The 127,834-nt window shown below is 41.9% G+C and overlaps 2 protein-coding genes and 1 long non-coding RNA gene across 7 annotated transcripts; 2 read left to right on the top strand and 1 right to left on the bottom strand.

Moving 5' to 3' along the window:
* Window positions 1–718: 718 nt before the first annotated feature.
* On the top strand, window positions 719–34,340 carry LOC102956931 (interleukin 18 receptor accessory protein). 5 transcript variants are annotated; one of them, XM_007097774.3, is made up of 13 exons: window positions 719–822; window positions 914–1,118; window positions 2,623–2,726; window positions 9,005–9,174; window positions 11,206–11,524; window positions 11,621–11,810; window positions 19,200–19,350; window positions 23,632–23,697; window positions 25,175–25,298; window positions 27,793–27,944; window positions 29,075–29,212; window positions 31,808–31,981; window positions 33,552–34,340. In XM_007097774.3, exons 4-13 carry the CDS (start codon window positions 9,102–9,104, stop codon window positions 34,049–34,051), a joined length of 1,887 nt encoding a protein of 628 aa, XP_007097836.2. In that variant the 5' UTR covers window positions 719–822; window positions 914–1,118; window positions 2,623–2,726; window positions 9,005–9,101; the 3' UTR covers window positions 34,052–34,340. The 5 variants fall into 5 exon arrangements, with proteins under 5 accessions (XP_007097836.2, XP_042837015.1, XP_042837016.1 ...); XM_042981081.1 differs by adding an exon at window positions 4,520–4,648 and having other exon boundaries at window positions 914–2,726; XM_042981082.1 differs by lacking the exon at window positions 2,623–2,726.
* Window positions 1,292–3,711, bottom strand: LOC122237286. Its single transcript, XR_006215646.1, has 2 exons — window positions 3,311–3,711; window positions 1,292–3,084 (listed from the first exon to the last, which is right to left on the bottom strand). It is a non-coding gene; the product is annotated as an uncharacterized LOC122237286 (long non-coding RNA).
* Window positions 34,341–58,612: 24,272 nt separating the features above from the next.
* SLC9A4 (solute carrier family 9 member A4) lies at window positions 58,613–124,728 on the top strand. Its single transcript, XM_007097773.3, has 12 exons — window positions 58,613–58,868; window positions 63,811–64,274; window positions 91,531–91,790; window positions 92,965–93,182; window positions 96,119–96,321; window positions 96,931–97,017; window positions 100,260–100,330; window positions 104,584–104,745; window positions 110,161–110,257; window positions 115,565–115,696; window positions 117,382–117,469; window positions 124,090–124,728. Exons 1-12 carry the CDS (start codon window positions 58,613–58,615, stop codon window positions 124,443–124,445), a joined length of 2,394 nt encoding a protein of 797 aa, XP_007097835.2. The 3' UTR covers window positions 124,446–124,728.
* The last annotated feature ends 3,106 nt before the right edge of the window (window positions 124,729–127,834 follow it).

Genomic DNA, 127,834 nt, shown 5'->3' with positions numbered 1-127,834 from the left:
CTGCTGGGCTCAGATGAATCAGCCTTATCTTTCTTAGAATATGAGACTCTTAGGGCACCTGGGTGGCTCAGTCAGTCGGGCGTCCAACTCTTGATTTCAGCTCAGGTCATGATCTCACGATTCTTGAGATCAAGCCCCACATCAGGCTCAGCACTGCCAGCACAGAGCCTGCTTGGGATTCTCTCTCTCCTCTCTCTCTGCCCCTCCCTGGCTCATTCTCTCTCTCTCTCTCACTCAAAATACATAAACTTAAGAAAAAAAAAAGAATATGAGACTCTTAAGGGAAGCCAATATCAAGGCTTAACCAACATGCTTTCTAGGCAGAGCTCTTTCGGACTGTGTGGTCTCAGGATCCTTACAAAGTGATTTTAGTTGTTCTATCAAAGGAATAGTGGTGCTCTTAATTATATGTTATATTTTGAAGCTTTCTATATTAATGAACAGGTACCGAAAACCTTGGTGATTTTAAACTTTAAATTTATTTCCTCTCTGTCAATAAATTATTGCTTTATGTAAATAGCATCAGAGAGATACTATTTTTTTCCTTTTCCAGAGTTAATAAGTTAGTCATAAGAAAGGCCTAAGTTTATGTCTTAAGGGTTACACTTTCAGAGGTTAGTGTTACAAGATGAAAAAAAAAAAAAAAAAACAACACAGTTGAGAAATTGAGTGCTATATTCTTTACAGGAAATCCCTGTAAAGGAAACAGGCTTACTCATTCTTTGAACTAAACCTGACCACAAACCTTATCTAGTCGAGGAGGTGGGTCAGAGAAGAGTTTCAGATGCTTCATCTTCAGCACATTTCCTTCTACTGATACAGGTAGTTAATTTGATTTTTCTCTGTGTGATCACGGATTTGGCAAAGACGATGGTCATTTGCAAACTAATAAAAGTTTTCTTTTGTCCTCCAGGTATAACTCATTATTTCCAAGCATGTGTGAGCCAAACGGCTGTTGCATGTCCTCCAGATATTTCTCTGGCTAGGAAGAAATAATAGTAGAGTCCTTTGAAAATGGATATTATTTACACGTTCTTCGGATGCAAAAGCCGGCAGTTACTGAAATAAGGACTTGAAGTTCCTTCCTCTTTTTTTCTGTCTTCAGCACAGAAAATAAGGTAAGAATTAGTACATTTTTCCCACTAGATTTCCTAACCAGAAAACATAAGTTGAGAAAAGAACTTAAATAATTTTCAAAGTGAATTTCTCACACAATTCCTTTTCATGAGGTTTTTAAATAACAGATCGCCATCTAAGAAAATTGAGATCTTCCTATCTATGGAGTCTTCACTTTATAAAAACATGATGGTTATGAAATATACCTATGTACCATGATTTGAGCATTTTGTGGGACAGGCTCAGAGTAAAAGGACTCAAGATGTTTGTCAAATTCTAATCCTTATCTTGGCTTGATCATAAGATCATAAGGTCAAGTGAGTGAGAGCAGGCACTACACGCTGGATTTTCTGTAATTCCCAGCCAATCAGGTATAAAGCTCACATGGACCATGTGAAAATCATAATAACATTAATTGAATTAAACAGTTACTATTGTCCTAGACCATATCTCTCTGTGTACTTGTGTTCTCAGTGTAGAGTCACTGCTGATCCCGTGAGCAATTATAAAGTACTTTGTTTATCTTTGGCAGTAAGATTTTCCTTCCTAAAGCTCTGTTGACACTTACCTTCTCTAGCATTTTCCTCTCTTTCGCCTTATCTCATAAAAAACTTAGGCCAGCAAAAATTTTAGTTCATTGTCAACCAAAGATAATTGAAGGTGTAGCTTTGACCAATGGAGGCGGAGGAATCTTCAACTTCTAACAAAAGAATTGTGCCTCTCAAAAAGCAGGTATGAGATGTTTTGGAGAAGAGACACATCAGATACTTGAAGATGCCCTGTTGGCCTCCTGTCTTCTTCTGTGACAGGATAGCATGTAGTGATGGGATAATCAGAGGCTTTGAGACCTCTGAATCTGGAAATATTAATCTGGAATAATATTCTTCTAATACTTACCAGATGTGTGATTATCATTAATATTGGGGACTTCTATTTCAAACAATGTGAGCTTTGATGGTCCATCAGTAAAACGTGAAGGACAATCATCTTCCCATCTGTGACCAGAAAATAAATGAGAGCGGTGCACTATATTCAGTGACACCTGTCCATGGTTTTAACTCCCATCAACAGAGACTCTACAGACTGTTTTAGATTAAGTTGTCCTTGCCCAATAAAGCATATACTATGCCTCTTGTGTGATTCCATATGATTCGTGAAAGTGTTTTGGTGATGGTGGAATGAGAGTCATCACATAGATGTTAAATAGTCTTCAAAAGCAGACATTGACAAACAAGTCACACAGTGTGTTAACCCACATAAATGGGGTTTCCAGAATAGGCTTGTCTTTGTGTTGTTCAGTTGCCACCAGTGCTGACAACAGCTGTTATAACTCAGCCCGGACCCACCTCCCCAAGCTCTATTATTTCTTGAGCAGGGCTTCCCGAGGATGCTCCCTGGACCATAGTGATGGTCCTGACACTCGTTTATAAGGTAGATTCCAATGTTCTCCTGGCGAATCTGATTTAATATGATTTGGAGAGTCCAGAAATCTGCATTTGTAATCAGTATTCCAGGTGACTCTTGAAATCAAGAAAATTTCAAAAACGATGTCCCAGAGAGAGCTGTAGCATGGAAAGAGCTCCAGGCAACCTGAAGTCCTAGACCAGCAGGTGAGTGCATCATGGAGAGAGATTCTGTTGGCTCTGGTTGGGATGGAAATTTCTGAGGTCTGGAGACTGCTAGGTGTGGTAGTTAATTTGCTATAGGCTCTGGATATTCAAACATGGAATCACAGAAATGTTAAAGCTGAAATGATATTAGCAATCCTGTTCTCATGGTTCCCTAGCCAAGGAGCTTAAAAACAATACACATTTCCTATCTTAGACCCCAGAAGTTCTGATTCTCTAGCTCTAAGGTGAAGGAACTACTGACACAGTCCAAATAATTCATTTTGCAGATAAGAAAACTGAAGTACACAGAGAGGTTAAGTATCTTAACTGGAGTCACACAGCAAGTTAATGGTCAAACCTAGATTTTTTTTTTTTAAATGTTTATTTATTTTTGAGAGAGACAGAGACAGAATGTGAGTGGGTTAGGGGCAGAGAGAGAGGGAGACACAGAAGCAGAAGCAGAAGGAGGCTCTAGGCTGTCAGCACAGAGCCCGACACGGGGCTCGAACTCACGAGTTGTGAGATCATGACCTGAGCCGAAGTCGGACGCTCAACCGACTGAGCCACCCAGGCGCCCCTCAAACCTAGATTGATGTGCATTTGTTCTGACTCCTCTCGAAGTATTCCGTATTTATCTGGATGACAGAACTGATTGTGATTTATACACAAAGCTTTGTCCAAGGATTTGAAGATAAGATTTCTGAAACAGGATCCTTGTTCTTAAGGAGCTCCCAGTCTAGTGGGAGAACACAGTATATGAAATAACAATTACAGTGTGGTGTGGATAACTTACCAACAAGGAGTTACTAAGGTCCTGTTGTTGGCCAGCCACTATTCCTGGAGAGAGCATGAAGGCTGGAAAAGACAGACTCAGTTCCCACTGGCATGGAGTTTTGATTCTAGTTGAGGGAGAACTTTTTTTTTTAAGTTTATTTATTTTGAAAGAGAGAAAGGGAGAGAGCATGCATGAGTGGGGAAGAGGCAGAGAGAGAGAGAGAGAGAGAGAGAGAGAGAGATCCCAAGAAAGCTCTGTGCTGTCAGCCCAGAGCCCAACATGGGGCTCAAATACTGAACCGTGAGATCATGACCTAAGCCAAAATCAAGAGTTGGACACTTAACCGACTGAGCCACCCAGGTGCCCCGGGGAAGAAATTTTTTTTTTAATTTTTTTTAATGTTTATTTATTTTTGAGACAGAGAGAGACAGAGCATGAACGGGGGAGGGGCAGAGAGAGAGGGAGACACAGAATCAGAAGCAGGCTCCGGGCTCTGAGCTGTCAGCCCAGAGCCTGACGCGGGGCTCGAACTTACGGACCGCGAGATCGTGACCTGAGCTGAAGTCGGACGCTCAACCGACTGAGCCACTCAGGCGCCCCAGAAGAAATTTTTAAAACAACATATTTTGAGACGGTAACGTGAACTAAGACAAATATAAAATGAGTAATAAAAGATGGTTGCTGGCCAGTACAGTGGTGAGGAGGGAGGGATGAGCTTATTATGCCAATGGCCAGAGAGGGTCTCTCTGGAGAAGAAATGCAAGATAAGACATGAGAGAGCCAAATCAAGTCCCACAGGGTTTTATAAATGGTGGCCGGGATGAATTCGGTGTCTCACATACAGTGGAGCTGGTGAAGTCTATAGCATGAAAATGGCACGCTCAGGTTTGCTTTTTAGGAAGATGTCTCTAGAAGTTGGAGATGGAGAGGTTATTCTATGAGGCAAAGGGAAGAAAGGCGAAGGGGAGGCCACATCTTAAAAGGCAGTTGCTGATCTTGCCTTTTTCCTTGACCACAGTCTTTATAAAAAGAGCCACCAATGGGGATAAACAAAGCAGTGACTCTAGTCCCTGTGCCTGGCTCCCTTCAAGGTGCTCCGCCGTCTCATGAAGCCTCTTGCCCCCTGAGCACACTCTCTTCTCAGCAGGTCAGTGGCCAGGTGGAAACATCCTGTGCTCTGGTCCCCCCTGGGCAAACTGGTCTGAATGGACCTTACTGCTATGCATGGCCACGTGCCTCCTACCCAGTCCTGGTTTCTCCATGGTTTTGGGGATTCTATCGCTTCCTAATTCCTCACTCTGACCTGCTAGCCTGCAAACTCATTCTCCCAAATGGTGTATACGCTCTGCCCTTGTCCACAAGCGCTCAAACACCACCTCTGGCTTCTCTGCTCCGTGTGTGCAGCCTGTGGACTTCACGGCTTGTCCCCACCCCTCACATTCCTCCCACTACTTCTTTTTCTTGCCCTGCTCTCTGTCAACTCAGCCCCGGCCCCTGCCCAAGCTGATCTGATCTATTGGAGCCAAGGCCAGAAGCCATTTCTCAGTCCATTTTGTGCCTACTCGGTAGCTTCTGACACTAACATCCCATCTTCCTTGCAGACTCTCTCTGTGCTTAGGATGAAGATAGTCTCTGTGTTCTGTTTCTTCTCTTCCTTTTTTGGCTTATTTCGTTTCATCCTTAGCCCTGACCCACCCTTGCCAGGCCGGTGTTCTTTAGGGAAATCTGTCTGCCCTTTCCTGGCACCTTACAGATGCTCCTGGCTTGAACGCTTCCCCATGCTGCTGACCCCCAGAAGCATTTTTTAAGTTTAATTGTTTATTTTGAGGGGGGAAGGGGAAGAAAGAGAGAATCCCAAGCAGTTTCCACACAGTCAGGGAAAAGCCTGATGCGGGGCTTGAACTCATGAACCCTGAGATCTTGACCTGAGCCAAGGTGGGACGCTTAACCAACTTAGCCACCCAGGCATCCCACAGAAAAATTTCTGAGTCCTACCCAGCTGTCTTCGCAATGCTCCAACTGGATCCCCAAAGACAGCTCAAGCTCACTATTTCTGTTAGGGAAACAGTAATTATTGACAAAAAATTATAGATATTAAAATCACTTTCTTCTCCGGCATCTGAAGATGTGGGAGATAATAGCGTGTGTTCGTGTGTGTGTGTGTGTGTGTGTGTGTTGGAAACTAGTTGAAATGAAGAATTTTATAAGATGAGGAAAGTCAAGCATTTATTTATGAGAAAACATGGGAATACCTGGAAAGAAAGGTCCTGGGCAAGTTGGGGGGTGGAGGCAGTGGTTGCAGGAAGGGCAGCAAGGCAGGGAGGGGTGAGGAGAGGAACTTGGTTGGCTGGTTAGATGTTGAAAGAGAAAGAGATTGATTTTGTCAGCTTCCTAAAGAATATGGATATTGGGGGGAGACTTTTAAAGGGGCCAAGTGACATTTCATGTAACCTTTCTTTCCTTTCTCTTCCTTCCTTCCTCTCTCTCCCTCTTTTCTTTCTTTCTTTCTTTCTTTCTTTCTTTCTTTTCTTGTCTTTTCTGTCTGTCTTTTCTTCCTTCCTTTTTACTTTTTTTCTGTCATCACTGTGTTTATTTCTGTAATGCATTCTTCTGTATTGCTTATTTGCATGTTTATGTTGACAAAGACACTCTTCTCTTTCTTTTTTAACTGTATATTTATTTTACAGAGAGAGAGAGAGAAAGAGAGAGAGAGAGAGAGAGAACATGAGCAGGGGGAGGGGCAGAGAGAGACAGAGGGAGACAGAATCTGAAGCAGGCTCTTCATTGTCAGCACAGATCCTGACTTGGGACTCAAACTCACTCATGAACCGTGAGATCATGACCTGACCTGAAGTTGGATGCTTAACTTACTAAGTCACATGGGCATCCTGACAAAGGGTCTCTTCTTGACCAAACTTTAATCCAGCTCCTCTGAGACCTCTTCTCCACTAGGCCTCCACCCTGGCCCCAGTCATATGTTTTGTCTGCCCAGACCAGCCTTAGCAAAGCGTCCTGCTAAATCATCCTTCTACACTTGATATCTGATCAAAGTCCTCTTCTCCCATCCTTGATATCTAAGCCCTTGATTCACCTTGAGCAAGAACTCCATTAGATCCATTTAGTAAGAATCTCTCTACCCTTGATGTCTCTTTAGTAACTTTCCATCCCCTGACCCCCTCACCTTGCTCTTTGACTATAAATTCTCGCTCGTCCTTGCTGTATTCTGAGTTGAGCTTGATTTCTCTACCCTATTGCAATAGTTTTGAATAAAAGTATTTCTTACTGTTACTTACAGTAAGTGTCAGTAAATTTTTTTTATTTAACATTGTTCTCACAAAAACATGTTTTTGACGTGAAATAAAAGTGTCAATGAAATTTAAAAAATAAAACAAAGAATTCGAAATGAAAAAACAACAACATTGTTTTTCACATTGTGACAGATCCTTGAGGACAGGGACTTTACTGTTTATTTTGTCCACCCCCTCTCCCAACTTTAAAGAGCCTAAGACAGTATAGGAGTGTCTTAGGGGGAATTCTTAGACAAAACTCAGGGATAAGTTTTCTTATACCTACCACCCCAAGAGTAACCCACAGAGTAATACAGAGTAATTTTTACATTAGTGACAATAGTTCAGGACTCTAAAAGGACAGATGAAAACAGTCATATAAAAAAATTACTTTTATTTTCTGCTTGAAACAACATTAAACAACAATCAAATATTACACACACTATTCTGGTCTGAATGTGTTCTTCCCCAAATTCATATGTTGACATTTTAACCTCTAAAGATGATATCACTAATAATGAGTATTAGGAGGTAGGGCCTTTGGAAGGTGCTTAGGTCATAAGGGTGGAGCCTTCATAAATAGGATTAGTGTTTTATAAAAGAGACTCCAGAGAGATCACTAGCACCTTTTATCACCCGAGGACACCGTGAGAAGGCACTACGAACTAAGTAGAGGGCCTTCAGGATAATATGACCATGCTGGTGACCTGATCTTGGACTTCCCAGCCCCCAAAATTGTGAGCAATAGATGTCCATTGTTTATAAGCCACCCACTATGTGGTATTCTATTATAGCAGCCCATTGGACTAAGACCCACACCCAATATCCTTATCTCGCATCTCTTATAATTCATTTGAAAGTTGCAATGGCCACCCTATCAACAAGGGAGTTAAAAGTGCCATGAACGCAGGGCAGGGCTCTCATTCTCTCTTGACGTGATCTGCTCCTTTACTTTTTCTATTTCAGAGGATTATTTTGTTCCCCACCCCACCTTTACTTTAATTTTTTTTTTTATGTTTAGTACTGTTTTTTTTACTTTTAAATTAATTGTTTAAATAGAATTTATTGTCAAGTTAGCTAACATACAGTGTATACAAGTGTGCTCTTGGCTTCAGGAGTAGACTCCCATGATTCATCACTTACATACAACACCCAGTGCTCATCCCAACAAGTGCTGTCCTCAATGTCCATCACCCATTCCCCCCACCCCTTCAACCCCCCACCTTTACTTGTTAAAATTTATTTTTAACATTTATTTATGTTTGAGAAGAGAGAGACAGAGCAAGAGTGGGGGAGGGGCAGAGAGAGAGAGAGAGAGAGACACAGAATCTGAAACAGGCTCAAGGCTCCAAGCTGTCATCACAGAGCCTGATGCAGAGCTCGAACTCACAAGCTGTGAGATCATGACCTGAGCCGAAGTCGGACTCTTGCCTGAGCCACCCAGATGCCCCAACCCCCACTTTCACTTTAAAGAGCCTAAGACAGTATGGGAATGTTTTAGGACAAATTTTTAGGCAAAGCTCAGGAGAAAGTTTCCTTATTCTAACAACCCCAAGGAGTAATACACAGAGTAAGACAATAATATTGATATCCAGTGACCATTTTCCTTTCTTATCTGGGGAGAAGAGAGTCTATTCTCTAACAGCTATTACAACTACTAATAAAAGCAAATAAAACAGACATGTGGACATTCTCAAATTTTATACATATGAGCTATAGTACAGGCTTCCTAACTGTGGAGAACCTGACATTTTCAATCAATTTGGGTCCCCTTTTCTGGAAAAGTTTCACTTAACTTTTTCCAAAATACTCATGGAAATATGCATGCTAGGTGATAACATGAAGAAGAAGAAGAAGAAGAAGAAGAAGAAGAAGAAAGAGGACGAGAAGAGGAGGAGGAGGAAGAAGAGGAAGAAGAGGGAGGGGAAAGGGAAAGGGAAGGGGGTGGGGGAGGGACAGAAGGAGAATTCCATGAAGAAATGGCACCAAAAGAACACATGGTATGGTGCAGAGGTCCAAGTGGTTGCCATGAGTTTGAGACGCTGCTCTTCCTCCTTTAGATGTACAAGAAATGACATGTTCAACGAGACTGCCACACACTATTGTAGGCATGGGAAGGCTCGCTTGGGTGTGACCTGCCCTTTCAAAGCTTCCTGTGTGACTTGCATTTTGATAACTGGTTCTGATTTCTCCTTTTCTCACCTCTTGACTTACAGAAATGAAGAGGGTTCTCAGGGAAGAGCTCTGAAACACAACGTACCACAGCCTGGCAAGGGAACAAATTCATTCAAGTGATGACAAGACCCAGGGAGAATGACGCTTTATTTGGGCTGGATATTTCTCTGGCTTGTCACAGGAGAGAGAACTAAAGGACTGAATATTTCAGGTAGGGATTTCACTTTTCATGTTAACACTGTGTGTCTTGTGGTCAAAGTATAAAGTGACAGATATTCTGATATATCAGCAACTTGACCTGTTAATACAGAGCATTTCCTTCTTATTGTTAAGACGGGTGCAGAGGGAGAGAAATGACTGGGGTGAACAGCTTTCAGCTTATACCACACATCAGTGAGGAACCCATTTACAATAGCTGGGTGTTCAGAGGGAGCAGCTGAAGATGAACGAGGGGTGGTTCAGCCTTCTCTAACAGGAAACTGCTATGGCTAGTGGCCCCTCAAGTCCATGAAGAGGGAGTTAGAACATGAACTTCTAAATGGAAACAGTGAAGAGGACAGACACACAAAAGAGCTTAATCCCTTGTTAAATCCAGCACTGTTTGTAAATGTAAGTTAGAGTTTGATCTTTTCTTCCTTCAGTTTTGTTGAGATATAAGCGATATATAGCACTGTGTAAATTTAAGATATATAGCAAAATAACTTGACTTACATATATTGTGAAATGATTACCACAAGTTTAGTTAATACCCATGATCTCATATAGCTACCAAAAAAAGAAAATAAATTTCCTTGTTTTTCAGTTGTAATGAGGACTCCCAAAATCCATTTTCTCCCTCTTCTTCTTCTTCTTCTTCTTCTTCTTCTTTGAGAGCATGTGAGTGAGGGAGAGGGGGAAGAGACAGAGAGAGAGAGAAGAGAGAGAGAGAGAGAGAGACATACACACAGAGAGAGAATACCAAGCAGGCTCCACACGCAGCACAGAACCCAACATGGGGCTTGATCCCACGATCCTGGGATCATGACCTGAACTGAATTCAAGAGTCAGACACTTAACCGACTGAGCCACCCAGGCGCCCCTCAGAATCCATTTTCTTAACAACTTTCAGATGTATCATACAGAAGTGTTAACTGTGGTCACTGTATTCCCACCAGTCATGTATCTTATAACTGGAAGTTTGTACCTTCTGACCACCTCATCTAATTCCCCCACTCCTCACCCCAGCCTCAGGTAACCACAAATCTGATCTCTTTTTTTATGAGCTTGGTTTTTGTTTTGTTTCTGTTGTTAGTCTCCACGTATAAGTGACATCATATGGTATTTGTCTCTCTGTCTGACTTCTTTCACTTAGCATAATGCCCTCAAGGTCCATCCATGTTGCTACAAATGGCAGGGTTTCCTTCTTTTTTATGGCTGAATAATATTCTATTGTGTACGTGTGTGTGCACAACTTCTGTATCCATTCATTTGATGAACATTTAGGTTGTTTCCATATCTTGATGATCATGAATTATGCTGCTATGAACATAGGGGTGCAGAACATCTCAACAGAGCATTTCTATTTCCTTCAGATACATTTCCAATAAATGAAATTTCTGGGTCATATCATTGTTCTATTTTTTACTTTTTGAGGAACCTCCGTACTGTTTTCCACAGTGGGTGTACCAATTTATAATCCCAACAGTGCACAAGGGTCCCATTTTCTCCGTCTCCTCACCAGCATTTATCTCTTGTCTTTTCGTTGATAAGCCATCTTCCCAGGTGTGAGATGATATTTCACTGTGATAGTGATTGTTATATCAGGACCATTCCCCTGACAATTAGCGATGTTGAACAGCCTTTCATGTACCTGTTGGCTAATTGTATATGTTCTTTGGAAAACGTTTATTCAGATTCATTGCCCATTTTTAAGTGGCTTATTTGGGTGTTTATTGTTTGTTTGTTTGTTTTTGTTGGTTTTGCTTTTGAGTTGTATGCATTCTTTATGCATTTTAGATGTTAATCAGATATATCTTATTAAACATAGTGTTTGCAAATATTTTTTCCACTTCATAGGTTGTCTTTTCATTTTTTTGATCATTTCTTTTGCTGTGCAGAAGCTTTTTAGTTTGATGTAGTTCTACTTGTTTATTTTTTATTCTGTTACTTGTGCTTTAGATGGCATATCCAAAAAGATCATTGCCAAGGGAGAGTTTCATCTTCTAATGTATCTCTTTGTTGTTTTGTTCCTTGTGGTTTTCAGATTGCATCACCAAAAAACTTCTTTGGGAATATTCTTCAGGGAGTGAGAAGTTTGTCTTATTTTGTGACTTCACAGAGTCACAGAAATCCCATATTTACCACAGAAGTCAACTCTCACCAACCCAAGCCCCTGAAAACTTGCCCTGCAGTGGTAGTAAGGATCTGTCTGATGTCCAGTGGTACTTTCAACCTCAGAATGGAAATCCATTAGGGGAAATAGCTAACAACTATCATCACATCATCCAGGACAAGAGCATCCTACACTTTTCGACCACAGGAATGCATAATGCTGGGTCGTATATCTGTAGACCCAGGATTCGGTATGTCCCGCATGCATTCTTATGAGAAAACGTTCCCAAATCTTATATTACCTGGATATAACCTCTACGTTCACAAGACCTTGTTAACTCTCCTAGGAGCCCTCAGGGTGAGGCCTGTTGTGTCAAGACCATCTTAGAAGTTAAGCCTAAGACCAATGTATCGTGTGTACCAAATAACTTCGTATCACACGAGCAACAACTTCTTATTGGCAGCACTGCCTATATTAATTGCCCCAGCTTCAACTGCCAACGTGATGCCCAAAGTTCAGAGGTGACCTGGTACAAGGTAAGAGCGACTCCTCCAAAACCGATGTGAGAATATGGTTTTCACGGTAACATCTCCATAGGTACTTTATGGAAACGTGGGTTTGAGAACCTGAGGTCTAGAGCTTTGTGAATACTGACCTTGCGCCTACAGAGAAGGCCTGGGTCCCTAAAGTGGTCTTTCTCCTAGGTAGCCAGAGTCTGATATTATCATCGTAAGAACCGTCTTTTTGATCAGTGCCAGAAAAATTTCTAGAATACCAGTGTATTACACATGAAGTGAGACATAACCTTAGGGCCATCTTCCAATACAGAAGGCCAAGTGGGTTCATTTGTACCGTCTTTGGAAAGCAGTGGGCATTCCTCGGGGGAAGGGAGACCCCAACAAATGAATCCTGGAGGGTTTCTGAATGAAATCGCAGACTGGAACACTTTCCAAAGAGAGCATATCCGAGAGGGCAGTTACAGCAAACACAGGAGGCCAGGGTAACAAGTGTCTTGCACAGGTGAGATGGGGGTGGGGGTGGGGAGTGCAATGTGAGGATGAAGAGGGAGGAGGGGGAAGGAAGAGGCAAGTTTCCTAATCATTTCGGGTTATGAACCACATGTGAGTAAGCTTCATAACAAAAACACTTCACATTATCATTACATCTTACAGTTTTTCCAAGTGCTAGCCGATATATAAATGCTGCATAGGTGTCTCCTTCAACATAGCCTTATTGACAGTTGACCCCTTGGTGGTGGAAACCAAGAATAGAATTTAAATTGCCTCCTACGCTTGCAATAATTGTTGGAAGTCCAATACTTTGCCTTCAAACATCCTGCAAAGCTTTAAATTAGACTTCAAAATACATCTGTTAGTATAAAAATGTCGTTTTAAATCACCAGTGATCAGTCAAGAAAGTGGCTCATGTTTACCTGGTGGCTCTATGCGTTCCAAGGCTCAGCAATCAGGGTCATGGCGGCACAGGTACCATGGTGTGGAAGACATTTCATCACTTGATTCTCCAGCGACTTGGTGACGATGGGTAGACAGGTGTTATCGTGTCCACTGGGGAAATAAGTACACAAGGAGGAAAAGTGGTGTGCTCTGGGTCTCACATTTGTATTTTGAAGGGACAATGAAAATATGCCGGCCTCAGTAAAATCATAATTTTAAGAAACACCTTAATTTCATCATCTCTAAAATGAGGTTAGCCAGAAGAGACCACGGTTCTGCTTATTCTTTTCAGTTCTCTTCAGAATAAAACTTCCCGTGGTTCAAAAGTATTTGTGATCCAGGAAGACAAATCTGACTATGGCAAGGTGGGTTTGTTCCTAGGCCAGTAAAGAAGGCTTACCCCTAGTTGTTTCAGATGAAATCGCATTTGAATTTTCAATGATTAGTATCCTGAAATGAAAGCTATTTTCACTTTCAGGTAAGCATAAGCCACACGGTAGTTGCTAGCTTTCTGCATATATTGTACTTGTAAACTAAACCCGAAAGGCATATGGCATTCCCAGAAAGAAGCTTCATTTCCCTTCTCCCGGATCTTGACAGCAAATTTCAGGGTGTGTTCGGTGGTGAATAGGCATCCGCCAAAAAGTGGGCCAGCAATGGCGCTCCTTAAAATTGTACTTTCTGATGCAAATTTGGGGAGGTTATCAATCAAGTCGTGTTTCCTAATTGCACGCGTGCGCGCACGTTACATATGCACATATGCACACACGTACCTACGCTGGCTCGCACACACACACGCAGTAACCTGAAAAGTCACAGACCTCACAGAAGGAGTGTATCGCCAGAACTGGTGACATTAGGCAGCAAATAATACGCAATGCTCCTTTTCTTCATGCTAAGCCCCAGGTGCTCATGTGGTGGGCAGGTCACACTTAAGCCATCTCAGAGTAGATGACAGGTGCTAAACACTGGCTGAGCAGAGGAGAACATGGCGTTTATTGAATTCAGACGAAACTCCTGATCAGGGATGCACCTGCCAGATGCATATCCAACAGGGTGGAGGCTCTAGGGGCTTTCAAAATATTTTTAATAGACACATCAAAAAATTTAGGCTTGGAGATTCTTCACTGAAATATTAAGTGACCAAGAAGTCAGGATTAAAGTGAATTATCTGGTATTTATTCAAAGAACATTTCCTCTGCATTTTGCTAATTTCTAAAAATACGATAAAAAAATGGCCTCAACAGACTTTATCTGAAATAAATGACAATGACATTGAACGAGAGGGCATTTTTTGCTCTCCAGCTAAGGAAATCTGTGACGTGGGAGAAATTATATAACAGGGCGTTGGGAGAGGTCCTTCTGCACTGGCACCGAGATACAGGTGTCAGTGACACCACTGGGGGCCTCTTGTCAGTTAGAGCTGTGCCCTGAGTACCCTTGCCATTGGTGGTTTAAGACAATCTCCCTCATATGCCACATTCACTCGCCACAATGATGACGTGGCTGCTGCGTCGTCTCTGGCCGGGCATTTAATGGAATGTGCGCACGCAGACCGGCCACTTCTCCTTCCCATTTCCTTTTGGCCTAGTTTTCTTGTAGTCACTAGTGCTGCCTGGCATTCTGAGAACTGGTGAGTATTTGAGACTGGCTGAACCCAAGATCGATGGGATTCCCAATAGGAAAGAAGTAAAGATCATTTCAATTAGATTTTTGGAAAGTATTTTCAAGGTCCCTACAGTGGCCCCTTTTGTTGTTCTCGCTATGGTGTTTCAGAATGCTCAAAATCCTGCACAACTTCCTGACATCTGTTCAGTGCTATAACCCCCATGTGGCCTAACCCATAGTGAAAACAGAGGCTACTTTCTTCCTTATTTTGAATAGTGTATCAATGTGGTCTGGATGACATTAGCCTTGGGACAGCTCCATTATGTGGTTGATTCATTCGTAGTTTTTTGGCAGGTAAGCAGTTTTTTGTGTTTTTTGTTGTTATTGCTGTCGTTGTTTTCTCACAAGCACTGCGATCAGGCCAATGCAATTTTGTGCTGGGTAGAATTTGTAACTCGTCTTCATGATTTCACATTTATTCCTGTTAAATTCAAATTTGTTGGTTTGGGCAGCATATCAAGAGGATGGAATTCTGAGTTTGAAATCCACCATACTAGCCATCACTCCCAGATTTGCGTGACTTGTAGATGAGAGGCAGGAATGACAGGTCTTAGCAAAAATACTGAAAAGACTGGCACTGAACAGCCCGTCGACTCAGCTATTGATTCTAGCACGATCCTTTTAGTTATACGTGGTCCCTTGATCCACAACTTGGGAGGTATTACTACTCAACTAACTGAAAAAAGGCACCTAAATGTTGACTCATTCAGCCCATGTGTATACATTTTATTTAACAAAGACACCGTCAAAGTATTTTCCAAATGAGTCAGTCACTACAGCGGAGACAGAACATCTACTGTAGTCCTGTATTCCTCTGAGGCTCTGGTCTATTCATTCTATCGTGGAAGGAAATGATCAGACAACATGCCACGGTCTGAATGTTGACAGTGAGTGCGAGCTGGCTGATGTTAACCAACGTTTCCTTTTTAAGAGTTCATAGGCATCTGTTCAAATAACCCATTCAAGATTTTGGCTAGAGATTAGCATCTAGCTCATCAGTCTATACTGTTCATAATGTACCCTTTTCCAATTAAGAGGTAAGCACTAGTACAAAATTTATGTCTGAGTAGAATGTTACCAGTTGATGACTGGGGCAAGAGACCGGGAAGCTGCAAGAACAGGCACATGGGCAATGGAAAACAGAAACACGAGGGGCACATTCTGTGAATGGTGAGTGGCTCAGCATGGTGGGAGCGGAGAGTTCCCGAGAGGTGTAGTTAGGGTTAGAGCTGGAAACAGAGGCTGTAGGTTGGTTATGTGGTATGGTTATTGGGGGGTTCCTGTTGGTGTGATTGAACTTTGTAAGGGTGAATCCTGATCTAGGGAACTAGCAGTGGGAACAGAAAGAAGGTGGTGGGTGCCAGTGATATCTTCAGAATTAAATACAAGATTAAATATTTAGGGAAACGTGAAAGAGATGACTCATATGTTGGGTCTTTCTGGCTCAAATATACTCACAGCATTTAGGAAGTTGACAAAATAGAAGTAAATTCAACGAGGGGTGAGAAGAGGTCACAGACACAGATCTGGACATAACGAATCCTTAAAACAGACGTGAAAACGTCAAGTCCATCAGGGAGGATAGGGCTGAAGATGTACATGCCGAGAGTCCTCCCAGACTAGGTAGTGAAAGCCCCAGTAGGAGTTCGACTGTGTCACCCAACTCCAGGCAGCACCATATGCATAGTACTCCCTGGAGTGGCTGCACTGCCCGGTAGTATTAGAGCTTGGTGATATTAGAGGGTAATATTACAAGAACAGTCCTACTAGAATACATTTCCTTTGTTTTTCTGGCTTCACACATACCTTTAAAAGTTCTATTTTCTACCTTTAAAAGTTTCTGTTTTCATGTGTTCCTCTTTTCTGCATGCCTCAGTTCTGTCTCGGACTTACCCAATTCATACAGGTTCACACTGGAGATGCCCCTCCTTCCATATTTTGTTCCAAGACTGTTTCACGGCTGAGCAAAACAGCCCTATTAGCACCCCTCTTTTCTGTTGGAATCATTTGTGATCGTCTTACCAGAATGGGTCTCCCATCATTCTCGACACAAATTGCCTCTCCCTTATCCGTTTTCTTTGATGTTTCCTTTTAGTTCCATCTTATTAAGTTCTTTTTTAAGTTTATTTATTTATTTTGAGATAGAGAAGAGTACATGTGAGGGAGGGACAGAGAGAGAGAGATAGAGAGAGATAGAGAGAGAGAGAGAGAGAGAGAGAGAGAGAGAATCCCAAGCAGCCTCCGCACGGACATCACGGAGCCCAGTGCGGGGCTCGAACTCACAAACCATGAGATCATGACCTGAGCCGAAATCAAGAGTCGGAAGCTTAACTGACTGAGCCACCCAGGCGCCCCATTTGTTAAGCCTTAATAATACGTATGAAGCCATACTTTTCTTTTCATGGAAAAAAAAAATCAGGTTGACTTTGTTTTGACCCATCCTCCCTGCAGCTTAGCTGAGGTCTTGGTCACGACTGCATCTTCTCCCCATTACTTTCTCATGGGACTCATGAAACACCTCCACTCCAATTTCTGCTCTTTGTATGTATGTTGTCTAGGGTTTTAGCTCTGAATTTTACCCCATGCTCTGAAAAGGGGTTCTTGACCCCTGAGATCAGCTGATTGATATTTAACCTTATCTGCCCCATTTCTTCGCTTCCTTTTACTTCCTGCAGCCTGCAGCTGCCCCTCTCTGATCAGTTCTGACCCCCCACCTTGGTCTCCCTGCCAATCTACTGAGGTTCCTTCTTGGGCCACAGGAACCACACCAGAGACTTGGAGTGGGGAAACCCTGCTCCTACCAGTCAGCAGGGAAACAGAAGGGAAACTCCTCAATGAGAACATGAAACTCAGAGTCAGAAAAATTCAGATTGACCCTCAGCCCTCTCACTCGCTAGCTCTGTGATACAGAACAACACACAAACGCCAGAGCCTCAGTTTCCTCCCAAAGCCTGTGCAACCCAAGTCAGAGAGTCCTTGGAATGAGTCATATGAGGTAATACACAAGAAATAATTTTATAATCTGTATAGATACTAGGTGATTTCGCTGTGTATGTCTTTGCTTTGGACTGTGTGGTAAGACACACACTCCAGGTGCTATTTGCTGGAGATTGGAAGGCCATGGGCTACATGGAGGTTAGGGGCTACAGAATTATTGGCAAAGGGATACTCAACCGTTCAACAAAGATTTTTTGAGCCCCTACTAGGTCCTAGCCCCTACTGATAACTTACATGATTCTCACGCTTCAAAATGTTTCAATTATATATACTTTATTCACGCATCATTTACAAAGAGCTTACGATTCCTGGCCTGCTTGCCATATAGTAGAGACACAAAGACCAAATCCGTCTACATGCATCAGCCTCTTCACCTTGGCCCTATTTCCTGTATATATTCTCCATTTCAAATATTTCTGAGAAGGCACTTAGCTTAATGGAGTGATTCCTACATACTCCTTAAGGTCTGATTGGCCTGGAGGGAGTAGCCCTGCTTCTTGTGAGTTGAGGCAAGGTCGCCCAAGTGCATCGCACTCTGGCTTATTGCTTGGGACCTGCCTTCTTAGACTGAGTGCTCTCTGCAAGGAGGGATCTGTGTTTATTCCTGCCAGTGTGTGTAGGAGCAGTTATGTGTCTTGGCACAAAGGCTGGTCTTCACAACTTCGGAGAAGGAGGTAACTATACACATCGTTATGATCAGAGGGCTATGAGCGATCATGGAGGTCTGGGAGCACGAAGGGACTGGTTCTGCTCAGGGAGTGTGTGATCACCCTCTTCTCTCTGTGAGAATCATCCTTTTGAGTTGGAGTTAAAGACTGAGCTGCAGCCTACCCAGGGGGAGAGAGAGCTGGGAGAGACTTACAAACGGGTAGCTGATGAAGGAATATGGTTATTTCGGGAATGGCAAGTGAGTGGAGGGGCAGTAGCAGGAAAGGAGACCAGGAAGGAATGGCAACTGCAGCCGGGGGAGAACTCCAGACCTTAGAAGAGCATCCCTGAAGGATATGCTGAGTAAGGGAGAGAAATGTTCATAATTGCATTTTAGTTCTCACATGACTTTGGGTCCGCCATGAGTTCATTGTGTCTCACTCACTAGTCATTCCTTGTCATATGTCTGTACACTTGTTTAGTTATTTACTTAATATTTTAAATTTATACTTCACCTTTAAAAAAATAAATTTCACCTTTTTTTAGAGTGAAATTTACTTATTATTTTTTTGAGAGAGAGAGGGCACAAGTGAGAGAGGGGCAGAGAAAGAGAGAGGTGGGGCTCACCCAAAGCAGGGCTCGTGCTCACCAGATGTGGGGCTCGAACCCATGAACCGTGAGATCATGACCTGAGTCAAAGTCAGATTCTTAACCAACTGAGCCACCCAGGTGCCCCAAGAGTGAAATTTATTTAAACAGGAAGTTTTATATTAGCCCGTCCCCACCACAAAACTATGTCAATTTCTATAACCATAAATATACATGTTTTCAAAAAATTCATTGAGATGTCAGTTATGTAGAGTACTATGAGTTTTCTAGAATATTCTCAGGGTTCTGCGTCATGTTTTGGGAAATACTAGGCCACATAACTCTTGGAAGATTAGTCAGATTTGGTGCCTTGATCTTAAAAGATAATGTAATTGCATGTGAAAGTGCCTCTCATTAACAAATAAGACTCTTACCAATACAGTTTTTGAACAGAAGCTCTTCATACTTGGGTGATGCCCTTATTTATGAAGTTTTTCTATAAGTTTGACTAATATTACTAACAATTCTCTGGTTAGAGAAAGTTATTCACTTTTTTGTCCCTTGGATTAGAATGGAAAACTACTCTCTGAAGAAAGGAGCAACTCAATCCTAGTGGATGAAGTTTATGACCACGACCAGGGCATATATGTATGTGATTACACGGATTCAGATAACACAAGTTCATGGACAGTCAGAGCTGTTGTCCAAGTGACAACCATCGGTAAGTGAGATTTTTCATTTCAAGATTTGGGATTTGAACCCCTATTACCCCATTAAAGCTATCTTCCTTCGGTTTAGTAATGGTTTCCTTTTTGGGAAAGAAAAAAGATAATCATATACTGGTAGTCACGTGAAGCCTTAAATGTGGGAAAACATTAATTTCCCCATAAATCTAGATTCTGTCCCCCAAGGAAGGCCTCATTCTGGATCATATTCATGTTGTCACAAGTTGGGTTTTCCATGCACTGATGAATCCTGCTAAGTTTTTGTAATAATTTAAAAAATGATTTTAAATATTTCACACACAGCAGTGGCACCATGAACCTATCAGCTTTAATACATATTACTGTTTCTCTGCACACTTAGAATCTTGCTTTTTCTTTAAAGAAATGAGACATTGCAGAGACAGATTGAGGCCTATGCTCTTACCCCTTCCTGCTCCTTCTCATCCCAGCTGTAGTCCAATCATGTACCCTATATGCTTTCCATTTATGTCTTTATGCTTTTCGACAAAAGTATATATCCATTAATAAAATAGAATACTGGGGGCGCCCGGGTGGCTCAGTGGGTTAAGCATCCAACTCTTGCTTTTGGCTCAGGTCTTGATCTCCTGGTTTCATGGGTTCAAGCCCTGCATCGGGCTCTGTGCTGACAGCATGGAGCCTGTTTGGGATTCTCTCTCTCTCTCTCTCTCTCTCTCTCTCTCTCTCTCCCCCTCTCTCTTTGTCCCTCCCCTACTCATGCTGTCTGTGTCTCTCTCAAATAAATAAATAAACTTAAAAAATTAAAATAGAATATCGTTTTATATTACAAAATGTGTTTTGTGTTAAAAACACATGGTACTATTCTATCATTTTGCCAGTTTATAACCCCCTTAGTGAAGAACAGATTCTCGTTATTACCAAATAATGTTTGATGTTTACAGACTTTTTGACTGGTGTCAAGTGAGACCTCTTTCTCTCTCCCCCTTTTTAAATCCCAATTTACATCTCTCTGAGTACTAATGAAGTTTAATACCTTGTTATATGTTTGGTGGTCTGTTGGGTTTGTTCTTTTGTGCTCTATTTTGGCCCAGTCTTTTCACTGAGCCGTTCTTCCCAGATTTATAAGTATCCACATGAATAAATTATATGACGTCATTAATTTAAACATGGTTCTTGTCAAAACACAACAGGGTCAGTCATCCATGCTTTGTATTAAAGAGCTACAGAATGGTTGACCTAGCTCTTAGTAAACATATCGATTATTTTTACCTCTTCTTCTTTTAGTGTAGGATACAAATTACGTTAAACACCTTGAGGCCAAGGTAACCACTTCTGCCTACTTTCCTGGACTTCAGCAATGAACATTTACATTAGACTCTTCCTTGGAGGAGAAGTTAGAGCACAAGCACCCCACTTGTGCCACTAGCCCCCTCCAAGGGATGTGTGATTCCTCTTCCCTCGGACATGCCACTCAGCCCATCAAGTTTTCAGGGGCTGAGTCTGCTTTTCTCGCTTGCCCGAGGGATTCCCCGCAACATCGATTGCGTCTCTTTCGACCAAGCCTTCTCTATCATCATTCCTGTCTTCCTCAGTCATTCACTTTTTCACATATTCATTTTCACACAAGTATTTGTGGGACATCTAATATGTATCAGGCGTTGGGCTTGGTGCTCAGGCTGTAAGAACGAATACCTGGACACATTGTCTGTGATCACCCGGAACTTGCCACTTTGTGGGCACACAGGCTGTCACTAGACAGTATGATGAGTGGGGAGAAAGGGAAGCAGTGGGGCATACGAGAGGCCCACTAAGCCCAAACCTGGACATACCACGCTCGAGCAAGAACAGACGGGTGAGGACCAACTAGCCCAAGGAAGGTGGGAAAATGCCGTTCCGGGCAGAGAGCTGCAGTGGGGATGGACAGATGTGGACAGACTCAGAGACTACGGAGAGGGTACAGCTGAAAGGACTTGGAAATTGGGAGTGAGGAAGAGGAAAAAGGAGGGATCCAGGATGAGAGAGAGTTGGGTTTTAGGTTGGGCAACTAGGTGGATTTTCTGTTGGACGCTGATGGAGGATGGCCTTGCACGGCATACATAAGAACTTACACAGCAGGTGTGATGCACATTCTTGGAAGATATCTCTGATTGCTCACTGCACAGCCTTAGCAAAGGAGGTGAGGAGCGGCTTTGTTTGTGCATCCACAGAACTTGATGATGGATTTAATGTGTGAAGAGGGAAACCAAGGATGTTTTTGTTTTCTGGCCTGGATAAGATGGTAAATGGTGACACCATTTCATGAAACAAGAAAGGCTGCAAGAGAAGAGGGTCTAAGGAAGAAATTAAACATTACGTCCGAAAGGACTTTCGGTGATCCAAATCACAATGACAAGGAGGAATTTGGACAAACCAGTCCGGAGATGATAGGGCCAGAGGTGTGAATGTGAGGGTGGTCAACATGATATCTAAAGCAAAAAGACTGGGGGTGCCTGGGTGGCTCGGTCGGTTGAGCGGCCGACTTCGGCTCAGGTCATGATCTCGTGGTCCGTGAGTTCGAGCCCCCGTGTCGGGCTCTGTGCTGACAGCTCAGAGCCTGGAGCCTACTTCAGATTCTGTGTCTCCCTCTCTCTCTGCCCCTCCCCTGCTCATGCTCTGTCTCTCTCTGTCTCAAAAATAAATAAAAACATTAAAAAAAATAAATAACTAAAGCAAAAAAAACTGAATGAGCTCATCTGGGGAGTGAGTATAGAGAGAAGAAGGCCTGGAACCGAGGACTGTAGCATTGCAACACTTGGAGAGGTTAGGAGAAGGGAAGGGATCCCCAAAGGGGGTGGAGCAGGGGTGTGAGAACAGAGGGAAACTGTCCCAGGGCATGGTGGTTAAAGTATCTCCGGGCAGAGGGAGTAACGCTCTGCCTCAGGGGTGAGGTCTGAGAACTCATCGCTGGGTTTGGGAAGGGCAACGGAGGTCATTATTTACATAAGTTAGTGAGTACCAGTGGGAGAGTGGGGATAGGAGCTGTAAAGGAAGTGAAACTGATGATGGAGGAGAGAGATCATTTAAAGGTTCAAGATCTTTAGTAGGGAACAGTTCTAGAGAATGAACGGTACCACCCAGCGAGAGTAGATAGAACAAAAGACCACTAGCAGAGAACAAGGGAGAGAACTGATGTTCACTAGAAGCCCAGAAGAAGAGCCCCCAAACACACAGGGAAGTGAGCAGAGAGGCAGAAGGTAAACAGGAAAGTAGGGAAGCAGGGAACGAAAAACGAGAGGATTCTAAGAGGCCATGCCCAACAGTGTCCAAAGCTGCTGAGAAATAAAGCAGAAGAAAAACTCAGTTGTGTCCAGTGGATTTAGGGGCAAGGACGTCACTGGGAACTTTAGCTGAAGCAGTTTCCGTGGAGTGATGGGGGCAGGAATTGAACTCCATGGGAAGCGAGAGAATGGAGGAGATGAGCACATATCGCTCCTTCAAGAATTTGGCTTGGAAGGAAGGAGCATGAATGTGACAAGGACATAAGGTGTAGGGAATGTTCTCTCTTTTAAAATGAAGAGACTGAGCATGGATAAATGCCAATGGGCAGAAACCCAGAGAAAGTGTGTGTGTGTGTGTGTGTGTGTGTGTGTGTGCGTGTGTATGTGAGAGTGAGAGAGAAATATACAGGGAAGATAATGGAGTCATTGAAGGAAGGAGGTCCCCGAGAAGTAAGAGGACAATGTCCAGAGCAGAGGTGATGAATTTTCCTTGATCAGGAGATGGGCCATATTCAGGAGGAAGTCTGACCACAGAGCCCTATTTGACAGTTTGTGGCCGGAAACTCAGGCATAAATGAGTAATGGAGGGTCGGACTCACTTTTATCTTGAAATAAACCATGAACTTAAGGATGGAGGATTGGCCTCCGGTCTGGCTGATGTGGGCATTTTCTCAAGTGCATTCTTCTTCCGGACTACTCAGCCAGATGGTACCAAAAAGCAATGTTGTAGAAGACAGGAATGGGGGCTCAGGTCTGTAGCAGTTGAGCAGGGTTGGTGTGGAAGAAAACACACCCGGGTGGACAAGGATTTATCAGGGACTAATGTTTCACTAGCACCTGCAACCTGATGTCACGCTCATCTTTGGAGGCTTGCTTTTCATGTGGAAACCTGAGTTCCTACTAACTTTGTAGACAATGCACCAAAATCGAAGAGGGAGCGCCAAAGCGTTTAGATCAAAGTGCTACTTTGCACGCACATCTTCAGCAAGGAGGCCTTCTGATTTCCCAATGCAAATAATAATCACTATTTTCATCTTTTAGTGAAAGACACTATTTTCAAGCCAGATATTCTGGACCCCATCAAGGACACACTGGAAGTAGAACTTGGTAAGGTGGGTTGTATTATCACCATTGAATGACATTGTGCTTCTGGGAGCAGGTCTAAGTGTCATATTAAGGAAAAAAGTATTGGGATTTTAAGTCAAACAGAATTCCGTGTGAATCTTGACTCAGCCACTGGCTAGTTTGTTGACCTTAGAGAGTTATTTAATCTTTCTAAGCCTCAGGTTTTAAATCTATAAATAGACAAAGGAAAACTGACCTCATCTGGTTTCAGTGAGAAATGTAGGATAATGTATGTTAGGTGGCTAGTGAACTGGTCATGTTCAATAGATTTTAGATTTCTCCTTACTCATCCCAGAAACAGGTGGTTACGTATATTAGGTCCATTGATTAAATCTGTAAATGTAACCGATTTACCACCTTGAAGAGCATTAACCTTTAAAAACGTGGTGTTCGGTGTGGGCTTTAAGATACCTATGGAAGAACACTACATCTCCTGCCCAAGTAATTTGTACTCCCAAGTGGTGTCTTTTTTGTGTAGAGGGGCAAAGTGACTTTTCTCTGGTCCCCTTTTATTTTATCCACTTCAGTAACATCTACATTTTCCCCACACAGCCAAATAAGAACTTCTCTATTTAAAACCAAGTGCTGGTTGTTCCAAGAAAATAAGTGATTCTTTTAAATGCTAACACATCTATACTTATAGAAATAAATGTCAAAATAGATACTATGGTAAAAGACCACTAGGTGGCGGTATCAGGGTATAGCATTAGCAATACCCACAGCATCACAAGAATGTAAGGAAGGAGGAAAGAAAAAACATTAATAATTCAAAAATAGCCAAGTTACCTACAGCTTCAATGAATTTGAAAACCCTAAAGGGCGGGGGCGGGACATTATTAAGGTGCGAAGATGATTTTTAATGGAGTCCTTAACCATTTCATGGTGAAAATATTGAATTTGAGGCAGAGTGTATCTGGAGACCCCTTGTAGAAAAAGAGGGTAGGAAGAGGGTAGTGTCATCACATGCATGCCCACCCATAGTGCATTGTTCAAGAAACTGCTGAATATCTAAATAATTCCTTCTTTAAGCTACATTACAGTAACCTCACGATTTTAAGTTAATATGCAAATGTTGGTTAGTAGTAAAATGTTCTTTGTTGACACATTATGTACTCAATAGCAGCATTAGAAGACCAGGCTGGTCACTGAGAGGACTCCTCATTTTCCCTCCTCATTGAGGGCATTTGTGTCTGCCCTCAAACCACATCAGAATTCTTAGCGCTGTGACCAAAGAGTCACAAGTCTGAGATGTAAGTGTTGCTCAATGGAGAGAAACATACCTGGTCTTATTTGCTTGTGAATGAAAGACCGGTAGATGTTTGGTTATTTCTGGCACACCTATTTATCCTGCAAACGTGATTGCAGCAGTGAACAGTGTTCGGATGGCGTCTTCCTCCTGCACAGGACAAAGTGTCCTCACGGACTTCCTTCCTATTTTGTGTGTCTCTCTCATTTTCAGGAAAGCCTTTAACTCTTAACTGCACGGCACGATTTGGCTACCAACGAGATTTTAAACCTGTAATAAAATGGTACATTAAAGATTCCGACCAGGAGTGGGAAGTTCCAACACCTGAGCAGAAAAGGTAAGAAGGAAATTAGCAGATCATATTCTTTGCAACCTACACTGAACACTTTTTAAAACACCTTTGGAAACCTCTAAAATGGACTCACCGAGGTGAACAAGCGCGCAGTTGATGGTGTGGCCACTGGCGCCAACTAGTGGTGAATAGAAAAGGACAGAAACGCAAAGTGCAGGATCCTTTTCAACCCTGAGATCAGAAGCAGTTTCTTAATATGGCCATAAAATGAAATATTTAAGCTGTTTGAAAGCTCAGGGTTTTTTTTTTTTTTTGTAATGTTTATTTATTTATCTTGAGGGGGGAGGGAGGTAGGGACAGAGAGAGAGGGAGAGAGAATTCTAAGTGTGCTCCACACTGTCAGCACGGGACCCAAGCCATGTTGGACCCCACGAATCATCCCACCAACAGAGAGTTATGACCTGAGTGGAAATCAAAAGTTGGACGCTCAACCAAACGGAGCCACCAAGGTGCCCCTAAAGTTGAGTTTATAGCAACAGTTTGACGTTTAAACATCAAGCTGACAAGAAGACAGACATACCGAGCCAGGATGGCAGAAGAGAAGTAGCACGTCCAACCAACGGGAAAGAATGCTGCCCTCTGCCTACACCCCATTTTTCCCAGTGTCATTCATTTAGAGTAGTGGTGAGTTCAGGGATCCAAATATGCAGAGTCATTAACAGTCTGGAATGTATGGAGAGGAAAATGCACAATAATAAGGATTCTGACCAAAAATATGTGAAGCAAGGAATAGTTGAAGAAATCCAACCTGGAAAAGGAAATGCAGAGGTGAGATATCTTGAAGTACTTGGAAACCACAGTGTTTTATGGAAACGAGGCTTAGTTTGTTGTCCAGATTAGTGGACAGAATTTACGGGGAAGACAGTTGGGCTCAATAGAAAGGAAAACTCTGTTATTCAGAGCTATCCAGTGCCTCACAAAACTGGACTCCGGCCGCTGGCGGGATTATGGGTTTCAATCCGATTGGTCAGGCCTGTCACTAAAAAACAGAGTCCCTCATCTTTCCAAGATCCGTTCCACAGTAATAGACTGTGTATTAAGCACGTCCTTCTGAATTTTAAAAAGATTTCAATGAACAAATGTAATATCATTTTGAAAAGTTTATGTCATTACGAAAAAATAAAGGATGAATTTTGAGAACAGCAATAAAAGTTATCAGGAGCTTCTAAGACAAGGGAAGTCACACAACTTATTTGGGTTTGGATTTCTGTTTTCCACCCCCTGGCAATGTGACACTTGACCCCTGTAAGCTTCCACTGTACCATCTGTAATCTGTGGACACTTACGTCCACTTTACTAGGTCCCTGTACGGAGTAGATACAGTAGAGGTGAGAAGGTCATCACGGTTCCTGATTGGTAGGAAATATTCAGTGAATAAGTGTTGGTATTGTAGGGTTCCAAGCAACACAGCCTAAAATATCATCCACCCAGGCAAGATGCCTTAGCTAGTAAAGAGAGACTGTAGATTGGCAACCTTAGAGAACACAAATTATGCATAAATACTGAGACTTACAACTTGCTGGATGGGGCAGAATGGCCCAGACCCAGAGCATGGGCTGCCACTTCCAAGCAGAGTGACCATGCATGGTCACCTACCTTCTATGCCTGGTCTGCGTTGCTGGCCAAGTTAGGACGACCATACTCTTACCTTGTGGGGGTTCCTGTGAGGAATGAAGGAGACTTGATAGTCTACATTTAGTGTTAAAAAGGGTGAGCACAAGGGCACCTGGGTGGCTCAGTTGGTTAAGCGTCTGACTCTTGATTTCAGCTCAGGTCATGATCTCACAGTTCGTGGGATCAAGCCCCACATCTGGCTCCATGCTGAGCGTGGAGCCTAGTGGGATTCTCTCTCTCTCCCCTCCCCTACTCTCTCCCTCTCTTTCAAAATAAATAAACGTTAAAAAAAGAGTGAGACGGGGAGCCTGGGTGGCTCAGTTGGTTAAGTTTCCCACTTCAGTTCAGGTCACGATCTCACAGCTCATGGGTTCAAGCCCTCCATCAGGCTCTGTGCTGATAGCTTGGAGCCTGGAGCCTGCTTTAGATTCTGTGTTTTCCTCTCTTTCTACCCCTCCCCCACTTGTTCTCTCTCTCTCTCTCTCTCAAATAAATAAATAAATATTAAAAAAAATGAGTGAGCAGAGAAACTTGGTCAGCCCTTGGTGGAAGTGCATCATGTTCAACATTATTCTTAAATTATTATTATAGTCTGTTTTCAAGGAGAATGCTTCGCATAATGGAGGTCAGATGAGGCTCACAGTAAATTAAATTCTGGTGATGCATAAAACGATGCCCAGAAGATTCAATAATCAAAAATGAACCCCCTCTGACCATCTTATGGTCTTCTGGCATCTCCTTCTATGCTTTGATCCGATAGCTCTCCCGAAATCCAAACTGTTGGCCACTAATAAGAATTTCAAATACTGCAAAAGTGGTCAATTTATGCTGCTGAATGAATGGGGTATTTCCCCTTCTTTCCTAGAGTTAAACACACCAAAAAGGATGACGTTATAGAGCGTGTTGTCCACTTGAAAGAAGTCACTCAGAGGGATCTTCACCGGAAGTTTGTTTGCTTTGCCCAGAACTCCATCGGGAACACGACCCAGTCCATCCAGCTGAGAGAAAAGAAAGGAGGTAAGCCTGGAAGGTGGCCGCAGAAGGCACACAACTGCTTTTATCTGAAAGGAGAGGAATTTTCCTAAAGAAATATCCTGCTGATGATGTTGATGATGATAGCAATTAACATTTGTGAGAAGCCAGACATTATGCATTTTGCTCATATTAAACCATTTAATACTTTGACCAAGGACACATTACTAGTAATCACAATCACATCACAGTGATCCAGAACTGGTCCTCTTGACTAATACTCTTTGTACGGGGCCTGTGTTGGAAAAGCCTGCCATCCATTCATTCATTCATTCACTCATCCATTATTCTACAAACACCTAAAGGGCATGTCTTGTGTAACAGGTATTGTGCTAGGACCTAGCTCCCTTTCAGGGTTTTCTTTTCCTGGCTTCTGAATCCAGAGACCATGATGGTAGGGTACTGGAGAGTGGAGGAGAGAAGAGTCATCTTGCTCACTGCTCAGAGTGATATGTGTGTATCACAGACCACAGTCTTTGACAGGAGGAGTGGAAATTCCTGATAAAGAATAGCTTTGAAATTTCCTTAAGAAGATACTCCGTGATGGAGTTGATATCATTCATTCATTCAATTAAGAACCGATTACAGAGCAAGCAAGTTTTGACAGCTAGTGAGGCTTAAATAAGACAAAACTTGTGCTCGGTGTTGTGGATGCTCTGTAGTGGGGCTCCCGTCAGGAGAGGTGTGTGAAAGTTCTCGCGCGTTAGGTACCATGAAGAGTGTGAAACCGAGCCACGCGTGCCTCCTGGCCTCAGGAAGTTTAGACTGTTGTAGAGAAGATAGGGCATGAAGATAATTTATAATATGCAATGAGAAGGATGCGAATGGGTTTTGTGGAGGTTTATGGGGGAAAAATAACTAAAAGTGACCATGATTAGTTTCCCCATCCATTTCCTGTTCAGGAACGTGCCATTCCCGTGGGTTCTTTCCAGTTCATTGTAAGACAGTTCCCTCAAGATACGATTTTAAGTGTTTCCAGAGTCAAGAGGAATGCTCCCAAGAGCAGTGATTTTGAGAAAATAATAGAGCCTGAGAAGGCGCTGGGTGGGCCCACAGCGTCAGCCCAAATGTGGTCTCGCAGAGACATTTGTTCATGGCTACCGTGTTTCCCCCAGTGGTGTTCATCTACATCCTACTTGGTACCGTCATGAGCCTGGCAGGCGTGCTGACCACAGGTGCTCTGCTCTACATGTACTGGATTGAAATAGTGCTGCTGTACCGAACCTACCAGAACAAGGATGAGACACTTGGGGGTAAGGTGACCCCGACCTGCCTCTGACATTTCTTCTCAGACTTAGAGGGAGAAGCTCAAGAAATGGATGTTCCCTGATGGATAAAGTCATGCCCCTCAGCCTTTTAAACCTCCTTCCAGGTGTGGTGGCTCAACCTGGGAGAACTGGGAACAGGTGGAGAAAAAATTTCTTTTCATTCCAGTTTCCAGGAATCTTGCTGATCAACGATGCTATTGCAGAGCATGTTGGGCTCGAAAACAATCTCTCTGCTCACCAACCTGACGCAATATGACAGATGAGCTAACATCTCCATGACTTAGTTTCCTCTTCTGGAAAAAGGGATTATGATCACAATCACGATGAAATCTATGAGGACCCATTGGGTTAAGAAATATTTATCATTTAGAACAGCATCTAGCACGTGGTAAACAGTCCATGCCAGTCAGGTGTATTAGGTACTTTGTCACTTGAATCCTGCAATCAGACAGAGAGACGTAAAATCGCGTGCCCAAAACCGAACTGCAAGATGGTGTTAGAACTCAGGATTTGGACCCAGGTGATTTGGCTCAGAGCCCCCATTAGCTATTACCTCAGTCTCATCTGTAAAATGAGGGGCTTGAAGATGGTGGCAATGTCCCCAAACATGTGACACTCTGTAAAAGGCAACCACTATTACAATTAATGGAGCTGTCTGCCCATTTCCCCAGGAGACAGGATGATAGTGCTTCTTTAGAATAGAAGAGCTGCTGGTGTGTTTTTCTAGCCCTGGAAGTCTCTAAGATTAGGTGTACTGTTTTACTGGATGGTTCTCTTGCTTGCAAAGGGCAGCATCCACTCTGCTGGAATCCGGGGATAATTACTTACCTGCCTGGGATAATTAATTCCCACGCCGCTGCTCCTCCCACGCGGGGAATGCAGCGAAAAGCTGTCAGATTTACAGGAAAAGGAGAAGTCGAGATGCATCAATCATACCTTCCTTTCAACTAATTATTGAAAATTCACGCTAGAAACCCTTCAGCCAAGAGTGTTTTTTGAGATTTATTTTTTTAATTAGCTTCTTAGCATTTTTGAATTGAACAAATTATTTAGCCAATGCCTCAATCATCCCCCTAAAAGATTTATATTTCCTTTACTAAAATGTTATTTATCTTAAGATTCTAGAGCTTGTACAAAAGAGCCAATCAACTGTGACACTTTTAAATCTGCCCTTTCTCTTTTTACTTTGCACAAGACACTACCCTGATGAGGACGCAGACGACGGTTTTCAAGCACGGTGATTCAGTGCCCTCTGTAGCTAATCTAATGTTTTACAGCAAAACGGCTGTGTCCTTTGAAGTTAATGCCGAATATCCAAAATTTTAGAGAGATGCAGAATGTCAGAGTTGCAGAGGACCTAAGAGAGCTCTAATACTCCCATTTGTTAATTTTCTTACTAAAGAAATGTAAATGTCTCCAGATGATAGAAAAATCCAAGCCTGTTGGAGTTTCACAGGGACGTGGAAGGAATCCGAGGTGACTGTGGTGTCTCACACATTTAAAATGCACAACACTTCCTGCCGGATGCCCCATGAGCCTCCTCCTTCCCACCTGGGCAATGAGGCGCTTCCCAGATGAGCCTCCCGGGTCCCTTTCTTGTCTCCTGGACCTCCTCCACTCCTTCTTCTTCTTCTTTTGCTGGCATTTCCATCCAGGAAGGCCTCTTCTTCCGTCCACATTAAGCAAGCGTTCTGCCCATCACATCAGCCACCGGCGCTATTGTTTGCTATTTTGTAACACTGCTATTTGCCAGCCATTGTGCAAAGCACTGGAATATGACACCAAATGGGTATGTCCAGACTCTGAAGCCCATGAGCGAACTTTTGAGATTTTCTGCCTCTCTTGGTTAGTTCGGTAGCACATCCCAGTAATCAACGTGAATTTGTACTAATCGACTCAACAGAGGCACATGAGACTTTACAAATATCCTAAAACAAGTTTCATAAATAGAGTTTCCCATCTGGAAGGCAGGGGGGAGTGGATATTTATCTTGTGCCCTGCTGTGAGCCAGACACCACGCGCTTTATATACGTTATATCATGCAACCCTGAAGACAGTCTGCCAGGGAGTTACTATGATCTCATTTTACACGGCGGGGATTCTAATAGAGGTACATGTGCCGTCAGCTCTCTCGTTCACGTGCAAGGTGCTGGGTCTTGGCCGTGCTCCGCTTGCTGGATATTATCATGCTTTGATGGAACAGACTCTTCTTTGATGTGTAACTCATGAGACAGCAGCACTGCAGTGCAAAAAAAAAAAAAAAAAAACAACAAACCCAGAGGAACCCCTGACTAATATGATTTAATCACAGAAGCCGCAACTGTTTGATCTGACCTCAGTGAAAATGCAGGACCGCGTCATAAATCAGAATTCGAATTTGGTTGGGCAATCGATACGGCTCAGCAGTGTGATTCTGAATTGGACGCAGCTGCTGCTTTTTATTGTTAAATCAATTCAGTAAGGAGCCCGGCACTTAATTCTTGCCCATTTGCCATATGACTCAAGCACGTGTAGATATGCCACGATAGTGAGAAAAACGTAAATGGCTGACTTTTTTTTCCTAACATTTCTCTTCCTCAGATAAAAAGGTATTTGATGCTTTCGTATCCTATGCGAAATGGAGCTCTTTTGAGAGTGAGGCCACTTCATCTCTGCATGAGGAATACTTGGCCCTGAATCTATTCCCTGAAGTTTTGGAAAACAAATATGGATACAACTTGTGTTTGCTTGAAAGAGATGTGGCCCCAGGAGGAGGTAGGTCCTATAAGCCAAGAGAAGATATAGAACAAAAAGAACAGTTGAATGCAAGTGCTCTATGGGCTTCCCTGCTATTCCTTCTGTTGGGATATACACCCTCTGGAATATTTCATGAGCTTAGAACATGCTGGGCAACAACACAGAAAAACATACATTGCAGAGATGTGCTGCATCATCCAAGAATAAGCCATCTTCAGAAAAAAAAAATTATTGGGCCCTAGGGATGCCTTCCAGAACAAGATATTGCTCCTGGGTCCCCTGTAGGAAGTCACCTCTGTCAATCTGAACAGGTGGTCTCCCTGCTTTGTAGGACTCTGCTGGCCACAAAAATGAACAAATCAGGAGACTATAGATGCTGGAGAGGATGTGGAGAAACGGGCACCCTCTTGCACTGTTGGTGGGAATGCAAATTGGTGCAGCCGCTCTGGAAAGCAATGTGGAGGTTCCTCAGAAAATTAAAAATAGACCTACCCTATGACCCAGCAATAGCACTGCTAGGAATTTACCCAAGGGATACAGGAGTACTGATGCATAGGGGCACTTGTACCCCAATGTTTATAGCAGCACTCTCCACAATAGCCAAATTATGGAAAGAGCTTAAATGTCCATCAACTGATGAATGGATAAAGAAATTGTGGTTTATATACACAATGGAGTACTACGTGGCAATGAGAAAGAATGAAATATGGCCCTTTGTAGCAACGTGAATGGAACTGGAGAGGGTTATGCTAAGTGAAATAAGCCATACAGAGAAAGACAGATACCATATGGTTTCACTCTTATGTGGATCCTGAGAAACTTAACAGAAACCCATGGGGGAGGGGAAGGAAAAAAAAAAAAAAGAGGTTAGAGTGGGAGAGAGCCAAAGCATTAGAGACTGTTAAAAACTGAGAACAAACTGAGGGTTGATGGGGGGTGGGAGGGAGGGGAGGGTGGGTGATGGGTATCGAGGAGGGCACCTTTTGGGATGAGCACTGGGTGTTGTATGGAAACCAATTTGACAATAAACTTCACATATAAAAAAAAATTAAAAAAATAAAAAATAGTATATATAATTTGAAAATAAATAAATAAATAAATAGATAAATAAATAAATAAATAAATAAATCTATCTATTAAAAAAAAAAAAAAAGGATGCTGCTGGCCACAAGTGTCAGCATTGGGTGAGGCGGGGCGCAGTTCTTGCCACTCACCAGATGTACAGACATCATTCCTTCCCCCCATTTCCTCTGCCTCGGACACCCCACCAGGGAGCCTGGGACATCCCATGCCCCTCTGTTATCCCAGCCTGACTGGTGCCAACAAGGTCTTCTCCTAGAGGGAGTGACAGTTTGAAGAGACAGAACACAAAGAGAGGAATGTAGAGTAGAGAGTCCCCAGATACTTGAGTGTATCTTCAACTGTCCATAGGGTTGATACAGGAAAGCGACATAGCAAACCAAGCTTCCTTTCCTCCTTCCCTAAAAACCTTTGCAGGGAACTCTCTGGGTAGGTCTGGGAGATTTGGGGTTATGGAGACTCCGGGTTCAGCAATACAATAGCAAATGATTCAATTCCTTATTTCCAGCATATGCAGAAGACATCGTAAACATTATTAAGAAAAGTAGAAGAGGAATATTTATCTTGAGCCCCAACTATGTCAACGGACCCAGTGTCTTTGAACTACAAGCAGCAGTGAATCTTGCCTTGGATGACCAAACACTGAAACTAATTTTAATTAAGTTCTGTTCCTTCCAAGAGCCAGAGTCTCTACCTCATCTGGTGAAAAAAGCTCTCCGGGTTTTGCCTACCGTCACTTGGAGAGGCTTAAAATCGGTCCCTCCCAATTCCAGGTTCTGGACTCAGATGCGCTACCACATGCCGGTGAAAAACTCCAAAGGATTCAGGTGGAACCATCTCAGAATTATGCCTGAATATTTTTCCACTGGAAATGATTCCGTAAAACAGAAGCCACTGGGAGGAGCTCCCAGCCTACAGAATGGTAAAGCAGACCCTGAACCACCTGCCCTCAGTCCCTGGGCGAGTAGAGACGTTGATGGACAGAGCACAGAGCATGAATCGGGCTGACATAAGATGGAGAGTGTTTTGCCGACCCCGAGCAAGCCTGACAGGCAAAGCAATGACCCCGAAACTGTGGTTAGAGCTTCTGATTTCCTCTGGACAGAGGAAGAGTAAATTCTGCAGACGCATGCACACGTTCAGCACACAACGCTCTTAAGATTTGCCAAGGGGTCTGAACAGAAGTGGCAGATACAGCCGCTTCTGCATTGGGCTACCTATTGGCTGTCACGTCTACTATGGATTGTACATATAAATTATATATATTTGCAACCAAATAAATATTATTTTATTAGGAGCGATTGATTTGAACTTTACCTAAAGCTTCCCTGTAAAAACAAAGCAACACAAAACAATTTTTATTCAATGTCCACCCATTAACTCTGGAGCACAGAAAGCAAGTAGGAAAGGCAGACACCGGGGCGGGAGCAGGGGGGGGGGGGCAAGGGGCAGACAGGGCCCCAGTCAATCTCTGTCCCTGCCAGAAGCACCCCCTGTAAGCAGGTGAAATAGAGGAAGGAGACCCTTCTGGTGGGCAGTGCAGCCCTGTGCTAGACACAAGGCTTGGAGAGCAGAGTAGGGCTAACCTCAGCATCTCCTCATCCCCTTGGCCTTGGTGCAGGGCAGGAGGTCCCCAACCTTACCCTGGGCCGCTGAAAGTAGGAACGAACTAGGCCAAAATGCTCAGGCCAATGAGGAGGCAAGGAATGGGCCAGCACATACGTACAAAGTAGAAAGACAGTGACAAGAGCTAGCGGCCAAGGTAAGAGTTTGGTAAGTAAATGTAGAAACTGGTTAAAAGACAGCAAGAATGGAGCTTGAACAGAGCTTTAGTCTGAGCTCTTTGCCCATCAAGGCTGGCACTCCTTGTATGTGCTTCCTGACCGAATGATCTCAGTGGAGTCCTAAGTAACAAGGCAGGATGCTGGAGCACCAGGAGAGAAAAGGTGGATTTCACTCTCATAGTCTGTTTTCCTTATGGGGATTCCAGTTCCAGCTAGAGTTAAAACAGTGTTCTAGTCACGTAGGGATATAAAACCTTCATGCTCTGTCCTCGCCTGAGTGGAATGATTCATTTGAGCCTAAAGACTAGCAACTTCTGGACTCATTCAGATGTAATGTGTCACAGTCACTGGTACGGACGCGATCCAAGTTCAGAGTGGCTAAAAGTCACTGTCATCTGGCTACCACTTGGAGCCTGTATGAAATGGTCTTGAGCTCTTTTTCCGCAAAGGCTCCCACATCATAAAAACCACTGCGGCCTTGGCACCGAGAAACATCCTTGTTGGGAATTTCAGTGATAAAGTTAAAGATGAGTTAAAAGGTATAAATTATTCCTGGAGGAAGTTTCTTGTGGGAAGGCTCATTGTAGGGTCTCAGTGGGGAAGAATCCACACTGTCATTGTGCCGTTGTGCTATGGTGATGGTCAGAATCCCTGGTTTTCCTGCCAGCCGCTCTCTGAGATCTAAGACTCAGAAACCTCTTTGGGCCAGTTTACCCGGGTTTACTTTATTCTAAAATAAATTTTTCTATCACCGATCTATCCAGTAGTCCAGACTTTTGTTCTAAGCTTAACAGAAACTCAAACTGAGCCTCAGGTTTGTATATATACTCAAAATAAAAGAAAAAAAAAAAAAGAAAAGCACTTCCCTAGGCCTAACATTTACAGAACGCACTCTTTCCAGGTTAGTAGATCCACTGAAGACGACAAATTAGCATTTAGGACAAAGGTTTATTACATTTCTTACATGCAAATCAATCAAAACAAAGTGGGCAGCAGAAGCACATTTTCTCTACATAGGAGACTAATGGTAATCAAACAACTGAACTCAGTGAAATACAATGAGAAAAGAGTATAACTCTCTCTCTCCATTTTCTTTCTTTTTTTTTTTTTTAATTTTTTTTTTAACGTTTATTTATTTTTGAGACAGAGAGAGACAGGGGGAGGGTCAGAGAGAGGGAGACACAGAATCTGAAACAGGCTCCAGGCTCCGAGCTGTCAGCACAGAGCCCGACGCGGGGCTCGAACTCACGGACCGCGAGATCATGACCTGAGCCGAAGTCAGCCGCTTCACCGACTGAGCCACCCAGGCGCCCCTACATTTTCTAGATAAGGTGACTTGTTTCCGGCTTACACCTGGTGCCTAACTATAATGAAAACGTGTCCTCATTTGAATGATGGTCACCCTACCTCTAACACACACTGGAGAGTACTCCTTAGTAACCCTGGATGATTCCTCAGGCAGATCTCACAGCTGTCCTGGTCTCTTCTGGATTTCAATATCTACATTTTCTATGTATATTATTTCCAGATCACAGTTCCAGGTAAGATGGAGTAGGAAGGACACCACCCCCTCTCTCCCACTCATTGCAGCTATAAAACCTGAATAAAATGCTTGCAAAATCAGTTTGAGGATTTCCGAAGCTAAATCAAAGCAGAATGATAACACAAGAGTTCAAAGTTCCATGACTTTATTTTCCTCCAATATCCCTTGGCTTGGACTCAGTGCACTGTGAATCCCACAAATGGACATTAGTAATGACAGAAGGTTCCAGAAGGAGCCCTCTTGTCCCACCTTGAAGACTGAGAAAGGAGTTTCTTAACACTCTCGTACTTTTTCCTTTTTATATTCTTAGTGGCACCAACAAAAAGGGGGCCCTTGAGAGCCTACATCTCTGTGGAAGGAGAACTGTCCACTTTGATACCAAGAGAGTGTGGTAAATCTTTTTTGATTTTGATTTTTTGGTCTCTCTGTCCTCTTACCATTTAGGTGTGGAGACAGAAGCAGTCAGGGAAGTGCACTGCAGAGTAGGGTATACACACGCCAACACTCTGACCAGAGAACTGCATAAAAAGGCTAAGAGGCCTCTAGAACCAGAAAGTGCCATAGAGATTGCAGACAGAAAGGTGGTCAGGAAAGCAAACCCATGAAGTTCCTTGCAAATTCCCGGGCTCATCCCTAAGCTGCATATGCAAGAATCTGACCAAAAATAGAATACCATAAACTCTGAGAATTAAACTATAGGATAGACTACTTCCTGAGCTCCAGACTGACCACTGAAAGGTGTATATATGGAATAAGTCTAAATAGAACTGAAAGACAGTGAAATAGAACAGACATTGAAACCACAAGGCTGGTTAGAATTTGGGGCTTGAATCCAACTGGGTCAATTGCTTGCTAAACAAAAATAGCATTCTACATAGGATTTCAACAAGATCCAAAGTCGCATAACAGAATATTTAAAATGTTCAGGATATAACCATTGAAAGCAAAAAATTACATCTTCTGATTGGGTTTTCGATGTAAGTTACGGTAATATGTAAGTTAACTACAACATAAAGGAGAGAGGGTAGGGGAGCTTATATGGTGGTAAGGTTATCTATGTATCTCTTGAAGTGATAAAATATTGACTCTAAATTGAAAATGAAAACATAAGTATGTTATATTTTAATGCCTTGGGAAACAACTAAAGCAAACAAAGAAAAAAATTTTAATTAGAATAATGAAATTTTGGGGGCACCTGAGTGGCTTGGTCAGTTAAGTGTCTGACTTTGGCTCAGGTCATGATCTCACAGTTCACGAGTTCGAGCCCACATCAGGCTCTGTGCTGGCAGCTCAGAGCCTGGAGCCTGCTTCTGATTCTAAGTCTCCCCCTCTCTTTGCTCCTCCCCTGCTCGTGCTCTCTCTCTCTCTCTCTCTCTCTCAAAAATAAATAAACATTTGAAAAAATTTTAAAGTGGTAAGTACTTACATTAGAAAAGGAAAGTATGTCAAATTAATAAGCTAAATTTCCACTTTAGCAAGAGAGAAGGGAAATAATAAAGATAAGGATATAAATTGATTATATTCATTATATTGAATACCACAAAACAATAAGAAAATTAACAACACTAAAAGCTGGATCTTTGAAAAGATCAATAAAATTGATAAATCCCTAGCAACGCTGATCAAGAAAAAAAGAGAGAAGACACAGATTACCAATATCAGCAATGAAATGAATGGTAACACGACAGACCCTGCACACCCTAAGGGGATAAGAAGGGGACACTATGGGTAACCATATGGGCAATGGACATGTGTTTGGCAACCTAAATGAAATGAACAAATTCTCAAAAAAAAAACCCTAAAAGCTATCAAAACACAGCTAGATAAACTGAATTTCACATAACTATTAAATAAATTAAACTCTCAGTTTAAAATTTCCAAAAGCAAAATCTCCAGAACCAAGTGTTTTCACTGCCTAATTCTGCCAAACACTTAAAAAGGAGGGGGAAAAACCCCACCAATTTTATACACTTTCTTCCAGAAAATAGAGAATGTGGGAGCACTTCCAAAATCATGTTATGTGGCCTGAATTTTCTTAATACCAAATCAAACAAAGTATTAAAAAACTACCAACCAAAGTCCTTTATGAACACTGACACAAAAGTATTCAAGAAAATATTAGCAAAGTGAATCCAGCAATATATAACTATAATAATATACCATAGCCAAATAGAGTTTATCCTAGGTGTACAAAATTGGTCTAATATTGAAAAATCTTTCAATATAACCCTCCATATTAACAGCCTGAAGAAGAAACTTCACACAATCATATCAACCGATTCCAAAAAAGCATCTGACAAAATTTACCACCCTTTCATCATGAAAACTCTCAACAAACTTTCTCACTATGGTAAAGGACTCTACAAACACACACACACAAATCTATAGCTAAGATCATTATTGATGGTGACACACTGTTTGCTTTCTTCATAACATTGGGGAAAAAAACAAGGATGTTTGCTCTCACAACCTATTCAAACTTGTACTGAAAGTCCTCACCAGTGCAATAATGCAAGAAAAAGAAATAAGATGCATGCAGTTTGGAAAGGAAGAGATAAAACTGTCCTCATTCTTGACACAGGAATTTTTATGTAGGAAGAAAGCTACAAAAAAAAAAAAATCTAGGACTAATGGGTGAGTTTAGCAAGATCTCAGGATACAAGATGAAAATGAAGAAACCAAATATATTTATTTATTATTATTTTTTATTTTTTAATGTTTATTTTTGAGAAAGAGAGAGAGAGAGAGGGAGGGGCAGAGAAAAGAGAGAAACACAGAATCTGAAGCAGGCTCCAGGCTCTGAGCTGTTAGCACAAAGCTGGACTCAGGGCTCGAACCCATGAACCGTGAGATCATGACCTAAGCCAGAGTCGTACATTCAACCAACTGAGTCACTCAGGTGCCCCAAATCAAATATATTTCTATCTTTAGAAATAAACCATTCAAAACCTAAAATTATAAAGCATTATCATTTACTACAGTTACCTCCAAAAAGAATTACTTAAGAGATAAATCCACAGAATGTGTGGATGTTCTGTACACTGAAAAATACAAAATTCTTATGAAAGAAATCAAAGAACAATTGAATAAATGGAGAGGCATAGCATGTGCATTTACATAAAAACTCAACATATTCTCAAATCAGCAATTCTCCCCAAACTGATTTAGAAATTTAATACAATTTCAATCAATATCCAAGCAAGATTTTTTTTATAGATACAGGCAAACTGATTTGAAAATTATATGAAAAGGTAAATCATCTGGAATAACCAAAGCAATTTGAAAAAGAAAGTTGGAGGAGTTACATTACTCAATTTTATAAATCAATTTACAATTACAGCAATTAAGACAGTGTGATACTGGCAAAGTGAAAAAATGGAACAGAATCAAAATTGTAAAAATATGCCCACACAAATATGGCTTGTTGAATTTTGATAAAGTTTCTGAGGTAATTCAGTGATGAAAGACAGAGTTTTAAACAAATGGTGTTGGATAATTGGGCATAGATATGTGATAAGATGAACTTCATACCTTATGCAGACATTAACTCAAAAATAGGCCATGCATCCAAATGTAAAACCTAAACCTATAAAACATTTAGAAGAAAACATGACCTGAGATTAGGCAAAGAGTTCTTAGATATGTCACCAAAAGATGAACTATAAGAAAAAGACTGATAAATTGGACTTTGACAAAATTAAAAACCTTTGTTTTGAGAAAAATGCTATTAAACAAATGAGAGCACAAGCTTTAAACTGGTAGAAAATATTTGAAAAATCACACATCCAACAAAAGACTTGGATCCAGAATATATAAAGATCTCTCTAAATTCAATAATAAAAAGCAAACCACTTAATTAAGGAGAAGCAAAAAACTTAGACAATTCATTGATATACAAATGGCAAAAAACACATGAAAAAAACCCATCATCTATTAGAAAAACACAAATTAAAATGACAAACTAAAATGGCCAAAAAATAAAAATTAAAAAAAGGGGGAAAAAAAGGAGGAAAGGAAAGGAAGGAAAAGAAAAGAAGAGAAAAGAAAGAAAAGAAAAGAAAAAAGAAAAGAAAAGAAAAAGAAAAGAAATCTGACAATCCCAAATTCAGGCGATGATTTGGAACAACTGGAATTCTCATGCACTCCTGGTGAGAACGAAAAATGGTGAAGGCACCCTGAGAAAAGCTTAACAATTCCTTATAAAGTGAAAATCCACTTAATTATATATCCCAGAAATCCCATTCCTAGATAATCTACCCCAGAGAAATAAAAACTTATGTTCACACGCACACAAAACCTGTATATGGATATTTATAGCAGTTCTATTCATCATCATTAATATCTGGAAAAAACTCAGTGACCTTCAACTAGTGTATCCGTTTGGGTCCAATCAGAAGACAGAAACCACACAGTAGTCTTAAAAGGGAAGTTTTAATATAAAGAATTATTTGGCTATAAGAGAGTAAAACACGTGAATAGAACTCCAGACTATATCAGGGCCAAAAGAGACTAGGAAGACAGACTTGGGGGGGCCCTTCTCCCATCTGGGATTCAGATGTTGTTAGAGAAAGTGTGGTACTGCCCACTGAATGGCAAAGTTCTCTTGGTTGCCTGTGTCAGAGCTGGTCCACGGTTGCTGGAAGACAGCAAGACCTCTGGGACATGGCAAACCGTGGCTGGCGGACAGACCTGAGACATGGACATGGCTGGGGGAATGAGGTCTGGAACACACAGTGTCGGGAGCTTCAGAGAACAAGGGAGAGCTGCAGCTGGTGTGGGGGTGCACAGGGGCATGTGGAGTGCCACCTTGGGCATGAAGAATTGGAGGGTGGTGTCCATGTCAGGAGGCCGTGGGCAGGTGGCCACCTGACTTAGGCCAAGAGAGACTGCTTCCTCTGGGTGCACGGCTTGGGTAGGGCCCCACAGATGTCTCACACACCCACGCTGCTGACTGATGGTCCATACAGCTCAAGCAAGAAAAATGCAGCATTCGGCACCTGGACTCAGGAAGACCCTCATGCAATGCCCCTCCAGCCCCCTCTACTGACGGAGCTCAACATTGCACTCACTGTAAAGGATAAATTCTCCAAAACTCTCTAGTCCATCACGCAGAGCAGATACTGAATGGTGAATCCGGGGCTGACAGCTAACAAAGTGATAACTGGCACAGGCCAAGTCAATAATAGCTGTACATGAGAAAGATTAAATACTTCTCGGCAGTAAAAAAGAGTTCACTACCGAGGTGCAATAACTTGGATGAATCTTAAAGCGTCGCAAAAAAGCTAATCCCAAATGATTACATTTTTTTTTTCATTGATCTGACATGTTCAAAAAGGCAAAACTGTGGCAGAGGAGAGATCTGTGGTTTCCAGGGGTTGGAGGTGAAGAAGGGTGTGACAAAGGGACACATGAAAGGCGAGAACCTGCTTGTCTTGGGGATTATGTCAACCTACACGTGTGTTAACACTCAGATGGCTGTACTTTATTATAGCTTATTTTTCTTCCATTGTACTCTATTATTTTAATTGTATTCTATTTCATTTTAAAACAAAAAGTTTAAAAGTCTAGTCCAACCTAATATCAAAACTTTAGTTTTGAATCCAGCTCAAACTTCTCCCTTTCCCCTGGTTGAGACCCAACCTGTGAGTCTGTAGACCGGCAATGGGACAGAGGAATGAAATCTACTTTTCCCTGTCCTCCTGCCTGTTCTGTCTTTTTCCTCATTGGGTTATGATGGGGGAGGAAGTAGAGGAGGAGGAAAAAAGCTGAACTCAGATGGTGTTCTTTGAAATGCTCTCTGAACAGTAGAATGCTGCTCCTTCTACCCGATGCCAAACTGCAGGCTCCTTCTGGGTGAGGCATTCTGGTGAATTGTTTGGACAACCTCCCCTCCCCCGCAGCCCCACCAGGACCCCCACTGCTTGTGGTGCACCTGCAGCAGGTGATGCCTTCTCGGGATCCCCTTCATCTCCTGCCCCATACACTGGCCCCTGATGGCCCCTGATGGCCCCTGATGGCCAATTCTTTCAGCGTGATTCACCTGGCTCGGGAGGAATCAGATGCCCACTTTCCCCACCACCGTGGTTCTTCCAGCTGATGTCTTACTGCCAGTGATATTCTGCTGAGGGGTCAGGCACCCGTCTGATCTTTGAATCCCAAAGGAAAAGTGCCACATTCTCCCAAAATTGTTTTGAACTCTTCTACATCCAAACCCCAAGGATGCTGTGAGAATGATAATTCTTCAGCTCTGCATACCTTCAGCTAGGAGTGGTAGGGGTGAATTGCCAGATGTCAGTCTTCCAGCTGGCGGATAAGCCCCACCTCTGATTTTCTCTTAGAGGCTCTCTCCCTGGTGATAGTGATGAGGGAAACAAAGGCAAGAGAAATGTAGCTTAAATGAAATCTCCTTACAGTTTGCAACCTGATGATAGACACCTGAAACATGCAGAGTGTGACCTTGCTCAAGGAACTCATGGCCGCCTTACTTCCTTAACGTTTTTGTTTTATTACAGATGAAAAGCAACCTTATCTTAACAGTAGCTAGTCCCTCAAGGTCCTGAAAGCCTTGCTTCCAAATTCCTTAGAGACTTACACTCTCCCTAACTCCCACCAATTTAGAAGTATATAATCAGTCACTCCTCACAACCAGTGCAGCTCTTTCTGCCCACGGGTCCTGTCCCCATCCTCTAGTAAAATCACCTTCTGCACCAAAGAATTCTCAAGATTTTTTTCTTAGCTGCTTGCTCAAGAACCCCATCAGTAGGGCTGAGGCTTCCCTTCTGTTGGTGGCAGAGGGTTATGATCTGGCAATTCAGCTGCCCTCAGAAAGTCCTGCAGGGAACTTGCTAACACCTTTGTCTAACACCTCTGTGTGGACCAGGAAGGCACCTGTCACTCACAGTCCTTAAATTTGTGATGTCTGCCAAAATTCAAAGTCCAGGGCAAAAGCCCCATCTAACATTTCCTTGTACCCACCCCTGGGCGAGTTTCTGCAACCTCTTTAAAACCAACTACAGGGACACCTGGGTGGTTCAGTCGGTTGAGCATCCAACCCCTGATACCGGCTGAGGTCGTGATCTTGTGGTCGTGGAAATGAGTTCTGTGTTGGGCTCTGTGCTGACAGAGTGGAGCCTGCTTGGGATTCTCTCTCTCTGCCCCTCCCTCACTGACCCTCTCTCAAAATAAACATATATATATATTTAAAAACATAAAACTATACAAAAGCAAGTTTCTGACCACAGCACATTTAAATACCACATACTGGCTATTCTTACCTTTCGAATCTGGCTCATTTCATGTCTGGAAGTTTTTCACAACCTCTCCGGCTATAAGTGGATTGTTGAACAGGTTGAATTTACGAAGATATCTGCAGGAAATGTCTTTATTCTTCTCTGACCGGTGCCTGATCGTATTCCCTAGAGTCCCTTTCACCTCCCCTGCTCAGATTCCAAAGGAAAATATTTACAAACCACCATTCGGTTGTGGGTGGATGATCACTTACATAATTGTACCTTGAGTCTAATTAGAGCTACTGCAGGGGTGTAGTGAACGTTGCTATGTGTTCACCGAGATCATTTCGTTTTTTTGAACACATGGGATGGTCACTTTGTCCAGCCTCCTTTGCAGTTGGATGAGGACGCATGACAATTTTTTTCTAGAAGGTGAATGGATATGATATGCGGTCTCTAGACTGAGGCAGGTAAGTGCAGGTATCATGTTTCCATACTCTCTCCCCCTGCCATTGTGACCTTGGAGTCCACAGCCTGAGATGGCATTTCCTTGTGATAAAGAAGGGCTTCCTGGGGCGCCTGGGGGGTTCAGTCACTTAAGCGTCAGACTCTTGATTTCAACTCAGGCCATGATCTCACGGTTGTGAGATTGAACCCTGAATCAGATTCTGCATTGTCAATGTAGAGACTGCTTGGGATTCTCTCTCTCTCTCTCTCTCTCTCTCTCTCTCTCTCTCTCTCTCTTTCTCTCTCTCTCTCTCTCTCTGCCTCTCCCCCCACTCTCTCTCTCAAAATAAATAAACTTAAAAAAAAAGAAGGGCTTCCCAACCCACTTTGAACTGCAGTGTAAGTGGGACATAGACTTGCTATGTTGAGCCCCTGAAATTCCAGGATTATTTACTACCACAGCAAAGCCTAAACTGTCCTGACTAATATAAGGCAAAGACTTTTCTGTTTCCCTTCTTAATATCTCAGAGAACTCGCCCTAGGCTTTGCCGTTTGAAACTGTCGTGATCTTCAGAGTTAAAGAAAATAATATGGAAACAGTTCTATTTTGGTGGGGAGGATCATCATGTCCCTCCATGTTCTTTCACTTCATTTCTCCTCTATGACCTCTTCCTTTTGCCTTCTTGTTCTGGACAACGTGCTTGTGATGGAGTAGGTCAGTCAGTAATTATTGAATCAAACTGAGTCCTGGGGTTCTACTTTATGCACTGCTAATGAAGAAATCCATCGCTGTTAGCCCCAGAGATATTTACAACTTATTCTGACAGGAGCTCTTTTTAATTTTCCCATGCCTGTCTTTTTTCCTCCTCTTAAAATTAACTAAATGGCTCTTCTCTTTTGTTGGGGAAGCAGAACGTAGAGATTCCTGAGAGGGATCCAAGTACACCAGAATCACATCAATTAGCATATTTCTCAGTAAAATGGGATCCACTATGATTGTGTGGATATGGGTACTCCATTGCAAGTGGGTTTAATTGGTGGGAAAAGGTCACATCTCCAGGCTTTTTCTTTTGCAACACACACACACACACACGCACACGGTGTGTACTTGCACATGAACACTGAACTCGGTGGAAAGAAGTTGGCTGCCCCAGAAGGAGCAGATGCAGCCTATAATGCGGCTGATTTCCCCAGAATTTTAGCTTTCTAGTGATCACGAGAAGCCAGTCACTTTCTCCATCCAATGACATTCCTGGCAGAGTAGAAAGTAGTACTTGACAAAATAGCACCATTCTTGGGACCCCGCTAGTCTTGGTCCTCAGACCTTACATGAAGTTGTCCTAACAATCCGTGACTTCGGTTTAAGGGATTTAGAAACCTTATGCGTCTTTAGCTCTCACACCAAATTTAACATTGGTTAGGCCACATCCGTGAGTGGGGAGAAGGTAGAGATAATGCCTGGGCCCTTGAATTTACCACTGCCCTGTTTTTTTGTGTCCCAGATGCCTTTTCTCTCACAGAGAACATCCTGACTCTGATGAAAATCTCTCCTACCTGGGTGGTTCTGTAATGACTTTGTACTAAGAATCCTGTGTACAAATTCATTTGCCCACAATAAGACATGATCCCAAAGACTTGATCATAAAAATTGACACCATAAAACTTCTAGAAGAAAACATAGATGATAAGCTCCTTGACACCAGTCTCGGTGATGATATTTTGGATTTAACACCATAAGAAAAGGCAACAGAAGCAAAAATAAATAGGTGGGACTATACTAAAATAAAAATCTTCTGTACAGCAAAGGAAACCATCAACAAAATGAAAAAAACAACCCGCTGAATGTGAGACAATATTTTCAAGGCATCTATCTGCTAAGGGTTAATATCCAAAATAGAGAGAGAACTCATACAACTCAATAGCAAAAAACAGAAAAAAAACAAAAACAAAAGCAAAAAGTAAACAAACCAAAAAAAACCCCAAAAGCAATTCAATGAAAAAATGGGCAGAAGATCCAAACAGACATTTTTCCAAAGAAGACATACATATGACCAACAGGAACGTGAAGATACATTGTATATCACTAATCACCAGGAAAATGCAAATCAAAACTACAGTGAGATATTACCTCACACCTATTAAAATGGGTATTGTCCGAAAGACAAGAACCGACAAGTGTTGGCAAGAATGTGGAGAACAGGGAACTTCTGTACAATGGTTATGGGACTATAAATTGGTTACAGCTACTACAGAAAACAGTATGGAGATTCCTTTAAAAACTCAAAAAGAAAACTACCATATGCTCCAGCAATCCCACTCTGGGTATTTATCTGAAAGAAATGAAAATGCTAACTCAAAAAGGTATATGCCCCCTAATTTATTGCAACATTATTGTTTAAAATTTTTTTAATGTTTATTTTTGACAGAGAGAGAGACAGAGTGTGTGGGAGGGACAGAGAGAGAGGGAGACACAGAATCTGAAGCAGGCTCCAGGCTCTGAGCTGTTGCTTAGGAAGCAACCTAAGTGTCCATCAATACATGGATGGATAGATGTAGTGTGTTCACACACACGCACACACACACACACATACACACATACATGCACACACACACACACACACACACACATGCAGGAATGATTATTCAGTCATAAGAAAGAAGTAAATCTCGCCATTTGTAACAATATAGATGCATGTTGAGGACATTGTGCCAAGTGAAATAACTTAGAGAAAGAAATACGATATAATCTCACTTATATATAAAATCAAAAATAAAACCATGGACTCATAGATACAGAGAATAGATTGTGGTTGTCAGAGTTAAAGGGCAGGGACTGGACAAATGAGTGAAGATGGTCAAAAGGTACAAACTTCCAGTTATAAAATAAGTCCTAGGGATGTGATGTACATCCCAGTGACTGTAGTTAATAATACTGTATTATATATGTGAAAGTTGCTAAAAAAGGAAATCTTAAAAATTATCATCGCAAGAAAAAAATTGTAATTATATGTATGGATGGATACTAACTAGACATCGTGGTGATCATTTGCAATATACACAAATCTCGATCATTACATTGTATACCTGAAATAATATAATGTTTAATTAATTATACATTAATTATATCTCAATAAAACAAAATAAGTTTTTAAAAAAGACATAACCCCATTCAAATTGCTTCAATTATCAAAAAGCTGTAAGAGCCTTTCTCTTATACCTGAGCTAGGAGTTTCATAAATATCCCAGAAACACGGTCCTGTCTTACAGCTTTCAAGAGGGAATTGTGTTTGGGAATCTCCCAGAGTTGATTAAACCTTTAAGCAGCCCCCTCTTTCTCTGAGCAGTAGTAGGTCGACTTTAGTGAGCAGGGACAGAGCTCAGCTCTCTTGTCCTGAAAGCAGGGTCAAAGCTCTTGACTTCACTCCAGTGTGGGATGCAGGCTTTCAATTTAGGGGTATGATACACCAGAACTCCAGCCAAGGCCATCCAGCTTAATTGCTAGCTAGGGGCTTAGAAAGAAAATCATGTTTCTGGACAGCACTGACCAGTTGTCTATCACTGCTTCCTTCTTCTTCTCTTAAAAAAAAAAATACAAAGTTTAGCCATAAGAAGGTAATAAGAGATCAGGGGCAAGCAACATATCCTTCAGTCCCAAAAGTGCTGCACAAATACTTTCTGGTAAAGTCAATTACTGCCAGACACTGGGAAGGAAGAAAAGATGTGCTGATCATTTTGTTTAAAACTTCTGTTGGAGAGAAGGGATTTTCTAACTCATCGTGTGCAGGCACAGAATATGGTGTCAGTTTTACCCTTGTTTCTTTTGGATCTTCTCCTAAAACAAAGGTTGCCTTGGGGAAAGTGAGGGTGAAAAGGGAAGAAGACCAAACTCCCAAAACTCTGCTTCCAGCTGTGTGCAGCTGGAGCCCTGGGTGAAGGGCAATCCCTCTGCTGGGTGCACCACCCTTAATTAGTCCCATGAGGGTGGACCGGATATGGTCACTTAAATTATAAGGGATCCACTGGGGAGAGGACATCAGGTCATTCCTTCCCTACCACTGGGCCATATGAGTAGATGGGTTTCCAAGAGCAGATGACAAGGATCACAGGGATTCTTGGGACCTGGCACCAAAGGTCAGAGCAGGCCCGGTTTCTACCGCCAATCCAATTATCTGGATAATCAGACCAAAGGCATCGGCTAATTCAGTAGCTTGCTGCTGACCTAAAATTCCAGAATTATTCCTTCAATTCTCTGTCTGGCAGGTTAAAGCTGGTTCTTTTCTCTTTCCCTTTAAAATTTCTCTTTCCATATACAACTGTGGATGGATAGGTGCCCAGCACCCTACAGTGCCCCGAGACTTCTCAATTGACCTTTCTCAAGGAATTAAATTAACTGGTAATTTTCACGTAGATCTCATTACAATGTAGACTCCTAAAGAAGAATTTGTTTCAGCTAAACAATGCAGATCTAACTGAAGTCTCCTTCTTATCAATTGCCTGGGCCCTTCCTAAATGACCGCATCCTCTTGGTTCTAGTTGGAGAAACCTGCACGATGCAAAATGTGTTTCTTGACACATCACATATTCTTTCCCCTAAACAGCGTCTTTTCCTTCCCCTTATCCTCAGGACATATGACAACAAATTCATCATGTTTGTTGAATGAAGAAACGCCCTCCTCCTCCTCTCCTCTTCTTGCCCTTTTCTTAAGCAAAGCTTACTTACTGTTTCTTATGTGCCAAGCACTGTGCTAAGCACTTTATAAATATCAACCCACATAATACTCAAATGCTTTTTTAAGTTTATTTATTTATTTTGAGAGAGAAAGAGAGAGAGAGAGAGAGAGAGAGATAGCACACAAGCAGCTGAAGGGCAGAAAGAAAGAGAGAATTCCAAGCAGGCTTTGTGCTCACGGCATGAATTGTGAGATCATGACCTGAGCCAAGACCAAGAGTCTGACGCTTAACCGACTGAGCCCCCCAGGCACTCCAATACTCAAACACTTTTATGTTTAGGGGCACCTGGGTGACCCAGTTGGTTAAGCATCAGATTCTTGGTTTTGGCTCAGGTCATGATCTCACAGTTCATGAGTTCTGACAGTACAGAGCCTGCTTCAGATTCTCTCTCTCTCCCTTTCTCTGCCCTTCCCCTGTTCTCTCTCTCTCTCCCAAAATAAATAAATAAACTTAAAAAAAAAAACAACACTGTTATGTTTAGTATTCTCCTTACATTACAGATGACGAAATCAAGGCACAAAAATGGTGAAGCAACTTTCCCAGGTCACTTTTCCAAGCCAGTAAAGAGGAGAGCTGGGATTTGAAACCAAATCATCTACTCTAGAACCCGTGTTCTTAACCACCCCACGGTACTGCTTCGCTAAGAAGTTTTCTCAGTGTGCAGCTTTTCCAGCAAGGCCTCTTAGTGTTGTCTTCCTTAGTTGTGACTTTTAGAAGGAAATGAGTTTGCTCTGAAACTTTGAAGGAAGAGTTTAGTTTTTCCTTATCGAGAAAATCAGAGTGTGGAATAACTGAGATTAGTGGGGAAAACTTTTCATTGCAACATGGATTTTTAACATCTGTCAACCAAGTGCAGCCCCTTTGTGCCAGACAAGGCGCTGGGCACCGCAAACTCTCGAAGATAAACATGGAGGTACTTGCTCTGATGAGCTCATCATCTGGTGGGAAGAGACAGGTTCATGAAGTCCCAAGAGAAACCCTCTTCCAGAGTAGAAGAAAGTGAGATGCTCCTGGCTTGAATCCTGAAGGACCAGAATGCATCGTTCAGATTAAGGGCAGTGATGGGATGTAGAACTGAGGTATCCCAGTCAAAGGGCATTTTCAATTATGCAGGTGTGAAGGGTGAGTGTAGGGCTTTGTCTCCAAGGAACTGCAAGAAATTCGGATAAGTGGAGCTGGAGATGTTCTCATGGGTTAGAACCTGCAAGCCACTTACATTATGCTAAGGAATAGATGGACCACAGAGGCTTTTTTTTTCTTTTTTTTTTTTTTAATTTTTTTCTTTTAACGTTAATTTATTTTTGAGACAGAGAGAGACAAAGCATGAACAGGGGAGGGTCAGAGAGAGGGAGACACAGAATCCGAAACAGGCTCCAGGCTCCGAGCTGTCAGCACAGAGCCCGACGCGGGGCTGGAACTCACGGACCGCGAGATCATGACCTGAGCCGAAGTCGGCCGCTCAACCCACTGAGCCACCCAGGCGCCCCTTTTTTGTTTCTTTTTACCAGAGCCAGTTTATGTCCCACGACCTCTACCCCCTTCCTCCCCCACCCCCCCCCCACCCCCCAGGATTTCCTGGGCTCCATCTGTATGAGTCTCGACCACTTGCTCTGGCTGCAGTAACCTCCTTTGCTCCCCTGGTCCCACATCAGATTGGTCTTGTTGGGCGGATGCCCTTGAGCCCGTGCATGAGCAGTTGTTGTCGGAACGGTAGCTTCTCACCCAGCAGATGGATCATAGTCTCAGGAAGCTAGGATGCCCGAAACTTTTCTATGTGCTTTGAGGTCAGCTTTCACAACCAGGGATGAGCAGCTAAGATGACCTGTAGCTCACCCTCCAGACCTTGCCCCTTCCTATCCCAAGCCAATATGATGCCCTGCAGTACAAAGTGTATTGCCTGGCTTTCTCACGGGTGCTCTGTAAATACATCCTAACGTATAAGGAATTAATACCCAATGGGGCAAGTGTGGACCGATAAGAGATAGGGGATAAAAAGAACACTCCAGGGGCTCCTGGGTGGCGCAGTCGGCTAAGCGTCCGACTTCAGCCAGGTCACGATCTCGCGGTCCGTGAGTTCGAGCCCCGCGTCAGGCTCTGGGCTGATGGCTCGGAGCCTGGAGCCTGTTTCCGATTCTGTGTCTCCCTCTCTCTCTGCCCCTCCCCCGTTCATGCTCTGTCTCTCTCTGTCCCAAAAATAAATAAAAAACGTTGAAAAAAAAAAAAAAAGAACACTCCCGATAAATCCTTTCTTATTTCCCCCCGTCCCATAGACTTTTCCAAAGCATGGTGATTCCACAAGCGTCCTGGCAGATATCTCATGTGACTAAGCAACCGATCATGTTTTCTTATGATGCTATAGCTGCTGAATAATAACAAATGAGCTCCCTTCCTTGTCTCATTTCCTAGATTTTTAAACAGGTTTTTTGAGATGTAATTCATATTTTGTACAATTTGCCCATTTAAGGTGTACAATTTCAGGTGCCTGGGTGGCTCAGTCAGTTAAGTGTCCAACTCTTGATTTTAACTGTGGTCATGATTCCACAGTTTGTGGGCTTGAGCCCCACATGCAGCTAAGTGCTGGCTGTTCATCCAAAAGACTTGTCTATCTTGGACACATCGTATAAACAGAGCCTTGTGATACGTGGTCTTTTGTGACTGGCTTCTCTCACTTAGCATAGTTTTTCTGATGTCATTCATTTTGTAGCACATGTCAGAACTTCATGCCCTTGTATAGATATTCTACATTTCGTTTATCCATTCAAACAATTGATAGACATTTGGGGTGTTTCCACTTATTGGCTTTTGTGAGTGATGCTGCTAAAAATATTCATGGACAAGGTTTTGAGTGGATATATGTTTTCATTTGCTGAGTTGTGTGGTAACCCTGTGTTTAACATTTTGAGAAACAGCCAAACAGCCCCATTTTTTATTTCCATTAGCATTTTACCTTCCCACCACATCCTTGCTAGCTTTGGCAGCATTGGTTATCATGTGTTAAATTATTATTATTATTCATTATTATTATTATTATTTAGACATTCTAGCATTCTAGTGAGTATGAAATGATATCTCATTGTGGTTTTGATTTGTATCTTCCTTTTGACTAATGGTATTGGAACTCTTTTCATGTGCTTATTGCCCATTTACATATCTTTTTTGGAGAAATGTCTTTTCAGATCCCTTTGCCCATTTTGTAATTGGGTTATTTATATTTTTATTATTGAGTTGTAAGAGCTCTTTTTATATTCAAGATACAAGTCCCTTATCAGATATGTGATTTACAAGTATTTTTTTCCATTCTGTGAATGGTCTTTTACACTTCCTTGATAGAATAGTTTGGAGCACAACGTTTTTATTTTGATGAGGTTTCATCTGTTGGGTTTTTTTTTTCTTTTGTTGGTGTGGTTTTGGGGTGTGTATGTAAGAACATTTTTGCCTAACTCAAGGTCACCCAAACTTACTCCTGTTTTTTTGGTAACTTTTGGTGTTTAGCTCTTACATTAATGCATACTCTATTTTGAATTAACTTTTTTTTTAAATGCTTATTTATTTTTGAAGGAGAGAGAGAGTGTGAGCAGGGGAGGGGCAGAGAGAGAGGGAGACATAGAATCTGAAGTGGGCTCCAGGCTCTGAGCATAGAGCCCAACGCGGGGCTAGAACTCATAAGCTGTGAGATCATGACCTGAGCTGACGTTGGACACTCAACCAACTGAGCCACCCAGGTGCCTCCATTTTGAATTAACTTTTATGTATGGTATAAAGATGGAGTACATTTTCATTCTTCTGCATGTGGATATTCAGATTTCCTAGCACCATGTGTTGAAATGGTTATTGTTCACCTATTGAATTAATCGAGTTGGAACACTTGTCAGAAATCAATTAAATGAATAAATAAATGAATGAATAAATGAATAAATAAATAAATGAATAAATAAATGAAAAGGTTTATTTCTGATTTCTCAATTCTGTTCTATTTACCTATATGCCCATTCAGATGCCAGGATTACATTAGTTTGATTACTATAGCTTTTTAGAAAGTTTTGAAATTGGGAAGTGTAAGTTTTCCAGCTTTGTTTCTCTTGTTTCAAGATTTTTTTTTGAGTGGGGTGCCTGGGTGGCTCAATCAGTTAAGTGTCTGACTCTTGATTTCTGCTCAGATCATCTCAGAGTCTTGAAATCAAGGCCACATAAGATTCTCTCTGTCTCTCTTTGCCCCTCCCCAACTTGCTCACACACCCACACAGTATCTCTCTAAAACAAATTAATTAATTAATTAGTTAATTAATTAATGTGTTTGGTTTGTTCATTTTTGGACAGGGGCATTTCTGGGCACATTCCATATAAATCTCAGGACCAGTTTGTCAATTTCTAAAAAGAAAAAAGGCACAGGATTTTGATAGAGATTGTGTTGAATCTGTAGATAATTTTGGGGAAGTATTTCCATCTTAACAATATTAAGTCTTTTGATCCACGAACAGAGATATCTTTCCATTTATTTAAGTCTTCTTTAACTACTTTCAACATTGCATTTTTCAGAATGCAAGTTTTATACTGCTTGGTTCAATTTATTCCTGAGAAATTTAGCTTTTGATGCTATTAATTTCATTTTGGTTAATTCGTTGTTACAGTAAAATACAATTTGTCATTATATATTGGTGTCGTATCCTGCAAATTTGCTGAAGTTATTAGATCTAAAATATTTTATTCACTTATTTAGAATTTTCTGCATAAAAGAACATGTCATGCGTAAATACAGACGGTTCTACTTTCCCCTTCCAATCTATGTATCTTTTATTCTATTTTTCTTGTCCATTGCCCTTACTAGAACCTCCAGTAAAATGTTGAATGGAAATGGCAAAAGTGAACATCCTCGTCTTGTTCCCGATCTTATGGGAATGCATTTAACCTTCACCATTGGGCATGATGGTGGCGGTAGGTCTTTTATAGATGGGCTACAGCATGTTGAGGAAGTTCCTGTCCATTCCTACTCTGTTGCGTGTTCTTAAAATGAAGGGGTATTACATTGTGTTAAATGTTTCTTCTCAGTCTACTGAAAAGGTCATGTGGTTTTGTCCTTTATTCTTTTGATATGATGTTATATTAAATGGCATTTGGATAGTTAACTGGCCTTCAATTCCTGGAACAAATCCCACTTGGTTTAGATATGTTTATAATTGTTATGTCTTCTTGGTAAACTGGCCCTTTTATTTTTATAAAATATCCCTCTTCCTCTCTAGTAAAATTTTGTGTCTTAACATCTGTTTTGTTTTGTTATTTGTATAGCCACTCCAGCTTTCTTACCGTACTGCCATATGGTATATTTTTTCCATCCCTTTACTTTCGATCTGCTTGTATCTTCGAATCTAAGGGTGGATCTTCTGGGGACAGCATAGAGTCTTACATTTTTGTTGTTAAAAACTGGGCATTTTAACATCTTACAGTGATACTTGATACTGATTCTGCCCCCTCCCCTAACTCCAGGTGTTACTGTGGTTTGGTTTTCTGTTTATTTGTTTAGCGACTTGGCTGGACTATTTCAATAAAGTCTATTTCCCTATGCAGACTTTAACATCGCCCTTGAGTCTATACGGTCTTGGGCGTACTCATAATCCCCCTGACCTCTTCCTCTCTCACCCAGGATGACAGTGGCTTGAAGAGGGTCCTCTTTGACTCTTTTGCTGATCTCCCTGTTCAGCTTTCACCTGGTCTGCTGTCTCTATTAACATGGCACCTAGCTGCTAGCCTCCTGTAATCGCAAGTGAGTTCAACATTGTGTTCAACATAGCTTAACTAGCTCCACAGTGGGATCCAATTAAAGTCAGGTCCCTTTGCAGGATCATCTTTGAAGCCAGTCTTCGACACTTCTTTGACCTCATGATGACCTTTGACCCCATGATGAGCCTTCTGATCTGTTTCCCTCCAGAGTTCTTCTCTTATCTTTTAAGTGGTCTACTTTTCACATGTTGATATCATGGAGCTCCCAGCTCTTCTTACTCGTGCAATCTACATCTCCATTGTTGTTGACCGTGCCCTTAGGCTTGAACTTCCCTACGTTCTGTTCCAAGTAGTCAGTTCCCTTAGCGATTCTTAGGGAGTTCTTTGTTACTATGGCCTGCCTCCCCCCTTAATAGAAACTCAGCTCCAATACTCTGGGAAGGGACACGGGGACAGCACTCTGCTTCTCTTCGAGTGACACTCCTGCTTTATGAAGGAGGTGCTGGACAGGGACAGTAGCTCTTAGTCTTCTTGGCTTGTCTTCCCTGGTGTGGAAACTCAGCCCTCTGAGTAAGCAAGGGCGAGAGTGACTGGCGGCCAGTACTCGTGGCCTGCCTCACTTGTGGTAGAATTTCAAGCCTGTAAGTGAGTGGACCTGTACAGAAAAAGGGATCTCTCAGGCACGCTTGCCTGCAACACAGCTTGTGCAGCACAAGACGTGGGGCGTTGGGGTGGAGGTTGGAGACTGATGACAAATACCGCCAGCCTGACTTTCTGAGTAGAAATTGTAGCCCTAGACTGGGAGCTGGGGTTAGAGGGAGTCCCATCCTCTTGGCTGTGCCCACGCAGAGTAGAGTTTTCTTGACACTCGGCTGGGAAACGGGGGCCGGAACCAAGTCATGCCACAGACTCTCCCAGGTTTTACCAATATTTAGAAGGTTGTCTTTAATTTCTGTATGCCCACAGGCCATTTCCACAGACTGAATGGTTGTTCTTTTTTTTTCTCATGTCTATTTCTTTATTTTGAGAGAGAGAGAGAGAGTGCGTGCACACACACGAGCAGGAGAGGGGCAGAGAGAGAGAGGGAGAGAGAGAATCCCAAGCAGGCTCCACGCTATCACCTCCCAGACGCTAAGTCGCGCTTGCTGTCGGAACACAGTCTGTCCGGCCCCTCCGCTTTTGCCAGCCCGACTCGGGGGCTCCGCTTGGCCGGCGAGCCGCCCCTCCGCCCCAGCTTCCTCCCGCCAGTCCGTGGAGCGCGCACCGCCTCGCCGCCCTTCCTACCCTCTTCCGTGGGCCTCTGGTCTGCCCTTGACTCCGGAGACTCCCTTCTGCTAATCCTCTGGCGGTTTTCTGGGTTCTTTAGGCAGGTGTAGGTGGAATCTAAGTGATCGGCAGGACGCGCTGTGAGCCCCGCGTCCTCCTACGCCGCCATCTTCCGGAACCCCCAGGCTCCACGCTATCAGTACAGAGTTGGATGTGGGGCTTGATCTCCCAACCTGTGAGATCTGACCTGAGCTGAAATCAAGAGTTGGATGCACAGCCTATTGCTGCATAGCCTATTGCCGCCCAGCCACCCCCGAATGGCTGTTATTTTTATTTTCATTGGTTGTTCCCAGTTATGGTTGTCTCCCTGCCACTAGGGAGAGGGTCTGGAGAGTCCCCCACACTGCCATTCTGGAAACGTTTCTCTCTTGTTTCCCTCTTCCTCGCACTTTTGCTGCCTTTGGTTTGCACCACTCACGCAAGCTTTGTCTCACACTGTTTTCTAGAGAACCGGGATGAAGAGGGCGTTTTAGAAAGAATATCCAGGGCGCTGTGTGAAAGCGCTGTTGAACAGGTGGAAGTGGTACCAAGGATTGACAAGGCAGACAGCAAACCTTGACCTGGAAGGCAAAGTGGTCAGCTGCTCTAGAACTCAAGATTTCCCCTCACTGTTCCCTACATTGGCCTTACTTCTCTGACATTACTTGCACTCTCCACTACTATGTAAGGCTAAACAGGTGCTAATACATTCACAAAGACTTGAAAGGAAAAGCAGGAAAAAACACCTCATACGGACAGCATCTTCATGTATTATTTTTATTTTTTAAATTATTTATTTATTTATTGTGAGACAGAGAGACAGCAAGTAGGGGAGGGACAGGCAGAGAGAGAGAGAGAGAGAGAGAGAGAGTCGAACTCAAAAACTGTAAGATCATGATCTGAGCCCAAACCAAGAGTTGGACACTTAACCGGCTGAGCCACCCGGGTGCCCTGTGCATCTTCATCTTATAGATGAAAAAAAACCTGAGGCTCAAATAGGTACAGTGACTTTCCTAGAGTGAAGCAGGTAATTAATGCCCAGGAACAGAGGTGTTCCGAGTCTTAGTTTCGGTCTTGGCAGGGAGCACCATGGGAAACCCTCTCCCATTTCTTTTTTAGAAAACAAAAGTAAAAGTGTGAATAAGGAGATAAGGTGTCTATTCCAAGGAAGTTTTTCATTACAAGGCTATGCATATCATCTTTTCTGAAAAAAAAATATTGACCCAATATGGTGACCTGCTTGTGGTCAACATGATGGTCTCAGTTTAGTGACTAAATCTGATCTCTTTTAGAGCCAAACTGCAAAGGAAAGAGAAAAAAAAATACACATGTGCGTTCTTGAGATGTTGTATCTAGATGCCAGCCTTCCTCAACATGTCCTATCTCCGTTTTCCAGTGATCTTTGCTGAGTATGGGGAGGGGGATGGGAGTCATCGACACTCACTAACATGAACCAAATATATATATAAGTCATCCTGCAGTTTGATACAGAAGAGGCGTTGAGACTGTTTATGAACAATAATTCTCATTTTCTATTGAATGTTATTCCTCATTGCAACAGAGTTCTTATTTCCATATAGAATAAGAAATGTGATTAAAAATAATAAAAACCAACATTTATTAAGTGCCAGTAATATGCCAGATACTTTGCTTGTTCTCTCTTATTTAATGCTTCTAGGCAATCAATGAGTTAGATATTTTTGTCCTCCTCATTTTCAGATAAGGATGCTTTGAGAGGTAACAAATTAGGTTAATGTCAAACAGTCTGTTGTATCGCTTTTTTTTGAACCAGGGGGCCATTAAAAAAAAAAAATCCTTTAAAATGAAAAATTTGGATGTGCCATGGAGTTTTTTAAAACTAGGTTTTAGATGTATTTCATGAAACTTGTTCTTCTGTTCATTTTTTTTTTTTCTGCATACAATTCATGGAAAGCTGGAACTTCTGTCTTTCTTTGGATTACTACTCATGCGTTCAGTAATGTGTATGCTGCGTTCTCCTCTTCCTCGTTCCTAATTTATAGAGACCATACGACTCCAGGACAATCCAGGCTGAAGTCTATGGTCTGGCATAATTATTAATAGCTCTTCCTTATTCTCAGAAATGCCCTGGTGTGGATGACAATTTCACCACCACCTTTAAACATTTCATCATTAAACACGCCGAGGTGTCACATTGAGGCTGCCCACTAGGTGTCAGTAGTGTAACCCCCGGAAAACACTCAAGGAAAGCATTTCATTACAAAAGTCATATCAGAGCAAATAATTAAGTGTAGTGCAGGAGCTACCTGCAGCCTGTCCATTCAAAACAAGTGAGAGAGCTCGGGGAGGAGAGCGGGATCAGGTGCAGGACAGACAGGTAGCTCCTTACTAGGATCTGGTGGAGAGGGAAGGACTCCTTTCTTAGCCAAAGGACTCCAGTGATATCTGGAATGGACACCCTGGTGTCTTTTTTTAATTTTCACTCACAAGATGAAGCCAGTGTGCAGTGACGTGAAGAAACAGCTTTGAATGAAGACATGTTTTTCCCCTTCCTAAGCTGCTCTTCAGATCATGATCGGACGAAGGTCACATAGGCAACCCGGGCTTTAAGGAGTCTACCGAATGACTGACGCACTTGAGCCAGAAGCTGAGTTATCTGAACACGAATCCTTTAAAGGACTCAGAACTCAATGACATGCTCGGACTCTTCTTGGAATGACTCACGGACTGTACGTATATTACCCTTGACCCAGGTGGATGCCCCTGCTCTCTAGAAACCCTCCTCACTGCAGATGTGTGGCACACCATGACATACAGGGTCGGGGAAGCCCACAGCATGGGTTTTCAAGTGTTTGTGCCTTTCAGTCCCTGGAGCTGGTTGCTATTGCTGGTGGCCCTCAAGTGTCCTGAAGCATCTTCTGATTTGAACGAATCCACAAATTCCACTGCCCAGCGTGAACCTAACGTTCGGTTTGCTGCTGCAGGCTCAGAGCCAGATGAGAAGATATCTGTTTTTGCACTGGATTATGACTATGTGCAAATTCCTTATGAGGTCACCCTCTGGATACTTCTAGCATCCCTTGCAAAAATAGGTAAGTCCCCGCACACCTGGCTGTGAGAGTTGTTCTCCCCATGAGATAATGTATGTGAAAATGCCTTGCCCCTGGTGAACTACGTGGATTTTAACTGTTACTGCTATTGCATCAAAAAAATCTGTTCCTTCGAGTCAAGGGGAAGCCATAACTGCTTTGTGTAAAGCCATTTAATCCTTCGGGACTGTGCTTTGAAATTTGAGCATACTTCTGGGTTCCGGGTTGTTTTGATTTCTTCTTGTTTCAGGATGACAACCATGTGACTATTTGGCACATGAAAATCTCAAGTTCTGTGCATTAAAAAATAGAGCAAGGCCTGTAGGTCTCGGAATGATGCTCCTTAGAAATTTTAGGAGCACATAATGATTCTTCTGTGAAATACTCTTCCTTCATTCTTGGCAGTGTAACTGTGGGCTTCATAAATGACTCCCATTGTTTATTCTTTAAAAGCGTGACATGCGCTCCTTGCAGATTGACGGAAAGCAAGGAGCAAGACAACCACACTCAGTGGTGGGATATGGGGGCATAGAAGATGACATGTCAGTAAGATATAAGTTTATGCCTGAGCCAAATGGAGCCGGTGGGGCACCTCTGGTTTCCTTTGTGAAATAAAGGAATTCGAATTCATGGATTAATTTCTAATCAGGGTTATCTGTGTCAAAAACCAAAGTGGTCTTTTACACTCTGTGACCATTTAATCCTTAACTCCACCCCCTTGTCTCCTTAATACCAGCTTATTCCAAAGTGGAAAACTGATGCAGTTATCTCACTTATTAAGCATAACATCTCCTTTGCCTCAGTTACGAACTTTGTTATTTGGGTAGATACATTGTCCTACTGGGATAGAATCCACGAAACATTTTGATGCTTATTTACCCTTTTCTTCTAGCATGGGTATGAAATATGGGTTGAACCACCGGATCTGGCAGTTAACTCCTTGGGATCAGGACTGTGGGTTCCATCTATTCATCTAACTTCCTCCCTGGGGATGACAGGGGTACTGGTGTATTCACTCGATGCTCCTTCACAACTGCTTATCATTATGAGCTAGTAAAGTCTGAAGAGTGAATGGAAATTGCTAGTGTGAAGAACTCTTGTGTGATTTGTCAAATCATTAACTTACACAAAGGGTCTCATGTTATTTCTAAAAAGTGCTCAAGTAAAACCGGCTTTCTAAAGGGTAACATTCTCAGTTCAGAGCTAGGGTTCTACTACCTTTCATGCAACCACATGGGCGCTGAGATCATTCAAAGTGACCTTATGTGGATCTTGAGTTTTCCTTTGTGAACAATGCTGTAGATTCTGCCCCACCCCCTCCCCCCAACTCCTTTCTTCTTCACAGTAATGGGTGAAGTAGGTCTGGGAATCAAGGAATGACAGCTGACACTGACGAGCTAGTCACCTTGACTTTCTAGGTCTCTGTGTGCCCAGCTGTGAGATTATTTCTCAGACCTCTTTGGGTGCAAATAAGGATTTTCTAGTGGCAAAGAGGTTTACATTCTCTAAACAGGGCAATGCAGATAGGATATATTTGACCTTGGTTTTATGTTGTCATAAAACGTAGATTGTTTTTTAGAGTATCTCATGTGTCCACACTCACTATACCTAGAAGTTCAGAGGATGGTAAGACAGTATTTTTCACAGGACTACTGGCTTAAATGATCTTGATTTTCATGTTGATGGAATGCAACATACTTTAGAAAAAAAAATAACTTCGGTAGGTTATCAGTTGGATCATGCTTATTCAAGTTCAATGTCAAACTTGTTAGTCTTTAAGGATTCAGACTACTTCTATACTGTACAAGAAAAAAAGGTCACATTTATTGATTTTTATTTCTTACATGTCAAGTACTGGACTCGTAGTTTTATATATGGTGGCTCATGTGTCTGGGGCAAAAAAATATGACATAGAACTATAACATGCAAGAAATCTATATAGATTTTCTTAGATTCTATATTATAAAACTAGAATCAAAATATAATTGATAATCATTATATTTATCATTTATTCTTTCATTCAGTCATTCTATCAAGATACATTTATTAAATGCCCATACCATATGTGGAAATGACCATGGTCCCTGGCCTCAAGGGTCTAGTTGAATGGGGAAAACAGATGAATTTAGCACTGCCTGATAGGCACTCTGACAGAAGAATATCACAACTCTCCCCCAGTCTTTTTTAAAACATCCAACTATGTGTGTTATAGAAGAACAAAATTATAGAACAAAGATAATACAGAATCACCTCAGACTTTTTGTTTGTCTTTTATTTTAGATCCACCTCTTGGAACACTATAGAAGGGTGTTCCTTGAGTCATTGGGCAGAATGGAATTGTAGCACCATCTCTGACTTTCAAGCAGGACTTTGTTATTTGTGGCCATTTAAATTTAGGGCCCTGGAACTGTAAACTCTCTCAAAGTGACTGACTCTATTGTCCATCATGAAAGGGAGGAGAGTTGTACAGTGTGAAATGCACATGATGGTTCTCTTTACAATGCCTTACTTTACAGTGCATGGCACCTCTTCCTGCTACCACTGCGTAGGTGTAGCTTAAGGCAGTTGCATGTGGGATCCATTTCAGGAAACTCAATTCCTGGAAGCAAGACCAAACTGGGAAGACACGGGGACTGAGAAAATCACACTATAGACTCTTCCACCTCTTTTACATATTAAAAAGTTCAGTGTAGTTAAAATAAGCACTAACTGAAGAAGATGAAGAAGAAGAGGAAGGAGAAGAAGGGAGAGGAAGAGGGGTAAGAGGAGAAGGAGGAGAAGGAGGACAAGAAGAAGGAGGAAGGAGGGGGAAGGGAGAGGAAGAAGAGAAGAAGGAGGAAGAGGAGAAAGAGAAGGAGAAGAAGAATAGAGGGAGGAGGAGGGTGGGAAGGAGGAAGAGAAAGTTATCATTAGGAAATGGAGAGAGCAGGACTCTCAAACTCTTGAAGGAGGCCTTAAAGCCTACTTCAAGCCACTGGCTTGAAGCCAGTGGATAGGCTTGTGGTTTTGGATTGTCCCTTGATACTAATTACATTCTATCATAATAACCTGCCTGCTGATAATAAATGAAATTCAAAGCTGTGATCAAGGAAACCCACATACTCTTTGGATGGCTGGACTTAAAATTCCTAAGGAGACATTCAATGGCTCTCTGTGGCCTATGGGAGAAATATTCACTCTTTAGCCTTGAACTCAAGACCCCCTATTATATGGCTCAAAATCATCTTCCAACTCTTCTTCCAATATTCATCCAATTCATAATTTCCTCCAGCCAGGTGACCTCCTCGATAAATGTTAGACCTATCTGACTGGGCCATTCCCACCTCTTTTCCTTTTCCACTGGAATTCTCCCCACCTAAAATCTCTCCCATTCTTTTGTCCAACTATGTAACTCCTTGTCATACCCCAACAGCCTGTTCAACTTCTGCTTCCCATATAAAAGCTTCTTTGGTGAACATTTAACCTGATCAATCATTCATTTACACACTTATGGATTCTTTCAGCAAATAGACCAGCTGCTGTGGGCAAGACACCTTGCTAAGCATGTTGGGGAGATATAGAAATGTATGTCATTCTGTCTGAGTTGGAAGAGTCTGGAGGTGAGCAGGGGAGATAAGTCATGCACAAAAAATGATAGAGAACATTGTTGTTAGATACTGATAAAATAATACAGTAATTCAGAGGAAGACATATGATTTCCTTGGGAAGTGGTTGGGAAAGGTTTGAAGACTGAGATGGACCTAAACAGGTTGAAGAAAAGACAACCCAGGCAGCATTAATGGTAAATGAAAACTAGAAAGGTGTACCGCAGGGAAAAGATGTGTAGTTGGCTGTGATGTAGGATGGATATATAAGGATAGTGTTGGGTGGGAGGGATATTGACTTGGAGAGAACCCCAGAGAGCCCTGATCTCTTCTTATATTTGTGGAAATAGTCAATGTACACTTCGCTGTATACTTACGCATTGCCTTGCTTTTGTCTTCTTATTTGTTAATGTCTTATTTCTGAAATTCCACCAACAGCTGGAATTGTAATAAACATGTTTGGTTCTCCACTTTATACACAGTGCTTCCCAGTGGGTTGGTCTTGGCCCAAGGATGCTTCCCAAATGCCCTCAGTTTAAAAATCTGTGAGTTGCTTTATGTGCCTTCAGAGACTTAGGTGCGGACTGAGATGATCAGATACATGTGGTTTGGAAAAGTCATCTGGCAGCAGGAAATAGAGTGGACTGGGGAATTGAGGGTGAGATAGGAGAAGAAGCTAATGCAGTAGTCAGGATGGGAAATGAGGAGCCTTCAAAAAAAGGCGGTGGTTGTACAAATGGGGAGGAAGAGCTGGTCTTTAGGGGCATGGCTGAGAGACATAGCTGATGAAATAAGGAGCTGGTTGTAGGAGGGGCAAAGTTGACAGGGCTTCAGGGATTGTGACTTGATTTCCTACTTAAGTGGCTGACCGGCTGGCAGGGTCATAGGTTAAATAAGGAAAACAAAATAAAGGACTGAATTTTTGTTTATTGGTTTGGGGAAGGGAGGCTCGGAAGAAGCTGATGTTTAGGTGACTGTGATTGACTGCCTGAGCCCTGAAGGTGGGTTTTGCAGGAATGCAAAGGAACTCCACTCTCTTCTCTCCTCTTCCCCCACTGCCCTCCCGGATCCTGTAAGGTGGGGAAGCAGGGAGGGGCAGGAGAGGGGACGACTGGCTGAGGACCACTCTGGGACCTGCTCTGGGCCTGGCATGTTAAGTCCTGGATCTTGTTTAAAGCCCCCACAATACTTCCAGTCCCTGCTATGCATGGGGACCTGAGGCTCAGGGATGCACACCAGCCTACCCAAGGTCCCCTCTGCTTGGTTTTAGATGGCCTCTTGTATACCAGTCTCCTGGTAGCTTAGTGGCCAGAGCCATCTCATTTGCAAACATCTAAATGTGGTTCTCTGCTTTTCCTTAGGCTTCCATCTTTACCACAGACTGCCAGGCCTTATGCCAGAAAGCTGCCTCCTCATCATCGTTGGGGCTCTGGTGGGCGCCATCATCTTTGGCACTGACCATAAATCTCCTCCTGTCATGGATTCAAGCATCTACTTCCTGTATCTCCTTCCACCCATTGTCCTGGAGGGTGGTTACTTCATGCCCACCCGGCCCTTCTTTGAGAACATTGGCTCCATTTTGTGGTGGGCAGGCCTGGGGGCCCTGATCAATGCTTTTGGCATTGGCCTCTCCCTCTACCTCATCTGCCAGATCAAAGCCTTTGGCCTCAGTGATGTCAACCTGCTTCAGAACCTGCTGTTTGGTAGCCTGATCTCGGCTGTGGACCCTGTGGCCGTGCTGGCTGTGTTCGAGGAGGCGCGTGTGAATGAGCCGCTCTACATGATGATCTTCGGGGAGGCCCTTCTCAATGACGGCATTAGTGTGGTGAGATGTCAAAGCATGTCCCCGGGGAGATGAGGAGTCAGGTGAAGCTGGAGACAGCAGTCCATCCTCTGGGCAAATGGAGAAGGCTGAGCATGACTGCGTCAGGGCAGGACAGGAATAGGCTTTGGTCAATAGAGTGTAGCCAAGTTCTGGTGACTTCTCTTAGGATCTGCTACAAATAAATAATTGCTCACTAATGCTGCTTGTCACTCAGTAACCAAATAGCTTCTTTAAACAGAGGAAAAGGAGAGGACAGATCATTTTTTAGTTAAAATCAGGTTCCCAGAAGAAACTGTTGTCAAAGGCTCTTCTGGTCTTTTCACTAGGATAATCCGTACTTTACCATTTTTCTTTTCTCTCATTCACTGGACCTCACCCTCATTCCCTTCATATGCTTTTCGTTTGTTTTGTGTTTAACATGTTGCATGCAGTAATGAATTTAAATAAAAGATGAGATAGGAAGGGAGTTGAAAAGGATTTGCAAAATTGTGTTAGCAGCCTTGATTGCATGACTCCTACAGAATATGTGAATGAGGCATTTTTGCGTAAGGACTCCTTCTGGGGAGAAGCTGAGAAAAACTTCACAGGCTGTCAACACAGGGCATTGAGGCCCAGAAGACGTCTTTGGTGCTGGAATATTCAGGCAAGTCAGCCCATTGCTTAGTTTCATTACATTACCTCAAACATTTACCAGGTGTTAGACTGTGAAACTTTTTTTTAAATTGTTTATTTCTTTTTGAGAGACAGAGCATGAGCAGGGGAGGGACAGAGAGAAGGGGAGACAGAATCTGAAGGAGGCTCCAGGCACCGAGCTGTCAGCACAGAACCCGACGCGGGGCTCGAACTCACAAACTGCGAGATCATGACCTGAGCCGAAGTTGGATGCTTAACTGACTGAGTCACCCAGGTTCCCCTAGACTGTGAAACTTTTATATATAGTTTGATTTGCTTTTCTTATCTTTTTTAAAAACTTATTTTTTTAAAATTTTTTTAAATTTTTTTTTAACACTTATTTATTTTTGAGACAGAGAGAGTCAGAGCATGAACGGGGGAGGGTCAGAGAGAGAGGGAGACACAGAATCTGAAACAGGCTCCAGGCTCTGAGCTGTCAGTACAGAGCCTGACACGGGGCTTGAACTCACGAACCGCGAGATCATGACCTGAGCCGAAGTTGGACGGCCAACCTACTGAGCCACCCAAGCACCCCAAAACTTATTTTAGAGAGACTGTATGAGTGGGGGAGAGGAGCAGAGGGAGAGAATCTTAAGCAGGCTTTGCACTAATGGGGGGCTTGATGCCAGACCCTGAGATCATGTCCTGAGCAGATATCAAGAGTCGGAAGCTCAACTGACTGAGCCACCGAGGCTCCCCTAACTTTTCTTATCTTTAAATTTACATCACACCACATAAGTGATACAGGAATGCATTTTTATCGTAGAAGTTCCAAACAGTACAAAATTACACAGCATAAAAACACAAAAGCTTCCACTTTCCCCTCTCCTCACTCTCTAAGCAAGCCCTTTGATCAGTTTGGCATTTTCCTTCCCTGTCTTTTCTTTTTTTTAATGTTTATTTATTTATCTTGAGAGAGAAAGCACATGCGATGCAAGGTGGGGGAAGGGGCAGGAAGAGAAGGAGAGAGAGAATCCCAAGCAGTCTCCATGCTGTCAGAGCAGAACCCTATGCCGTGTCTCAGGAATGGTGAGATCGTGACCTGAGCCAAAATCAAGAGACAGATGCTTAACCAACTAAGTCACCCAGGCACCCTCCCTGTCTTTATTATATGCATATGTGAGCGCACGCGTGCATGTGTGTGTGTCTAGATAGATATTATTTTGCATAAACTGGGTGGGGTTATATTATATGCATTGCTTAAATATAACAATTCATTCTATATCATTTGTTATGGAGTATTTCCCAGATTATATTGATGGTAAGTTATTTAACCATTTCCTGATGATAGAAATTCAGGTTGTAACCAAATTTTCGCTTTTGAAAACTACAACATTGCGATGAATATTATTGTTTCTGCGTGAGTATTTTTATAGGGTACATTCTTGGAAATGAAATTTCTGGGTTAAAAAGTGGGTACCTTAAAAAATTTAAAAGATGCTGCTCATCCAGTTGGTGAGGGAAGGATTCTTCCCCCAGGGATAAGGAGTGACACCCAACAATAAACAGATGACAACAGTTAGATACATACACTCATAGCCCAGGGGAGGAGGACATTGCACACCATGCAAGGCCACATGGGTGCTGCACTTGGGAACAGAGAGAACAATCAGGGATATGGGAGTAAGGCTTTGTGGTAACAAGAAGAGAGGTACCTCCTGGTTCCCCCAGGATGATGTGATTGGCTTGTTTCAAATCATTCCACAGGCTGTCAGGAGACTGACGCCTGATACTCAGGAATGAGCAAGTATAGGGCCTGGTCCCATTGATAGGAAGGGCTATTTGGCCAGTGAGCGGTCAGGCTGAGGAGCAGAACTTGGAGTTATGCCACTCAGGACCCTCCCCATTTTACCAAATATCAAGGTAGTACACAATATTGGACCTTAATTTTAGTTGTTATACCATAGCTGCTAGAATTTTCCAGAAACCCTACATGGTCTTACATTTCCATAGACAGTATGTTAAATGCATGTTTTCTTTTATTGATGTCTATAAGAGTTATTTCTTCTTAATGTTTTCCAATTGAATGAGCACAAAAGGGTTAATCTTGTTTGTTTTAATTTGTATGATGATATGAAGCATCTTTGCAACGATCTTGGATCATTAGTGTTTCTCATTCTGTAAATTGGAAGTTCATATCCTCTTAGGGTGGCCAGACTTTAAAAACATGAAGGACGCTCAGTTAAACTGAAATTTCTTATAAACAATTAATTTTTGGGGGCACCTGGGTGGCTCAGTAGGTTAAGCATCCGACTTCGGCTCAGGTCATGATCTCGCCGTCCATGAGTTCGAGCCCTGCGTCTGGCTCTGTGCTTACAGCTCAGAGCCTGGAGCCTGTTTCAGATTCTGCATCTCCCTCTCTCTCTGACCCTCCCCCATTCATGCTCTGTCTCTCCCTGTCCCAAAAATAAATAAACGTTAAAAAAAAATTTTTTTTAAATAATGAATTTTTTATATGTCCCAGTTATTGTATGCAAGTATCATATCTCGTCCATTTTTCTTTGCTGTTTTTTAATTTTCAAGTGATTTGTAGAAACTCATTGAATTATCTAAATTTTAAACTTTTGAGTATTACATACAAATCAAATATTTTCTCTTATTGTGTCACTTAAATGTTTTTAGGGGCACCTGGGTGGCTCAGTGGGTTAAACATTCGACTTTAGCTCAGATCACGATCTGGTTTGTGGGTTCAAGCCCCACATTGGGCTATCTGCTGTCAGCATGGGGCCAGTTTCAGAACCTCTGTCCCCTCTGTCTCTGCCCCTCCTCCACTCATTCTTTCTCTCTCTCAAAATAAATAAAAACTTTTTTTCTTAGATTATGGTATCTTTTATCCTATAAAAGTTATAAATTTTTATGAGCTCAAACCTAATGTACTCTTTTATTGACTGTGGGTTTCATATCTTGCTTTCAGAGATTATGCCCAACCAGAGATCATGCAAACATTGTTTTTTTTTTTAATTTTTTTCCCTTTTACCATTAGTTATTTAATTCATCAGGCACACAATATTTTATGGTGAGGACTTTATGCAAAAAATAGATAGTGCAGGGAGCAAAAGGCTCTTAAAATGTAACCCAAGATATCTAGGATGGATTTACCAAGTGAAGGAGAAAAAAACCATACATGAAGTCAGACATCAATTAACTTATTCATAATGAGAATCTCTAACTGTTTAGCAAGATGCTAGACTCATCAGGGCTACACATTCTTTCCTTCTGGACAAGTTCCACAGGAAGCCAAGTTGTCTGAAACTGGGAGGAGAGATTGGGACTGCCCATGGAACTGCCACGGGAATGACCTCCTGCCATGTGCTTCAGAATCACTTAGGTGGGACTGATGAATATTCAGATGTCCAAACCCCATCCCAGACTCTCTGGGAATGGACCCTGGGAATCTGTACTTTAACAGACACCTCAGGTGATTACCAACGTTTGAGAACTAATGGTTTCTCACCTTTAGGTTGAGAGCAGCTGATGTATCTTGACCTAAAACAATAATACGTTTAGAACATGGGCGGTTCTCTCCTCAGACTGGGCTGGTTGAAGCTCTGAGATCACCTTTCGCCACCATTTGGTCTTTAGATATTTTCATACCTCTGGTTTTGTTATAATGGAGTTAGTGGCCCTATTCCACTCCTAGGTGGCCCCTCTGAACCGTGATGTGTTAATTTCACACTTCATCTCCTAAAGATAATCTGATTTCATTTAAATCTAAGTTATTTGGTATTACTTGCTTACTATAACCCCCATCACTGGCTGAGCCACTGAGAGCGCTTATCTGTAATAACATCAAAGCCACCTCTTGACTGTCCATTCCAGGGTAATGCTTCAAACTTTCCTTCACAAATGACTTTCTAAATCCCACCTCTTGTAATTTTCACAGGACACCCTATTTCTAACATTGGACTCTGTTGCTTCTTTGGTGTTGCCTCTGAACTTGAGAATCTGACTTCACCCTGAAATTTCTCTAGAGTTTATATCTAAAGCCAATCACAGCTCGGTTTCTGGTTGGGGTTTCTTGGCGAGCGACAGTTGTTTGATTTTCCCAAAGTTAAATTGTTTCCACTTGGACATTTTTTTTAAAATGATCATTTCAAAATAAAATTATAATTTTCAACCGACCAGAGTATCTGCTGAGGGCACTGTTGTGACCTCCAATGGGCGAAGCTGCTGTTGTGTTGGCTCCAGGGGGGTTGCCCACACGTCACTCCTGGGTCACTCTGTGGTCACCCAAAGCACAGTGAGTATTAAGTGTGTGCTCGGGCACTTCTGTGCCCCTACGTGAAACCAGAGAAGCTCCAGGGCCAGATTTAGAAAGCAGTTTGAAAGCAACTGGTATTTAATGCAGTCCAGTTGTATTTTGAGCTAAGGGCCTTGAACTCACCCTTTCATTGAGGAAGGGGCCTTCCTGAGGGCAGCAGTCATAAGCATGCTCTTTCAGCAGAAAGTCTGAGTCATCTGGAAAGCGATCTGTGATTTGCGGGTTACATAGGACAACTCTCCAGATCTTTATTCACTAAAGAATTGCTTTCTTACTAAAGAGGAGCTGTTCCAGAACTGTCGAAATACCAATGAATCTGATTCTCCAGGTCTCTTGCCCCATGTGTTTCTCCCTCTTGTTGAATATTTCACCAGAGCACACCCTTCGTGATAGGCAAAGGGAGCAGAGCCAAAACCCAAATAGCTCTAAAATGATAACTAGTATCCCCAGTTGAATCTCAGGGCCAAAGCCATAGCAGGAAGAGAGGTGCAGCTATTATATCCAGGCCCTGCATGGGGTCACTTTGACACTTACTATTTTATTAAATTGTTGCTTTTTACTATGAGGCATGAATTAACAAACACATTTCACGGATGAAGAAAACAAAGCAAAGGAAGTTAAAATAAATTGAACAAGGGCATGCTGCCAGGCCAAGGACAGTCTGGACATGGACACACAGGACTGTCTCATTCCAACCTTTTTCCTTTTATTCTTGCCTCTTGAGTTTTCTTGTTTCCTTCCTTCCTTCCTTCCTTCCTTCCTTCCTTCCTTCCTTTTTTCTTTCTTTCTTTCTTTTTTCTTTCTTTCTTTCTTTTTTCTTTCTTTCTTTCTTTCTTCTTTCTTTCTTTCTTTCTTTCTTTCTTTCTTTCTTTCTTTCTTTCTTTCTTTCTTTCTTTCTTTCTTTCTTTCTTTCTTTCTTTCTTTCTTTCTCTTTCTTTCTGATTTTGTTTTTAACTAATCTCTACAGCTAACATGGGGCTCGAACTCATGACACCAAGGTCAAGAGCTGCCTGCTCTACTGACTGGACTGAACCAGCCAGGCACCCCATCCTTCTGAGTTTTCAACTTATGGAGCCAGAAGGGATAGGAGAGAATCCATGTGTTACCGATGACTACTCTGGGCTCAGGTCCAGTTGGCCGTGAAGCCAGCATTCTTCCTCCTAAACAGAATTGCCTTATTTGGCCAAATCCAAGGTGTGGCTCCAGGAAAGATTCTGATTATCTCTGGGCCTCATTTCTATAAAATCGGGTCGATAATATTACTTAGCTCATAGGGTCACTGGAAAATTCATATTAAGCTTTTTGTATAGTGAGTGCCCCGTGAGTCCTGGCTGTTATTGTTATATCATATCAGCTCATGGACATGGCATGGTAGTTGGCTCCCTGTTCGTAGGTACCTGGTTTTAAACATGGCACTGCTTCATTTATTGTAGGCAGATGGTTCTTACTTCAAGCAGATTGTTCCTCCCTGGTTCTCCTGGGTCGATTTGCTGAATAAGCAACAAGGCGATATTGCCAAGGTTTCTTTTGTGTCCCGTCTTTCCCCATCGGCCCCCTCCTCCAACTCATCTGAGAGGTCCAAAAGGCTAGTACAAGCCAGGCCTGAGACCTGAACCCAGGCAGATGGCCCCAGAGCACGTCTGCTCCTGACTGCTACTCCATGCAGTCCCTCACCTCTCCCTCTCTCCCTCCAGCTTTCTTTCCCTCTGCCTTTCCTTTCCCTAGTGATATCTTCATTTGGCATCTTGCTGTGCTAGAGTCTGTCCTCTAGGACCACAGTGAATGAGAGAGTGGTAAAGGGGGGCAAATGAAAATGTCTGAACCCAGACCTTGGGCCATTCACATTAATGGTGCTTTACATAATTTTCCTTATTAAAGCTTCATAACAGCCTAGTGTGGAGGGGGGTTGTTGTCCCCATTGATGAGATTTTGGAGAGGTGGGGTTGTTCGGAGCTGACAGCCTAGAAATAAATCTTGAAGACATCTTTGGTACAAAAAGGTGATTTTATTAAAGTACGGGGACAGTACCTGTGGGCAGAAAGAGCTGAACTGGGGTTGTGAAGAATGACTGGTTATATATTGCAGGGGTGGGGGAGGTAAAGTCAAAAGGGAAGTTTCCAAAGAGGTTTTCATATGCTAAAGAAGACTCACAGGATACTGGAGGTCTAGCTATTGTCGAGCTAAGGTTGTTTTTCCTTCTAGCAAAGCATTAACATTAAGACAGTAGGGAGTTCTTGGACTTTAGGCTATTGATAAGAATGCGTTTTTCTTGTAATATTACCAAGGTATTTACAAACTGATGGAGACTCTCAGCTTAGCCATTTGTTTTTTGTCTTTCCTTCGTTCTTGGGCAACCGGGAGTGCCTGAGGAATGTCACACATATCCCACCTGAGGAGGCCGGGGGGTGGGGGGGGTGGGGGGGGCGGCGGGGAGGGATAGCTTGTACTTTGCTCTCAGCTTACCTTATGCTCCCTCATCACTCATGGTGTGAAAGGACTGTATGTAGTGTTTAAAAGCAGGGGCGCCTGGGTGGCTCAGTCGGTTGAGCGTCCGACTTCGGCTCAGGTCACGATCTTGCGGTCCATGAGTTCGAGCCCCGCATCGGGCTCTGGGCTGATGGCTTGGAGCCTGCTTCTGATTCTGTGTCTCCCTCTCTCTCTGCCCCTCCCCCGTTCATGCTCTGTCTCTCTCTGTCTCAAAAATAAATAAACATTAAACAAAAAATTTAAATAAAAGCAGAGATAGCCACACCCCAGACCCAGACATCTGGGTTCACATCTCCTACTGACTCTTCTTGCTCCTTTGAGACTTGTAGGTGAATTACCAGATCTCCACATGCTTAATGTTCTTCATTGTCATTTTTATTACAAAGATACAGATTGTCTGGAAGTCATTTATTGAATACAACCTTTTTTTTTTTTTAATTACTTGTTTTGAGGACAACCTTCAGAATGGTGTAGGTTGTTTTTTTTTTTAATGTTTATTTATTTTTGAGGGAGACAGCATGAACAGGGGAGGAGCAGAGAGGTAGGGAGACACAGAATCAGAAGCAGGCTCCAGGCTCTGAGCTGGCAGCACAGAGCCCGAAGTGAGGCTCGAACCTGCAGACTGCGAGATCATGACCTGAGCCGAAGTCAGGTGCTTAACCCACTGAGCCACCCAGGTGCCCCTGAATACAACTTATTTTATGTGGCTCAGCATCCCTTTTGGAGGGATGTGAAAAGTTCCCCTCCCACTGCTTTTGCAAGCCAGCCATCCCCAGGAGCAGTTTTTCACGGAGAGCTTTTACCTTTCATTCAGTTAGCCCCTCTATTTATTATGAATGCTTGTTGCTAGCCTTATATCCCAAATTTCCAGACACTGTATGCCGGAATTCCTTGCCCTCCTCTGATCTCATCTCATCTTGTCATACCATTGCCAGCCTAACTTTGCCAAACAGTTGCCAGGTGACCCCCATGATTTCTTTCCTAGCAGCTTGTGCCGTCATCATAGGACCAGCATGTAGCATTGAGCCTTGCAGGCGTGCTGAGTCATGCGCAGGAATGAATGCTGCACAAAGAGTGAATAAATGAATGGAGGATGGGGACTAGGAGAGACTGTGCAAAGGCTGTGCTTGCCCTGGAACCTGCAGCTCTGGCCATCTCCGGAGACCACAGCTCTCCCTCCCTGACTCCCTAGTGACACTCAGTTTGAATTCCGATTTGTCAAGGAAGCTGTGAGCAAACAGGGGTGTTCTCCTGACACGCTGCCACCACCTAACAGTAGAATTTCTCCCTGACCCTAAATGCTAGAGGTTGGATGAAACCAGTGGGAAAGAGGAGTCCCAGTGTCCTTCCTTCTCACACCTTCAGGGAGCACCTGTCCATGCTGGGGCTGCCTAGGCACAGGGCAGGAGAAGATGAACGGTGGGCCTGTAACCCTTAGGGCAGTCACTTGATGGAGGAGGGACAGCCATTAACCTTGCTGGTTGTGAGGACGAGATGACAGGTTTAAACCAAACTAGGACAATAGGGAGCAGCTTGCCAGAGGAAGCTGCATTGGATCTGAGAGAAAACATTTGTGTGGGGTTGGATTTTCCTTCATGATTCTCTCTGGTTTATGACTTTCCTCCCTTAAAGGGGTCTTAGCTCCAATAACATCATTCAAGAGGCAGTAAAGTGTGGCCAAGAGCACAGACAGCAAGGCCATATGCCTTAGTTCAGTTGCTGGCTGCACAGCTTGCATCGGTATGACTTTAGGTGAGTTATCCTCTGGGCCTCAGTCTCCTTTCTGTAAAATGGAGATCAGGTTGTGTGCGGGAATTAAAGTGAGTTAACACACCTAACCACGAAAATGGTGTCTGTCACGGAATAAGTAAAGGATGTCTGGTGTGTGTGATATTGTGACTTATGATAAATATATATTTGGTCTCCATCCCCACTCAGGGCATGGAGTTCATAAAACCCTTAGAATTTCCATTGATGGCACTTGCAACAGGGTATGCCTTTTTATGTTAAAGAGGCAAATTTGGGAACCCCCCAGTCACCTAATGTTGGGGGTTGGTCTCCTGGGGAGCCAACCATGTGATTAGAGGGTTAAAATTTTCAGTCCTCACCCCTAGACCTCCAGGGAGCAGAGAAGGGCTGGAAATTGAGTTCAACCACCAATGGCCAATGATTTAATCACGCATGCCTATGTGACGAACCCTCCGTGAAAAACCAAAAGGACTGGGGCACTTGGGTGGCCCAGCTGGTTGAGCATCAGACTCTTGGTTTTGACCCAGGTCATGATCTCACAGTTGTAAGATCAAGCCCCATGTTGGGCTCTGCACTGAGCACGGAGCCTGCTTGAGATTCTGTCTCTGCCCCTCCCCCACATGTGTGCACCTTCGTGGGTTTGGTCTCTCTCTCTCTCTCAAAATAAATTTTTAATTTTTATGGAAGCTCCATATCCTGTCTCCATATCTTACCCTATGCATCTCTTATATCTGGCTATTCCTGAGTTATATCTTTCTATAACAAGCTGGTAATCTAGTCGGTAAAATGTTCCTCTGCGTTTTGGGAACCACTCTAGCAAATTACTAGAATCTGAGGAGGGGGTGTCAGGACCTCCGATCTATAGCCTATTTGTGGGAGGCAGAGGTGACAACCAGGACGTGTAGTTGGCATCTGAAGCGAGGGTGGGGAGGACATTCCTGTGGACTGAGTCCTTAATCTATGGGATCTTCTGCTATCTCCAGTGGAGTTCATTGCTTGGTATTGTGGGATAAATCACACACATCAAAATTGGTGTCAGAGTCGGGTGTTATTAATAGAAGTCCATGTACACGAGCGCTTCTAAGCCACAGAGCTCTCTTCACATCCTAAGGGATGCCACATCATGCAGTCCATCGGGCTAGACTTGGTAGGCTCAGCTTTTCCCATAGAAGTGCTGTGCACAAACTTGAACAGACTCTTCGGGGCAGGGGGAGCGGCGGCGATAGGCAACTTTTTCTTGTCCTCTTTTGAGCTCTTTATTTCCTTTCATTTCATTCAGCTTCCTAGGATAGGAGGTGAGAGGCTTCAGATACAAGTAGACAGTTTCCTCTGGCCAAGAATGTAGGGAGCTCTGTGTGTAAGGGGGAGGTGAACCTTACAAGCTGTACAATTTTTGAGCAAGTGACTCAATCCATTTGTGTCTCCATTTTCTCAGGTATAAAATGGGATGATTAATCTGACCTCAGACAGTGGTTTTGAGGAGGATGTGAAAAAATACACATAGATGCCTGGCACATAGTAGGTGATGAGTAAATTTCCTATTGCCCTTCTTGTATTCAAGAGGAGGTTCCACACAAGAAAGGCAACCTGTTTGGCATCTGTTGGCATAGAAATGGGGATAAGCCCCAAGCCTCAGACAAACTGGGCTGGTTGGCTTTAGTTGCCTGGGGAGTGAACTTCACTCCCCACAGTCGTTCAGCAAGTGTACCTGAGCTATAAGGAAGTTCCCCCCAGAACTGCTTCTAACGCACCATAGGGGGACAGCAAGTGTCTGGTGCTCCCCCAGCCCAGGACTCAACCAGCGGGGGCCTTTTCAGGGTGCGCGTGTGTGAGCATGTGAATATATGATGCAACCACACAAATATCTTGGGATAATGCTTGACCAGGCTGGGGAGATGGAAAGAACTGGAAAAAAAGAAGGGCAGAGGACACTCCAATGCAAACAGGATGTTGGAGAGGTCAGAGATTCACCGACCTGAAAGAGGCAAATCAGACTTCTACGTTTCCCCCAAGGGATAATACCTTTACCTCCTACATGTCCAGGGTCCAAGCTGTAGACTCCTGTTAACAAGCAGCCTGAAACATCTGTCCCCCAAGGGCACCTGGGTGGTTCAGTTGGTTAAGTGTCTGACTCTTGATTTCGGATCACGTCATGATCTCACGGTTTCGTGAGTTCAAGCCCTGCATCAGGCTCAGTGCTGGCAGTACAGAGCCTGCCTGGGATTCTTTCTCTCCTTCTCTCTCTTCTCCTCCCTCATTCATGCTGTCACTGTCTCTCTCAAAAATAAATAAACTTAAAAAAAAAAACCCTGTTCCCTGGACCCATGTGTTAACTCAGTAGCTTAGGCAGGACAGGGTCAGAGAGGGACACTTCAACCATTATTTCATTGGAATTCCTCAAATTCGATTCATAAACACCTGTTTAGTTCATTTTCTTTGGGTTGAAGAAACGACGACTGAAGTTTGAATTGTATAAATTTCTTTTCAACCTGCCTACGCTGTGAGCCATTTATGGGTGGTTAGAACTCCCTGCAGTTCACAAGGGTAGGAAAAAAAGAACAAAGCCTCACCGGTTATCAAGTTGTCTTTCCTTTGTCAGGAGGTAGGGCTGAGAAGCTATGGAAATGGATTTGGAAAAGAAACACTTAGGGGAAAAGCAAACTCTTTAAGTCTTTAGAGAACAATCAGAATGATCGCAGAAAAGCATGTGAAAGCAGTTCTTTCAAAACCTTAACAACCACGCACCACACGCACCAACTGTGCTAAGTGCGGGGATGCGGAAACAAACAAGTCTTGTCCCTGCCTCTGAGGAGCCCCAAGCCGTCAACATTGGCCTTATTTCTTTTTGTCTGTAAATTATTCTTCTTACCCTACAAGAACGGATCTGCCTATTCCTCTGTGTTTTCTTATTGCCCTTTCAAGCCACAGAGATTTCTTAGGCGATTACATAATACATTAATAGAAATCACTGACTTGGGAGAAAATCCTAGAATTACAAAGAGCCAAGAGAGTTTCCTAGCTTGGTGGTTTTCAAGAGATCCCACCCTCCTCAACCGCATGCATGCATGCATTCTCAAGGGCGAGTTGGGTGTGTTGGGCTGTGGTATGGAAAAAATATGCTCAGTATCATGTGAAAATCCCCATGAGTTGGCAAATAGTTTCCCTATAGCTTCCTCAATGATTATGTAAAGTGAACAGTAGCCAGCAGAACCTGTTGTACAGGCCCTCTCTGTAACGTTATATCCAGGCGATGGGTTGGAGAGATGAGGCCAGTGATTCTGGTTCTGGGCGAAGGTTATTCAGATTTCACCCCTTAACACCCAGGATCAGCTTTGGTCATTAGTGAGTATGAGACTAAGCCTGAGAGTAAACAGAGAGATCAAAAAAAATCCAGCTCCTTTAAGTTAAAGGTAAAAGTTCAGTCCTATTTGATTGACCCAGAGTTCACCTGAATCTGAATCATTCATTTATTCATCATTCATTCATTCATTCATAAAAATATTATTGAGCAACCATTTTTCAGTTTCTGAAAGTTCGGTTTCTCTAAGCTAGTCTTCAGCTTATTTAATCTACTGGGCCAGGCTGATGTTTGCTTTTATAGTTAAAAAAAAAAAAAAGTCTTGAGGCTAAATAGCCTTTAAATTGCTTTTCCTGCAATGTTGGTGAAAGTCCTGTGGGCATTTGCTCTAAGTTGATGGGAGGGTGAGGGAGACAAGATGACATTGACTCAGGGGTACTAGGCTGGGGATTTCCTTCGATGGGATTATGGATGAGGAACAGGTGTTGCTGGGGCCTGGGTGATTACTATTAAGTTAGTTTTGACCTTCTGAGTTTGAGATACCTAGAAACCATTGAAAAGCATTTTTTAATTTAATAATAACTTAATTTAATCAGTAAAATCCTGCCACTGGTACTTCTCTCTATTAAATTTTCTGACGTCTACTCAGGTCAACTTCCTGGTCTCTGTTCTCTGAGGTTCTAAGTAACAAACATTCAGGGATATCAACCCTAGGAGGGTTGGTAAATCTCATGTTAAATCTCCTGTCCATGGTTGCAGATCTTCTATTTCTTTTCTTTAGGAGTGACGTTAAAGCTTCCTTTCTGTCTTTTCTGTCATTATGCAGTGCCTGCTAGGTAATTGCTGGTTTTCTTAGTTGATTTCCTTTGCCAGTCAGAGCAAGTGGTTGTCAAGGAAATGCTCTATGATAGAGTTTAATGTGCCCATGGCCCTTCAAACAAAATAGAAAATTAGCTGGATTCATTATTCAAACAAAATAGAAAGTTAGCTGGATTCATTATTTAATTTCCTCTAAGGTCGATGGATACATTTCCTTATGATATTCTCCATACCTTTCCAGTATCTGACATATAGTAAGGATCATTTTTACTGTACTGTGTTGTGTTCTGAACTTTCTGTGCTTTTCACATGTGTGTAGAATCAGTAATTAGTTAGGCTTTTGTTTTTACGAAACTGAGTTTACAGCAAGCTCAAGTAATGAGGATGAATTAAAAAGAAACACGAGGCAATCAGGGAGACACGGATCCCATATTAGTCCATTAGGGCTGCCATAACAAATAGCACAAACTGGGAGACTTAAACAAAAGAAATGTATTTTCTCACAGTCCTGGAGAAGTCTGAGGTCCAGGCGCAGCAGGGTTGGTTTGTGGTGAGACCTCTCCTCCTGACTAGCAACTGGCCGCCATCTTGCTGTATCTTCGGTGGTCTTTCCTCTGTGCACCCTCTTGGTGTCCCTTCCTTTTCTTATAAGGACAGCAGTCCTAATGGATTAGAACCCCACTCTTAAGACCTCATTTTAACTTAATTCCCTCTTTACAGACCCTATCTCTTCTTATCTAGTCACATTCTCCAGTACTGGAAGTTAAGACTTCCACACGTAAATCTGGTTACTTTACAACCAGGTCTCATAAAAGCCATAACTAGAACCAAGCTCATTTTAAGGATTTCAGAAGCACCAAAGTTGAGGGAAAAATCAGAAGTAAAACCAATGAATCACTGAAGTAGTAATTAGTAAAAGTTTATTGTGCATACACCCAAAAATACAGTTCGCAAACCAGGAGCACCCAAATCAAAACATGGAATGAAGATCATAAGTATGTTGTTAGAAAGCAGCTTATATAGCATAAAGGCAGATACTTTTCTTTATAGTGATTGGTTACAGTATTAGAATTTTCTTAAATTGAAAGGAAATTGGTTAGTGGTTCTTCATATCAATTTTAGGGAATTATTTAAATTTTGCTAATGATTTTTCAGAGGCATAGGCAAAAAGGGACCCAGGTCAGGCTAGCCGAGAAAGTCTTACAAAATAAGCTAAATTAAGTGTTGCTAGTATGGCTAGACTGGTTTTGTCTGCTTAGGGAATTTTCAAGTCTGGTTTCCATTTGTGTTTGATTTTAAGAGAAGCAAGAGTTCATAGATCTTTTTTGATAGTCAGGAAGGGCCAGGTTATGCTGTGGTAATAAACATCCTTCTAAACTTTTGTTGGCCTAAAACAACAGACATATTTCTTGTTTACACTACTTGCCAGAAGAAGGCTCTATGCATCATGGTTGCTCAAGACCTTGGGCTTAAAGAGCAGGCACCATATTAAACATTGCTGGGCACTGCACCAGAGGGAAAAAAGACTTACGGAATCTCATCTCGGCTAGCAAGTGCCCCATCTCATAAATAATATAAATCACTTCTTCCCCAAACGTATTCAAACTCAAAACTTGGCCAGGCATAGACACATGGTGGAGCTTGAAGTGCAATCCTATCAGGTGCCTAAAAGAAAAAGAAATATGGGGTGCTAATAACTATCACGTTGTCATTCCAGAGCCCCACCACGGATGCAGCTTTGGTCAGTTGCTCAGAATCTGCCGCTTTTTATAGATCATTCCAGTTTCACTCCAAACTCTAATCCTTAGTGTTCATTATTCAGTTTCTGGCCCTCATAACCCATACTTCTTTGTGGCCCTTTATCATCTCTTAATTAGTCTCATGGTATCTATTCATCAACACCTAGTCAAGTCTCCCTGTACATCTCAGAAAATGCAGTTGCTGTAGCTCCAAACTAGGAGAGGGTTTCACTGGCAGTCCCCATCTATAAATGGGCTTCTCTGGGGTCTGTCTACTCCTGTTCTTGAATGGGAAGTCTCATGCTGAAAGTCACATGAAGCTACCTCTTCTTCAGATGCAATGTCATAGAAGTTACCCTTACAAGGAGCCATAAGCATGGTCGGGAGTATGACTCTAATGTCCAGGAGGGTTCATAGCCACAAAATATGCAATAACTGATCATTAAGGCCTCAACTGTCAGTATCAGAAGAATCCAGAGATTTATTGTGGAAACAAATAGCTTTCTCACTTTTGTTCTCAAGGATGATTAAAAGTTGGTACACTTAATGGACCTACATGGTTATAAGATTTCTGTATTTTATGTGAAGTGGTATAATGTTAATGCAAAGCATCATGTAAAAGAGTGAGAACTTTATATTGTAGAGCAGTAAACATAATGCAAAGAAGTATGGATGAGAATAAAGTTAAAATCGAATTCTAGAAAATATTCAAATAAAATGAATGCAGGAAAGGGGAAAAACAGAGGAAGGAAAGAGAGAATAAGTAATAAAGTGGTTGATTTAAATCTAATCATAACAATGGTGGATGAAAATTGACTGAATCTTTTAGAATCTCTAAAAGAAAGAATTTTATTGAAGCCCAAGTTAGGACAGCTGCCCAGGAAACGCGCTCTTCACAGGGAAGAAAGTACTCTGGAGAATGAACCATTTTTACAGGGTTATGTACTTTTTTACATCTTGTAAAAGCTCAAAAGATTACAGATTAACATATAAGTGAGAATCACACTTTTTATCATAAAGGAATGCAGGGAGTAAGAACATTGACAGATATCTCAAGACAAGATGGTTTTCCTTTAGGCTGCTCATTCACAAAGCCAGTGTATAGTGCATGTATGGCCAGCCATAAATCAGGCTTTTGGTTTGAACAAAGCTTATGTATAGTCATACTTACACCAATTAGAAAGAAATCTAAAATGGTTTACCTTGTATATCAGGCTTTTAGAGAGTTTTTCCTCTCGTCACAATAATTACATTAAATATTAATGGACCAATGCTCCAGTGAAAAACTGAGATTACCAGAATTGATTATAAAACAAGATTCAAATGTATTCTATTTATAAGAAACACAACATAATTATAAAGATGCAAATAAGTTGAAAGTAGATGAATGAAAAAGATGCACCAGGCAAATAGTAAGCATAAGAATGCTGGTGTGGCCATGTTAATATCAGCTAAAATAGATATCACAAGGAGTGATCACTTTCTAACTCACATTGCAAGGTCAATTCCACCCTAATACCAAAATGAGGCAAAGATAATGCAAACAAACTACACACCAATATCCATTATGAATATAGTCCAAAAATACTTAAGGAAAAAATTAGCAAATCAAATTCAGCAATATATAACAAGAATAGTAAATCCAGATGACCAAATGTATCAGACCAGAAAATGCAAGTTTAACATTGGAAAAAAAATCTATCAATGTAATCCACGCTGTAAACAGGATTAATGATTGTATCATTAGAGGAAGAAAACCACTGGACAAAAATTCAGCACCCATTTATGATAAGAAACTCCTAGCAAGATAGAAAGAGTAAGTAACTTCTTCGATCTGACAAAGCATATTTATGAAAAACCAGAGTTAACCTCATACTTAAGGGTATTCACTCTCAACACTTCTATTTATTAAGCAAGAAATAAAAAAGCATTAATACAAGATCACTAAGGAAGCAGTATTTGTGGAATACTGTTATTTCTTTATTTGTGGCAGACATGCTGACTTATGTAGGAAATCCTCAAGATGAAAGCAACTACTAGAATTAATAGGTAAATTTAGCAAGGTCACAGGACATAGGGCTAATGTACAAAAATCAACAGCACTTTAATACAGTAGTGGCAAATGACTTTAAATACTAGCAGCAAAAGGATATTTCAAAATTCCACTTATAAGTACTGTCAAAATGAAAATTCATAGAAGCAAATTCAACAAAGATGTGCAAGACAAGAACTTTTCACTGAATATTATAGAACATTGCTGACATGATTTAGAAGACATAAATAATATCATATTTGTTAATGGAATATTCAATATTATTAGAGAGGACAGCTTTCTCTTAATTGACCTGTAAATTCAATAAAATCCAATCAAAATCCCAGAATTTTTTTTGTAGAAATTGACAAGCTGATCTTAAAATCTGACTGCAAGTTCAAATGATATTAAATGCACGAAACAATTTTTAAAAAGAAGAACAAAGACAAAAGATTTATTTGAAGTTTACTATAATTCCACAATAATAATAAAGCAATAAAATCAAAATATTGATCAAACAATAGATATGACATCATGGGGGAAATAGAGAGTCCAGAAATAGACTTGCACGTATATGATCAATTAATTTTTGGCGAACGAACCAATGAAAAAGGAAGACATTGTGCCGATACTATGGGCATCCATGTAGAAAAATATGAGAATTACCCTGTACCTCAAACCAAATTCAAAAATTAGCACAAACTGTATCGTAGACTAAAAGTAGAATTTGCAATTATAAATGTCATGGAAGAAAAAAAATCTTCATGATCTTGGAGTAGACAAAGGCAGAAAAAAACACAAGCAACAGAAGTAAAAAGATAATAAATTGTATTTTATCAAAAAAAAATTTTGCTACTCAAAATACACGGTTCAGTAAACAAAAACGTAAGCCACAGAATAGGAGTCAGTGTTCACTATACATATATCTCAGAAAAGACTTACATCCAAGATAAATAATTTTATAACTTAATAATAAGAATATAAGTAACTCAAAGATGGTAAAAGATTTGAAAAGATATATCATAAAGTGTAAAATATAAGTAATCAATAAGTACATAATTTGTTCAACATCTTTCATACTCAAGAAAATGCAAATTAAAATCACAATGAAATGCTACTACACACCCATTAGAGTCTCTAGAATTATAAAGATTGACAATATCAAGTGTTGACAAGGATATGGAACAGCTGGAAATCTCATACATTTCTGGTGGGAATGGAAAATGATCCAATGACTTTGAAAGACAGTTTGGCAGTAGCTCTAGACTGAATGTTCATGCCCCTCCCCCAAATTCATATGTTGAAATCTAATTCCCAATTTGATAGTATTAGAAAGTGGGACCTTTGGAAAGTGATAAGGTCATGAGTGTGGAGTCCTCATGAATGGGGTTAATGCCCTTTATAAAAGAGACACCAGAGAGCTAACTTGTCCTTTCTGCCGTGTGAGGACACAGGGAGGAAAAGCTGTGTAAGAACCAGGAAATGAGCTCTTACAAGACACCAGGGCATTGATCTTCGACTCACCAATTTCTCCAGAACTGTGAGAAAAAAACTTCTGTTGTTTATAAGCCACCCAGATCATGATATTCTATTACAGCAGACTGTATGGACTAAGCAGTTTCTTAAAATTGTAACTTGTATGTACCACACTCCTTAGTCATTTGACTCTTAGGTATATATCCAAGAGAAATGGAAACATAAGTCTACACAAAAGACTTGTAGGTAAATGTTCATAGCAGCAATATATATTCCAATAGTAGGAACTGGGTGGTGGGAGAAGTGGGGAGCAAATGTCCTTCAACAGGTGAATGGAAGAGCAAAATGTACTGTTAACCATCTAATGGAATACTTCTCAGTACTAAAAAGGAATGAGCCCCTGAAACCTATAACAACATGGGTAACTCCCCAAAACATTTTGCTGAGCTAAAGAAGCCAGTCACATAAGAGACCATACTTTGTTATTCAATTTATATCAAATACAAATTAATCTATATCAGTGGTTTCTTGGGGTCAGGGATAGAGGGAAGGAAGGACTTCAAAAGAGTAATAAAGAACCTCTCTGGGTTCGTGGAATTGTTTCCATTTCTTGACCACGGTGGTGATTTTATAGGTATATGCAATGGTCAGAATATATCCATTTTAGATGAAACTTACCATACATAAATTACTCCTCATTAAATCTGACAAAGAAAAAAAAAAACAAACATCAGCACATTTGAAAATAGTTCTCCATCTCTGCTAAGACTTGGTTGGTGGGCTCGTGCTTTTAGCCATTATTTTGTGTGTTGAAAGGGTTTTGCAAACTTACGCAGTGGTATTTTGTTAAAGGGTCGTCATAATTATGACCTTGGGAGGTTTGGTGAGCTCCTTAAAGGCAACATAGGAGAACCATTTCCTGAGCCACCTTCTCTGTTTCGTTTTACAACATCGTTTCTGACACCAAATGTGTGGGTGCATTTCCCTCTTCCAGGCAATTCTCCAACTCTCCAGACACCAACCTGGTTTTCTACAATTTAATTCAATTCTGACACTAATTCTGAATTCACACAGACCCTACAGGTTAAGGGCTCAGTCCCATACAATGGTCCCCTAATTGATGTCTGTCCCCATTACAGACATCAATTGCAAGTCTGGGCCACCCATACTTCTGACTGACTGGCTGTAAAATTGGGGTTCCCACAACCCTCTCCTCAGGTTTGGTAATTTGCTAGAATAGCTCACAGAACTCAAGAAAGCAGTTTGTTTGGTTACCAGTTCATTATAAGGGATGTAACTCAGGGAGAGCCAAATGGAAGAGAGACAGAGAGCAAAGCATGGGGGGAGGGGTGCAGGGCTTCCATGTCCTCTCCAGGCATGCCACCCTCCCAGGACCCACCTGGACGCTTTCTCACCCTGGGTGTTTAGGGTTTTCCGGAGGTTCCGTTACATAGGCGTGGTTGATTAAATCACTGGCCTTTGGTTATTGAACTCAATCACTAACCCCTCTCCTCTCCCTGTAAGTCATGGGGTGGGGATGAAAGGTACAGCCTTCTAAACACTTGCTTGGTTCTTCTGGCAACCAGTCCACCTCCAGAACCTATCTGGGACCCAGGCAAGAGTTACTTCATTAGCATAAACTCAGCTGTCATTGAAAATGGTCCACTATGAAAAACAAAGGATGTTCGGCTCACTCAGAAAATGACAAGATTTTTTAGGAATTCTGTACCAAGTACTGGGGACAAAAACATATATACATATATATATATATATACACATGTATATATATGTGTATATATATATATTTTTCCTGTTATATCACAATATTGCACCTCCACCCTGAGTGAAGAGGGTAAATCTAATCTTGTTTCCATGAATGCCACGGGCATGTTTGAGATTTAGCATTGGCCGAGATTTCCTCTCCAACATGTGAAAAATACACACACAACTGTGATTGAAATGAGTCCAAAGAAAATCTTTTACGACTGTAATGACATCCAGAGCCATGTAATTTGAAAGATAAGAATTGTTTTTCATGTAGTCATATGGATTGTGTCTGTAAATGTAGTCTTCTTAAATTATATGTACTACTTTAGCTTCTGAAACTACCATGGCATCTTTCTGGCAGGGCATACTGGTGTCCAGAGACAGGGCTGGCCCAACTGACTTTCCCAGACCCTTGCAACAGACTGGGTAGCTACTTATAACCTGGAGAGCTATGCAGAGGAGTTTTGTTTGTGGCAACAACATGCAAATCTTTGAGTCTTAATCATATCCCCCGTGTTTCCTCTGGATTTGAGAGTCAAATCAACTCCCAAGTCCCACTAACACTCATTCAAACCTGCCTTTTTGGGGCCTTGTGGAATGTCTGGTTCCTCATCTTGGCTCCACTTCTTGGGATGTGAGCACATCTCCAAAGTGCGACATGCAGGGCTTCTAGGACCTGCACGTGGGTTGCTCCAAGGTCAAACAGAAGGTAAAGCTGGACTAAATAAACTCCACTGAGTTGGGATACAACCACTAAGCTTCTTTTGCATGCATTTTGAGAACTTAAGTTACAATTTTCTTTCACTCAGCCAGGATTTTTCTTAGAACCTGGCTTCCCTTTGCTTAAATAAAAGAGACCAATGTTATAACTGTTTGGTAAAAACATGGTGGTTACACAAACAGATCACTAGATATTGTCCAGGTCAGCCACGTACCGGACATTCAAAGGGCATTAGATGCACAAAAGATTAATAGGGGACACTCCCGTAAGAGAAGATGGGGACGGAGCTCGGAGAGACAGGGAGCCTCAGACCACCGTGCAGAATGACCCCAGGAAATTGGGTGGGAATGTCTGACTGTATTTCTGAGAGAGTTTATCAAGCCCAGCGGGAGTCTTCAGGGCTAAGAACACCCATCAGAGGAATCCTGCACCTCCCAAGATTAGGTCTGCCACAGTGCCCTGCCACACCAGGTCCTTGGCTAAGGGCAGCAGGGGAAATCAAGGTACAGTGGCTGGCTGCTCAGTTTCATTCCCTGAAGTCCGACACCTGAGGGGTCCTGACTGCCCAAAATAGAGAAGTATATGGTAGATGCCAGGCAGATAGATAGACGATGGATGGATAGATGGATGGATGGATGGATGGATGGATGGATGGACAGATGGTTGGATGGATAGACAGATGATAGATAGATAGATAGATAGATAGATAGACAGGCAGACAGACAAGCAGGATTAGAAAGGATATATACATGTGTGTTTATATAATGTTACACATTTACATATGTATTTATAAATATATTTACATATACACTATAATATCTATATGTAATATTTAGAGTGGCTTTCTCTGGGAAGGACTGGGTTTGTGGGGATTTTCCTCTGAACTTTTATATTTTCTAAAATTTCTGCACATCAGCATGCATATTCTTTTTTTTTAAGTTTATTTATTTATTTTGAGACAGAGAGAGAGAAAGTGCACATGCACAAGTGGGGGAGGGGCAGAGAGAAAGAGAGACAGAACCCCAAGTAGGCTCTGCACCATCAGTGCAGAGCCCGATGTGAGGCTCGAACTAACAAACCTCGAGATCATGACCTGAGCTGAGATCAAGAGTCAGATGCTTAACTGACTGCACTACCCAGGTGCCAGCAGCATGCGTATTCTTAAGCAAATCTGGTTTGAAATTTGAGCAAGACTCTCCCTCTCTCTTTTTAAGGCAATTCCTTTCCTAATTGCAGAGATGTACAGGGCTCGTGGTGGGTATGTGTGTCCTCGCTTGAGCCAATTTGCACCAAGCTTTTTGCTTCTTCTCTTTCACCTTCCCCATCTTCTTCTCTTCTAGCAGATGATACACTAGAAGCATCTCTTTGGGAGAGGAAGCAAGCCTATTTATAATCTTCTGCCCACACTCCAAAATCTAAGCAAGCTTGTAGGTTACTGGCCACTAATTACATTAAAAGGCAGGAACTAATCCAGACCCTGAAAACGTGTGCCCTAAGCTCTCTAAAGAAATAGAGTGGATCAAGAGAAGACAGGCCACAGATTAGGACTTCATGAAATTCAAAATGAAGTTGTGCCCTGAGAGATTTACAATGAAAATCTGCTAGTCCATAATACAAGTTAATTTCATTGGAAGGTCATTTTGCTTATAGAAGCTGTACTGGATTGAATAGTGCCCCCCCAAAATTCATGTTCCACCCAGAATCCCAAGATGGGATCTTATCTGGAAATAGTTCTTTGCAGATACAATTAGTAAAGATGAGCTACACTGGGCTAAGGGAGGCCCTAAGTCCAGTGACTAGTCAGTCTCCTTGTAAGAAGACAATGTGAAGGCGTGGAGGAGAAGGGAAGGCCATAGGTAGACAATGGCAGAGACTGGAATGGAGTGTCCACAAGTCAAGGAACACCGAGGCTTGCCAACAACCCACCAGAAACCAAGAAGAAGCAAAGGCATATCCTCTCCTAGAGCCTTGACAAGGAGTGTGGCCCTGTCAACACCTTGACGGCAGACTTCTGGCCTCCGGGGCACTTAATCTTATTCAACAGAATAAGTTTCTGTTGACGGAAGCCATCCAAGCTTGTGGTATTTTGGTGCAGCCACTCTAGGAAACTCTTACTCGGGGGGATGTGTCAAAGCTGTACTGGGAAGGGAAGGTGCCTGTGAACCTGTGAGCAGAGGGGACACTGCACACCCTCCTCGTGTCCCTTGTCCCCATTCAACAAAGTGCATTAGTGCTATATCTAGCACCCTATGTGAGGATTAGTGATGACAGAGCTACTTTGAGGACTGTCCTCTCTGCCAACTCACATTCCAAAGCCAAAAGCCATTCTGTACTGGATAATATTGTTTTCTTCTTGAAACTCTCTTTATTAAAGGTATTATTGTTCCCAGGGCTAGAGGATGTCGAGGCTGAAATTTCTATTTAAAGGTAAGTGCTCACAGCTGTGAGGGCCATGCAGGAACAGGAAACCACACAACCCATTGTCATTTCCATAACATCAGGGCAGTATAAAAGAGTCAAAAAAAAAAAAAAAAAGGTCCAAAAGGATCTTTAAGGGAAGATTAAATGGAACAAAATTGGAGGCTGTAAAATGGCAGAGTGCATGAGAATTCCTTATACACAGAAGTACCATCATATTTTAAGACCCATTATTAGGAAAACCCCAAAACAACAAATGACTTTCAGCTTTCAACTCACAAATTTCCAGAAAAAACAGAGAACTACTTGTGGGTTTTTTCCGTTTATTATCTTTTGAATTGATTTTTTTCTGTTTAATTCTCCTTCTTCATAACTTAGTATACAAAGACTAAATGTGAAAAGTCACCACTCCTGCAATATCTTGTAGCAAAACCCTCTTATCTTAAAGAAGGTAATATACAGTCTGTGGTTCAGAAAGGAAATTCAAGTCCAGAGATTCTGTAGGGAAAAAGGAGGGCCAGACAAGAGCATTTTCCCAGTGAACAGCTATATTTGGCACCCAAGGATCCAAACCAGGTTAAGGAAGAATGGAATGGATTTCCAAGAGAAGTAGGCAGGGAGCAAGATCTGAGGTATCGTAGGAAGGAATCTCTCCATGCTTGGCCCAATGAGGTGCACCCTGTGTGTGTGGTTTTTTTTTTTTTTTTGCCAGGAGAGGGGACCTGGAAGGGGGGATGGGCAGCATCCAGAGAACAGTATTTAAGTACTGGTCACAGCATAAGCAAGTTGTGTGGTGTTCTGTGGAATGCCCATAGTTATAGCAGTAATCAGCTAAATATGTAAAAGTTGAAAGAATGGAATAATTAAACTCTTCTTAGATAAAGAACACCAATTCATCATTCAGAGATGTAGTACAATGGTACATTTTATAGACTGCCAGGAAAGGACATGATATGGGCATAAGGACCCACCCTCCCCCAGGTGTCACTGGCTCCTGCCCCAACTCCTACCTCTTATCTCAAGAAATAGACTTAAGTATAAAAGTAGAAGAAATTACTTGTTAACAACTGGACTCCAGAGAAGAATAGTGTCTACACCATTTTGAAAGAGAGAGCATGTATGCAAACAGGGGAGGGGCAGAGAAAGAGGGAGAGAGAGAGAATCCCAAGCAGGCTCTGTGCTGCCATTGCAGAGCCCGACTCAGGGCCGAAACCCACGAACCGTGAAATCATGACCTGAGCCAAAAACTGAGTCGGATGCTTAACCGACTGAGCCACCCAGGTGCCCCACAGGCCACACATTTTTAAACAATTCTGCTGCAAAAGTTTTCAGATATATCAACCGAAATTTAAAACCTGTTTGTCGGGGTGCCTGGGTGGCGTGGTCGGTTAAGCGTCCGACTTCAGCTCAGGTCATGAGCTCACGGTCAGTGAGTTCGAGCCCCGCGTCAGGCTCTGTGCTGACAGCTCAGAGCCTGGAGCCTGTTTCAGCTTCTGTGTCTCCCTCTCTCTCTGCCCCTCCCCTGTTCATGCTCTGTCTCTCTCTCTCTCAAAAATAAATAAACGTTAAAAAAAAAAAATTAAAAAAAAACCTGTTTGTCGATCCCATTTTTTTTCTTTCTCCTTCCAACTTTATTGAGATATAATTGACATATACCATCAAGTAAATCTGGATAAGATGTTTTATCTCCACACAGAAATGGACAACAAAATGTATTAACAGTTTACATGGTGACCCTAGGGTGCCCATGGACAGAGATACTCATTATAGTCCAGCCGCTCGTTCTGTTTCTGCTACAGGAGAATGACCTCACTCAAACAAATGTGAGGCACTCCTTAGAAAAAAAAAATGCAAATAAGATGAAATGGGGCTTTGCTTTAAATTTACCTTGATGGTTTATGATTGTGAACCTAACAAGAAGCCAGCCTAGGCTTCTTCATTGCCCATCTCTGTCAGATAACAACAATCTTTTATCATAAAGGTGATGTCACTGGGGTGGGTGGCAAAGCAGACCTGGAAGGGCCGGGACTGGGAAAAGGGCTGGGGAAGGAACGGCAGATTGAAGACCACGGGCAGGGGGTCAGCGTGTACACAAAGCAGCCAGGAGTTCTGGTAAGCCCTGTGGGTGAAGCCAAAGCCAGAATACAAAAGCTGTCGGGGAACCTTGAAGGACACTGAGTGTTTCAGTAAGGACAGACCAAGACCAACTGGGGGGATGGACAGGTCAGAGTGAAGCGGAAGGCACAGGCTTGGGCAAGTCTTGCAATTTGCAGAGTGAGGGATCATTCCAGAGGTCAGGCGAGAACAGAGTGTGAGCTAGGGAAATGAATGGGATATAGACTGAGGGACTGCCCACTCCTGTGATTCTGCACACAGAATATAATCACTGACCCTGTTTCCTTGAGTTATAGCTTCTGCTCCTGCTCTGATATATATATACATATACATATATGTATATGTATATATATATATATATTTTTTTTTTTTCTAGTATAGGTAGGTGCTATGGTTTATCAGGACTCTTCAGGGCCTGATAGTCTCAAAGGCCTTCGTTTTCTGCAGAGATCTTACTTTACCTGTTCTGTGTGTCTCATTAACTGTGTGGCAGCTGCCTCTTTTCAGAAGCTCAGTCTAACTTCTGGGCTGTCAAGTACATGAATTAGTGATCCCTAGATCACTGTAATTTCAAATAAGTGTTGACGTGAGTAGAGACCTAACAGGCAAATTGGAAGCGTGTATCACATGGGGGCTCAAGTCCTTTGGAGGATTCAGTGAGACGCCATGTATGGAAAGTGTAGCAGGTGAGGCCCGACTGAGAAATAGAAACCACACAGTAGGTTAAACAGAGATTTTAATATCAACATGTTAACGCTAATAAAGGAATAGCTGTAAGATATAAGGGGATGCTCCCTGGCATGCTAGGACTGAGGGATGGCTTCCCTAAAGAAGGACAGACTCGGAAGGGGTTCAGTTCTCACCGGGGAAGGTGTGGATGGGCCACTGGGCAGCAGAGAAGCTGGCTGGTTTCGCCAGAGGAGGTGGTATGGAGCTGCTGGGCAAACAACAAGTCACCATCAGGAGGGCAGGCAGGGAGCAGGCATCAGCAGTGGGTGGCGCACGGCATGCAGTGCAAGCTGGGCTCAGGCCGGGGCACAGGGAGATCAGAGGAGCAGGCTGTGTGGACAGGGGTCCAGGAGAGGGTTTACAGACAGAGGGCTGCTCACACGGACCCGTGACCACAGCCATGCCGCAGGAGGGCCAAGCCAGATTGTCTTCAGCCAGCGGTGTAAGATGACAGAGGAACTGCTTCCATGCCCTTTGGCCCCCACAGGACCCACAGGAAGTCCTCCCAGTCACATGACGGACTCTTGCCCCTCCAACCGGAAGTTGCTGGAAGCTCCTACCTCCCGCAGGGTCCCTTCAGCGCCCTCTACTGAGAAACCTGTGACATGGTGCTCTCTTGAAAGGAGAAAGAAATTTTGCTGAAGGAATTCCATTGTTTGTAACAGAGCCCATATAGAAAGGTGCCCTCGGAGCGGGGAGAGAATAAACTGGTAACTAACACAGAGGTTGAGTGAAGAGACTGGCACAGAGTGGGTGTTCAGTGATTGAAAGCTGTGTTAGACAATTATCCAGTGTCACCGAATACATTTAAATTATTTGGAATACATTTAAAAGTTAGATTTTAGCCCTGTTGATATTCATGGCTGTGTAACTCATTGCTATGTGTTATTTAAGTAGACACGAAGTTAAGAATCTGTGTCAAGTATTTCTCATTTCTAATTTGTTTCTTTTCTTTAATTTTCTTTTTGCCTAGGTCTTATACAATATATTAATTGCCTTCACAAAGATGCATAAATTTGAAGACATTGAGCCTGTCGACATTTTGGCTGGATGTGCCCGATTCGTTATTGTGGGGGTTGGGGGAGTCTTTTTTGGCGTCATTTTTGGGTTCATTTCTGCGTTTATCACACGTTTCACTCAGAATATCTCTGCAATCGAACCACTCATCGTCTTCATGTTCAGCTACCTGTCTTACTTAGCCGCCGAGACACTCTACCTCTCTGGCATCCTGGCGTGAGTATAAACCAAGGACCAACTCTCACAGCAATGAAAGAGAATTTAGGACCACATTGTGTGCACTTGCATCTGAAAAGGCAGGGCTTTGGGCACCAATCCTTAAAGGTATTGCTGGATTCAGGCTTTTTTAGCTTTTGTACAATCGGATTCAGGTCCTTTGCCAAACAAATATGTTCTCTGAGCATTTGTACTTGCTCTTTTCCTGAATTACCTTAGCATAGCAGAGCATGGCAATTATAAGGTCAATTTCAAAGGCTCAGAAGAGCTGATCCAGGGAAGAACTAGAAGTTCAAGGTTAAAGTCTTATTTCAATAGTTCTTTTTTTTTTTCCTTGAAAAATTCATTATTTTAAAGGGTAGAGGGAAGCATGCCATGAAGGACTGTCATTCCTGAGCTCTGCCTTCTGCTATTTCCCTTAAATCACACCACAGCTCCAGGACTTATCAGTGTGGAATGAAACTAGGTAGATGGGATAAGACCAGAAGTCCAGATTTCTTTTTCCTAATGAAAATATTTGTAAATGTTTATCCTTCCATAGATCTCGGAATGAGGCTTCTTAACTTGGCTCGCCATATCTGGTCATGTTGTTTTCTCTATGGCATTATCCTCATACCCAGCTACTCAGGCAGAAATATTTAATTTTATTGTATAGAAATATCTATATTAATTAAATATAATAGTGTAAAATCTAGATTCACTATTGTCTCACCTACTACTTAGACAAGGCAAAGTTGTATCTCCTCTCCCGCCCCCAACTGCCGCCCACCCCGGACTTCTTAGTGGCTCTAGAACAAAAACATTTTAAATGAAAAATTTCTTATTAAATTCTTGTAAGAAACGTTGCTCAGGTGGAGGAAACAAGAGCCTCGCTGGATCATTTCTTATACCAGAAACAGTTCTGCTTCGGGTTGGTGCATGGTTGATGCCGTGTTCTTGTGAGGAAGTCGTGCCACGCCCACCTTCCCCAACACCCTCCACTGGCGCAAGCCCCTTGGGGAGGGAGAAGAGTAAGAAAGAAAACCCCATGGGGAAAATGCACCCAGAAAGGGGAATGGAGAAGTTGCTTTCTCTGGGTAAAAACAGGAAGAGTGTATCTATGGCATTACCAATAGGGAGTTATTCGTGGAGGGGCAAAATCTCCTGGCTGCTCCTAAGACTGCTCCTTCTGCAGGATCACCGCCTGTGCGGTAACAATGAAGAAGTATGTAGAGGAAAACGTGTCTCAGACGTCCTACACGACCATCAAGTATTTCATGAAGATGCTGAGCAGCGTCAGCGAGACCCTGATCTTCATCTTCATGGGCGTATCCACCGTTGGAAAGAACCACGAATGGAACTGGGCCTTCATCTGTTTCACCCTGGTCTTCTGCCAGATCTGGAGAGCCATTAGTAAGAGGCAGTAGGGTCCCCAAGGGGCTCTTGCCTGCTGCTTTTTGTTTATTTCTCTTCTTCCTTTATGCAGTGTAATGGCCTAAGGAGTGAGGTGAAGCGAACTGGTTTTACTGGTTAATGGAGTATAGGCACCTTGTAGGGACCTGGAATGGTGTCTGTTTGCTCCCTCAATCAGTTTAGAGCAATTAGTGGCTGATAAGGTTGTGCACTGCAGCAAGGCTGGAGCAAGGAGTTTGTTTTTCTTGCTTATTTGAGGAGAGAACTTTCGCATCTACACGTTTAAATATAACTCAAAGAATTTCTCCCTTGCTCTTCACCGCTTTGTCAATTTTCCCCTCTTGCACCTTCAATCAGATATAGATTATAAACTGTGAGCATTTACACTTTTATTACAGGAAAAGTGAGATCTCACTAAGTATATTTTATGGAAGGCAGGTACTGTTAGGAAACATTCCTCTAAATAATACACGTGGTTTTGGTTGAAGGTTGTGTTTGATGTAGAAAAACGCAAGGATCAGAAAGTAAATCTTTATTTTTAAAAGTGCTTACTTTAACTAATGAAGGCAACTCTATCATGTAACTGGCATCACTCCTATGAAATATGCCTAATTTTAAAAAATGAGATATCTTTTTTTTAAGTTTATTTATTTATTTTGAGAGAGAAAGAAAGCATGAGTGGGGAGAGGCAGAGAAAAAGGGGGAGGGAGAGAACCCCAAGCAGTCTCTGTGCTGTCAGTGTGGAGCGTGATGTGGGGCTCGAACTCACCACCCGTGAGATAATGACCTGAGCCAAAATGAGATGCTTAACCAACTGAGCCACCCAGGTACCCCTCAAAATGAGATATCTTGACCAAAGGCTACTTATTTACCTTGAACATTCATGTTTCTGGGGCTAGTAAGAACATTAAGTACGGGACCACATTATATGTGCTGCCTTTTGATTAGAAGCAGTTTGATTTTAAAATGATTTTGACCAGGATTTGAAGCATTTTCTTAATTGACTTTGACTAACATTTTCAAATCAATTATAATGAAAGATAAATTATGGGAAATGACTGAGAACTTACCTTGGACATATCAATTTTAAATTAATCCCAAATGGGTTTTAGAATCTAGGAAAGAATAACAAGAATGCAGAAATATTAAAATAGTCATAAAACTTACTCTGAATATATATGCCTGTTAGGGTGCCAGGGGAGAAAGAATTAAGAAAACTATGTTATGTAATTAGGTAAACTTATAATTTCAAATCAAATCATGGCACTGTTACTAACTAGCTATTTGACCTTGGATGGACTTAACTGCTCCAAATCTTCCTCCTCAGCCACAAAATGGTAGGCATGAACAAATTTCTTGAGTTCCCTTCAGTTCTAATACTCTAATACTCTCTAATGTCAAGAGAAGTAACACCACCAAGCTTCAGCCCAGCCTACAGGAATATAAACCATCTGAGAGAGTGTTAATATTATGGATACCTCAATATTGTTGGCCTTTGGTGACAATCCAACCCAATTCCTTCATGTTCTAGCTGGTGGAAGAGTCATCGAGAGAATGGCTGACTTGGCCATGACATAGTGAGGGACAAAGCCAGCTGTCAGAACCTAGTTCCCCCTCCCAGCATCCCAGCCTGACTCCTTGTGGCTAATAGTAGTTCACACTCAGGAAGGCTTATAACATTGTAAGTCCCTGTTTTCTATGGTTTATAGATAGTAAATTTATCTAAATCTTCCATCTATCTTCTGAGAGGAATACTACCATTACCTCCATTGAGCAGATAAAGAGACTCAGCACATCAAAAGATAAGAACCTTAGCCAAGGTCACATGACTAGTAAGTCTGTGGAGGAGCCCGGACAAACAAAACACAGTGGAAGATGTTAAATTCTACTGTCTCTCACACTGTCCATGTGCTGGGTATCACAGGTTGCTTGCTGTGGGGCACCTGGGTGGCTCAGTCACTTAAGCGTCTGACTCTTGATTTCGGCTCTGGTCATGATCTCAGGGTTCGTGAGATTGAGCCCCTGTTGGGCTCCATGCTGACAGCAAGGAGGCTGCTTGGGATTCTCTCTCTCTCCCCTTCGCCCCTGCCCCAGCCCTTCCCCTGCTCATTCTCTCTCTCAAATAATAAATGAATTTTTTTTAAAAATTCAAAAAGTTTTGCTTGCTGTGAGGCATGTGTGATTAGAAGTCATGGGAGGATACCGAGAGCTTTGTTCCACAGTAAAACCTCCTCTTTAGCCAGAGCTTTAGTGAAGGGACCTTTCCCACCAGGAAGCACTGTGTTGGTGGTAAGCTAGGACATGTGGCCACAAGGGGATGGAAAGTCAGTGTGGTAGAAAACACCTCTGTGTTTTAAACAAGCTCTGCCATCCTCCACCTTCCACTTAATGACAGTAAGAACCCCCCTTTAAGCCCTTGCCAACTTTCTTGTTTGCACTGAACCTCAGGAAGAACCAAACCAACCACAAAAGTTTTGCTTACCCCGGAAGAGACCACAATCACTAAGAGAGTCCTCTTATGTTTAAAATTATACACCTCCTTTGGTTACTCATTGAGAACACGAGATGATAAAAATGTTTCTGTCCCCAAAGCAATACCCTTGCTTTACCTAGTTTTGAAAGGCAGAGCAAAAGCTATGAGTATAGATTAGAAAATATATCATATTTCTTACATGAGAAAGTATCAAGATTTTATTTCGTTAAACACACACACACACACACACACACACAAGGTAGGAAAGTAACAATCTGAAGCACTATTGTTCACAACTACTCAAAAAGTGAAAACTTTTGTAAGATATTCTGTTTGGGATGGACAGTCATGGGTATGATGGAATTAGGTTGCCTTGGGCGCACGCGCAAGACTTGGGTTCCCTAGTACTGAATATCTACGTATTCATAACCTTCTGCTCTAATATATATTTCTCCCTTTCTAGGCGTATTTGCTCTCTTCTATGTCAGTAACCAGTTTCGGACTTTCCCCTTCTCCATCAAGGACCAGTGCATAATTTTCTACAGTGGTGTCCGAGGAGCTGGAAGTTTTTCACTTGCATTTTTGCTGCCTCTGTCTCTTTTTCCTAGGAAGAAAATGTTTGTCACTGCTACTCTTGTAGTTATATATTTTACTGTATTTATTCAGGTTGGTAGACTTCTTTCATATTTGAAATAAGTAGATTCTTTCAGGATTATGCATTAAATTAGTATAGTAATAGTATAGTGTCCCAAAAAAGGGACACTCTAATTTTTCAACATGTGCTCAATTACTCCAGCTAAATTCTTAAATATTTCTAGATCATGTTTGTTCATCTTTTAACCTCTAAAATATGTTTCTTTTTAATCAATAAAACATATTAATCAAAATATTCCTGGGTAACGGGCAAATGATAGTCATTCTACTGTGTTTTGCTGAAAACAAGATTCCAATTAGTACTAGATAGTACAAGTTTTTGTTTTAGGTGGAGATATCTCTGAGTAAACTAGCGAGATGTTATTTTAAGGGATGGCACTAAATTCCTGTTTTAAAGCAATGCCCATTTTCATTGCTTTTTTTCATTGCTTCACTGAAAAAATTAAATCAGAACTAATTAAATAAGAATTAAAGTAAACAGTAGAGCATTTATCTAGTAGCAGGTAGTACAAAACAAAGATATGAACATTAGAAGCTCTAATAGTTTTGCTAATAGATTTGCTCTCTTTAATGAGAATCTTCACTACAATAATATTGTTTATTTTGCCATTTGTGATCTAGGGAATTACAATTGGCCCACTGGTCAGGTACCTGGATGTTAAAAAGACCAATAAAAAAGAATCCATCAACGAAGAGCTTCATATTCGCGTAAGTTTTCTATCATAATTAGCAACTTAATAGGATGTTTTCCTTTGCCACTGGTAGGAGTAATCTAGACCTTTGGTGCAGTGTTGTGTCCATGTCACTGAACATAGCCTCTTTCCTTGCTTGTGCTAGTTTCTGATTGCTGCTGTAGGAAATTGCCATAAATTTAGTGGCTTAAAAAAACCCCACAAAGTTATTATAGTTCTGGAGATCACAAGTTCAAAATGGTCTCAGTAGGCTAAAATCAAGATGTTGCAGGGCTGCATGTCTTTCTGGAGGTCCTAGGCAAGAATCTGTTTTCTTGCATCTTCCAGCTTCTAGAGGCTTCTAGCATTCCTTGGTTCATGGACTCCTTCCATCTTCAAAGCTAGCAATGGCCGGTCAGGTCTTTTCTCATACTGCATCACTCTGATACTGACTTTTCTGCCTTCCATGCCCACATTAAAGACCTTTATGATTATATTAGGCCCATGTGGATAATTTAGGATATTCTTTCTGTCTTAAGGTTAGCAACCCTTAATCCACCTACTATCTTAGTTTTTCTTTGCATATAAACTAACATATTCACAGGTTCTGGGGATTAGAACATGGACATCTTTGGGAAACATTATTCTGCCTATCACATCTGCTGCCCCTCAAAGATTCACATCTATTCCACATGCAAAATACATGAACTCTATCCTGACATCCCCAAAGTTTCAACCCATTATAGTGTCAACTCAAAGGCCACAATCTCATCTAAATTTTATCAGTTCAAAAGCCCCAAATCTCAGCATCCCAGTCATCTAAATGAGGGAAGAGGAGTGAGCCTCTGGGTATAATCCATCCGGAAGCACAGCTCCTCTTTAACGCCAAACCTGTGGAACTCGAGAAACAAGTTGTCTGCTCCCAAAATACACTGGTTGAGCACTCACAGGGTAATTGTTATAGATATTCCTTTTCAAAAAAAGGGGGAAATTAAAGGGAAAAAGGATTCATATCAAAATTTCTAAGTCCACTTGGTTTCAAGGGCTAGGAACAACTTCTGTTCCACCAGATTAGAAGTCCAATCTGGGTTCTACTCTTTGGGTTCTCAGCTTCCACCCTATAGCCTATAGCCTATGTTTTTAGCTCATTCCTTTGATCAGCTTGTTTCTTGCCTGCAGAATGTTGGGGTCCAACCATCCCCTTTCATTTTGTCTTTTCTCTGTCCCTTTTCATCCAAGTTAGCAGTGTTTCTGTCCGGGTTCAACAGGGAAGCAAAACCAGTAGGAGATAGATATAGATATAGCTATAGATATAGATATAGATATAGATATAGATATACATATACATATACACATACACATACATATAGATGTAGATGTAGATAGATTATATAGATATAGATATCAATATACATACACATATACATAGATATAGATATAGATATAGATATAGATATAGATGTTAAGAGCTTTGTTGTAAGGAATTGGCTCACTAAGCAAGTCCAGAATCTGTAGGACAAGCCTTCAAGGAGGGTAGACCAGAACTCTCAGGCATGAGCCACAACTGCTATGCAGTTGTGACTGTTCTTTATCGGAGAAGCTTCGGCTCTACTCTTCAGGCCTTATAACTGAGCAAATTAGACCCACCCAGATCATCTAGGATAGTTTTCCTCATTTTTAGATAACTGATTATGGACTTTAATCATATCTACTAAATATTGTTACACCAACATCTAGATTACTGTTAATAATACTTGGGGACAAGCCTTGCCAAAGTGACACCTCAAAAAACTATCATGGTGACTAATATTATGAATTGTCCTATGTACTTCTGAAATAATTGTTCCAATGGAATATGGGATCCTCTGCTCTTTCGGAATTTTTAATTACGAAAGGGTAAAGGCTTCTACTACTTCTGCAGGAACAGCCTAGTGGCAGTTTTCAGTGAAAACATTCAACCCTGACAAAGATGAAAATGAAGTTGGGCATGGCTTCTACCTGTTGGTTTAAGTTCAACACACTGTTGGAGGGATGCCATTTTGTATGGCTCCAGGGAATAAAAATGAGAGCGAATACATGGAAGACAGAAGGAAAGAGACTTCAGCTCAGTTAATGAAGAGCATTCTGGAAATAGCTATGGCGTACCCAAAGGTGAAATGGATGTGTGCAAACAATGACTGGGAACGCTTGGCATAGCTGCTGAACAGGAGATTCAGGCTTTTAGGGGATTATTGACCCAGATAATCTTTAGGTTTCTTTTATCCCTGAAAGTTCATGGTTCTAATACTGGAGAAACTGATGAAGCCTTTCAAAATCAGCCCTGAATTTTATGGCCAAAGTCATCCAAATCTAAACCCAAAATTTTCAAGACCATTTGAAAATACTCGACAGAAGGGATAGGGAGTGAGTGTTTTAAAATAAGAAATGATTTAACTTGATTGAGGATTTTTGTTTCTGTCTTTATCCCCTCTGTTCGTTATTTTTAGAAATTAAATAGTATACCTAAGACAATAGAACACAGATATTCCCTCTTTTCTTATTTTTTCTCAAATAAAGTTACAATTATTGGTTGAGAATACATCAATTAAGTATTTCAGAATTAATTTAGTATTTTAATGTACTTTGCAAAACAAATTTTAGAAGTCAGCATAAATTTCATTGATTGCAAATTTAAATTATAAAGACTAATTCACAAGTTTTGAAGAGATTATCGTTTTTTTATGAAATTCCTATAAGCAATTTGGGTAAAGCAAATTTAGTACAATTGGCTTGCATGGTGAAATATAAATACTGAGACAAAATAACCAGGTAAAAATGAGGCAGATAGATAAATTTTGTTGTTATATATTATTATTATTATTTTTATTATTATAAGATATCTGTAGAATTATATTTTCAGAAACTATAAGTTGGATACTGACAATGCGGTGAAATTAAAAGGAACAATTAGTTATGACATTCATGTGATTTCAGTAATGAGACATTTTCTAAATCATTCTAGAAAAATATTATTCAAAGCAAATAGCAGGTATCCTGTTTTCATTGAAAGTTAGGCACATTATTAAGGAGCTTATCGACGGGATCTGTGAATCCTGAAACTCAGTTGAATTATGATGGAAGGCACTATAAGTTTCAGTTACATGAATGGGGTGATAGAAAAGAGGCTACACTCCAGGAAATTAAAGCCTCCTTTGTTTTCCGAAGTGTATTAGCTTTCCTTGTGTGTCTTTTAGGGTTAACGTTTCACTAGCAATCATTTTCCTGTATTTGGCTTGGCAGCTGATGGATCACCTGAAAGCTGGAATTGAAGATGTGTGTGGGCACTGGAGCCACTACCAAGTGAGAGACAAGTAAGGAGGCCGACAGTTTCGCTGACTTAGGAAGGATTATTTGTGGCCTGGGGAACCTCAAAACGTTACACTGAAAACTGAGCAGTTGACTAGAAAGAATCCAGAGGAACGGGACCAAGAATATGAAGGGCCTGGGAGCCGTGGCACGGAAGGGGCAGGTGGGAGCACTGGGAATGCCCAGCCTGTAAAAAGGAGAGCGCTCAGGGGGAAGGGGCTGCTGACTTAGCTGAGGCTGTGTCAGAACTAGACTAGAGAACAACTTTCAGATTGAAAGGAGACAAGTCGAATCTAAGTTTAAAGCAAGAAGTTCCCCAGTGAGAAGAGAAGCTCAACCATGACTTCATAAGGCTATAAAGGGAGTTTGGTGAATCATCAGGATCCTGGGAAGGAGAGTCCTCCCCTGGGGAGGGAGGTTGTGGAGGAAGACCTTCAAGGGTCCTTTCCACATATGATTCCGTAAGAATATTAAATGTCCCTCTCCTCTGCCACCATCTCACATTTCAGAACACATTCTCTCCCTGGATTTAGTCTACAGCGTATTTCTTCTGTGGCCCTGAGGAGAATTTCACTCAGGATAGGGAAGATAAGAGTTTGTAAGTTAAACATAGCTATTTAGCAAACGTAGGAGTTAGTAGTAGTTGAATTAACCGAATGGTAGATGTCTTCTTTCTAGGGATTGCCAACATATTAATGTTGGTGATTCCAAGAGAAATGAGATCTTGAAAATTCTGGCTGTCAAGGAGTAGTGGCACCCACATGAGAAACTGGGAGCTTATGGGTGGGCTTTTTACATTTTATTTATTTATTTATTTATTTATTTATTTATTTATTTATTTATTGTGTGTGTGTGCGTGTGTGTGTGTGTGTGTGTGGTTAATCTACTTTTTAATTTTAATTCCAGTTAGTTAGCATACAGTGTTATTATTAGTTTCAGGTGCACAATATAGTGATTTCAACACTTCCATACAATAATACCCTGTGCTCATCACAACAAGTATACTCTTTAATGACCATCACCAATTTCGCCCATCCCCCCCCCCACCCCTCTGGTAACCATCTGTTAGTTCTCTATAGTTAAGAGTCTCTTGGTTTGTCTCTCTTTCTCTTTTTTTCCTTTGCTCATTTGTTTTGTTTCTTAAATTCCACATATGAGTGAAATCATAGGATATTTGTCTTTCTCTTTTTTATTTCGCTTAGCATTATACTCTCTAGCTCCATCGATGTTGTTTCAAATGGAAAGATTTCTTTCTTTTTTATGGCTGACGAATATTCCATTATATATACACGTATATATGCCACATCTTCTTTATCCATTCATCATTCGATAGACAGTGGGGCTGCTTCTATAGTTTGACTATTGCAAATAATGCTGCTATAAAGCGGGGTGCATGTATCCCTTTGAATTCGTGTTTTTGTGTTTTGGGGGTTATTTAGTGCAATTCTGCCATCAGAGCATAGTTCTATTTTTAACTTTTAAAGGAACCTCCATGCTGTTTTCCACAGTGGCTGCACCAGTTTGCATTCTGAGTGGGCTTTCTTTATGAGATAAAAACTATAGTTTTAGCAGTCCTCCTAGTGTTAAAATAGAACTTAAGTTATGGGAATGTTCACCAATCTAGAACCTAGGTCATGGATTTTTTAAGTTTAAATCCTATAGTTCTTCCAGTGAAAAATCATTTAATATTATTCTATTTAGCCAAATCGGTACCAAATTTTCTAGACACCAAGGCAGATATTGAGAGCAGTAAGATGCACCCAATGCACTCAAGATCCTCACAATTTGGTAGACAGGATCCTGGGGGAACAAAGAGAGAAAGAGCTCCAACAAATACTGATGATCTGTATAAGAAACACTATAACGGAGGTAAATGCACGGAACTGCTATAATACAGAAACAAGAGTGCATTTTGAAAATAAATGAGGTGTCCTACAGGCAAAGAAGAATGGAAAAAAATGCCAAGCAATAGCAGTAACAGCAGAGTATTTCCAATTGTGAAGGCAACAAAGAGCATAGCATGGTTTGGACACAGTCCGAGAAAGGAACATGGTAAGACAAGAGCTTGGAAAGACAGAGATACGCTTCTGTGGCACAATGCTAAGGAGTCCTAGAGAGCCATTAATCCTATAAAATTCTATTTGACCTTTAATAGATCAAAAGGCTTTTATTTTTTTTTTTAAAGTTTGTTTATTTTTGAGACAGAGAGAGAGCGAGCATGAACGGGGGAGGATCAGAGAGAGAGGGAGACACAGAATCCGAAACAGGGTCCAGGCTCTGAGCGGTCAGCACAGAGCCTGACGCGGGGCTCGAACTCACGGACTGCGAGATCATGACCTGAGCTGAAGTCAGCCACTTAACCGACTGAGCCACCCAGGCGCCCCTCAAAAGGCTTTTAAATACGAGAATAACATGACCATACTTAGCTTTGGGGAGGCAAACAACAACAGAGATATGGAAGCTGGGTTTGAAACAGATACTGTGGGGAAGGAGACCTGTAAGGGATGTTCACATGGATGTCTAAGAGTTTCATCTTGCAAGCATAAAATAAGCCTCAGGTACTGTGCTATCTGTTTCATATATGGTATCTTACCTGACATCCTGAATCTCCTGCGTTAGCACTATTTTTCTCCTTGAAGATAAAGAAACCAACTCCAAGAGATCAACTAACCTATTCTACAGTGGAACCTTGATTGAATTCAGGTCTGGCTTTAGGACCTCTTCTGATTTGAATGAACCATAGAGCTTTCAGAATCATAAGGATGAGGAATTAGCAGAAAGAGCACTGAAATATTTCTGAGGTGGAAATGGTGACTGGCTCTGGATATAACCAGGAGGGCTAGGAAAGAGGCAATAAGAATGACTTTCAGATTTCCAGATAGCGAGTCTAGGGGACTAACAATGCCATGGTTAAATGCATAGACTATAGAAGAATGTTTAATTAAATAATAGCTAGGTGAGGTAACAACATGGGTGTGAAGAGGGGAAGCTGAGGACAGGACTCTGAGAAGTTTCCGTTCCTCTGGGGCAGGTGAGGAAGAGGAGGAGATTTGGAAGAAGTCTTTAGGGAGGCTGGAAGGGAAGCATGTGTGAATCAGGAAGTGGAAGGCACAGAGGAAATGACCCCGTGGCACATCAGGAGAAGCCATGGGGCAAGTAAGGCAAGGGCAACAGCACCAACTAGCATTGAACAGTAAAAGTCAAGGTGAGCTCAGTGTGAAGAGTGTCAGAGAAGTCCTGATGGGTGGGGAGCAATGTCGGTAGATTGAGCAATAAATAGGAACAACAGCCTCTTGTGAAGAAAGAGAGAAAACAAGAAGGCTGAGGGTTTGACCCATTTGGAGCGAGAGCAGGCACGAGCTAAACACAGATCATAAGGTATCACAGCCTGTAACCCCGGAGGAGACTTGAGTGATAAAGCATCCATCCGCCTCACAGGCCAGGAAACCAATCACCAGATAATAAGCCAGCAGCTCAGGGAGTTATGTTCCCCTCCAGAAAATAAAGCAGGCAGACAAATTACTCTTTGAATGTAAAATGATTGGAAGTGTTGACAATGTCTACCCCAAACAAATGGCCAACTCTGAAGGCGCCATATGCATACGTGCAGCTCAGTCTAATGGGCCAGCCAGAGGTTTGCTACAATAGTCGGCGGCCATCAGCGCCTAGCCTATTCAGATTCTCCATCATTCAGACTGTCAGGATAGATGTGGGGTCTCCCCCCAGCCCCTCCTTAATTGTCAGGATTCAAAATGATCTGCAGCATAATGGGCAAAACTACTGTAACTACCGGGCCATTTAAATTTATTGGGTTCTGGTTGAATAGGCCAGTATTACTGTAAGAGCAGCTGTCACTGTCAGGAGGCTATTAGAATGAAACATTTGTTCAAAAGCCTCAACCCCTCATTTCTTCTTTTACAATTGGAGCTGGGCTGGGCTGGGCCTCCCCCGCTCCCCACTTATGCATACTTTTCTGCCCTGATTGCAGCTTGTCCCCTCCTTTTGTTTAGTTGATTTTCAATGTATTCAGGCCAGTAGGCTATTCTTCCTTTACTTAAAAAAAAAATTATATATATATATATACATATATATATATATATATATATATATTCTATGATTTTTTTTAATGTGTCCAAAGACTGAATTCTCAGCACTGTCCTCGTGTTCAGAATACAGTTAGTCTGTTTTAAGAAAAATATATACTTCCATAACACATACAGAGATCAAAGATTGTCAAACTGTTGGTCTTTGTTTTTAGGTTTAAGAAGTTTGATCACAGATATTTACGGAAAATCCTAATCCGAAAGAACCAGCCCAAATCAAGCATTGTCTCTTTGTACAAGAAGCTGGAAATGAAGCAAGCTATTGAGATGGTAGAAACTGGGATCCTCAGTACCGCAGCCTTTTCCGTACCATGCCAGTAAGTTCTATATGCCCCTTGATCTGGACTTTACATGCCAGAATTCCAAGGGCACACATTCATTGTTCAACTGAGAGATAACACTAGGATCAGAGAGGCAGAAATTGAAAGAAAGGAGTTGTGAAAAAAGGATGACCTGAGTCTTGGCAGCTTGTAGTCTGGCCCACGCTCAACCTATGTCACCCAGTTTTTGAAAAGTACTTTCTAGCAAAAGTTGTGTGCGACAGTTGTATGACACTTTTCTTTGGGAAGGAGGGGCAAGTGAACTTACAGAATTATGGCATGGTTTACAAGACTCTTTCTTTCTCTTTTTGATTAATTGCTACCCTTTAGCCGCTGTTCTTTTGATTCTGCTAATCCTATAGTAAAAATTATATGCATTTCTCCCATAAGTCATTTCTCTTCCATCTTCGTATGAGGAGAGACCTGGTCAGCACCTTGTGACGCTAGCTGGGATTCGGGGATGAGTGGTGGAAGCCGGAGGTGTGGTGGTTGGTGGGCTACTTAAATTTACCACCCTCCCCCACCCCGTCAAGGATCTCCAGGTTTCTTCCAAGAAGCAGTTTATGAATTGAGCAAACTACTCACAACATATTTAAGATAAGGAACACCTGCATTCTGTCATCTTCTGTAGGTAAAGTCACTTGATCGTGAGCTTCAACTGTATCTTCATGTTTGAAAAGCAGGTGAAGAACAGGTAGCAATAAAATTTTCACTCATGCCTGAGTGTTATCTCACATCCCTTACTTGCTAATGAATCAAACACCCTCACCTTTCTTCCATGGCCTGGAAAAAATCTAAAGTAGCGTCCTGGAGGGCATCTTGGTATGAACAGAAAGCTTTCTGCCTTATTTCTCAGTGAGACTCTTTTTGTGGTTGGTTGGTTGGTTTCGGTGCTGCCCACTGCATGGCTTGCTTTAAGGAAACTTCTGATATTAAAACGGCAGCGAGCTAACAAATATTTATCGGCAATGCCATGCGGAGCCATGTTAGAGCCTAAGGCAGAGGAAAAAATCAGGAATATTGATTCTGTCTTTATTTAAAGTGCTGATATTTAATTCATCGTGGCTTTTTTCTTCTCTGCATTGACCTTTGTTTTCTAAATTATTGCATTTCAATCCTACTTAACTTGACTGAACATTTTTGGCGTCACCTTAGGCCCAAACCTGTTCCTTGGGCACTTATTATGGGCCAGGGACTGTAAAACAAACACGTCATGGAGCTCATACCCTAGCAGGGTCATGGCATTAATAAAAAAAGGTCTGGGCCACCTGGGTAGCTCAGTTGGTTAAGCGTCCGATTCTTGATTTGGGCCCAGGTCATGATTTCACAGGTCATGACATCTCTTGGCAGCCTTGCGTAGGGTCCTCTGTCCTACGCTCTCTGCCTTGCTCTCTGCCCCTCCCCCGAGTGTGCTTGCTCTCTCTCTCAAATAAATAAACTTTTTTTCTTTTAAAGGCCTTACAAACACATAATCATAAAATCTAGGAAGCTATGAGAGTATAAGAGGTGACCCTCTGGTCTCCAGGCATTTGGCTTGCTCTAATGGGAGTTAATACATTGCAGGAGGCCTGGATAAGTTCAGGTGCTTTAGACCATTAGGAACTTCCTCAGTTGGTTTGCTTACTAGTTATGTGAGCTCTCGGTCTAAGAATGTAGGGGCACTTATCTCAAATGCAATCTATCATGTGTTAAACCGTATTTTGAATCTCTGTATTACACTGCACTGGTTGCAAGCAATTGCCCCTGTTTCTAACCTCAAGACAGTTTTCAAGCCAGCTTTATTGGGAGGGATCCTGTCTGTCGAGTCACTTATTTTTTAGACACTGATTCAAGATTAGTAAGAGAGACTTATAAGTTAGAGACTTTTTTTTTCCTCCTGTAGCCCAAACCAGTTAGTAAACTAGGGTAGGAGAGGAGATTCTTTTAACTGATATTTAATGCAAGTTAAACTGTATTTAAATCGCATTTATTTGATCTCATCAGAAATCTGGACGACATCAAGCAGAAGGAATTCCTCTCCTGAGATCAAAGCAGCCAATTTCTTAAAAACAAACCTTCGTACAATCATAGGAAAAAGAAGTGTGTACCCAGCTCACTTTTTATTATTCTGTATGAGACGATAACAACAAAATGCAGATACATTTGTGTCTTTAGAAGTTGAAGCAATTGTTCTACAAGAGGTTTAGCTTTGCAAAGTCTTCAGGAGAATACCGCCACCAGAAGCTGTCAATAGCATTGTGCAGATGGTGTTAACTCTACGAAATGCCCTTACTTTTACGTGCATTATGTTATTTGACCCTCACAACAACCCCATGGGATAGGTAGAGTATGTACTGGGATTGTTGGCTTCAATACAAGGCACCTCGTTTTACCAAGGAGTGGTAAGCTTTTAGAAATATCAGACGATAAAGGCTCAACCTCTTGAAAGTGTCAAAGCTTTCAAAAATATGTGGTCTATATTAAAGAGATATTAAAGTATATACATTTATAGGCATAACAAACTACAACTGTACAACTTCAAAACATCATACTTAAAAACTCCCAAATAATTCTAACATGTCGTTTGCAAAAAAACACAATTTATTGTAGTTTAAGGATTTTTGAATCGATCACACGTTGATAGGTATAGGTTTGCATTTCTGCGTTCTTATACCAAAGATTCTGGGATGACGATAATGGTGCCATTTTCACCTCCATAATGGAACATGGTGTTGTGCAGAGCTGGGCCCTCTTCTGTGCCACTCTTCACTCATTCTAAATGTTGGCCATCTTCGTGACCTTTCTACAAAGACACAAGGAACCCACACTAGAGAAGAGCAGTTAGGTGCCATTAGTTGATCAGTGGGCACATTCTCCAGTCACCTTAGCATGTTTCTCATGGATTTCACGTGTAAAGCTATCACAAGAGAATGGGTTCTTACAAATGAATCAGGGGATAATATTTGATCTTTTACAAATTCATTTTATGGCATGAATAAGAACATCTACGAGTTCATATCTATATTGCTGTGTTTAGAACTGAAGCCTCTTTTTACATTATTATAGCATCTGATTTAGAAAAGTTAAGAGAAGGGTGCCTGGGTGGCTCAGTTGGTTGAGCGTCCGACTCTGATTTTGGCCCCCGTCGTGATCTCATGGTCATGGGATTTAGCCCCGTGTCAGGCTCCAAGCTGAGCGTAGAGCCTGCCTGGGATTCTTGCTCTCCCTCTCTCTCTGCCCCTCCCCTGCATGCACACATACACTCTTTCTCAAAATAAATAAATAAACTTAAAAGTTAAGAGAATTATGAAGCTTTTATTAAAATACACTTAGGTTCAGATTTTCCCAGTTTGATTCAATAGCTATGAAATTACCACGGGGCTTTCATTTAAGGTGATGGAAATTTCCTTTATGGATAATGAATAAATGTTCCAGTGACAAGTCTTTCAGCTTATAATTTAACTTATTTGATCTAGAGATTATTAACATTCTGTTTTTCTAAGGATTGTACCTTTCCTGATAATAAGATCATTTCAGGGATGATTTTGCTAATGAGTGGCATGTAGAAAACTCCAGGTATCCCCTTGCCTAAATTAATAATTCCTCTGTATAATTTCATATCTGTAACTTCCCAGTGTGGGTCAATGAAAGATAGTGGTCCATCTGAATGGACCTTAATTAAGTCTGGTCTTTCCCAAAGTGGGCAATTACAAACCGGGGAGAGTGCCAAGTTAGATCTCCTGCTATCTCAAATTTAATTTGACCATCTTATGACTTTTTCCTAGTTGGTTGTGAATCTCATTATGAACATAGGAATGTAACTTTTGATTAGCTGTTGTTTCTGCTTGGCAAGAGATTGCTTCCATTATAACAAAAGAATGTGCTCAGATTGTGGGAATGTGTAGGTGTACCTCAATCAGAATAGATTTTATTCCAAGGACTTTTAAACAGTTAGGTTGAAATGCCCTGATAAGACTGTTTAGATCACCAAGGGTGGTAACCGAATATCAATAGTGTTGACATTTGCAGCTCTGAGATACAGAAACTCTGATTTCAAGGATTTTGTAGAAAGGGCATTAGTCAGTCTACAAATAGTATTGCTAAATAAATTCTGGCATACTGTGATATCTGGTATCCAAGTCCTTAAAGACATTTTACCAATTGTACTTTTAAAATGTTCTTACAAAATGTACTTACAAAGTGTACCAAAATACTTACTTGCAAAATGTCCTTGCTATTTATGGCTCTATTGCTACTAACGTTTGGGAAAAAATACTTTTAAAGTGGCCTGTATTGAAACCAATAACTACTTATCTTCATGATCAATTATCCTAAGACCTCTGCATGGCGATAGTGGCATCTCAGCGCCCTTACGCACTGAGAAGAGCTGCGGTAAGGAACGAAAAAGAAATCAATAGTCTGTAAGGTTTTATACCAAGATATTAATGGAAGGGATAGTATTAAAAGACAGATTTAATTTTCCTTAGTTTTCTCTTTTTTGTTCTTACTTTCTATAGTGAACATACATTATTTATTCGCTGAAACATTTTTTAGAAATTCTTGCCAGGAGATTGAAATGATTGAAATCAAATATATTTGTCACATGAGAATTCCGCACATAGCGATGTCATGCCTTTGACATCCTCAGAAGACAATTGTGCATTGACTGATAACCTGGACATGACTTGATTTTTAAATCCTTTCGGGGGTGCGGCAGGGGGAGGGCTCATGGTGAAGGAAGCCCTGGGGAGCTGTTCATGCGGAGGCCGGGAGCGGTCAACTGCTTCTAGAGTCTCACAGAGTGCCCAGTGTCTCAGAGCTCGCCTGGCTTTCAGAATATAAATGGCCTAAATATGATTCTAGTTTCTTACAACTGTTCTTTAACCAAATATAAAATCTCTGAAGGGCCAATTCCAAAATTTTAACACTCCCTTAGATCAGAGCTATATCCAAAACGTGGTGTGCAGATGATGTCCGTGAGCTGTTTGTCACCTGTTTGAAATGAGAGAAGTACAGCCTTGACTGAGTAATCTTATTGCCGTGGACTCTAACCGTAAAACATTCGATTTTAATTTTATAGTATCTTTTTAAAAATTTATATTCTAACAGTTGACTGTTGTATTTAACCAACATATCTCTTTGTAATGAATATGGAGGAAAAAATAACAGACTTGTAACCACCTGAAACCCCTTTTAAATAAAGGGATTAGAATAATTCCCACATAAAAGCTATAGGGAGGAAACCTTATCTTCAAAATGTAAGTCATGACACACGTACCGACATTTCACATGAATTGACTAAAACAATAGAAAAAAATGATGTAAAAATAGGGGTTCTGGAACTTAGAATGCCCACACGTATGCTGATACTTCTGTGGCACTCTTGCCAAGATGCAAGAATAACGCTTGGCTTCCCTCCAATGATGTTTGCAGGGCCCAGAGGATACACAGAATCAAAAGGCTTTCCCCTGAAGACGTGGAATCCATGAGAGACATCCTGACACGCAATATGTACCAAGTTCGACAAAGGGTGTGTATAAACTATCTGCCTTGTTCCCGGGCCTGTCCTTGGAACCGGTCATTCAAGAATCAGTTCTTATTCATATTATCTCCTCTGCAGCAGCCTTCTTGCTAAACGACTTCTTTCTGCTTAATTGCGAGAACAGAAAGTTAATTGTTACTTTTCTGCTAAAAAAAAAATTGGCACGTGTGGTGTAGAAAAGAATGCAAATCCAATTGCTGGCCCTAGGGGTCAGGCTGCCCTAGCCCTGCAGCCTGGTACTTTCCAGAAGCAACAGGCCTCCCTCTGCCTCCGGAGATGAACAAGTAGTGGATCTCACTCACCGCCCCACAGCGAAAGATGGCAGTGGGATGCCAATGGCAGTCAAGTTGTCCTGATCTGATTGACTGTAATAGAGCTTAGAAAATTGAGGTGGTTGTTGCAACTACAATGCTGAACGCCTACATCGAAGGAGATGTACTCGGCATATTATTTTTCAATTCTGGATAAAGGTATGGAGTCTGTACTACCACTTGGGAACTGGTGCAAAGTGTATAGTCAGAACATTCCCGGGGGCGGTGGGTGAGTCCTTCTGAAATTTTGATTTAGTCAAATGACATTTAAGCCTGTGAACTCTACTTAGGAGTTGTTGTTGTTGTTTGTTTGTTTTTAGTTTTTTTTTTTAAGTTTGACTATCCCAATTCTTATGATATGATTATAAGTAAAGTCATTGTGAGGCCCTTGGTTATAGAGCATAGTCTTGATGGGACCAAAAAAGCCATCAGGTGAAAGCCCCTCGTTTTCAAGTAGAAGATGCTGAGGTTAGGAGAGTTGTTTATCTGACCTGTTGAAGGTCACACACACAAAATCCAAGTTAAGAACCTAGGTCTTCCAGCAGTCTACCCAGTGCTCTTTCCATGACTCCAGACTTAAGCGATACAGTTAAAGTGAATGTTTTCTGGCTTCCCGTTTTGGAAAGGTCAGTGATTAAGGGGAATGTGTCAGCAAAGACTCTGCACCTGCTGAAGGAATATAGGTCAGCATCAATCATAGCAAGCTTAGAGTAAATGCAAGAGCTTTCAAATCATTCCAAGTGAAACTGTTTCAGTAAGACTATCACATTCTGATAAATAGTTAGATAAATTGTTAAGAACTTCCTGGTTTGAAGAAGGTCGGCTAGCTTAGTGAGGGCCAGAGCTCGATGAAGGCTGACTAAAGCATAGCCTTTTCCCCGTGTTTATGAATGTTGAATTGAAGGAAAGGCCCAGAAATGGAGATGGAGATCCTGGGACTCCAACCCAGCTTAAAATGAGGTCAAATACCCATTCTGTCTTTATTCCCTTTTATGCAGGTTCCCAGATAGCCACCTTTCTTCTTTTATAAGGGTGCTTATTCAGTCTGTCTTCAGGCTTCTCCCTTCTAAGCCACGTAGCATCCTCCTTTCTTGTTGCCCCCAAATAAGCAGATAGGTCATGAAGGTGGCATGGGGAGAACGTAAATAATAAATGGAAGGGAGTTTCAAGCTCCTGAGATGGCTTCTGCCTCCACTTTTGTTACTTTGAGAGAGTGAAATTCACCAGTCCTTCCCCTTCCTGTCTCCTTTCTTCACCATCTTTTACGTAGGTCATATGACTCTTCTTTTCCCTGTGGTCCTCTTGCCCTCTTGAAGGAAAAACTGCTCTAGAGATGCAGTGCAGGACAGCTGTCTGTCTCCTTTGTTTCTAGTGGGCAATCTACAGTTGTGAAGATTGTCACAAAAGGTGACGGCTGTAGTCTGGGTGATAGGTCAGTGGGCCTCATGTGGTGTGGGGCTGGTGGCTGGAACATTTCTCACAGTCCACACCTCAGAAGAGGCCATCTTGGGAGTCAGGAGTCATTTCAGAGCAAGGCTGGAATGAGTGCACAGTTTGACTCTAGGGGATCCTGATATATAGTTGATCTGAAGCTGAGCTGGTCCTGCCGGGTCTATTGCACCTGGGAGGGCTCCGGCCACTCCTGTTTGAAGCCACTGCCCTCAGCAGATTGTCACTGCTGAGCAAGCTGAAGAACTAGCTTCTAGAGGTTTCCAGTGAGACAGCCCTCTGGGACACAGAAGCTGTCTGGAACACAGTGGGGATAGGAAATGAGAAAAGTTATCTTTAAACCTACAAGGGAAGAGACTGACCTCAGCTCAGACTTTAAGGATAACTTAGAGATTGATGGGCAGTCCCCTGATGTGGCCTAAATGATCAGGTCACACGCTGAATTCCCACACACTTTCAAAGGAGGAAAACCATTTATGCAACTTGAGTTCCCTTCCGCAAATATTTAATGCACTTCTAGCACTTTGTCCCATAGAGCTCAAGTTTTAGGGGGAAATACGGTCTTTAAACAATCACCAACTCCTTCATTAAAAGGCTGAAATGGAAGGAACAGAGGGAAGAAGCTTGCATATACATTATATGCATAGGACCAACTACGCTCCCTGCAGATAGGCAAGAATAAGCACATGGGTGATGTGATATGAGACAAAATAGAACAAAAAGTGTCCAAATGTTCCTTAAAGTACAGCCCTCAAGTCAAGGTGTGGGAAATTCCTAACAGCAGCGTATACATATACATATATATGTACAGATACACATATATGAGTGTGTGTATACAAACATCCATGCACCCCGAATTCACTTTTTCATGAAGTTAACATTGATGAAAAATTGTAAGTCTGTCTTGGTGTTCTAGATGCCTAATTTTAAAATACGTTTTGATAGTGTCGTATGTCATTCTTTAATATCTCCGTGTATAAAGAGCACTTAGGTTGAGGTCCATCATTAGTGATAGTGGATAAGAGTCCGTATTTCAAACTGTCTTCAAAACTTAATTTTTTAAGGCAAGCGTTTATCAGGTTGGTTAATTTGTCAAGAGTGGCTGGTGAAGATCTCCTATCAGCAGATGGTGAAGGGTGTCTGGGTGGCTCAGGCTCGCTTCAGCCGAAGTGTCCTACTTCGGCTCAGGTCATGATCTCATGGTTGTTGGGTTCCAGCCCCATGTTGGCTCTGTGCTGACAGCTCAGAGCCTGGAGCCTGCTTCGGATTCTGTGTCTCCCTCTCTCTCTGCCCCTTCCCCGCTTGTGTTCTCTCTCTCTCTCTCTCTCTCTCTCTCTCTCTCTCTCTCTCTCTCAAAAATAAATAAAAAGCATTAAAATGTTAAAAAAAAAAAGGAGACAGTGAAAGCTGGCTTTGCTGACTCCTCATTGTTCCCTTGGCCTCCAACCTATGCCTTCTTTGCAAATCTACTTTTAGACAAGTGTCTATTTTGTGAGGATTAGTTAGTAGATAATGACAGCCATAAATCTACTTCACTGGCTGTATATACACTAAAACACAAACAATAAACTAAAAGCCAGTGAACCAATAAGGACGCTGTTGTCAACCCCTCCTTGTTACAAACACCCCCTTCTGTTGTACAGGAAAGCGGACCATCTCATGTACTGACCACACAGGGGTCTATTATAAACCTGCGTGAAAAGCACTAATAAGGCTTAATTTCTTTTGTATTTTTTATAAAAATGAGTGGAAACCTAAGTATTAGGGTTTTTTTGTTTGTTTGTTTTGTTTCTTTGTTTTTTCTCACACTGGGGATCATCTTGTTGTAACTCTTGGAATGTATGCACCTAACCTAAGGGACCTTTGGCCTAGAGGACAGAATCTTCTTCCTTGGCAATTGTCCCCAGCCCCTTCCTGTGCCTGTCTCACTTCTCACCATACTTTGAATAAAATACTAAATTCTCTTGAGGTAGAAAATAAATTCCCAGCTTGTCTCCAGCAAGTCCTCCTACCTCCCATCACATATTTTTTATAGCTATGTATTGTTTCATGTGTTCCCTCTTCTTGGAGGAAACATCCACTCGTCTTTCAAGACACAGCTCAGTGCAATGCACCTTTCCCCCCCCAAGACTGGATGAGTGTCCTTTGCGTATACTCTGTAAGTCCCTGCAGACCCCAAAATCTTATCTCTTCCTGAGCACAAAACAGTATATGCTTGTCAGACTCCCCAAGTAGACCGTGAGCCTTTTGAAGACCATAATTCAAATGTATCCATTTTTTTAAAACCCTGCACCTACCATGGCACCTGGCACATAGAACATCTGCTGTTTTGCTGTTGAATTGAAAATGCTTATTACAGCATCCATTAACCGGGAGTGGTAATGCCTGTAGCCCTGACCCTGTTATCCTGTGGGACCCACTGACCCAGGGGAAACAGTATATTCACTGCTGCACTTTGACTGAAAAGAAAGGAGAGATGAAACTCCAGCTAAGCACTTTGTAAACATCTGAGGACCAAGGTTGGTCTGTGGTTCAAGACAGGTTTTCAGTGGCCTGATAACAGTAAAGAAGATGAGGTGTCTGGGTGGCTGGGTCGGTTAAGCATCTGACTTTGGCTCAGGTCATGATCTCAAGGTTGGTGAGTTCGAGCCCTGCATCTGGTGAGCACAGGCCCACTTTGGGTGAGCTCATGCTCTGCTTTGGGGGAGCTCATGCCCTGCTTGGGGTGAGCTCGAGCCCCTCTTCAGTTGAACATGGGCCCCGCTTAGGTTAAAAACAGGATCCCTGTTACAGGTGAGCCCTTCTTCTCTTCTCTCTCTCTCTCTCCCCCTCATAGGATTCTCTCTCTCTCTCTCTCTCTCTCTCTGCCTCTCACTCACTTGTGCCCTGTCTCTCTCTTTCTCGAAAAAAAAAAAGCAATAAGGAAGAAATTTTTTATAAAGATAATTGATTCCATTTAAAGGACTGCTCTTTATCGGAGCTTATGGATTACGTCCTTCCTACAGTTTGGTTAAAAGACCTCTTCCTTTCTGAACTGGTAATGGTGATAGTCATTGGCTGACATCTTGAGTGCATCTTCCATCGGCAAAATTTAAGAATAGCAACCTTAATGAGATTTCCAATGGAGTTTTGACATTTTTCTGATCCCTTCGATCCAAACACGCAGACACCACCGTCTGAGCATAAAGAACACAACCTGCGAAAGAGGGTGGGTATGGAGCAGCCAAAGTCCATGAGCCCGTCGGGGCAGGACTCCTGCAAGGACACCAGAGGGGTAGTGCAGGTGGACAATGCTCCTCGAGCTGGGAAAGCACAGGCTCCAACCACAGTTCCGTCCTGATGGGGGTGGCCTTGGTCACAGACCTTTCTTCTCGGGGCCACAGCTCGCTCCTCTGTAATTGAGGCGGACGCTCAGGTGGCGTCTTCGGTGTCTTCTTTTTTGGGTCATCTTATTCTGCGACATTTCCATGGCCGCCTAAAGCTGAAGGTTGTACGCAGATGTCCTTATGTATTTGACATGCCCTTCTCTCTGCAGACCTTGTCCTACAACAAATACAACCTCAAACCCCAAACGAGCGAGAAGCAGGCTAAAGAGATTCTGATCCGCCGCCAGAATACCTTAAGGGAGAGCATGAGGAAAGGCCACAGCCTGCCATGGGGAAAGCCGGTAAGTGGGGTCTGTAGAATCGCTTTGGGAGCTGGGCCAGCCCCTCACAGGGCCTCCTCCTCGGGTGACTGCCAGCGGCAGTGAGACAAAACCACCACCTTGTGGCCAGAGGAATACAAAACTAAGAGATTGTCGGACACTAGACAACCTGCCTCTGGGGCCAGAGCCTCGGGGTCGGTTGGTCAGGTTGAGCCTCCAGGATGGGTCAGTGACTGGAACACGCTCACTGGACTGTGCGTCTGGACCAGATGCCATGGTGGCCAGGTACTGAGCAGTCCAGGGAAACCTCCCTGGACTGGGGCACCGGGCTCTAGGAAGCTTACTTCTCTCCCAGGAAGATATAGGGAAGAATATGTTCTTGCCAAGACGCGTGGGCCTCATGTTTCGTATCACCCACTGTGCATCTGAACTATTCTCTTTGAGGCCATATCCCACCAATCTCACTGTAACGTCTGGACGAAGGGTAGGTCTGGAGCAGATTCTAATTTCTACCCTAACCTCAGTGGCTCAAATGTAATAATAACGATGCCGATAGTGATAATAGTAAACAACCACCTGAGGAGATGGGTTAAGTGACCTTGTTCAAACATTTTAGTTTTGCGATTTGTTATTTTCAAAATAAAATCAAACTAAATAGTCGACCTGTGATCTTGTAGTAAAGGCTACCTCAGGTATGCATCTGACTGGGTCACATTAAAAGGCACCTGGGAAATTATTAACAATATCATGGCATAGCATTCATATCGTGTTTTCAAAGAATAAAAGTGCTCTCTAGTGTTTTACTTTGTCCTCAAACTATTCCTGTGAACAGTGTAGCATAGGCATTTTATCCCCTTTTTCTAGACAGTGAAACTCACACAGAAAGGCTAATTGGCTTATCCCCCTTAATTATAATTATCCCTGTTATCAGTGAGCAGAACGCAGACCATCTCCTGACCATGGACTAAATACTTTTTTTTTCCTGTAAAAATATATATGTCAACAATCCATAATTCTGGATTCCTTATTAAAAAAACAAATGCTTGGGGGCCTGGGTGGCTCAGTCGCTTAAGCGTCTTTTCGGCTCAGGTCGTGATCTCGTGGTCTGTGGGCTCGAGCTCCACATCGGGCTCTGCATTGATGGGGCAGAGCCTGCTTGGGATTCTGTCTCTCCCTCTCTCTCTCTTGCCCTAAAAAAATAAACATGTAAAATAAAAAATTAAAAAAAAAATTAAAAAACAAATGCTTTTCGGGGCGCCTGGGTGGCTCAGTCGGTTAAGCGTCCGATTTCAGCTCAGGTCACGATCTCGCGGTCCATGAGTTCGAGCCCTGCGTCGGGCTCTGGGCTGATGGCTCAGAGCCTGGAGCCTGCTTCCGATTCTGTGTCTCCCTCTCTCTCTGCCCCTCCCCCGTTCATGCTCTGTCTCTCTCTGTCTCAAAAATAAATAAACGTTAAAAAAAAATTAAAAAAAAAAATGCTTTTCTCAAAACCAAAAGTCACTTTGAGGGGATCATGAGAGGGGAAGGAAACACATATTGAAGGCTATAGCATTCTACGTTGTTTAAACCAGAGTAGTAGGAGTACAGGAGAACCTGTGATCCAAATGAGGTGCCCGGTGTGAGTCTGCACCCGTTACTTTGTTTTCCACGTGACACTCAGGACCACAGGCCTAATTCTGCTTTTTCTTTCCACTTGCTGCCCACAGGCTGGTACCAAAAACATTCGTTACCTCTCCTTTCCCTATGGCCACCCTCAGCCGGCAGGAAGAGACACGAGGGTTGCTGAACTCACAGGTAATCTGCCTGCCTGGCTCTTCTTCCTCTTTTCCTGCAAAGGGTCAGAGGGCAGATATTTGGGGGCTTGTGGGCCAAAAGGCAAACCCGAGAATATCATGTAGGTACTTATATGACAAGAAAAAGAGAAAACAACGTTTTCATTAAATCTAATTCAGAACTTGATGTATGAACATTGAAATTTGAATTTCACGTAATTTTTCCCTGACATAATATATTCTTTTAATTTTTTTTCAGCCATTTAAGAATGTAGCAACTATTCTTAGCTCACAGGCCATAGGAAAAGAGGCACAGGCTGGGTATAGCTTAGGGGTCATAATTTGCTGATGTAAAATGGGCACTTTTTTGAAATATTTGGGGTTCACCCAAGGTTTATTTTTTTTATTTTTATTTTTTTTATTTTTTAATATATGAAATTTACTGTCAAATTGGTTTCCATACAACACCCAGTGCTCATCCCAAAATCACCCAAGGTTTAAAAGTTAGCAAGATTCTGCAAAGTTGGTTAGATTTTACTAAAATGATTTCATAAATAAATAAATAAATAAATAAAATGATTTACCAAATTTACTGATTAAATGTTTCCAATTTAATATCTAATTCTTAAGTAGAATTCCTAGATTTATTGAAACTGCCTTTTGTTCTAGTAAAAGCCATTATTATTTTTCAAATGTATATATAAAATAATTTTTCTATTAGCAAAAGGTGATATGTAATATATAATATGCCATATTATCTATTTTAATTTTTTTCAAATTTTTAAGACAAAAACACATTGGAAATTCAAATAAACTAAACTCAGGATTTTGGAATTAAATCTTTGAAGAGTGAATATAATTATTCTTTAAAATAGAACTTTATGTACTTCTGATTTAAAAATGTAAAAATAAAATAAAATAAAAACTAATAAAATAAAATAAAAACTAAATCAGTAGATATAAAATAAAATAAAAACTAATATTAGATATAAAATAAAAACTAATCAGTAGATAAAAAAGCATAAAATAAGAAAGTTAAAAGCACGTGAAACCCCAATACCAAGATATAATTACTATAGAACATTTTGGTAAACATTCTTCTATAATTCTCTCTGCACTATCCTAATCCCTATCCCACCTGTATCTGATATAAGAAAGAAAAAAAAAAACCGAGCATCATCAAAATCGTAGTATCGTCATTGTTTTGGAATTTTTATAAATTGTCTACTTTATTCAACCATCTACTGTGGACATATTTCCATGTCAATATATAATGTTAATAATCACTTTTATGATTGAATAATAGCTAATTATATAAAATAATCCTAGCTTATTTCGCTAAATGCTTATTAACAAATATTAAGGTATTATGACTTTTTATAGAAGGTAAGCAATGATATTTATTTAATAAGCACCTTGGCTCACTTGTGAATCACTTTGTGATTTTTGCACAAATAATCAATTACTCCCTTAGTGCGTTTTCTTGGAACCAAGATTTGGGGGTCAAAAATGAAATACATTTAAATTTACTCTCACAACAGTCTGTGAGAAAGGTTGCTTTCAATCATTTTAACCATCACTGGGCTATTGTCAAACTTCTGAGTAATCTATGATGGAATAAGATAACATTTGTATATCATATTAATTTTAATCTGAGTCTGATTTTTAGTGAGGTTGAACATCGTTCACATTCTTGGAAGCAACTATTACTTCTTGGGAAGTTTCTGTTTCTGCCTTTGGCCACTTTTTTTTTTTTTTTTTTTTTTTTTGGTCTATTCCGTTGTTTGTTTTCTTACAATGAACTGGAAGAACACTGTATAACAAGGATATCATCCATTGTCTCATATTTTTTGCTAATGGTTTTTCTTCCAGTTTCACATTTATCTTTTAGTTTTTAGATATACTTGCCATCAGATACACATTCTGATTAGTCAAGTCTGCTCAGTCTTCCACAGAAAAATTAGAATACGATTTACCCAATGTTTTTCCCTAGAACTTTAATAGTTTAATTATCCCCTTTATATCTCAAACCCTCTGAGACTTGTCTTTGCATAGATTTAGACACACACACACTTCAGATTGTTTTTCAGTGGCCATGCGCCTGTCCCAAACCCATCTTTTCCTCCAAGAGGAGATGCTACCTTTGCTGTGCTACAGTCATTTATCTTGAGAGAGTTTTGGACTCTCAGTTGTGTTTCATTGATCTAGCCATCTATTCCTAGATCACACTCTTGGAACTAGTGTCATTTTATGTCATAAAAGAGCTAATCCACAAACCAAAGCAAACGAACAAACAAAAGAGCACCGTTGTAGGGTTTATAATAATTAATTTCCAAAAACCTTCCTGCTACAAGTAATCTGTTGCTATTTACATTGTTTGAATGAATAGGAAATGTGAAATTCTCATGGTCATTTCTTATGATGTCGTTTCAATATCACATGCTCCCGTAGCAGGAGATTACCATATAGCAAACTCACATGAGCACACATGTGCAAATCTTAAATAAAGCATTATAAATACAATATGGCAGGACATTAAAGAAGTACTACACCTTACAAAGTGGGATTTATTCCAGAAGTGGAGGTTGTTTAACATTTGGAAATGTGTTTACGTTACTCATCAAATGACTAGGTCGAAGGATTCTATTCTTCAGACAGATGCCTTAAAAGGCATCTCACTCTTATTTTCTGTAAACATAATAAAACCCTAGGAAAATATATATAGGACTTATATGAAGAAAACATAAAAGTCCACTTCTCCATTTCCTCTCTGTAAAGGGGTGAATATGGGTACCTCCCACATACAACAGTTCTGTTTCAAGCTAAAGCCAGGCAATGCATGCAAAACTCTTAGAACAGTGCCTGGAACCAAGTAAATATGCAAGAAATATTAGCCATTGACAATTAATACTATTGAAGAACATCAAAGAAGGCTTGACATGGGTAGATAGAGGTGTTCTTGGAAAGAAAAGACAACACTTCAGAAATGTTGGTTCTACATGAATTAAACTAGGCATGGAATGAAGTCTTAGTCCCAATGCACTTTTTTCTTTCAAATGTGCATAACTGGTTCAAAATTTTATTAGGTTATCAAAAAATAGTTGTTAACTGGGGTGCCTGGGTGGCTCAGTCGGTTAAGCATCCGACTTCGGCTCAGGTCATGATCTCACGGTTCATGGGTTCGAGCCCCGCGTCGGGATCTGTGCTGACATCTCGGAGCCTGGAGCCTGCTTCAGATTCTGTGTCTCCCTCTCTCTGTGGTCCTCCCCTGCTCACACGCTGTCTCTCTCTCAAAAATAAATAATAAAGATTAAAAAAAAATTTTTTTTAAATAGTTGTTCACCTAGAGATATGAGAAGGGTAAGTAATGAAGTCAAACTTATTTTTTTATTTCATTAAGTTTTTAATTTTAATTCCAGTATAACTAACATACACTATTATTAGTTTCAAGTGCATGATATAGTGATTCAATAAGTCTATACATGACTCAGTGCTCTTTAAGATATGTGTACTCTTAATCTTTTTCACCCATTTTTCCACCCACCTCCCTTCTGGTACCCATCAGCTTGTTCTCTATAACTAAGAGTCTGCTTCTTGGTTTCTCTCTCTTTTTTTCCTTTGTTAATTTGTTTTGTTTCTCAATTTCCACATACGAGCGAATCATAAAGGATTTGAATATTCCATTGCGTGTATATACACCACATCTTCTTTATCCATTCATCAATCGATGGTCACTTGGGCTGCTTCCATAGTTTGGCTATTGTAAATAATGTTGCAGTAAACATAGGGGTGCGTACATCCTTTCAAAGTGGCACTTATTTGATCACTTATCCCTAATAAGTTTTCAAGAATTATAATAATCAGGGTTAGACTGAGATAGTTCTCAACGTGTCTCCGGGCACAATTATTTGAATCCACATTCTCCCCAAATTTGAAGTCTTTCTGCACCTGGACAAGCCAAGGAATGGCCAGAGGGCCTGTAGGGGACAACACGGAGGGAGTGTTGGCATCCAGCAGGCAGTCCCTGACTAACCAGGCTGTGACTTGGGCAGCATCTGCCTTCCTCACTGTCCCCTGCTCTCCAGTGTTGGAGCATTCCTTACTCTAAATGTCTGGGGCTCCACATACTCTTCCAATGCTCTTTTTCAAGGAGCCGAGGCTCACTTGGAGTTATAACTAGAGATGGCCTTCCTAGACACCCCTCCTCTGCTCTGAGACAGCTTACAATCCATGTGGATTGGGAAAAAATGAAGACGGTGGTATTGGCTGTATAACTATGTGAATGTACTTAATGCCACAGAACTGTACGCTTCAAAATGGTTACAATGGGGGGAAAAGATTAAAATGGTAAATTTTAAATTACCATTATTAAACAGAATTAAAACAAAACCATGAGGAGAGGCAAGAGAGGGGGCTATACCCCAGATCCGGGTCTCTAAAGAGCACACATTGTATGAGGTGGTCCAGTGTCAACCCCTGGGTATCAGGCTCTGCCTTGCCCTATGCAGAAGCACTGTTCCGCTTCTCCTTCACCTTGCCCCCGGGTGCCCAAGTCCAAATGTTAAAATGCAAGATAAAATAACAGATATTCAGATTTTGCGGCAAGGTCTCCATCGATCTCTCCCTGGAACTGCCGGCCTGAGTGCTGACCTGCGGGAGGTTGTGCAGTTGGGACAGAGCCCAGCCCCCACTCTTCCTCCTTCCTCTTCCACTTTCAGCTGCCCTCTTCCTCCCCTTTTGGACAGATCTACTGACTTGAGGTGAGCGGAATCTTGCAAGTCACCTGCTCAAGACCCTTCTGAGTGCTTGGAACCCACTTTTCAATAAGCAGAGGTGGTCAGGAAACATCAGCTATGATCTTTGGGCTGAGGGGAGCATACACTCAGAAGGAGGGGTTGGAAACCAGGACAGGGCAGAGGAAAGCGAGCCAAAGGACTGCTCTTGAGGGCAGAAGCATCCAGGCCATTGTTTTCTTAAGTAATATTCCAAGCAGCAAAGAATCAAGAGGAACTCGTGTTCCAGGCCAGATGGTAGAGCACAAATTAAAGGGAAGTAATAAAAAAAAATGGACAAATACACTTAACTATTTTTTTTTTAATTCAAATCAGTTGATTCCTGTCCCCTATCCCCCTCAACTTCCAGGCTACCTTCTCAGGATAATTCGATCACATTTAGAAAAACATCATTGAACAGGTTTTTTTAAATTTTTCTGATGACTAAATACCTTTTGTCATGTGTAAACCTCTGAGCATATTACTGTGGGGTTCTTCTTTTGTGTTGTGTTTTGTTTTTTAGGAGGGAATGGAGAGTGGGACAAAGAGCCCTGCTTTCAGATTTAAAGTTCTTAAAATACTTAGAGTCTCGAGAGAATATTTAAAGGAAAGACAAGTTTATAAGGTTACAACTTGAGGAAATGAGAATAAACGAGATTTGTGAAAAATACTCCCTTGAAGATGTGTGCACAGGGAAATAGGGAAAAGGCAATGTCCTAGGCATCGAGGAGGCCCTTCGGAAGGTCATCTGAGAGGGGATGTCACGTAGATACCCAATGGCTTCCCTCCGCTCTTGGGGTACCCTTCCAACCCGCATAGGGCATGTATCAGGGAGCCAGGCACAGCCTGGCAGAGAGCAGATGCACAGTGGGACAGAATCTGTGCACACTGCAGTCCCATCTTCTTCACTGTGTGATACTGAAAGTCATTTAACATCTCGAAACCTCAGCCGCTTTACCTCTGAAATAAGGATGCTAATTTCACTCATCTCCAAGGATTACCATAAGGACTAAATGGCACGACAGATGTAAAATGGTTAGCACAATGACAGGTGCATGGTGAGTTCTCAGTACATGGACATTCCTACCACTGTCGTTGCTGTCACCTGCCAGTGGAAATCTGTGCACCCTTTTACCTCCCTTGAAAGGAGGACATCTAATCACTCTTGTTTTGCCACACATGACTCTCTGCTGTGGCTCTCTCCTCTCCCTGTTCCACGATTGGCTATTTCAAGGTCAAAGGGATGAAACTCAGATCTCATGCTTTCTGGTAAGCACTGATTAAAAAACAAACCAACCATTTAGAAGCTCATGGGTGGCTCAGTTGGTTAGGTGGCTGTCTCTTGGTTTGGGCTCAGATCATGATCTCATGGTTCATGAGTTTGATTGAGCCTCCATGCTGACAGTGCAGAGCCTGGTTGGGATTCTCTCTCTCCCTGCCCCTGCCCCTGCTCGATCTCTCACTCTCTCTCTCTCTCGAAATAAATAAATAAACTTAAAAAAAATTTTCATATCATTGTTAACCATGGAACCTTTGGTTTAGTGTTGGTCTTTGACAGTGCAATGCATCTTTGCGCCTACTGGCCACTTGATCTGCTTTTGTAAAAAAAAAAAAAAAAACCTCTCTTACTTGCCTGCAGGAGTCTAGCCCAATACACAGGTTTCCAGGCATTTCTATTTATTTATAACATGGCCCATAACAGGGCTTCTATTGGGTGCCCTCCTTGGGGCAGAGAAGATCAGCCAGGTGAATGTAAGAGTTAGAACATCAAGAAGGACTCTTCTTCACTCTGAGTTCTTGCCATGCAGATATGAAGTCTTCTCTCTGATCTTAAGTTGTGTTCTTTCCTCCTCTTGTCATATTTTCCTAGACAATGACAGCAGCGATTCAGAACTCCCATCCATCATGTTCAAAGCACACTCTCGAGCAGGGATACTTCAGGAAAGACGGCTGACGCAAGAGATAATCCCAATGAAGAGCTTACCCGGAGGAGGGAAACCATCCCACTTCGGTTATCAGAGAAACACCAGCCAAGAAGAGCATGATGGAAGAGGCAGAAGGGAGGCGCTACGGCCCAAACCGCTGTTCCACGCGGTAGATGAGGAGTTTGAATCTGCAGAGGACAGTGGAGAGGAGACCTCAGCAGTCAGATCCAGATGGTCAGGGGAGCACAGACCCACTAGGCAACATCACAGGTCCCACAGTCCTTTGCTCCAAAGAAAATAGTTTCATCATCCACACAGTAGTCTCCATGTATTTCAAGAGTCCATTTTCCTATTGTTGTGGAAGAAGGAGTTTTAGAGTTACGAAGAGAGCTACTGAGTTTATTTTTTGGAGCCTATGAGCCATACATCTATAAGAGGCACGGAGATTTTTTTGGAGAAAAACGTGGAACAAACTTGCAGGCTCTGCTGTATTCTTAGCTGGTGTACTTTGTAGATGAAGTCCCCAAGGGTGATAAATGTTAATCATCACAGGAATTATTACTAAAATTCCTAAAAGTCTGTGATCCGTGAACTGTATTGTGATACAAGTATGATTGGTCAGTAATTCACCTTAACTGTATGCCTGTGCAGCTTATAATCAAGTTATAACTGGGAAAGGCCTGGGAAATCATCTGGCCCAACCCTCTGTGTTTACAAATAAGGACCTAAGGACACCCTTCCCAAGGTCATGTGGTGAGTTGCTGCTTTCACAAGCTGGTTGTTCTCCCTCCCAAGAGAATGTATTCAGTTTTGATTTTGATATGCACTATGTGATAATTATTTTTCTGGGAAAAGGTAAAATTTGCCATAACAATGCTATATTTAATCAGTAGCAATAATAGACAGATGTGATATGTAGTAGTGGATTAATTTGTGAACAATGGGCTTGTAATCTATTTTATAACTGGAATATTTATTTTAAAAACAAAATAGCCATAAACAGGATGTAATAGCAACGACACGAACAACAGGTATTTATTAAATGTGCATTTGTAGGCTGCGGTACTGTGCCCTAGAGTTTGAAACTCTTTCCCAGTTTAATTTCCATCAGGCAATTAAATCATTCCCCCAGACTTGACCTTGAACCTCTCACACTCCAGCTCACTGACTTTGCTAGATGACTTTATCTTTCTTCCCTTCTTGCCCTCTCTTCCTCTTTTCTCTCTGGTGGCCACCTATAGATGAACACCTATTTATTAAGTGCTATTTATTGTGCCAAATGGCTGATCTATAACAATTAACCATAATATCCTTTCTCATTACTATTTTTGACTTCTCTAGCCATCCCCAACTGATTCAATCCCATGCATCTTTAAAGGTTGTTTTCCAATGCACCTGGCTGCCTAGACCGGCTTTGATCCCCTTAATCAGAAGCAATGAAGTAATCCCCTTCCTCCTGGCTGTGCCCACACCGCACTGGGTGTGTCACAGAACTTATCTGGTAATTACACTTATACACGTGTGTGTAACTACCCAGGTCTGCAGGACAGGGAGGATAGTCTGTCCATTTTAAACTTTATCCATTCATCAGTTGTGTTTCTTATCTCTTGGCCTTACCCTTTTTCAAGTTTTATTTTTTGTTTTTTGCGGGTTTTTTTTTTTTTTTTTAGCTTTTATCCATTTTTTGTCTTAGTTGTTACAGTGCCTTGTTCATGGTAGATCATCTATAAATGTTGGGGCAACAGTGCCCTTTTTTTACAGCTGAAAAGGAGGTCGGAGAAGATATGGTCAGACGTTCTTATTTTCCAGGTTACAAAGATGAGGTGTTGAGAAACTGGCTGGTGCCGCTTCAGGGGTTTAAAGGGTGTGGGCTTATTCTCTAGTGTAATCCGTGGGCACCATTGCCTGACAAAGGATATACGGCCTTCCCTGGACTTATATTTTGTGAAGGGCATTTAACTGCCAGTGGTCACTGCTGCAGTGGTAGAAATGCCAATCAAAAGAGCCCACTTGTTTCTCTTCCTCTGAATCTGAAATATAACCCTGCTTCTAAGTTGTCTCAATGTTTTAAATTATCTACTACCAGATAGTAGTAATCCACCCAAAGGGACAGAAGCATTTATAAAACTCAGGGATCTCTGGGTTTGGTTTTTTGTTTCTTGTTTTTGTTTTTCATTTTTGTTTTCCCATTATTGCTTAAACAAACAAGCAGGCAAAGCAACGGAAAAACCTTATGACCCATGAGAGGGAGTCATGGAGTCATTATCCTCACACTATAGATGAAGATACAGCGACAGAACGGGGGCGTCAGAAATCACCTTTACAAAGCCATATGCAAAGCCAATTCCTGAGAGGTAGAGAACACTGTATTCCTTGCTGGATTCTCCATATAACAAAAGAAATCCAAACTGTGAAGGCTCCTTCCCAGAGCAGACAGCAAAGTCTAAGGATTAGTGGAATTTATCTGATTCTTCTGTTTTTCTCTGAGATGCTGGTGCCCTGTGGGAGAGGGATGGTGGGACTTAGTGAATAGAAGGGAACTTGCCCTTTTAATTGGTAGAAGCCAAAATGAGTCATTTGCCCCGAGGCCGTCTGTTCATCTAGACAGTGTCTGGCCCTCACTGCCTGAGTCTACAAATTGGCCCTGGAATGCCTTCCTGAAACGTATGGTAGGTTGAGGGCCCTTGTGGTCCTTGTGGCTCTGGTAGCTTGGAGAGCTCATGGTGGACATGGCCTCTTTGCTTAGTCACCCAGGATCGTTTCAAAATGCAGTGTGATCTGATCTTCATTTCCTGGCGACAGCCCACGCTGGGGTTTGGTTGAGCGTGTGATAGGTGCCCCAAGAATGCTCTTGGGTATCAGTTTCACATCCAACAGGCACCAGGCCGTGCAGCAGAGAAAGTTCCCTCTGGAGTGTTGAGGGAGCTCTGCTGCTTACTCCCGACTCAGCTCGGGGAGAGGTTGGAGTCCCTCAGAGGGGCTCTCCTGGGCCTGGCCGCTGGTCCACTGAGCCTCACAGTTTGCCCTCTTATCTTCAACCTCGGAGAAGCCAACACACAACCCACAGAATCCTGTCTTCCCTCCATAAGTTTTTTTTCTTTTTCTTTTTTTTCTTCCTTTCTCAAACGTGCTCCTATTGTGTGCCTCAGTGGTCTTTAGGTTTCAGTAACTTCTGAAATGGGGTAAAGTCGCATTTCCTTTCATGTATCCTATATGGCAGCTTTCTACCTGAAAGGTTTTCCACATGTTTGCTGGTGTTTGGGATGTGGCAGATATGTATATTCACCCTGCCCAAACCTGACATGATGCCATGGGACCTCCCCGGTCTTTATCAGCCTCCTACCAGAGAAACAAACGTTGGCTGTAGATAGGAATGCGCCATGGCAGAGTGGTGATGACATTCCAGACACTTTGTCGTGCTTCCCCCCATGCTTTTGCCTCTCTTTCGTGAAGGCCATATACTTTTGTGCTTCTCTTCTTAGAAAAAGTTAAAGGGCCATGGGAAGTAGGTCTGGAAATACCACCGGAATTCAGTGATAGAATTATCATTCCTATATGTAAGAAGTGACTACTACTGCTCGGCTCTTTAGCCTACCATTTTGGTTTCAGCCTGCAGGGAAGCTTCTAGAACACTTCCTTGCCTATCTGGATGCCTGCCACTGAGATCATTTCGATTTTTAAATCAGTGTA

The sequence above is a fragment of the Panthera tigris genome, chromosome A3, assembly GCF_018350195.1.
Source record: "Panthera tigris isolate Pti1 chromosome A3, P.tigris_Pti1_mat1.1, whole genome shotgun sequence".
NCBI classification, from domain to species: Eukaryota; Metazoa; Chordata; class Mammalia; order Carnivora; family Felidae; genus Panthera; species Panthera tigris.
Note: the sequence above shows the minus strand (reverse complement) of the source record. Positions and strands in the feature narration are given on the sequence as shown.

What these genes read in the sequence shown, in the direction of transcription:
- SLC9A4 (XM_007097773.3), top strand. Translation starts at nt 58,613, where the DNA reads ATGGGTTTTCAAGTGTTTGTGCCTTTCAGTCCCTGGAGCTGGTTGCTA. An exon ending in CCAGATCTGGAGAGCCATTA is followed by an intron (nt 93,183 to 96,118) that starts GTAAGAGGCAGT and finishes CTCCCTTTCTAG; the next exon opens with GCGTATTTGCTCTCTTCTAT. An exon ending in GCCTGCCATGGGGAAAGCCG is followed by an intron (nt 115,697 to 117,381) that starts GTAAGTGGGGTC and finishes TGCTGCCCACAG; the next exon opens with GCTGGTACCAAAAACATTCG.
- LOC102956931 (XM_042981082.1), top strand. Translation starts at nt 9,102, where the DNA reads ATGACGCTTTATTTGGGCTGGATATTTCTCTGGCTTGTCACAGGAGAG. An exon ending in TAAAGGACTGAATATTTCAG is followed by an intron (nt 9,175 to 11,205) that starts GTAGGGATTTCA and finishes TGTGGTTTTCAG; the next exon opens with ATTGCATCACCAAAAAACTT. An exon ending in CACACTGGAAGTAGAACTTG is followed by an intron (nt 23,698 to 25,174) that starts GTAAGGTGGGTT and finishes TCTCATTTTCAG; the next exon opens with GAAAGCCTTTAACTCTTAAC.